At 35.8% G+C, this 144179-nt stretch overlaps 4 protein-coding genes and 1 long non-coding RNA gene across 12 annotated transcripts in view; 1 reads left to right on the forward strand and 4 right to left on the reverse strand.

The window, feature by feature from the left end:
- The first annotated feature begins 37768 nt into the window (after positions 1–37768).
- On the forward strand, positions 37769–39423 carry LOC139698823 (uncharacterized). Its single transcript, XR_011703016.1, has 3 exons — positions 37769–37840; positions 38285–38483; positions 39413–39423. It is a non-coding gene; the product is annotated as an uncharacterized lncRNA (long non-coding RNA).
- Positions 39424–49695: 10272 nt separating this feature from the next.
- Positions 49696–95050, reverse strand: Rab3-GAP (Rab3 GTPase activating protein). Its single transcript, XM_071598669.1, has 24 exons — positions 94903–95050; positions 94670–94828; positions 94148–94229; positions 93919–94042; positions 93235–93436; positions 89912–90132; positions 87810–87967; positions 83582–83665; positions 83271–83410; positions 81683–81932; positions 78689–78832; positions 77340–77599; positions 76510–76688; positions 74997–75297; positions 71928–72137; positions 68109–68525; positions 67156–67320; positions 65303–65476; positions 61020–61210; positions 59355–59675; positions 56805–56954; positions 54991–55113; positions 53015–53176; positions 49696–49911 (listed from the first exon to the last, which is right to left on the reverse strand). Exons 1-24 carry the CDS (start codon positions 94973–94975, stop codon positions 49759–49761), a joined length of 4443 nt encoding a protein of 1480 aa, XP_071454770.1. The 5' UTR covers positions 94976–95050; the 3' UTR covers positions 49696–49758.
- Positions 95051–98461: 3411 nt separating this feature from the next.
- On the reverse strand, positions 98462–107893 carry abs (ATP-dependent RNA helicase abstrakt). The gene is made up of 13 exons (XM_071597766.1): positions 107692–107893; positions 107490–107603; positions 107170–107308; positions 106940–107075; positions 106639–106848; positions 105712–105845; positions 105386–105542; positions 105041–105121; positions 104745–104958; positions 102368–102536; positions 101870–102019; positions 99459–99641; positions 98462–98900 (listed from the first exon to the last, which is right to left on the reverse strand). Exons 1-13 carry the CDS (start codon positions 107740–107742, stop codon positions 98764–98766), a joined length of 1875 nt encoding a protein of 624 aa, XP_071453867.1. The 5' UTR covers positions 107743–107893; the 3' UTR covers positions 98462–98763.
- Positions 107894–110073: 2180 nt separating this feature from the next.
- Positions 110074–119945, reverse strand: Uba4 (Ubiquitin-like activating enzyme 4). 3 transcript variants are annotated; one of them, XM_071598670.1, is made up of 9 exons: positions 119563–119945; positions 119186–119489; positions 117214–117295; positions 117047–117139; positions 115241–115361; positions 114106–114434; positions 113416–113690; positions 112851–113076; positions 110074–110890 (listed from the first exon to the last, which is right to left on the reverse strand). In XM_071598670.1, exons 2-9 carry the CDS (start codon positions 119330–119332, stop codon positions 110742–110744), a joined length of 1422 nt encoding a protein of 473 aa, XP_071454771.1. In that variant the 5' UTR covers positions 119333–119489; positions 119563–119945; the 3' UTR covers positions 110074–110741. The 3 variants fall into 3 exon arrangements, with proteins under 3 accessions (XP_071454771.1, XP_071454772.1, XP_071454773.1); XM_071598671.1 differs by having other exon boundaries at positions 119186–119501; XM_071598672.1 differs by having other exon boundaries at positions 119318–119489; positions 119563–119944.
- Positions 119946–122551: 2606 nt separating this feature from the next.
- Positions 122552–144179, reverse strand: part of LOC139700136 (protein turtle-like) — a 744763-nt gene continuing 723135 nt past the window's right edge. For 4 of the 6 annotated variants that reach the window (XM_071598677.1, XM_071598673.1, XM_071598675.1 and 1 more), the window contains 9 exons: positions 143973–144179; positions 142738–143009; positions 142094–142266; positions 136982–137044; positions 136417–136497; positions 136010–136195; positions 135429–135656; positions 133357–133438; positions 122552–127894 (listed from right to left, as the gene is read on the reverse strand). The exon at positions 143973–144179 is cut by the window's right edge and continues 12 nt beyond it. In XM_071598677.1, the coding sequence (XP_071454778.1) occupies positions 125443–127894; positions 133357–133438; positions 135429–135656; positions 136010–136195; positions 136417–136497; positions 136982–137044; positions 142094–142266; positions 142738–143009; positions 143973–144179 (3744 nt within the window). In that variant the 3' untranslated portion in view covers positions 122552–125442. The remainder of the gene's footprint in view (positions 127895–133356; positions 133439–135428; positions 135657–136009; positions 136196–136416; positions 136498–136981; positions 137045–142093; positions 142267–142737; positions 143010–143972) is intronic. The other 2 variants (XM_071598678.1, XM_071598679.1) reach the window with 2 other exon arrangements.

Consider the following 144179-nt stretch of genomic DNA (forward strand, 5'->3'; position numbering starts at 1 on the left):
TATTTTTTATGTCTTCCAGCCGACTTTGCGTATCTTTTGTAACTCATTGACAACTGGCTCACAATAAAAAACAATACTTGGATATCAACATTCCCTATCTGGGAAATGTCCTTTTATCTGTGTATATCTCTTTCAGCCTAATTTTGAAGTGCCCCCATGCTTTCTTGCCTTTGTGTTAGCACTCTTTCTTTCTCTTCCCCAACTTCTTAAACATTCCTTCGTTGACCCATAGATTCGTTATCTATTAAAATATTCCTCTCTCTTCGCATCCGTCAATTTTTTTAGCAATAGTTTCATTTCGTTCATTGAGGTGCGTATTGTCAATTTCAACATTCTTTCATATCACTTAACCCTCTAATCCACTTATTTTTGTTCTATATTCCTCCCTTTTATTCCATTCTTCTTTGCCACACTCCCATTTTTCCTTTAAAGGTGACAGCCTGTCAACCCTATATAGATATTTGGCGTTATATCCGTCTGCCCTAGAACAGAATTTTATTGTATTTCTTTTACTCATACACATTTTAGCTCCGAAGCACATCTTGAAGTGCGCTGCTAATCGAAATGAGGATGATGGAGTGTTTAGACATGCGAATGAAACCATTCATTCTTATAAGTTGCTATACTTATATTAATACTGAACACAAAGCCATTGGAATGAAGATCACTTCCGGAGGAATTTCTTTTCTTTAACCTCGAGTTCGAGGTGATGGTGACTCAAGAGGTTCAATGTTTTCCACCGAATAGAGCGGTGCATAATTTGCGCTAATTGTCTGTGCTTATGTGTTCCTGTGCCTGTCGTCTAAGTGATTTATCTATATCGTTTGTCTCTCTCAGGTCAAATTTTCGGTTGCGTCGCACTGAAAAAGCAAATCAAGAAAATGATAATTTAAATAATGGTACCCACAAGGCGAACTTTCACGTCAATTTTCTACTATATTTCCGGAAAGGAAATCCGTAATAACCAAAGATTGGAATTAATAACTTTTAGGACAGAAGAGGCAATTATTTACTCATTTACTAATTGCCTAATTACTAGTTTGCTCACACACGAGGCAAATATACAACTTTAATTATGACATCAGACTAGCCTAAGATCTGGCAAAGTTGATTGCAATTCCTTGTTGACATGAATAATTGCTAATTTTGGTATATTTTTACTTGTTCGTCAATTCCAGTGGTCAAAAATAAAATGTAAAGATTTCAACACACGAAATCCAATTATTCTTTCTGATCCATTTCCTTTGGACTCAGGCTAGGCACACATTGGTTCCAAAGTTAAAGAATGAGATCTATCAAATATTAAATTGAAAAAATGTGGAAATTTAATAATGGATTTAATGTGAATTCATTTTTTATATATTTCATTTGGCTGCCGAATTAAAAGGAGGCGTAAATAAACCTCTCCATTTATTTTTTATGAAAAAAATAGCTTTAGGCCCTTTTAGACCCCCAAAGAAGACTTGCATATCTTTAGTCCCTAAGAAAAACGGAACGTTTGCAGATTCGAGTTCTATTTACTAGACGTTATAGAATGATGTCTCCATTTAATATATTGTTAAGCTATTCTTACATACGTGGATATGTCATAGTGTGGATTTATAGGGCTACTATCCGCTGATTGCGCTAACTTTCAAGAGACAAGATAACCGTAAGTACTGTGGACACTTTGACAGCTTGCTCCCCAATTTATTATCAAATTTATTAGTCGTGTCAAGACCTAAAAGATATTACAAATACCAGACCCTGATTAATTTTTGCTGCAAATAGAAATATATCAAAGTTAGGCGTGAAGAAATGAGAACTGTCCAACTACAGGAGAAAGATATTTTCTATAATGCGTTATAAAGCGGCATAGATTTTGTACGGTACTCAAAACGAAGAATATAAGTGCTTGAAATTCAAAATACTATTTCGTTCGGCAACACGATTTCACTGGGTTCCGACGCCCTCTGGCATAAATGTACATGTCCTTAAGTCTGGACTCGAGTCTGAACTTGTATTGATTGAGATGACGTTTTAAAATGTGTTCATCATATCCATGTTTCCATAGTTTAAGATATATTAATTTTACAACATTTTTAAATAGAAGTAATGCGCCGTATGCTCATTAGTAATACGAGGGTCATCCGGAAAGTAGTACCCGTTCGTGAAATAAAGACACAAAAGTAAATATTAACAAACATAAAAAATTTTATTTGAAAGAGGATACTTTAAACTACTTCTCAACATAATCTCCAAGCAAATTAAGGCATTTGTCATAACGTGTGACAAGTTTCTGTATTCCTGCTGCATAGTCCTTCGCCGCCAGCTCATTGAGATACGCGAGGGACCCATCTTGCACAAATTTTTGCATAATGCAGATGGTGTTTAACAATTTCATGAACAATTGTTCGAGAAACATTGGGAAAATGCTCACAGATGTCATCAATTGTGACGCGCCGATCGTTCCTCACGAATTCGTCAACTGAGCTCACCAGTTGGTCTGTAATGACAGACGGTCTCTCCGAACGCTCATCGTCGTGTGTGTTCCCCCTCCCCATGTTGAAGTTGCGACACCACCGCCGAACAGACGACTCGTCCATTACATTGTCTCCATACACCTCCTTTAATTGGCGATGAATATCACATGGGCGAACGTTTCTTGCATTGAGGAATTTAATCACTGCCCTCACTTCACAACTGGCGGCGTTCTCAATTTTTTTAAACATTGTAAACAATCACAGAAACAACACAGGCAATGCTAGCGTCACGCAACTTGGCTCAGAGAAGGCAGACAAGCCACTGAAGCTATCTGACCTCGTCCAGCGGCTACTCGCGTCGTCAGCACTTCATGCGGCACGAACGGGTACTACTTTCCGGATGACCCTCGTACAAAGAAAGCCGCGATGGTCGTCCAATTATCGATCGACCATTTTCGACAGATATACATGTACATCGTTCTTACCCTTCAGGACCAAAACGTTCAACGAAATGTTTTTGGCTTGTTCGGATTTGTTAATTCCCTCCATTTTGTGGAATAGTCCATGCAATCGCAAAAGTACGCATGTAACAAAAATGGGAAAATATCAAAAACCTAACGGTATACATAGTCTATAAACCTACCTAGAGAGGGGGCACCCAAATACAACATGATTTTTTTTAAAGCTATGTATTTAATTTTTTTACAATACACGTTATCACCTTCAAAGTACTCTCCATCTCTCTGAATTAATTAGTCCAATCTGCGCCTCCATTACCGAAAAACATTTTCATACCCATCTGTTTTGATGCCCAACAGCCTCTGCTTCGTTTTTTCTTCTCTGATTCCACGTCATCAAAACGTTGTCCTTTCCTGTCCCTCTTCACTCGAGGAAACAAGTAAAAATCGCACGGAACAAGGTCAGGTGAGTAAGGAGTGTGGGGCCAGGGAGCCATGTTGTTTTTGGCTAAAAAATGTCACAATGAAATGGCCGCAGAAGCTGGTGCATTGTCATGGTGGAAAAGCTAGTCCGTCACCCATAAAGCAGTCTGACCTTTTGGCATGAATTCTGAATGCTCTATCCTTCTCACACTGAGAGGGATAGAGCATTCATTCATCTTTGGGTTTGTTGTGACTTGACAAGCTTTTCTTGGGCGAGTCGACAATGAAGATTTCCACTGACTTGACTGTTGATTGGTTTTGGGGTCGTAACCATAGCACCATGACTCTCCACCAGGAAAAGAATCTGGGTCAGGCAGGAACAGTGAATGGGAAAAAGGATATTGAAACATGGATTAATGACGAATTGAATAAGAAGATAGACGAGAGAAATAAATGGAAGAATATCAAAAGATAAAAATAAGTCAAATAATGTACACCAATTAAAATTAACAACAATTTTGCATTCATGTTGAAGGTTCTGCTGTCCTTTGAGCTCAAAGCTATTTTGTCATTACGTACTTTAAAAATGATTAAAAAGGTTAATTTTAAAATTAATTTAAAGTAGACAGGCAATGAAATAAATAAAATAGGTGTCACATTAAATACACTATTAAATTTCCACAATTTTACTAGTTCTTTATTAGATCTCATTCACCAACAACATGCGGTAGAGGAAATCATGGAGGATAGTAAAGAGCTAAGTACTATCGAAGAAAAATGGGAAAGTATCACGAAAGGGTTATTGAAAGCCGCAAAAGACACTATTGGAACCCTTAACGCTAAAAGAACTAGGAAACCATGGATCACGGATGAGATGATTACAAAGATGGATGAGCGGAGAAAATGGAAGAATGTCAATACAGAGTTAGGCAAAATGAAGTACAAAGAGTTAGACAATAAATTGAGGCGGGCAACAAATAAAGCAAAAGAAGCCTGGTGGAAGACGCAGTGTGAGGATATGGAAAGTATGCAGAGGAAGGGTGAAATCGGTGCGCTGTACAGCAAAGTTAAATCTTTATCGGGAGGTAAGAAGTGGAGATCAACGATAGCAGTTAGAGATCAGGCAGGTAAGGTAATAGTTGACACAGGAAAGATCCAAGAGAGATGGAAGGAATGTGTAGAAGAACTGAATAGTAAAGAGCGTTGACCAACAAAGTTAGACATAGAAAAGGAAAATGACGTAGAGGAAGATAACTTAGGTCCAGACATACTCGACGATGAGATAGAAAGGGCATTAAGGCAGATGAAACTAAATACGTAAGGCCGTGGGGGTGGATAATATTCTTGCGGAGCTACTGAAATGTTTAGGGAAATGTGGGAGTAAAAGGCTATATGGCCTGATTCGCAGTATCTATGAGGAAGGAATCTCGCCGGAAGACTTTGTGAGATCAGTTTTAGTTCTTCTTCCGAAAAAGGTAAAGGATACATCATGTGAGGACTACAGGACAATAAGTTTGATATCCCACGCAGCTAAAGTTGTTCTCAGGATCATCAACAAAAGGATAAAGAGGAGGACAAGTGATTACTTTGGGGATGATCAGTTTGGGTTTAGGAAGTGGAGAGGTAGGCGTGATGCCATTGCAGTAATGAGATTATTAATCAAGAGGAATATGGAATACAACCAGGAGGTATTTTCCTGTTTCGTAGATTTCGAAAAAGCGTTTGATAGAGTAAATTGGGAAAAACTATTGAGTATATCGCAGAAAATATGCATAGATTGGAGGGAAATGAGGCTAATCCACAACCTGTACATGTGTCAGACTGCTCAGGTGCGAGTGGGGAACGGGTAGTCCGGATGGGCAGGGTTAGGAAGAGGTGTAAGGCAGGGTTGCCCATTATCACCATTGTTGTCGTAGATATAAGAAAAACGGATAGAAACACACATAAAGGACGAGCATAGGAGGGGCGGGGAAGGCGGAATCGGACGGATCACAAGAGTAAAAATATTTCCTTGACTGGGACTCGATAGATCGATATCGTATATATATATATATATATATATATGCACACACATGCTTATTTACGAATTTTAATGGCTAAAATTTTTGTAAATGGTTTATATTTCATGCCGACTCGTTTTCTAGTTTCCCAGATTCAATAGATATGTGAAAATCTGTATTAAGGTGTCCGCGAAATATTTAAAGAACACACCACATGTTGATACATGGGAAAGGAATAATCATATATCAATCAGGTCAACATGCTATCATATCGACTAAACAATTTTTTTCTCATGTTTAAGATTATTAACATTTCGGACACAGTGACCGGATAACAGCATCATTTAGGATGTGCGAAATGAACTAGAGAGTAAATCAAAAAGGCTGGAGATAAAACCACAAAGCTACGATGGAAAATAATAGCTAAACTTTAATTATACCTTTTAATTTCCGTAACTCTGTTCCGATATCCAGCATTTTATATCTGCGCCAGAAGTATCACCCGTGGGAAGAGGATAAAAATTACGCATCCTGTCTTTCCCATCATTATATATTTGAAAACATTTTTCTCGCGCAAAGAGAAAACTATCAATCAATCGATAACGTTCATTCTGAACTGAAAATACAACAAAATGCTTTTACCTAAATTATGCTGATTTAGCATTCCATTACGGAAGGCTGATATTTTTTTGCGATAAACTTTGAGCAGTCGTACACTAAAATTTTAAATTGCCTGATACTTCAGAACTTAACGGTAAACGAGTACCGCCGGCCGATAGGACTCCGACCACGACCCGAAAAACGAAAGGCTAAGTTGATTAGTTTAAAACCGGTCAGTCCGGCAGGTCACTCTTTCTTGTTGCTATATTCCCACCTAACCTTGGTTAGGAATAACTTCCAGTAGTCACTAAGTTATTGTTATTATCAATTTTTTTCTCAATTAATATTATCATGTTACAATTGATGATTAAGATCTATTGAACATAATCATAATGAACATAAGTTGTTTCTATATAAAGTGTGTTTAGGAATCATGGTTTTAAATATGTGTATTACAGTTTTTTTAATACTATTGGGATTGTATTTACGTGGAAGCGCTTGTATTTATGTCTCACAAATGTACTCGAAGTTATTTATGTAGTGGACACACTCGATGGTATTATGAATACTATTTTCTGTTTATACATTCATTCTAGGATTTCTACGGCCAGGTAGCTTTATGTTTTCTCGTTATGTCTTGCTGGAACGTTATCTTTCAGAGCATTTCAATTATTTTAATTAATTTTAATCGTACGAAATGACCACGCTGGTGGGGTAAGTAAAACGCAGTGACCACCATAACAAACAACCTAAAAGTCCCCAGTAAAAGGAACGCATGAACCGCGAAAATATATCGCTCTGAGAACAGCCATTAATGAAAAAACTTGTCAGGAAACTGCTCAATTTGATGCCATGTCAATCAGACACACAACCATTGACACCATGCATCATGCAAAACATTTATGATGAAATGAAAATAATTCTCAAAATTAACATTGAGTTAAAGACAATAGGCCAGCAACGAGATTCTTGTTTCCTATGCACCGGAAAACAAATCTTCTCAGTCCGACCACTCACAATTCACCTTCTATTGAGGACAATCTGCTACAAACAATCATTCAAAACCTTTGACTTAATTTAACCTGACCGACCAGCTTGAACTTTCTTCCGATCCCGTGTGAGTCCAGTGCTACTGACATGCATTCCATAACCACTGACGGATTTCCTATGGATGTCGAGAGCAGAGGGGAAGGAAGTGCGTAAATACCGATGCCATCGCACTTAGTGTTGCGTAGCTCAAATACGAACTGCTTCTTTGCATGTCCTACCAGAGCTGCACTATGAAAGATACACAGTAGACAAATAGGGAAGAGACGATAGAATAAAATCCGGTTTCGCATGGCATAATTACACGGATAGTAGGCAAAGAAATACGCCTCGACCGGGATCCCTCGATGCCCGCTAAGCTACAGGCGTCCTCAATTAGTCCGAAATTTTGAAGGCTTTAAATGAGCAAGATGTTGTGTCGAAATACTGCACATAAAATTTCACTGAAAATCGTAGTGGTACGCAATGCACCGCAGTCCACAAGGTTAAAGCCAACTTTAAACACTAAGGGTGTATCACCTTTGACAAATTCCAAGAAACTACGGGAGTTACCGTGACAGAAACTTTTGACAGAGTCATCTACTAATATGCATTAAAATGCAACTACGTTTAAATTCTTAAATTGTTGCATTGTGTTGCATATTAGCGGATGACTTCGTTTAAAAATTATATCAGTTTCTTGGAAAGATATACCAGCGAATGCAAATATGGAATTTCGGAAAGCATTAAGCGAATTCAGCAAGAAAAGATTAGCGGATAATTTGGAAGAGAATCCGAAAGCATTTTGGTCGTACGTCAGGGAGGCTTAGAGAAATTAATCAGCAGTTAATACACTTTATAATGATAGAGGCGAAAGAGTTTAGAAAAGGCTAACTTATTAAATTCCTTCTTTCAAAGCGTCTTCACCAATGTCTCACCGAATGTATCCGATACCTAACCAAATCGTGCCAAGTAGTCATAGGTGGGATTACCTCAAAAGTAGTAGAAGTTCCTTCATGTATTCTCCAGGGAAAGACTTTCGGGCCTCTTTTAATCCTACCTCTCGTTAACGACATTGACTTCATAGTCACTAGTAAGATACGTTAATTTGCCGACGATGCAATGGTTTACCGTGATATTCCTGATCCTGAGGACACAGCAGCTTTTTCGGATGACCATGATTCTACATAACGCTGGTACGACACTTGGCAATTTTAATTAAACTCGAAGAGTGCGTAGTTATACAATATTGGAAGAAGAGCAATTCCTACCCAAACGCCTACTGCCTTGGGAACACCGAAATGGAATGTGAAGACTCAATTAAATACCTAGGCGTTACCCTCATTCACGATCTCTCCTGGGTCAAACACATACGGGGAATATGTAGACAAGCTAACAGAAAATTAGGATTTATTAAAAGATTGAAGAATCCCCCCCCCTACTACCGCCAGGGCGTGTGGCAGGGGGGCGAATACACACCAGACTAGCCTCGACCCGAACACGACTCTACGGCAGTCGGACAATGATATTCTGATCCCTTATCGCTCGTCAAAAAATAATACCTTAAAACTATCTGTTCTACAACTCTAATTTTATTGACATGATCTCTCCTGCCGCGGTAGGATGGGGCTAAAAATACATTTTCAACATTTTTGCTAAAGAGACAGCCATCCAAAATATGCTAGAGCTTCAATCTGTAATTTAACCTCGTCACCAGGTGTGGGTGATGAAGAGACCGAAGCTCCGACCTGGAGTTTCCACTTTCCTTTAAATAAGATTTATTATGCTCTGAGAAAAGCTTCATTTATGCTTGAGAATCTGAGACCAATCTCGGGAATGAAGTCTCCTGATGAATTACTCAAGAATGACTGCTGCCTACGTTTCACAGGGTTGAGGTTGTCGTTGAGAAATACACAATGAAATACCTTTGATCTAACTATCGGACGTTATCACTTGGCTACAGCTACTGAAATTATTATGATATTTCTAACTAACGCTCATCCAAAATAACATCGTAAACTAAGGCAGCCTGCCGATTGTGGCAGTGTCAAACGGATCAAGATTCCTCCTGAAACGTCGAGTTTCATTTGAAAAAAACGTCCCAGTATGCACAACAACAAGTAAAGTCATTTTGATTAATATAAATTGATGAGTATCGCTTGCAATGCGGTAAGTAAGTAAAATTTGCTATTTGGATTTGCTTCTACTGCACCTACGAAATTCCCTGGTAGACTCAGTGGCGGGGCTAGTTAACATGTTGAAGCTGGACTCGATTACGACCCTCTAGCTCCGAAGGATCGGACGGGAGGATAGCGCGCAGAGGATTGGATGCCTGCGCACTGAATTTGTCCATGATGTTCCTCGTTCCACCGAGATACGATTGGCCTTGGTACCCTAAGACGCGGAAGGGAGCCTTTAGCAGCTAAAGATATGGCCGTGGGTATTAAATTGATGCTGTGCTTTTCGCCTGAACTTTCTTCGCGCTTCAAATGAAGCGCTTCTAAAATAATCTTCATTTAGGTCTCTGGGTTGTCCAATCATCCGATCGGATGAAATACATCATATGCATTGTATGCATCACCCGCTTCGTTGTTGATATGGGAAAAGGATTGTTTCAGTGCAGGTCGTATAGAGACGTCAGTCATTATACGATACTGCTCTATCAAATGCAGGGGAATGTGGAAAGAATAACCATTATTGAAACATGTTCCAAAGAAACTGCGGGAGTGCCGCAACAGTAACTTTTAACGGAGTCATCCGCTAATGTACATTTCAATGCAACAATTTCAGAGTGTAAAAATCATTCGCCTTGACTGGGATTCGAACCCAGATCCCTCAATATCCGGTCGAGTGCTTTCTCCATTTTTCGATTAAAAATATTAAAATTTATGATAAACCTGGATAAAATGTGATCTCTCGTGAGTATTTAATGATTCCCAGAAACAAAAAAGCATTAAGGTTTAGGAACATGATAGACAATGGCTTTTGTATTGCAGCCATTGACAGTAGTATTGGAATGTATGTTAGGCTGATTGAAATGAATACCAATGTAATAATCAACTATGAGAGCCGGCACCTCGCATATGGGCCAAATTTCGACCCACGGACATAATTTTCGCATTTATACCTCATCAAATCACGTTCCCAATCCCTTTCCTATGTTCATTAGATGCCAGAAAACCAAATTTCAACAAAGAAAAAATATTTCAGTGAATACTTATGAGAAAACACGTTGCGGTGGCATTCGCATTTTCTTTAGTAGACCTGTCCGATCATTGGCTTATGCTCCTTTTAGTATTACTAATAGTAGAGTCTAAATTTATGTTTATTACGAGGGCACTTATACTGGGAAATGGTAGTTATTAATAAGGTAACACTTTTCATGACAGACCTCTGATGCCGATGAGAATCCGATACATTCTCCGTGCTTAGAGATTGAGATTTTCTCCACGAAAATAGGAAGTATTTTAGAAGGGTATACTGGCCTTTAATGGAGGTACATACATTTTTATCATTTTTGCCTTTTCCACAGTTTGGGCATATGGCCTTTTCTCAAATCGATTAGCGATGTCGAAAGGCTAGAACTGGAAATAATGAATGAGATTAGGGACGATTGTAAGCGAATATGCCCTGTGGACTCTTGATCTGCGAGCGACTGGCGAGAAAACGTGAGGTTAACTAAGCTGAAACACTCATTTCGATCACTTATTTGAAGTTTCTCCATTTAGATCTTATGGAGGAATTACCTGAACTTTTTTCCTTCCCATTCCGTACCCTCGACTGGCTGAGTGAATTGCATCAGGTGGTGGAGTGTAGTGTCTCTATGTATTCTCATAGCGATCTGTTACTCTCCCTGTGATCACTCTGGCATAGTCTCTGGAAAACATTCATCTGATACACTTTTGATTGAGTAATCATCTCACCTGTTACGACTGTCAGCGAGCTTTTCTCGTCAGTTCGTACTATAGGACATAATAAATCCTGGAACTACGTACTATATGATACGAAGAGCATCTCCTCTTAGGCATAACACTCCGATGTAGTGTTTTTGAATGACCGGGCCAATGGAGTTCTTAACACTTTCTATATATCGTCGTTATCCGTCAATGGACTGTGAACCTCTCCCTGATAGTCCCAGATGAACTTTGAGGGAATTACTGGAATGCGCCAAGGCGATGCGGGGCGGCCAATGCGAGTTCAAAAATATGTAAAATTAAAAACTAGTAGACTGCGTAAAGGTTTGTTATCCTGATAGGGTTAAATCAGCAAACACACCAGGAGTTTGAGTCACATCAGGGAATTCCTCATCTAACTCTGAGTTAGTTTAAGACTTGTGAATGACAGCAAAAATTTCTTTAAGTTAAATAATATTTTGCAAGCACCATTTGACTTTTCCAATCATAATTCATCCAGGGATATATTATAAATTCATGGAATCACAATGCATTCCAATTGAATGTTGAAAAGTTTGGCTCAGGTTTCAAATGAGAACCAACGGATATTAAAAATGTGTATTCCTCAAGGTAAGTCCAGATGCAACCGACAGCAGACCCATGGTTATCTGAGTCGGCATAATGATGCAGTCTTGCGCGAGTGGTACTAACATGAGGGTCATCGGAACAGAAGGAATTCATTACATGGTTGTAATCAAGCGTTCAATTTCATCATCTTTGTGAAAATAATTTTGTTTTTATATTATTTCCTCAATTTGATCATTAGTTCAACTTCTAAGATCACTTAATTTTGCCTCGGGACTGGGAGTAGATAGAAATATGTAGTTGAGCTTAAACTATGTGAGCACTCTTTATCAAGGTAGGACGTAAATGGCTGCACTTTACTCTTTACAGAATGTGTATTTCTATCGATGAAGTAAGAAACGTTTTAAATACGTAAAATGGCGTGGTTTATTGTACAAGAATAATGTGATCATCCGCTATCTCTACCTGCGTGGTTTAAATCTCAACGACATTCAGAGTCAATTGAGTAACGCATGCAGTGATGGTATTATTGATATGAAAAATATGCGATAGAGGGTGCAACAGTTAAAAGAAGGTTGAAGATCATGTGTGTCAACGGACCAAAGAAGGCCTGGGGCCCGCCAAATATTTTCTAATGGCCAAAAGGGACTCCTACAAAAGCGTCAATTGAATCGTGGCAATCACTTTTTGAAGAACGTTCACCTCTATAGGGAGGTAATTTCGATGCGCAACAGAAGTTTCAAATTTCTGACTTAAGTAATTTCTAAGCAAAATTAGAAGGGCTTAGTGCTTGAACCCCTCCCATGGACTGCAGACTTGACGTGGTGGAAGGCTGTGCATTCCAATGGCCCCTAGAGCTGTTCTGGCAGGAGTAGTGATAATTGCTCCTGGTAGGGTCACCCATGCTGGATAGGTCGAAGGTTAGGAGACAGGCGAAAGGTGCGTTTGTTCCTCGGTGAGGCGGCAGTGGAGGCGTCTGAACCCAGTGGAGCGGCCATTGAGTGATGGCGTCATATTAAAATCACTATTGAGGAAGGCAACCTCGATGATTATTTGCAAGAATGTAATGATGGTTAAAATAGAGAATATGAGTCCTGCACAATGGGTCTCGGCCCAATCGGCCGAGTGTCGTGTCCGGCAGCGGGAGAGGCTTCCGCGGTTGTCATCTCACGAAATCCTTGTAGAATGAAAGAGACATCGACGAAGATGAGGACCAAATTAGTCAAGGTCGGAACTTGGAATGCTAGGATAATATTAAATGCAGGAAAGTTAGAAAATATGAAGTGATGGAAGGAGAGGGGAATTATGGATGTTTCAGGGGTGTGAGAGGTGACATGGAAGGATAGCGGGGAGTGCTGGAATGATGTGGAATAATAAACAGCGGAGGTGAAAAGAGGCAGTGAGGAGTAGCAATAATATTGAAAAAAAGGTAGGAAGAAGCAAAGTACACGCAGAGCAAGCGACTGATAAAATATTCCCAATCGAAGTAAAAGCGGAACCAGCGATGTTGGTCATTGTTCATTTACCCATGCCACCAATCAAGCATAAGTAGGAAGAAGTCGATAGGGTGTACGATCAGTTAGAGGGATTAATCACGGGTACTCCTGGAAGGAAACATCAGATATAGATGGGAGATAAAAATAGACGGTAGGAGAAGGAAGAATTAGTAGCGAGGTGGGGGATTACGGTTTCGGTACGAGGAATGACCGCGGGAAGAAAGCAATATAGTTCTGCAGGGGACAGAAGTTAATCATCACCAACACTCAGTTCAGATACCACAAAAGGCAGGAAAATTCTCAGCGTACTTAGAAAGCAATTACTTACACCATATTATGGTTATGCACAAATTTAGGAAGAATGTGATCAATTCGCACAGTGTTCTGGGACCGGATGCGGACTCGGATAACAATTTGGTACTAATAAAGTGCAGCATCCGATTCAAAAAGATAAGTCGGGGAGGTGGGTTAGGAAATTAAATGTAGAAGCATTAACTGGTTTGACAAGGAAGGAATATCAGTGGACTGTAGAGAAAATCATGAATGAGGGAAAAGAGCGGAGTGCTACCGAGGAAAAATGAAAATACATCAAAAAAGGGATATCGAAATCTGGAAAAGAAACTATAGGAACTGTTAATAGGAAAATAATAAGGAAACCATTGATCACGAATGAGATTATTATGGAAGGAAATGGAATTTTTTAAATGCAGAGTTAGGTAGAATGAAGTATAAAGAGTTAAATAATAAATTTAGATGGTAGGGTAGGCAGGGTATGACAGTTTAGGAAATTGAACGTAGATGCAATAACTGGATTGATGAGGAAGGAGTATCGGCAGGCTTTAGAGAAAATCATGAGTGAAGAAAGAAAATTTCGGTATTAGAGAATGGGAACATGATACCAAGAGCCGCAAATGAAACTTTAGGAACAGTAAATAGGTAAATGGCATGAAAACCATTGATTATATACGATGTGATTAGGAAAGCAGAAGATTGCATGAAATGGGAGAATATAAACACAGAAATAGAAAGAAAGAAGTATTGAGAGTTAAATAATAAGCTGGTGAAGTAAAACACAGCGAATTATGCTAGGTGGAATCGTAGAATGAGGAAATGAAAGTTTGCATCTGAAGACTGACATTAGTGAATTATACATGAATGTGAAAGCAATTTTAGGATATAAGAAGGCCTGTGGAAACAGTCACAGATTAGTGAGGAAAAATATTAGTTGAACCAGATAAGAGTCAAGAGAAATGGAAGGAATATGAAGAGGAACCATATGGTATAATACATAAAACCAGCAAGCTTAGACATAGAGAATATAACGTAGATGAGTGTGGCCTAGGTCCAGGCTTACTCGATGACGAAATAAAAAAGGCAATATGAGAAATTAAATCAAATAAGGCCTTGGGAAAAAACAACATTCCCTTCTAAAACTTATGGGGGAACATGGTGAATAACTAGCCCCTCTATCGGCGAATTTGCTCCCTCCTTTAGGGGATTAAATATATAAGTATGTACATTTATGTACAAATATTTCCGGAAAAGGGATTCTGTAGTTGCCTGTATAACAGTCATCCAAGCACAAGGGTAAGGGATGTTTTCCTGAGGAGTACCTTGTTTCCCCATGCAGTAGACAATTTTATATAAAACTGCCCCGAATGAAGAGGAGCAATGTAAATTGGATTCGCCCAAGCATTAGGGTTCTAATCGTACGGAATATAAGTTGAAATTTGAAAATACCCATCTAGGGGAGGGTTACCGTGTGTAAAAGAGAAAAATATATTTCGAATGGACATATTTGACTAAAAGTGTGATTAAAAATATTTCAATAAAAGGCTTAATATGCAAATAGCAAATTGAAGAAGAGGCAATAATTAAACCATTTTCCATGTAACAGTCAAGATTTTTTCCGCTAAAAAATACATTTACCTGCGAGGGTAATCCCAAAAGTACCCAAACCAACAAAGTAAATACAAATATTATGGAAAAATATATATTTGTTTTACACAATCTCCTTTCAGCTCTATACACTTTTCCCAGCAACGTTCAATAAGTTCAATACCCTTTTCATAAAAAGAGCTGTCTGGCTCCTCAAATTAGCTATTAACTACTGACATCACTTCTTCACGGTTGGAAAATCTTTGACCACCAAGCCATTTTTTCAAGTTTGCGAACAGAAAATAGTCCGAGGGGGCTAAATCTAGCGAATACGGTGCATGAGGTAGCAATTCAAACTTTAATTCATGAATTTTGGCCATTGAAATAATGGATTTGTGAGCTGGTGCATTGTCTTGATGAAACAACACTCTCTTCTCAGCCAAGTGCGGCCACTTTTACTTGATTTCTTCTTGCAACAGGATCTCTAGCAATAAGTTTGCATAATACTCGCCATTGAGAGATTTCCATTTTTCAAGATAGTCAATGAAAGTTATCCTACGCGCATCCCTAAAAACCGACGCCCTGACCTCGCCTGCAGATGAAGTGGCCTTCGCCTCCTTTGGAGCGGGTTCTCCCTTTTGAATCCTTTTTTTAGATGGTCCTTTTACCTCGCATGTGAAGTAAAGGACCCATATTTCATCCATGGTTATGAAACGGTGGAAAAATTCATTCTGCTTTGTTGCTGTGAAACTTTGCTAAACACTCAATTGAAACATGTTCACAACACTGGTTTTGCTCAAGTGTGAGCAAATGCAGCACCCATCATGCACACAGCTTTCTGGAGTTGCCACCTCATTTGGTCGACCAATGCGATGCTCGTATTGACAGCTCATACAACCACGTTTAAACTCTGCTACCTAATATTCTCCTGTTGTAAATGAAGGAGCAGGTTCACCCAGAGTAGAATCCAGTTCAGCTTTTATATTGGTTGGGCTGAGGCCTTTCAAATAAAAATATTGTATCATATAACGATGACCAATTTTCTCTATTTTCATAAATTCACTGAAAACTTTCACTATTGATTACTGCCAAATAAATACTAAACAACGTAGAGTCTTCAAACTTGAAAATATGCTTCATAGATTGCATGTTTTCTAAAACAGTGATTTTTTAAACAACTACCGCCATTTCTATGTCAGGCTGGGTAATTATGGGACTAACCTCGTATTCTTATGCCCAAAACGTTGGAATATGGCCGTAAAAGTAAGCTCAATTAAATTCCGTTTTACCACGATAGTAACTTCAACGGAGTCATCCATTGATTTGCATTAAAATGCAGCAATTTCAAAGTATAAAAATTATCCAAATTCCGATTCTACCCTAATGCGAATCCCGATCTAGGCGAATGATTTATACAATTTGTAATTGCTGTGTTTTAAACCCATTTAAATGCAATACATTATAAACTAAGATAAGCAAAAATGTTAAATCTCCATAAATGGTGTTCTAGTTAAAGTGGATAGAATTAACTTTGATTTTAATCTAATCAACTAAATTGAACAAAAAGTTAATACCGCGTAAATACTGTATAAAAAATGAATTCATTTTCGGGAGTAAAAATTAATATTTATAGAAGCTCAAGGACAGTGATGACAGAATTCATATTCCACTAGCAAAATCTACATACTAACTAAGTCATTTCGAGTTCTTCGGACGATAAATGCTCGACCGCTTCGATGATATAGTCAGTCACCAAAACGACCTACAATCATCACCTATGCTGGAGATAAAATTGATAGGAGTACATTGGGTACAAACACATTTCGATAAATTTTTAAAGTAAAGTGCATTTTTCGGTTTTTTCGTGCTATCTCCTTTTGCTTCGAATAGGAAGCCATCTAAAGTTATTTTTATGGGAATCCCCTTTTGTCAGACGAATTTACATTTAACACGTAAGGCATCGGGTTCAATTTGTCCATCTACCAAAGCAAAAAACATTCTTTAAACAAAATAACAGAGTTTGGAATAACCAGTGGAACAAAGAGTTATAAGAAAAATGACCGCATAGGCTTGATGAATTTAGGTGGAATGTGTTACCATCCAAATATGAATACGCTGTAGTTTTCAAATTTCTTGTATTAACCAACGAGCGTTAGGAATACGAATATCCCTGATCATACATTTTGGTCGAGCTACCGTCTTCATTTAAAAAATGTGCCTAAAAATACAAGAATTTTAAAACTCGTTTGTATAATATAAATTAGATTATATGTGTATGTAATTATTTATTTATTATTATTATTTGGTGGTCGAACATCTAAGGATAGATCATCGACCATCTTTGGATAGACACAAACAAAGAATTGCTACTTTTCTTAGGTCCGTATATCAAGACAACCAAGCACCCCACATTACATTTAAATGCCCTTTAATTCTGCATATACTACCTTGATCAAAAATTTCCCGGAATTTATTCAGAAAATTAAAAATACAAGTTTATTCATCTAAATCTATATTGTCCCCTTCAAAGTAATCCCCATCGACTGCAACACACTTATGCCAGCGCTTGATCCAATCCTCGAAACATTTTTTATATTCGGTTTTCGGTATGTCCATCAGTGCTTCCTGCGATTTTTCCATTACTTCCTCTCGGCTGCTAAAACGCGTTCACCGTAATGGTTTTTTTAACTCGATTGAACAGAAAGAAGTCACAGGGAGCCAAATCAGGTGAATTCGGTGGCTGTTGGATGGTATTTGTTGCATTTTTCGTCAAAAAATTACGAATAATGATAGCACTGTGCGACGGTGCGTTATCATGGTGCAAAATCCACGAGTTTTCTGCCCACATTTCTGGTCTCTTTCGGCGAATTGCTTCACGCAAACGTCTCATAACGCCCAAATAATACTCTTTGTTTACTGTCTGGCCTTCTGGCAAAAATTCATGATGCACTACACCGTTGTAATCCATGAAAACCGTCAGCATTGCCTTCTTTTTTGACTGAAAACGACGTGTTTTTTTTGGTCTCGGCTCATTTGGTGAACGCCATTCACTTGCCTGATGTCTGGATTGCGTGTCGTACTCATAAACCCACGTCTCGTCTCCAGTAATGATCCTTTTGATGAATGTGGGATCGGATTCAGCCTCGCAAATCATGTCTTTTGCGACGTCAACACGGTCTCTTTTTTGCATGAAATTGAGGTCTTTTGGCACCAACTTTGCTGCTACACGACGGAAACCCAAATCATTAACCACAATGTCTTGGGCGGATCCATAGGCAATGTTCAAGTCCTCCGCTATTTCTCTGATGGTTAATTTGCGGTTATTGGCCAACATTTCTTTTACTTAATCAATTTTTTCACCGACTTTCGATGTCGATGGTCTGCCACTGCGTTCATCATCTTCGATTGACTCACGACCACTTCTGAACCGCTCGTGCCACTGGTAAACGACCGTTTTTTTTAGAGAATCGTTGCCGAAACACTTTTCCAACATTTCCAACGTCCGTGCGCCACTAAATCCGTTTTTTACGCAAAATTTAATACAAGTTCGTTGTTGCAAATTTAAATCCATTTCTGAAATTGTAAAAAATCGCCAACACACACAGAGATAGATGTACTCTTGGCTACGTAACTTTTGCAAATGTCAAGTTATGACACTAAGATTTAAAGGGAATATCAACAACAGATGTACCAATTTAACAAAAAAAACAGAACTCAAATCGGAACGATGGGAGCGCCACACGGTGGTTATTCCGGGAACTTTTTGATCAAGTAGTATTCTATCTCCTTTCATTCCGTCCAACGTGTCTATAAATTTCCTCCCCCATTCCTCGTTTACCAAGCGCACTCCCCTTTAACATAGCCTCCAACATTCCACCACCTTGAAAAGTGTTTCATATCCACTTTTCCTGCCACCTTTGGTTTTCTGTCCTGTCCTCCCGCAACACGCCCAGGCCCTCTTAGCTTATTCTCTTTTCCGTCAATTTCACTTTTTTCATCCTTCTCCAAACCTACAACTCAAAAGCCTCCACAGTCTACGCCCATCATCTAGCTTCAAAAGTCAAGTTCGTTTCCTATTCGTCCATTACCTCTCCTCCCTATCGCCCCAGGCGCATTTCCTTTCCGTTCTTCCCCAGAGAACGGCATTCTGATGATGACGGCCGTGCCGTCGAAACGTCAAAACTACTCGTGTATATGTCACTGTCCTTTCTTTGTTAAGATATTTGAATCAAAGTTTATATATAAGTGACTATAGGTATCTTTGAATCGAGTCTGTATTGGTTAAGTATTTGTGACTCGGGTGGAGTTGAGGGTGACCAGAGGCGCGTGCCCGGGAATCGAACCTCCGACCATTATTCCAATGCTCTACCCCTGGGCTATCGCGATCCCTGTATATTTATGATTGCATTCATATTTTCTTTCCGTGCATCGTATATTTTTCCATTGGCGGAAGCAAAACCCTGCCTTTACTAATTTATGTATCCTTAAATTTATGCTGCTGACGAATGTATTGACTTTATTTTTAGTAAGTATTTGACCGAAAAAATTTTTGGCTGAATGAAAAGAGTTTTGTCCTGAAGTGCATACTGAGTACTACTCACAAAAAGGCACATAACACAAAAAAAATTCGGACACCATCGGGAAAAGGTTAACGCGTCTCGAGGAGACTCTCTAATGTGTATATCCATTGAAACCCATAATTATTTAAATTTTTTTAGGTAAAGCAATTCCTCACTATACCTACGTATAAGAAAGTATAAAATGGAAAGTATATCTTCAAGTTTTTACTAAATTTTTCTTACATTGACGATAAAATAAAACAAGAGGGATCTCTTCTGAAGAAATGCCTATCTATTAATGTAAAATTTATAAATAGAAGGTTTTATGAGTATTTCCGGAATAAAAAAGCAGAAAAACGTCTTTCCTACATTACTACTATCCAAAACCCTCACGCCGTGTAGGATTTCATGATGTATTTGATGAAGAGTCAAAATTAATGAGAGTTTTTCTTATAAATGACAAGCTTATTGTACAACAGGCTTATATAAAATTAGAGAAAACATATTTCATCTCAATGTCTATAAGACAATGCATATCTATTGCATTTGTACTGTATCAGAAGTGACTTGGTGAAATTTTTCCATAGTGGCATGTGACAAGTTTTTCCTTATAATGCTTCCATTTCAACCAATCCCTGCGCAGTAAATCATTTTCTATGAACAAAATTTTAACTGAAAATTATATACACACTGTTGATTTTTACCTCAATAATCTTGCAAAACCGTGGAATAAATCTAAAAAAAATCAATGAGTAGAAAACTAAGAACTTTCTGTCGTTGCTGGATCTACAAATTATAGATTATTAACTGTATTACTGAGGACTTTGCTGAATAATATTACTACATAGTTACTATCTTTACTCCATACCATGTATCACCGTTCGTAAAAATCTTTCACACCTCTTTCATCGCCCTAGATCAGGGTTGCAGGAATCTTTTGCGAGCCAGGGAGGGAAAAATTCAGATAGACCTACAAGGATAATGAAATTGCATTAGAATTTACGATTGCGGATAATTTCTTCAATTATATTTTACATTTCGACAAAAATTTAGAAGAAAAATATCTGTTCTTAGTATGGTTTCGTCTTCTATAATGGCGGAAACATTTGACATTGGTAAAAACTATAATCCGTTCACTGTTAATATAATAACGACAAATGCTAAGGAAACACCCACCATATTTTCACTGGCAATTGAAGCTCGGTTGATTTTTGAACCGATAATCTTGATATTAACTTAATGCTTGAAAGGAGATTAGCCAACCGTAAAGAAAGCCATCTCAGATGAATGCTACAGTGAATCCTGAACACATTGGGATATTTTCATATTAGATTATCATATATTTCTGCTAAACTTATATTCGTCATAAATGTCTGCTCTCTCACAAAAGTACATGTCATGTTCAGATTTCAGCTGAATTTTCATAACTTTAAAATCTCCATTCCTGTTACTCACGGGAGAGGAAGAGGCATGCTTGATTCTCCCCCCCCCCCGCCATTTATTCGCCAATTAGGGATCATTAAACCATTACTTCACACCACAGGTCATAAAATGTAAGAACCTTTTAATATGCCTATACTACAATATTGTCACGTATATAAAATAATTTAAAAGCAATATAACACATTTATCAGTTCCTTCTTTTATTACTTTTCTTGTATTCTTTATATCAATTACGTGATGCTCTTCTCAACTGCCAGCCAAATTAAACGCTGCACAGAAGTGAAAAAAGAAAAACTAGTACAACTATGTCAGTGCACCAAAAACCAACGGAAGGACATAACTCAAACGATAATCAACTCGAAAAAATTTACTTTCGGCAGTTCTTATCGGTTTCAAAGTACACCCACCTCAAACGACTCGCGAACATAATGGGGCCGCAGATATATATAAATACATTCGCGAGCCTCGGAAGACTTACATTGCAGTGAGCGACAGAGGGCTCACGTGGAAGAGACCGGCGAAAACAATCTTCCGGACACCGTCCAAAGCAGCTCAGCACCGCAGAAGTAGCGGCAGAGGTGAGGTTGACGCCGGCATCCATCCTACTAGACGGAGTGGATAAACACGAAACGGGTGAATCCACGTGGATTTGTCAGAGTATTCACTTTAAAATTTTCAGTAAATCAACATTAATAGCACTTAACCCATGTTTGAAATTCGCCACCGACTGCATGCGAAGCAAACGGGCCATAAAGTATGAATTTAAACGATCAATTCCATAATATTGGTGAATCTGGGAGTATACTTAGTCTGCTTCCCGCGTAGCGAAATGGTGTGTTCGCGGTGACAATTCAATGGGTGAAATTACCGATTAGTCTTCCCGCTCTCTCTCCTCTGATACTTCATATTCGTTCGCGGGGGTTTGATGGAATCGGCTGGGCGAAAATATAGGAAAGAGACTGCATAATGTATCGTTTTGGTGAATAAAAGTGGCCCTTTCTTCGCGAAAGGTTTCCTTTCCCTCGTGAATTTTCTTCATGTTAGTTCTATTTGTAGAGGACCTTTGATTGAATTTGAGCAATTTGATACTTAAATTTGACTATTTTTTTTGATGGAATAGTTGCACTTCTTTGACAAACTGTCTTCTTGACTAGCAACACGTGCCTAGAATTCCACTTAACATTTTTTTTAAATTTCTATTATTTATTAAATCATTTTTTTCACAAAGTCATGAAATACGTCATTAAGTGGATATCATCAAGCATTTTTAGTGTCATGTTGCACGCCTAAGCCGTTTTTAAGTAATTCGGTTAAGAAGAAGAATGTAAGAATATTTTTACGCCTTTTGGGCGGGAGCATTAGAATTTGAAAAAGGGAAAAAGGGGGGTTGGAGCAAAAAATCATATACAATTGCAAATACTGTCCCACTCCGTTGTGTAGTACCTTCACCCATGTGAGCCGCAAATACCCACCCGCTCAGGGTTCTTACTGAGATTAACTAATTCCTGCGGTAGTGATCCGCTAATAGTACCCAAATTAATAAGAAAATAAATGGTAATAAATGAGTTACCAAGCTAGATATACTCAGGCACTCCCTCAGCGACACTATAGATCACGCGCGAATACAGTATCACTCACCGTAGGAAGGGAAGTGCCCAATAAACCTGACACTAGGTTTCATTTCCTCTCTGAAGAGGCCTGTTTTTCAGGTGAAACCCATGGTATCAGGTTAATTGGGAACTTCCCGTCCTTTGGCATGACCCTGTGTGGTTAGTTACTCTCACAGAGCGCCTGTAAACATCTAGTCTAGCCCGCTAATTACCTTTTACGTATTTTCCTATTAAGTTCAGTACGATTTGCAGATCGCTGCCGTAGGAGTTCCTCCTCGTAAATCCTGATTTCGTGTTTGATTTCGACTAACGAGTGTCACAAGCCGGAGTGATATACTGCGTACGTTTCATTTTCAATAGTTTTCTCTTACCTGAATTCAATTAATTTAGGTACGAGTAACAGGTCACTACCATAGGAATGCCTCCTGGGAAACCCTCAGTGCGCGTATATTTTCGACTCACAAGGGTTAAGGCATGGCGAAAACCTGAGCGAGAGTGTGTTTTTAACTCATTCATTTTCATTATTTTTATCTTTCCTCGTTTTTATTTTAACTGTGTTCAATGAACTCATGTACTACACAAGAGTATTTGTTTGTTCCATCTTTCCCTTTTCTCATTAATGAATGATAACTCCCTCCCCCGAAAAAATTACAGGCTTGACCGTGATAAAGTTCTGCCATTCTTCCCTCAGCTTTTTCTATAATATTTTAGAACTCATTCAATTTTTCGGCAAGCAAAAGTGCGTGGGATTATTTGCTAATTAAATTGAGGTCTATGTTCTCTACACACGCCTGGGACATGGGTCAGTTTCCCATCTAAGTTGACTCATTTTGATCGTACTGAAAACCCGGCATCACATCAGCCATTAGAGCACAAAATGCAGAGCGGCAGTTACTATGCAAGCAGACTTGCGATGCTCAATCTTGGTAATTATGCTGAGCCGAAGACTAATGATGCCTCACTTTCCGGCTTTGCGGAAAAGTTGCCTTTCGACGGTCTCAATGATCGTAAAAAGGCCTTATCACTGCTAACCCGTATCTCTTGTCCTAAGAAAGCCTTGGAACGTTGAAACTCTTTTGAAGGTATACAAAGGTAAAATATTCCTGATTTCTCTGTTGGGTCATCACGAAGTGTTGGACGAATGCTAGTGCCCAACATAATTTTAAGCATACTCCTTTGATTGTTGTGTTCTTATAGATTTCCGAAACGGGGTTAAATATTAGATATAAGAAGTTTTTCAGCGGAGACTGTTCACTGTGTGCGCCTAAGCATTAAAGTTCGAGGCTCGTGAATATTTTGGGGTAAGGTTAATTGACGATGTGTATCTTAAACGCCATGGAATGCCTTATACTTCCCCTTAATTCCTGTAAAGGTCCTTTTTCAATGCCATTTATATTTTGTGCACATTAAAAAAAGCAATGATGGCAGAAAAAATAAAATGGTGATACTTTCTGTGATACTAATAATGCTGTGGTGATTTTCGACTACAGGTTAATCATGAAGTGGTGTGGACTCCTTGTATTGGCTCTCATCCTCTTAATAGAGGTTGAAGTCATTCAAAGTGCGCCCAGAAATGGAAACAAGTTAACAACTGCTGAAGGTTAGTATTTTTTTCTATTTTGACATTATATATGCATGATAGACGGTGAAACATTATTTACGTGAATTAGAAAAATTGCACAGTGAAAAAATAATATTTATAATCTGATCACGGACAATTTAGACGAAAGTGTTGCAAAATATAGCACAAGGCATAAGGGGTAGGCGTGCAATTTGGATTCCGTTAAAATGCAAAAATAAGGTTGGCAAATAATTAGATGATTATTTTTAACTTTCATGTGACATAACATTCCAAAAATATTAATGGCTATAAAGATTTTCTCGTTGCTTTCAACTTAACCGCTGCGGAAATAGCTAGAGTGGGTTAGGAAGCGTCAAGGGCGAAAATAAAAGTAAGATGATGTCCATTTTGCGGGTTAATATGCATACACCCAGTCAACAAATGATTCACTATCATTGAACAACGCAAGTACAGCGCGAGGCTTGGATGAAGATGCATCATGAATTGATCAAAAAATGGGAATCCTATTTTTTAATGGAAACGATCTGCTTAGCATTAGAATTGAGTGGAATAAAACAAGGTGTTCTGAACGAGAGGAGATTATGTTTGCAATATTTTGAGGGAAGAGGTTATGATACTAATTTAATTGAAAAATGATTGCCTCAACTATTGTATAATTTAAAAAAGGGAGAGGATTAAAAATTGTCCCCTTTTAGCACCATTCGTGTGCTTAAGGTTAACATTTTGAAAAGGTTGATGCTTTGCATAAGACCGTGGGGTTTACATGGTAAGAGTTCCGTTTGAGCTATGAGTAAGGGGGAAGGATATGGGGTAGGCAAGAGAGTGGGTTGGGGGGAATTCCGGAAAGAATGAGAAGAGTGCGACAGAACGGAATATTGAAAGATTCCATAAACCGGTAAGAGGGAATATTTGGTTTCGGGGACTAAGGAGACCTGCATTCCGAAATATGTCATATTGACGAAACAATAGTGTTAGAAATGATGAAACGCTAAAGAAGAAAAGAATGCACCTCAAATGGTGTGGCTTCTGTTTCCAGATTCATGTCATAAGTCGTAAGGCATGGTTCACTCAGGGATCATTCTTACCCTACACATCTCTGCACGTAGGACAGACATCTAAAAATACTAATATCGTCGATTTAAAAATTGCTACTGATTGTCAGTCACACCGGAGTTCCTGGTAGTTTTAATTTGAAGGGTTGAATAATCTGGTTAAAATCACCTGGCAAAAAATAGCTGATAGGGCAGAATGGGGTGACTTTTTGTCACATGATGGTTGTCGAATGAATTTGGACAGCAGAATGGTCGCTGGAGTAGAAAGCTGATTTCAAAGGTGACCTCAAGTGGATGGTGATCCATCTCAGGTCAAGTTCCATTTCACGAGATGACTTGTCATTTCTATACTGTGGTAATTATTTTTCCTATTTCCTGAGGCGCTCGATTTTCCGATTCATTTCAGACAATGCGGATACCGAAACATCAAAAGACTCAGGCGAATCACAACCTCGCTGGCTCTTCGGTTGGGAGAATTATCAGGTGAACCAGCCACAATTAGTACCAGTCGATAACTTGGAAACCTACGAATACAACATGGATTCATATTCACATTCGAGCTCCCACAGTTCTTCAAGCAGTGAATCCTCTCATGGAAGCTCGTCGACATCGGAAGAAAGCGAAGAAGAAAGTACTACCACGGCCAAACCCAGCTCGGAGAGCGAACATTCCAGCAGCAGTGACAGTTCTCACGGAAGTAGTGAGTCACATGCAGAGAGCTCGGCCCATTCGAGCAGCTCACATTCGTCATCATCATCATCCTCGAAGGAAAGTTCAGAGGAGTACACAACGAAAAAGCCAAAGACGACGACTACGACACATAAGCCCGAGCCCGAGAGTCACAGCCACTCTTCTTCATCTTCTTCTTCGTCGTCATCGTCGTCGGAGAGCCATGAAGACTTGAACACCTGCGTGAAGCATCCACCGATTAGGGACCATTCCGCACATTACGAAGCAGGTAAGTCGTATGCCCGAGTCCTTGCGCTTTTTTAATTTTGCAAAAATATCTGGTAAACCCTGACTCGTAACGCAAATGGATATTGGTAAGCGAGACTACTCTTCGCCTTGTCCAATGCACTTACTCAAGATACTCTGTATACTTAAACACAGGTTTCGACGATTTTGAAAGACTTTTTAATTGTGACAATCACGGGAACTTCATCTTGCTTTGCACTATATTGCTTCATTCTTCGTTTATCCGTAACTTTTGCCTAACTTCAAGCACTCTAGTAAGCTTGTCCTCTTCCTTCCTCTACTCCGCTTACTCAAAAATCTCCCTTTCATCACAGTCTTTCACATCGTAATACTCTTCAGTATTTTCTCCTTCCCACTCTGTTTTCATTTTGAATTTTCCCCAACTAATTCCCATCTTCTCACGCTCTTTTTTTCAAAACATCGTTTGCCTTCTTCTCTGTTCAACATTGTTTCTCCACTTCTAGCTATATCCGCATCTTGAAAGCCTACTACCTCCGCATATCCTCTTTCCTCAAAGACTAGGTTTAGGTGTTTACTAATCTTTTCTTCGCATATTTACTTAGTTTTTACTTCTCTTACTCACTAAGTACACACTGAGCGTGTAGATTCACGCGTCAGGGAAGGGCGTACTTCCTTTCCCTGTAATAACTCCGGTAATACCATGCATCGGCTACAGCTTAATTAAATAAAATATGAAGTGTACGAGATACTTTCACCCGCAACCTCATTATGAAAAATGTTTCCGTTAATAAATGCAGTATTGCTCTTCTTTGAACATATGACAATGTTCATGGATTGAAGAAATTTTCACAAACAACAGAAGCATTTTTTTAGTATCATTTTTCACCGGGTCCACCAGTTAATATAAATAATTCAAATGTTTTCAGTCAGCTCAATTTGAAATGTATATGAGCTTCAAATCTAACCGTCTGGCCAACTAAAATTTAACCCGTTGGGTGTCCATATTCTATTTCCGTGCCAGCCTGCCGGAAATAGCATAAAAGATATCATTAGTCGAAAATTTCTAAGAGATACTCTTTCCGCAATCAACCGTCTCACAGAAATCTATGCCATGCTCGCAAATAGGTTTTCGCAACCGCTTTACAACCCATGTAGCCTTCACCAGATTAATCCAAATCTGAATGCTCGAGTGGTTTTTGCTCAGTTGACCTTCGTTTTTTCAGGCAAAAAACCAATCGAAGAGACGAGAAAACCTACCAAGCGGTGCGGTGACTGCCAGGAGAGACGCTGCTACTGTCCGTATAATCCGTATCGTACTTTCAATGGGACCTGCAACAACCTTAAGCATCCAGGGAGCGGCGTCAAACATATACCTCTCCGGAGAGTGGTAGAAGCGAGGTATTGTGATGGTGAGTCGTTTCTTGACCTACAGGTAAAAAATTGTGCGCATTACAGAGTCATAATACAAAAAATAATGTTGTATCATAATAATGGATGGCGTACTGCTGAAAAGAAAGAGCACCCATAGGAGATAAGGAAAAAAGCAAAGGGACGAAATTTTTGAAGTTTGGAAAGGAGATGGATGCGAACAGATGCATTTTAACGATTACCGGGAAAGAAAACTATCAAATATTACCTCTCGTCATCTGCCCACGTGATTAACGGTAAAATTCATCCATTCGAGAAGAGTAATAATCAGCTCCCAATGATACAAAAATTGTTTTTAATTATTGAAGTAAACTTGAGTGGTTTTTCCAAAAAAACGACGGCACAGTAAGTACATCTAAAATTCTCCATGAAAGCCGTGCCAATCCTACTTCACAAGTCCGTTATACAGAAAATGTATAATATCCTAAAGTTTTTTACAGAAATTCTAATACAACTGTTACGTATAAATTGGACTATAAAATAATTTTCTATGAAGCAAACAGTTAAAAGTTTTGCATAAACCGAACAAAGCATGTGACATGACTCAACGTGCCATTCATACCGTTAAGACAGAAAGAAATTGGCCAACAGAGTGAGAAGTACATTAGAAAATTTTGAGGGAAGAGATAACATGCCAATGTATTTGACCTTTTTATGAGCTTTTAAGGTGTGGAATAAACTCACGCTGAAATCTCTTGATTTCGCGCTTAAATGGGTTCATGCATTGTAAAATTTAGGTCACAGGGCCTGGTGTACTTGATACATCAACACCGCAATTGCTCTGATGAAAAAAGAGACATATCATACTCGATTATTCATAAACTTGTAAACCATGCAACGATATTAGCCATTTCTAAGATGCCGTTATGATTTCTATCTATTTCAAGCAAATATTAGCACCAACACATGGTTAAGATTTTTCATTCAATTTTATGAAAATTTTCAGTTCTTTTCTGTGAAATATAACCATAAGCAGATCCCGGCTCTTTGTCTTAAATAGTTGGACGTTCTATGTTCCAACTTTTTCAAATCATCTAAGAAATCAGATTTATCTTCTTTATATACGCCAATATACAGGGTGCGTTTCAAAAGTAATGTGACTCTTCTGATTTCCAGCTCACAGCTCAATCCATTGTAGAACTTTAAAGAATTGTTTAACTACAACTAGCTAAATAAGATATGAATTGTAGTGAATGATAAGGTAAACTGGAATTATTTCACAATTTCAAATTGTAACGATTTTTTCTGCATTTATGCCTATTTGTACACAATGTTCCACTAATTACCTATGACTATCTAACTGTCCGGTGGAGAAGAATTCAGAAATTCATGTATTAAAACATATTACCTCAATAAAATTCGAATGGGACGCAAGCGGCGGAGTATATGATTGTTTTTATTGTGTAAATATTGTAATCATAAAGTCCATTCCGGTATATATTTGTTAACTAATACATTGTTCTTCAATTCCACAGGAAAGAGTACTGTGCGAAGATCTAGTGATGGCAGTTACTTACCGGGAAGCAGGAAGATCACATCACACTTGTTCGGGACCAAATATGTCAAACACGAAAACATCACTCAACTTACTCCCATTTTCTGGATTTTTGTCGCCGAAGATATTTACCACGATAAACATCGCGGTAAGATACAGAAACAATTCTCTCTAGTTTGGAACATCTGAAAGCAAAAACAATTTTCTGTTAATTGAAAAAAAACCATTGAATATACACATAATTAACTTAGAAAATTTGTCATCGGGTATCATAAAATTCCTGTCAATTCATCCTTAAGCCCCCTTTTGAGCATATTACATTTGATAATACTTTCCGGAAGGGTAAATTGATAAGATCATAAATTTTGTAAGTTTAGAGAATTGTTCCACAAAAGCGCTAACAAATGGATGCTGAAGTTAAAGCGATCTCCCGGGTGAAATTGTTTCTACATTCGATCATCGCATCAGTCGCAAAACGAACATCTTCTGGCACTTGATCAGTAAATGTGGTGTTGAAATTTGTGAAATGGCGAGACAGGCACTCTTATGGATTTCGGTCAGTATACTGAAACATATATACATACCGTACCAGGGGTTTTACCTTTAGGTGCCATTCAAGTTATGGGAAGGAATTGAAAATATCTTTTCCAAATCAAAATATCTTTTTTGATCATACCAGTACTTAGAATTCTAAAGTGTTGAACCAAAATACAAAAAACTTAACCAAAACCCATTCTAGGGGCCATAGTGAAACAAAATCTAAGATCTCATAAACATGCACCATTTCCCAATAAGAGCACAGAGAAAACAAGTTTCAAAACCTTAGAGACCATTCACATGGTGATCTGCAACTCTGGGACCCTCTTTTGGGGTTCCTAAGTCAAAGTATTTCATGTTAAGTCCCAACACTCAGGAGTTCTGAGAAGACTCACAAGTCAACAATCACATTTAAAATGTTTGTACAGGATAATCCTTAAACCAAAGAGGAAAACTGAATTTTTATATAGTCTAAACACTTAATAGCTCTTTCTCCAGCTGAATATTAACAGAAAAAACACTGACAATTTTTTTCTGACTGGAGAAATAATAAATGTTTTTCTGCCTGGAGAAATAGTGAATTTTTTCCCTTAGACTTTCTCTCCTTTACCTTCTCACATCAACCTATGTACCCCTCTTTGGAGGTACATTATTTTGCAAGTCCATGTCCCTAGGTTTTATTCTTAGGGTAGACCAACTCTGCATAAATTATGAGTATACTATACAAAAATTAATATAAATAACTCATCATGAATCAATTAGGTGAGCCATATTATTATCCCTGATAGGTAAATTTCTAATACAAGTAGTGGCATGCTTTATGTGGCTTGGGTTGAATTCGCTGATCATCTATCATCTTTCATTAACATATTGTTCACAAAATTCTTGAATATTAACGTTCTGGCAAGCCAAATTCCTCCTCTACTACAGTATACCCACTAATCATGCAAATTATCTTTGCTCTATTTGATTCCCCCTGCTGAGAGCAGAAGGAAATGACTTCTATCCATGCTGTACGCGGGATGGTAAGATGATTCCTAAGGAGGACCTCCACCCAACATGCCTGCCCATCAAAATTTCAAAGAAGGATGCATTCTTCTCCATGTTCCATCAGCAATGCTTGCACTACCAAAGGAGTCACACTGCACCTAAGTGTGAGGGACACAATTATCAGCATTGCCCCATCAACCAGGTGGGTGTTGTCTTCCATTTGAAGAAATTTCCTTCATAAAGAGTTGCTTCTGAATGATGCTCATGCTCTGTCAGCAATGTTAGACCATGTCCTTTTTTGCAATCAAGCAGTTTTAACCTTGATTATTCTTCTATCACTTAATGACTTTGGGTCAAAATCCCTTCTGTAGCCAGCAGCCTAACTGGTATGTGTGAGGTGTGTACGAGGTAAGCAGACTGACATTCAGTGATCTACTTATTATGTTGGTATGGTCCATTTGGGGGTAGACATTATATATATTGGGGGGTATATTATATATATATCATATATATATATATATATATATATATATATATGTGTGTGTGTGTGTGTGTGTGTGTGTGTACACCACAGGGAAAGGAACTGGCCCCCCTACCCTGATGTATGAATTTCACGTGCTGTTGGGCTTAGTACTGAGTGAATTCTACCATCACCTACCAAACCGACCTTCCGGTTGATTCCTGAGTTTATAGTTTTTTTTATTAAAACTTAGGCATAAATAAAAAAGTACACTCTCAGACATAATTTATTCTTCACCATAAAATATCACTGTGAAATGCTCCTCTATTAGACCTGTCACTGCTGGATGTTCCTCAAAGAGTGGGTACATATGTATATAATCCATTTTGTCCACTTAAATCATGGATTATGTGGAACAACAGTCGGACTTAATTTTGAATTTTAAATTGGTCGCATTCATGGGAGTTTATCACAGTCAAGGTATATAAAATTAGTATACCAGTTTCATTCAATTTTCTCTCCCAATGCTGACATCTTAGGTCAACATGAAGACTTCATACCTTGACCTCTCTCCCATCTATGGGACAAGCAAAAAGGAGAATGATATGTTGAGGTCTAAAAATAAGGGACAATTGAAGACTAAGTCGGTTTGGTATGACCATCATAAAAAACTGCATCACTCGTATCTGCCTAATGTTGAGGATGCTACAAAGGTCTGTAGAGCCGAGCATAAAGATGATGCCTGCTACCTTTCAGGTAGGTCACATGCAGTTTCTCAGTCTCTGGAAGTAACATGATAATTAAGTTGAAAAGGGTAACAGAATATAAATCCAACTAAAAAAGAAATGAATGCTTATTCTGTATACAAAATCTTTTGGCCTACATGCTAGCAGTTTACCAATTTTTTTACCAAAAGAAAACATATATCATATAAATAACCAGACTCAAGTTATAAAAACACTAAACTAACTTTTACAACAATTCCAATTTAATAATGACATCATTATTTACTGCTATCCGAAATATGAAGTGTTATTTACAAATGACTTTCGGCCTTTACAGCAAATGCACAGGTGAACAAGGTTGTTGCCCTTGCAGCTCTGCAAACATTGTTTGTGCGCTACCATAATCATATTGCCGGGGAGCTGTACAAAATGCATCCCAATTGGCATGATGAAGACCTGTTTCAACAAGCAAGGAAGATCTTCATTGGCATTTATCAAAATATCGTATACAATGAATGGGTTTCCATGCTTATAGGTTAGTATTTCAGGAAAATGTCATGTTTTCTCACGTCATTTCAAATATGACGAATTAACTTAAAGAGGCCATATAACCTGTCATAATATTCTCTAAGCTTATATTTAAAATTCAAAGGAGACTTTCAAATGGTTAGCCCTGAGAAACTTGATGTCATTTTTCTCATCATCAAGTGTTAAATTTCAAGCTCTTCTTTTGGGATGTCAAAGAACAGTCTCTACTTTAATTGAAGGCAGAAATTGATAAAATGGGTAATCAAGATATTCACAGTGAAAAATTAATTTTCAAAGCTTAATATCTGTTATTAGGTGAACAGGAAGCAAAATACATCAAACAATAATTTTTAATGGCAAATTTTTTATCCAATATTTTGTCAATTTTTAAGTCTTCATTACAGACATTTTGTGAAAATAAATATTCCATTCCTTCTCTATTGCAGGGAAAGAAACTTCAAACCAACTGAAAATAACATTTTCAAAGTTACACTCAGAATATGATCATGACATTGATGCTGGAGCAATCACTGACATGGCCTCTGCTGGACTATCAATGAGTAATACACTTCTCTCTTCAATTATGAGGTTGGTTGAAAACATGCACAACACTTGTCTGAGCCCCAGTCCAACAATGGGAAAAATAATTACGAATTTTCAATTTGAGTTGAAATTTTTTAATCCATACACATATTTTTGGTGTATACTTCAGATCCACATTGGGATTAGATCCTTATGTAGACAAAGAGTCATCTGCATAAGTGCAACTTGATCTAATGGATTTAAGGGTGCACAGGGTATTTAAGGGTATCTTGTTGCTTTAAAGGGAACAACCAAACACTTTTGCAACTTACATTAAGCAAAAGCTTTGCTACGGGGTAAAAGAGCTATCTTGCCTTGAATTTTGAGAACAAACTGAACAATAGTTTTTAAAGGCTGACTCTGAAATTTGGGTAGTACACACTTGTGATTGATTATATCTGATAATAAGGGGAGTAGGGCATACAGTACATTGAACTAACCTGGAATAGTCAAAATTATCACGTATTTGTATTCTAAGAGTACACAGAGGTACTTCAGCTAACTAACAAACACTCCTCACAATCCTCCCTAATTATCCAATAGAAAGGAAAAAACAGGATATTCTTGTATTGCTGCCCAGCCAAATGAATAATTATAGCTTATTTAAAAAATGGAAACATTTGGAAGGGGTATTTTACAAAACTACAGAATAGAATGAACAAATACATGAAGATTAAAAAAAATATTTATGAGGGTGTCAACACACTTTATAATACCTATCATGGAGATAAAGGGAGAGGAGGGATACTAAATTAGAAATGAAGCAAATGTGACCTGAGATAATACAAAAGGAGTTATAGCCAGTGACTTTGCCAGGATTTCAGTCTAGGAATAGGTGGTAAACACTATTAGGCTTATGACATAATCAAAGAAATCAATGGTAATCTTGGCATGTTTCTTGTCATTTCTCAGGGGAACAGCAAAAAATAGAGGCATAAAAGTTATTGCATCTGAGATGCTTGTCACTAGATAGTGTTCAGAAAACTGTAGGCAGTGGAAATGAGATACAGTAGAAATCTAGAAATGCATCTAGGCATGAATCCCAATTATTTCAGTCATTAAATCATTAATAATTTTTATAGCTCCCTTCAATTAAAACTAACCGTGATTCTTCATGTATTACAGGGTCCGCACCACAAGTATTGTGACTGGTTCCAAAAATCAAAACTTGTTGCAGTTCTCATTATAATTACTTAATAATCTTCAACATACATTCCTCCTGCATCAATACACTTACTTTGGCACATCTGCCACTAGTCAAAAGCCCACTGGAAGTCAGTTTTCCGAATACTGTTGGGGGCCTTTGTCTTCACCACTGGAACTGCCTCAATGTAGTTGAACCGATATCCTTTGAGCTCCTTTTGAGCTATCCTTTGAGGTAATAAGGTTTTCGAGAAAATCTTCATCTTCCTGGATGGAGTCAAAAATTTCTTACGAAATATTCACCAGGGACAATTTTTGTTCTTTGCTCAAGACTTTCGGCACCAGTTTCGCGCACTTTCCTCATCGCAAGATGCTCTGTTACAATGGTATGGATGGTTCCAATTGAAAGACCGGTCTCCTCACTGATAAGGGCGATGGTTAAATGCCTGTCAGAGTCCAAAATGTTTTTCACTTTGGCCACCTAAACATCAAAAAGAGGGGTAGTCGGGTGTCCAATGCAGTGCTCGTCTTCGACCAGCCTTTCTTTAACATTTTGTGCTGCTCAAAAACTCTTATGCGGCTTAAGGCATCATCCCCATAAGCCTGTTTCATGAGTTCAAGGGTCTCTGATGTGGATTTCCTGAATTTAAAGTAAAACTTCACAGCGTAGCGTTGCTCGATGGTGCACTCCGTGCTGGTGCAAAGATACCACAAATGATCACAAGTCACAAAAATCCACCTACTGTCACAATGCATGCCCTCAGAAAACTGAACTAAAATGCACTTAAGTGGTGGGGGACACTTCTATCGAGATGACCAGTTGGACCCCCATCCACCGCTCTATTGAGCCTTCAGCGAACCAGCCACGATACTTATTGTACGGACCCTGTAAATTCTAACACTCAGTAAGAATTATAAAGATGTAACCAGTGTGAAACTTTAAACAAAGCCAATCTTTTCTGGGGCTAATTTATTCCATTAGGACAGAGCTAAATAAATACTTACTGTAAGCACCTCAATATAAGAAATGCATACATCATAAAATGGTGGTCAGTCCTTTTCCTTGTACTGCATTAGAATTTCCTGAAAAATATCATTATAAAAATTATCCAAGTTTGCTTAAAGTCAAGAGTGTTCAAAGGCACCATGATTGACACCTAGCCTCTCCAAGTCAATTAGCAAAAGTGCTAACAACAAGGCTAACACATCCTTTGTCACATATTACTTCCTTAATAAATAACAGTTAATTCACACATTGATAAATTTTCAAACTAAAACAAGAAGAATAATGACCAAGGAATGCATCTTATGCCAATAATTATTTCTGCAGAGAGCAATTTTTGGCAAAAGTGCATTTCATTTTATATCAGCTGGCTATGAATACAGTCAGAAAATACATAACTAGACAATTAATTACCAATATTATTAGAGCTTATTTAGATTTATGATTATAAGGAACTATTTGCTAACAAAAATAACACAAACTGAATAAGGTGGTGTAAATAATTCATATATAGTATAATTTTTACTTCAATCAAGATCAACAAGCTATGATGCTTGGCAAATTTTGCATTGTATCTAGTCATTTCTCTGGCTTTATAAAACAAAGATATTTATGAGATGTATCCAAAATTACATGTTTTGCAACAGACAACTACTACTGTTTGGCCATAATGGAATATTATTTTATGACTGCACCAACAGTTCAAGCTTCTTTGGTAAACAACATCGTCCCTTAAATTTTGAGTTACCATATTCCTCTACATAGCCTGATACATCAAGCATATATACATTCCCAACTGTACTTATAGAATCTTATTGTCTGCATTGTAAATCAGCCTATTAAAAGTAGCTTCTGGACAGTCCCCAAAAATGATTATGTATTTCAAAACACGTGGTATCCCACTGCCCTTCATTATGCCCTCCCTTAATTCTTCATGCTTTCTACCTTCTACCATCATTCTTCATGCCATCTACCTTCTTGCCATCATAAGCCTGTTTGTTCTCTTCCTTGATATTCCATACTAAGCAAACAGTCTCTCTTCCATTAAAACCTCCTACATGCCACTGCCTTCCATCAACCTACTTCTGTCTTCATTTAATTTTATCTGCCCACTTCCTCAACAATTTTTAATTCATAAAACTATTTAATTTTCCTGCATTTCTATGTAATGAATTATCTCCATTGCTACATCTCAAGATCCTTCAACACACCTGGCCATAATATTACTAAGTCATCATGGGTGTAGGAAAATAATACATTTAAGAATACAATTAATAAGGAATTAACCTCAAAAGTCCAGGAGCTAATAAACATTTATTAATATTTAGAAGTAGCTGGTTCAGCCAAAATTTATTTTACATAAAATCTTAAGGAAAAAAAATATTAGTTAACATTAGAATACATTAAAGATATATTTCAATATTTCATCTATGGGCAAAAATTAGGAACAAGAATTGGGAAATGGAGAAATATGATTTTATTCCATTACTGTTTTAATTAAGTAAGAGTTTCATTATTATTTTCCCACATCTATCTTATTATTAATTTTTAAGAACATTTAGTATTTTATAAATGCTAAATTTATGAAAATACCAACAAAATATCAGGACACTTTCATAAATTTTAGAAATTGCATAGGCTTGCTCACATTCCCTTAACTAAATAACTTAAATGTTACAAATCAATTACCTGGATGAAGATTATGATCATTAACTGTTTCTTAAAAGAGCTCTCTGAGCTCAAGGTTTTTTAAGTCCCATATTCATATTTTTCCCATAAATCAGGCATTTCTAACAAGTTACCTTCTATCACTAAGCATTGCATATTAAGTGGAATATTATCAAATTAATACTGATTTGTGACTTCCTCATTCTTTCTGATCCATTCTGTCTCTATGACTAAACATTATGTAACTTTCTTGGTAGTCTCATGGATGAGAAGAGACAAACTTGGAAGAAAATTAACCTAATCAGTACCATGAATGATCCAGACATTTTGGAGAAAAAAAAACATTTTGATTCAATAATAAGAGGAATAACGACACAGCCTGCTACAGCATTTGATGGCAATTTTGCCAAAGAGGTAGGTTAAAGACAAATATCATAATATCATACTTTAGTCTCCAGCATTAAATCTATCAATAAACCTCATTGACATTTCCAAATCAACCTAGCACAAACCATTCTATGTGCACCCTTATTGGCCTTATGTTCCATGTACATTCAAATCATAAACTCATAATCCTGAATGGCAAGTTTTTGTTGCTGAGTAACCACGATCTAAACTGTGTTGCTAATTAAATGGAGAAATAATTGAGCAATTCCATGAATCTTATGGCTTCAAAACAAATATTCTCTGATTATTTTGCAACATTTAATAATTCCATTCATTTTATCGACAATCTGATCTGACCAGGACCGATCTGTGAGGAAGACTACAGAGAATACTAGACCCCTTGGTACTCTCACCACTAGCAAATGCTAATGTGTGTGATTAGGAAGATATGACTTCAACACATTCTTTCATTACCTATTATAATATAATATTCCAATTTCAAAATCAAAGTTGCACACTCAACGCAATAAGATACCTTGCTCAATTGTGTACTGTTAATGCCATATCCTCTCTCAAAACAAATGCATCAGTAATGTGCATTAGTACTTCATTAATTGCAACAAAGGTAGACTTTCTTCAACCTTATGATTATTTAAACCAAAAGTGATATTTATAAACCATTTCCTAGAATTACAATTTCTGTTTTTCTTTCAGTTCCTGCATTTGGAAATCATAAATAGCATTGGTAAACATTATGGAATGGATCTTGTTGCAATTGATATTCAAAGTGGAAGAGACTTTGGAATCAGTACATATAATGATGCCAGGGTGCTATGTGGTTTAAAGAGAGCCAAAGAATTCGACGATTTCCATGACACTATGAATGAAAAGGTGAAAATTAGTTTAATAAATATGCTAGCCATCCTCTGGTGGCCCTTTCCAACTGTATGATAGCATGTACAATGCAATTCATCAGCAAAACTTGAAATAGTGTTCTGTATCTTTCTTCAACACTTAGAAATAGCCGTCGTACTAAAGCATATTTAAAGGGTAAAAAACCAAAACTGTATGGAAATCGGGAGATCATAAATTAAAGTTTGCATCAAATATCCTCATCTGACTTCATATGATTCAACAAGTAAAAATTAATTTTAAAGTGCAAAAACATGCTTGCCATCTTTTATTACATATTCCAGAGAATGCATTCAAGTTCTCTCATAGAACTCAAGAAAAGAGGCTTCTTCACATTATGATTTCAATTCCCTTTTTTTCTAATGGCATTTAGTGATACAATTCATTTGAATGTCTTTTCTATCCATATTATTTTTTTCACAGTCAATTAATGGCCTGCAACATGTCTATTCCTGCCCTAATGATGTGGACCTATTGGTTGGCCTTCTTCTAGAAAAGCCTCATGATTGTGGGGTTTTAGGGAAAGTTGGCAGCTGTCTCTTTGGTGAACAATTTATCAGGCTTCGATTGGGTGATCGATTCTTTGTCACTTCCAAAGGAGAAAGACATTCTTTCACAAAAGGTATGCCATAGTATTTCTTTCCCACCAAGAGAGAAGAATGAAAAAACCGCAACAAAATTCCAAAACAATCTTTCATATTGCTGACTTTATTTTAGACTTTTGAATTATTGATGGTTTGGCTTCACTTTTTTCAGGCTTTGGTTGGATTCTAAATATGAATTCTTTGGGCCCTTCCATCACTAAAAATGTCACAAATATAAAATTACAGGTTGAATAATGGGAAATGCAGAATGCACTGCCACGAGTTGAAATTGGGGCTAATGATAGTAACAATCAGCTAAGAAAATAATTTTAAAGCACTTAAAATTGTGAAAAATATTCAATTTGATTAACTCACTCCCTGTAATTCTTCTACATGATATTACTTAAGTTCAATTTTCATAGATAGTCCCAATAAAGTCCATAGATAAAAAGCATTCAAACACATGTCCTATCATGTGTAAAAATATAAAGCTACAAGCTAAAACTCACTGACTGTATGAATTCAATCAATTCTGCTTGCTTTGCTTCTTTACTTTAAAAACTTGAGATAAAAATTAGCGGCATGAAAATATTCAAATTGAAAGAATATAACCTCAATGTGTACATACAAGTAATATGTATGTCCTAATGGATTTTTGGCTAGCCATATTTCACCTGTATGATTAAGATGATGCCAAGTAAAGCTCTGCCAAGGTGAAGCTGCCTGTTCAATTTCATATTAATGATTATCACTAAGTTTTGAATGAATAATCAAAAATACTTATTTATCAATTGCATTCTAGAAAAATGCTAATTACACCAATAACAGCATCCGAATGTGCATCTTTTTGATGTCAAACTTGGGATCATTCATGCCTGATAATAAAATGTAGACAAGGATGTAAACCACTAATCTTTAACATAATACATCAATCTAATTTAATGTTTTATTTCTTTGAATCCACCAGATCAATTTCAGGCAATCTATGCTGTAAAATTTTCTACCTTGGTGTGTGAGAGCTCAGACCATGTGTCTAAAATGCAACCAAAGGCCTTCCTACAAATTTCAGCTGAGTAAGTATGCATGCCGAAATGGGGCTCACTATGATCCATGATTTTTTTGCAGATGCTAAAATGGTTTATGTTTTGAACTCTTTGGGTCCTTCCATCATGGTGGATTGAGTCAATCATTCATCTTTGTTGCGAGGGGCATCCTGAGGACTAAAACTAATTGCAAGCAATTTTGTTCAATGAATTCCATTTTTTACGGATCTCGAGAGGGTGACTAAGGAGGGACATAATGGGATGAAGCAGAAGAGGAATAGGGCATTCTGTTTTTGCTCCTGGATGAACATTTCAGAATGGACTCATCATTTGGCCTCCACCTATATCTTATGAGTTTTGAGTTATTTGAATCATTGCAGTTTTCTCATGCATTTCTTTCGATAAACTAATACCTCCATTACATTGCACAGTGAAAAATCGCAAGCATATGGATGAAACAAAAACTACAGACAACAGTGAAAAAGCATGAACAACAAGGGGTTTAAGTAAGAATGCTTGATTTTTGACATTTCAGTACATAAAAGAGAACAGAAAAATATGATTTCAAGAAAATACTTCATCATTGTACATGAGCAGAGAAAAATATCAAAACTACAGTGGGAGAGAAAGAAGAGGACCTGAAGGCGTCTTGACAATTTTAAGAATCCTATGAAATTCCTAACCCAGGAACAAAAATCAAAGAGAAGGAAATAGAATAGTTATCAAAGAAGTTATGCAAAGAATCAATGAAGATAAAAGTTAATGAAAAACACAAAAAAAGAAGAGATAAACTCACAGATAAGTGTATTTGATGGCAAAATATTTTCTTTGACAAATTCGATAGTGGATGGTAGAGTTAACTACAACAGCTATAGGAAAGACCAGAGGTAGGGTAATATTATTGGTATTCTATTTAAGGTAGATTTTGGGTGGATATGGATTATACGTTGGTACCACAATTCATTTCTTTGCCTCTCATTACAAAACACAATCCGTCATCTAACACCACATCTTTGCCTCCCTCCTCCTTTTCGCCCCAGGCAATTCTTTTTCTTAATTTTTCTGATTACCTATACCGTTTTGATCCAAAACACTTCAAAGATAGGTAAACATTTCCAGCTATTCTAGTTTATGAAATCATATTGTGATATTTTACTCAGCTATTCTTTTCCTCAAAAACTGCATAACCTTTGTTTTGTTTACATTAACACTCATACCATAACTATTGCAATTTCTTGCCAATGCACCCAGCAATGCTTGCAGCCCCTTGACTAACTGACAAGCTAAATCTTGATCATCCACAAACCTGATTGTTTTAACTCTCCGCTGACTTTCCTCTCTCAATCTCTCACTTTATATTTTCTGATTTTCCTGTCCTTGACATTGTCCTAACATTCCAAGTCCCTATTCTAATTGACTAAGTCCTCTTCTGCACCATCCTTGATACTGCTATTGATTTTGATCTCAAGGATTTTGTATGATGAAAACTGCAAAAGCCTTACCTCTCTGGTTACCAGGCACATTACACAGCCCAGTGAGCTGAATCCCATTGTTGCCAGGACTCATACTCAAATCTCTGTCCATCACTATTTAATGTGATGCATAAATTAGGTGGTTTTCCATTGCCTTCATCGATAGTTTTTTCAACTTACCACAATCACTCAAAATGGCCACCTCACTGGGGTCAGATGCCTTTGCAGCCACCTGAGGATAGATTCTGAGAAGACTGCCTTTTGTCTGGCTCCTACCCTTCAACCTATCTGGCAAGGCAAGATATATTCTTTCTCTCCCAATTCCCAATATAGCCATAAACTATGGGTTACAAATGACTTCTTCAGGTACAAGATTTACAAGGACTTCACCTACCTTTAGATCTACTACTGACAATAATACTTCACTCAAGAAATGTGTACTTTGTGTGAGATCAGTGTTCAAATTAAAAAATTAAGGCCTGCATCTTCACTGCTGAAACAATGCTAGAACTTTCCTGTCCTATGTTTTCTTTTCTATGATAGCAATTTCTTCCCCCTTTATTTCCAATGGGCTACATTTCAGAACTTTGGGAGTCATTCAAGATTGGTAGCCATCTACAAGTACTTCATACTAAGAAGAGGCTGAGAAAGTTCTTAGGCTGAGTGAGCTAGAGAGAATCAAGGGAACCAGGAGTAAGGCACAAAGTAGGATGAAAGGTGTATTGACGAAGTAATGAGCTTGGAATATCCCACAAAAATACTCACCACTGAAATACCATAACAAAAAACACTTAACTAAGATTTCAATGCAGGCCTTTGGACTGGGAAGCAGGTAAACAAGTCCGCATGCCAGATGGTATTGTTTTAACTGATACAGTCTTGCCAAATAAAAAGTATGGTAACAAAATAACATATGAGAAATGAGACACACTATAAAACCCATGTTCTCTAGGTTTGTCCCACTTATAAATTTCCTTAGACCAAATTCATAACATCCAAAAGTTTAAGGATGAAACTGAATTGTCTTTACCATCACTACATCATTCCTACTTTCCATGGCTCCCATTTTTTAAAGCGTTTATTATTATTTTTCAGAAATGAATTAAAGGAGTGCAGCAAATTACCAAAGCTGGACATGAAGCCATGGAAATCTTTTAAAATAAACGATAAGAAGAAGAATGATGATCCAGAAATCATGAATGAAGACATGAATGAAAATATAAATGAAAATATAAATGAAAACATAAACGAAAATATAGATGAAAATATTAATGAAGAAATTAATACCGAAATGAAGGAAGAAATGAATGAAGGAAATATTTAAGAACCAATTGAAAGAATGGCTGAAGAAATAAATAACAAAAGTGGGAAGACATGAACAAACAAGGAAATGTTGGTTTGGGTCATATGAATTCATAAAACTGTTAATAAAGACAAGCACTTGTGTATTAAATAAATAGATTCAATGCTTTGGAAACCTCTTGTTTTTTTGAGTACAAATACTTTCAACTAATATTCCTTCCCTATTCTGCCTTTTTGAACCAGATACGATCTAAGTAAGATGGAATGAATATATAAAAGAACTGCACAGTAAAGGACTTAGGCCAGCAAGGTTAGGTATGGAAAGAGAAAATGAAGTACACAAAGATAGCATAGGTCTAGGCTTACTTGACTGTGAGATAGAAGAGCATTTAGGAAAATGAAATCAAATGAAGCTGTGGGAGTAGATATAATACCTGCAAAACTACTTAAAGATTCACAAAAATATGGGATTAAGGGTTTTTATGAACAAATTCATTGCATTTCTGAGAGAGAAATTTGGCCAGAAGACCTTTGTCAGATCAGTGTTAATTTCTATTCAAAAAAGGTAAAGCCTACATCACATGAAGACTACAGAACAATTAGTTTGACTTTACCCATAGCTTAAATGGGTCTCAGGATCATCAATAAGAGGTTGTAGAACAGAGAAAATGATTACTTTGGGGATGATCAATTTGGATTCAGGAAGGGGAGAGGCACATGTGATGCCATTGTAGTAATGAGGTCACTAATACAAAGGAACATAGAATACAATCAGGATGTATTTGCCTATTTCAAAGATTTCAAAAAGGCATTTGATATAGTCAATTTGGAAAACTAATGAATGTATTGCAGAAATTAGGAGTAGGTTGGAGGGATAGGGGACTAATCCACAACTTGTAAATGTATCACACTGCTAAAGGGTAAGTGGGGGATAAAGAGTCTGGATGGGCAGGGTTAGGAAGAGGAGTGGGGTAGGGTTGTCCATTATCACCTGCACTATTCAACATAAATGTGGAGGAAATGATTAAACAGCTATGGGAAGGAATAAATTTCAGTGGGGAATTCATAAAATCAGTTAGGTTTCCTGATGCTCAAGCTTTAGTTTGTCAGTCAGCCAATGGGTTACAGGCATTGCTGAGTGAATTGGTAAATTAGTGCAATAGATATGGGATGAGATTATAGGTAAATAAAGTGAAGTTTTTTGTAGTTTTCCAGAAAAAGAAACACTGAGCTAAATGTTAAAATAGGAGGGCAAAACTAGAGCAGGAAGGACAGTTTATGTATCTCAGAAGTGTTTTGGATGAAAATCGTTGAAGTAGGATGGACATAAGAAGAAGAATCACATCAGGAAAAGTAGTTTTCACAAGGAAGAGAAAATGGATTGAAATGAATTGTCGGGAGGAACAAGGCGAAACTAGATCTTCAGACATAAGTTTAAAGAAAAGCAAACTGATGACACATTTTACATTATGAATAATCACGTGATGTTAATATTCTGTCCACTGTTTATTTTTTGGACAATGTTATTCAGTGAAAAAGGAGAAGAATTGCATTAGGCAAAGAGGTTTTCACAAGGAGGAGAGAATTGGTGACAGGGACATTGAGTAAGCATATTAAGAAAGGCTTGTTAAAACTTTGATATGGACCATAGTTATGCAGAGTGCAGAAACATGGTCATGGAAGCAGGATGATAGCTGTAGATTGGAGGCTTTTGAAATGTGGGTGTGGAGAGGGATGGAAACGGAGAAGTGGACGAAAAGGAAAATAAATGAGGAGGTACTAGGCATGGTTGGGGAAGAGAGAGCATTTTTGGGAGAAATCCAGAGGAGGCAGAAATATGGATGCAGAGTGTTTTGATTGGTGATGGAATGTTGAAGACTGTGATAGAGGATATTAGGCCAACAAGGAAGGGACTAGAATAAGATGGGGATATTGCACAGAATGGAGGAAGGGATGTATGGAGATGCAAGGTGCTTTTTAGAGGGATATGTCATGACACTGGAACTTTGCCGGGCCATAGTGCACAGGGAAGCTAAATTGAAAAGTAAAAATCTTTTATTGAGATAAGTTGCTTATTTATATTCCATTCTGAGAACTTTTCTAATTACTCTCGAGCTATCCAATTTTATTCTCTTCAACCCTCTTTCTCACTTACCATTTGCCCTTATTCCTCAACCTTCAAAATCTCCTCATCTTACAATTATCCTCTGTCAACTGTTCCTATCTTCTTCATTATTCACCAAGCGACTTCCTCTCTCTCACCAAATGCCTCTCCACTCTACGGCAAACCCACTCTCAAAAGCCTCTAAGTATTATCAAAAGATACAAAACTTAAATATAAATGGTATACAATGTTACCATACAAGACTTCCAAAAATTCCTGTAAACAGCTATTCTAAAGAAGGAGAAATGCTAAATTTTAATGAAAGCTTTAAAGGAAATTGGCAAAAACCTGAAATGAATAAAACAACATTCAAGGAAATGACAGTCATATAAGCAACCACTAAGTTTTCAATGCACAGGTCTTGCTTAATGCAAGCAATTTCATACACACAAGTGATGACTACACATAAACGTAACCAGTTTCAACATCAAAAAAGAATGTTAAATACCAATTTTTTGTCAATTGAATAACATAGAATTATAATATAATTGAAGCCAACTGAACTCAGGGACTAAGGTTGTATATATTTGCCAACATTTTCACTATTTAGATGGGAATTAGGAGATGGAAGCTCCCATAAGTAGCATGAGGAAAGGAGAAGGGGTAAAGTCTCTCAATGGGAATAATGTGCACAAGCAGAGTATTATTAATAGCAATAAGATCAGTTTCACATTTCTCTTGAGAAAATATGATTGGTGCACATTATAATTGGAAAATTGTGGTAATTGTCCAGAACCTCAGCCTATAAACATGCAGGCTGTATAACATACCTGTAAAGCTTTAAGTGAATGATAAAGGATGAGACCAATAGTTTACCTGGGCCAAAATAGAAGTAAACTAGCACTAAACCTTGTGCATCCTAAGGTTCGAGTTCCCATAACATTGAATTTTTGTGCAGAATTATCAAAATTCTATGAACTCTCTCACCTTTCTGTTCATGATGCAGAACAGAAACAAAATACTGATCACAGTAGAATACCCGAGGACCAAAGGAAGGAAAGGTTAGCATGGAACCTCTTCTTCATCATGCAAGGAAGCATTGATGTATCATAAAGATCCTTGTCATCATCTTATGCTTATGGGGTATTGAGTAAATAATCCTTTTAAAATCTATTTTAGACTAAGGTGCCAATATTTGCGGGGTTCAAAAAGTGACATTTTTTGGGATAAGATATAGTAAGAACCAACTACTACCCAATAGGAGTCTAGCCTTTCAAAAACACCAAACTACTCCATCGCGTTAACTTTGTGAATCTGCATGCTGAGTTGTCATACTTCCATGGCAGTTGTTTGTTTGATTTTCCTTTGAATTTCTATGCTGCATGGTGCCCTGAGGGTAAAAATTAAAGTGCACATGTGCTGTTCAGTATGAAATCAAAAGTTAATAATACTGAAAGGTAATTTAAAGGAACATAATTATGATTTTTGTTTATAATTTTAGTTTAGCACAGAAAAAAATGTTAAGTTTAAGTTTTCAAATATCTTCCAGTAAATCATCAAGGCAACATATCCAGACAACACCAATACCCATGAAGTGCCATGTTAATTGGTCAATAAAAGCCTCTGGTGAGAAAATAATGGCCAGGGAGTGTCAACTCTCTTCATCATTCCTCCAGCATGGTGGCAGCTTGATGACCCCATGGCTCCATATAGCTGATGAGTTTTTTTGTGGCTCCCCATTATATTGTTTAATGTTTGTCAGGAAATCAAATTGCAAACCCAAAAGGTTACAGACTCTTTTTTAAGTATTTAAAAAAGAATATTACTGGAATCATTTTTAACAAATTGTTATTAACGAGAAAAATAAAAAATACAATAAATGAGTGTAACTCTGAGGAGGCATGATTTGCATTCAATATTGAGGAAACTAGTGGCAGCAGGATGCTTGCATTATCTTTGCTCCATAACCAAGTCCATTTTATCTTCAGTGCTTGATAGCTACTAAATTATTGCTAGGTGTGAATGATAAGAGTAGTAAGAAGAAAAAAAACAAGGCATAAAATCTTTAAATTATACCAAAGATTGTGTTATGTTGGCAGCACTGTGAGATCATGACACATTATTTTGCCACAATATCTTATTTTTATTTAGCACCTTTAAGGAACCTGTACTGTGAAATTTAGTCACCACTTGTAACTATATTGTAAATACTCCCTTACTCCCATAGCTTTGGATGCTTTCCAATCAATCCGTGCTCATTAGTACACATCATGATATGCACATGGAAACACATAAGGACTTTAGAGCAAATTGGAACAATCTGCATTGAAGTGTTTCCAATAGTGGTGGCAATATTAATTGAGATAGAAAAAAGAACAAGGAATGTACTGTGAAACTACTATAAGCTTCCAAATCTCTGAAGGAAATACATAGGGACATGGTACTTACAAGAATGTCAAATTAAAGGATTAAAAAGAACTTTCTTCACTGATTGAATAACCTGCAAATACTTAATTAATTTTAGAAAAGTATTCATATTTGTTCATCAGACATTTTATTCGTGAAAGTAATCAGTTAAAACGTAATGAAAGCATTGACTTTATAATTCCACATACTTTGTGTATTCAATTGTTTCTGGTTCAACTTTGTGGAAGCTCATGTTCTTTAAATGAAGAACACAATGTATTTTCCAACTTTTCTTTATTTTTGTACCACTAGTTTCAACGCTTAGGCGTCATCATCAGGTACAAATTAGTCAAGTTGCGGTCCATTTACATACCATTCATGAGGGGGAAGGGGTGGATGAGAGAGAGGGGGGAAGGAGAAGTGGGGAGGGAGGGAAAGAGGTGGGGTTGTGATTGGCATTGATGGGAAGGAGGAGAGGGGTGTTAAGCATCAGGAAAGGTGATTGGTGGGTTTGCGGGTAGTTAGGTCTTTCCGTGAAGGAAAGGGATGCTTCCAGGATTGGGTAGAGGTATTCAAACAATTAATCGTTAACCAAATGACCCTTTTTCAAATTCTTTCTGATTTCCAGCTCTTCCCACTTGACCATCTTCCTTCCTTGGTCCATTTGGTTATCAGTTCTGGGTAGAAATCGCTCCCATGCTTTTCTTCCCACAGATGCTTGGCAAAGTGAGATTGTGTGAGGTTAGAATTTCTAAAACAGCATGTATGTTCCCGTGTTATTAAATCATCTCCCCACCATGACAAAAAGTTTGAAAAGCTAACTTTCTATGAGGAGTGAATAAGATTTCAGAAGACTAATAAGGGTAAAATTCCTTGCTGAAGGCGAAACTTTTATTTTTAGCTTCCTAGGAGGAGGAAGAGGGAGATAACCAGTATTCTTTCCCTTGCAGGATATACTCTTATGTGAGAGATGGGTTCATGTTAACAACTTATTGGCGTGTGTGCATATGCATAATGGCAAGGGGTTCCAAAGTAATTTAAGCATGATGCACATCATCGTTTATAAGTTAATCGGTGTGCACAAATGCAAAACTATTGATATAATTTATGGAGTTTGTTACACTAAAGGCAGTAGTTTGTTACTTACATTTGTTTGTTTTAGATAGCCTACAGGGGAGTAGATTTATCCAAAGCCAGCCAGATAGTACATTGAATATCTACTGAGCTAAGCTACCTAACAGCTTACCAACAATTTTCCAACACTGAGTCACTTCCAATTATATCTGATGGATATTGTCTCCATATCGTCCTTATAAATGATCATTATGCATTTAGTTAAATGGATGAATTCCATTTTTAATGAAAATATCAAATGTACAGAGAGAAGTCAATTAGCAGAAAATGAGAATAAATTTGAGGCATTAAGAGACCTTGATCCCTATCAAAGAACTCGTTGAAAATTGTGGAGATAACTGAAACGGGTAATTTATTATTGTTCAAGCAGCAGTAGATGCAAAACACACACTATGTTTTTATTTAATAAAAAATATGTATCAATATAGTTAGGCATGTGGCAGGATCATTCCCTGATTCTCAAGTTCTGAGAAGGATGGAGATCTTCAAATTCAGGTAAGAATATAACATAAAGAATTTTTTCCTGATTGATTGGATTTAAAATAGAAGAAACAACTCAGTCCTCCGCCTCCAGGCCTTGGCACTCTTTCTCCACAGATATCACAATCCAATTTCCTACATTAATTTTACATGGTACTTAGCTTTTAGTCTCAAATTAATTGAAATTTTACCCAGTGAAATGATAGCCAAAATAGTTTTCACCTGCTGTGTTCCACAATCAATGTTTAAAGGGAAGAGGAAATGGAGACCTTAGCACAGTGAAGGTGATAAAATAGATCATGGGAATTAATGGAATGGCAGCTACAGGAATAACTATTAATAATAATAATGGCAGCTTTCCTGTACAGGAATAACATCATGAATAAGAGGGCTAATTAAAGTAAGGACTGGAATATAGTAAACAGAATTACATTAACTTTCTGAAGTTAATGAGGACTTCATAAATATTTTTTTCTTCAAATGTTTCCATTTTCTCCCCTGCCTGAAGGTATATGTTTCTTTATTATTGTGTCCCATAACCTTTACAAGGCATAATTTGATCCATACCTATTAAGGCTGGATGGCAACAACATTCAATTTTAATGTGCTATGTAGAGGCTGAACTTATAGAATTTGCTTCCTTAGAATATATATTGTTTCTTGAAAACTAATCATTGCTTTCCAAGTTAAGAATTGCTTATTTATATTACCATATGAGTTATAGGTATCAAAAGATTGTAGTTTAAAATTATTGCTTGAAATGATAAAAGTTAAAAGTAAATGTCACCAAACTCATTACTTTTTTTTTAAATTAACTTCCACAAGAACTTTGTGTTGAACTTTTAAGAAACGTTGAATGTTCTCCTCACACAAAACAATGTAGAATTATTATTATAATTGGTTATCTATCAATTAAGGTAAGTATTGAATGGACACAAGCAACCAACCAAGTTTTAAGTACAGCGACATAGCCCTTGTCTCTCTCAACAAAACATAGGGTAGAATATTATGTAATTAATATTTTCGCATGACAAATAATTTATTATGTAAAACTATCCAAATAATAATTTAAGGTTTAAATAAGTAATGAAAATGGTGAAATTGAACAAAAGTCATATTTGACACAATAAAGAATGCACCAAATTTGATGGCTGAGTGACGATGGGCCCTATTCTGCACTACCCACACTATCACAGATTCATGAATGGAAAGCACCCTTGGTCATCGAAAGGGTGAGTTTTCAGATGCTTTGTATATCTTTCAGAAAATTATAAAAAATAACAACGTCAAAAACTATAAGATATTTTTATAAGATTAAATTACATTTTTTCACCTTACAACTTGGAATATTTATAAATATAATAAAATACAGCTATGATAGATGATCCAGGGTTTTAACAGCATCAAGAATATTAATGGCCTCAGAATAGAGGTTGCTTTCTTCATCTAGATATGCAACAAGAATGCTTAGAAGTTGCTCAGTGGCACGTATTGGAGCATCCTTGCAGACAAGGTGATTGGTATTCTGTAAAAATAAGATGAAGGCATTGGTAATCGCTTGGTAATGGGTGAAATCAGTGATAATATAATTTTGCTTTTCCTTCATTCTCAGCCCTTAAACATTACGAGCAATCACACTCAATACTTTGATGTTGTGAAGTCTTTAAACAAAGTTTTAAGTACCAAGAACATGGAGCACAGCGAATATTGCTTGAAATCAATGGAATTACTAACAAATAAAATGTTACCCTTAAAAAATCATAAAAACTATAAAAGCTTACATTAGAATGAATAGCTCATAAATGTTAAATCCATATGTAAACTATTATTAAACTACCCTATTAAACTATTATTATATCTAAACTCCCCTTAGAACTAATGATAACATTACCTCATTCTACCATACTTACTTAGCATTATTTGTAATATAGATATTATTACATACTTTGTATCACTACAAGCCACCTTTAGAAACCAGGGTATTTACTTTCTAACTATCAACGAATTCCTTGAGCTCTCCAGATTTTCCAAAAGATATTTCTAGCATTCCCAGATGTTCCACGACCCCAAACATGTTTGTTAGGGTAAATATTGTCCATTGTTAAATTTCAGTCTCATTTGTCATTAATAACAATGAATAGCAGGTAGTTTCATTGTGATATTCAGCACATAACATAATATTGTACTGCATACGCGAGAAGAATCGAGTTATTTCATTAACTTGATCATTGCAAGTTACTAACAATTGACCCTTCCCAAGAGAATTTCCTGGAAAATTAAACCTAAATTCTGAAACAAGTGCGAAGTATGGCATCACAAAAATCACATTCCTGAACAAAACTATCAACAGTTGCAACGTCATGTTTTAGAAGCATTAAAAATTTATCTTTCTCACCGATCGACAGTAAGCTTGAAAGCGCAAGAAAATGAATCTTGACAATAACACAGGCAAAGAACAAAATAAAACATTTTCAATAAGTAACAAAAATCACATACACACAGGTATCAAAGCAAAAATGACAAAGGTAATTAGAAATGGTTTGAGGATGAACTATAAATTATCAGAGGCTTTGGTAATAAGGCCATTTTTTTCACATAGAGCACTTAAAAATGCCTCAATTTGCATAATCTCAAAGAAGTTTCTCTCAATGGTGAGTGAGGTAACAGCTCCAAAGATGAACAGAGATGCTTAGGGTAAAATTAATGAATCAATTGAAAATACCTCAAATCCATATGCAAGGAACTGGTCTTATTTTGATGCGCTACACAGTAATTTCTCCCGGACAATATCCAATTCTTTATGTATTCAGCAAACTTCATTGAGTTTTCTATATTTTCCCAGTTTTCCAGGAGAGTGAATACCCTGTGAAATCTACTAACCTGCACTGTCCCACAACATGGTATAAATTGTTTTCATCATTTTTTCAGATTATTTGTAATTATCTCCAGTTTAAGTGAACATCGCCATTCATCGCAATCGCCCTTGCCTTATTTTTTCTCTTATTAAAATTTCCATTTAAGCTTTACACTCTACATTAATAGCAAGCTGTGTGATTTTGTTAGATCTTCCTGAGAAACCAAAGGTGGCACAGGGAAAGGATCTGGACTCCCTTATCACTCTGTTATGCCCTCAGCTATCAAATCAGTCTTATGGCGATTATTGTGATTTATTTTCAGGTAATCATCACCAAATTCCAAAGAAACTGCGGGAGATGCCGCAACAGTAACTTTTAACGGAGTCATCTGCTAATGTGCATTTCAATGCAACAATTTCAGAGCGTAAAAATCATTCGCCTTGACTGGGACTCGAACCCAGATCCCTCAATATCCGGTCGAGTGCTTTAGCCACTTAAGCTACCGAGGCGTCCTCTTAAACTCTGAAATTTTGGGGCTTTTAAAGGAACTAAAGGAATTGTTGCATTGAAATGCACATTAGCGGATGACTCCGTTAAAAGTTACTGTTGCGGCATCTCCCGCAGTTTCTTTGGAATTTGTCAAAGGGAAAACACCATACGTGTTTAAAGTTGGCTTTAACCTCGTGGACAGTGGCGCCTCGCGCACGACTACGAATGCATGTGACATTGTATGTACGGTATTTCGTCATAACATCTAGTTCCTTTAAAAGCCCCAAAATTTCAGAGTTTAAGAGGACGCCTCGGTAGCTTAAGTGGCTAAAGCACTCGACCGGATATTGAGGGATCTGGGTTCGAGTCCCAGTCAAGGCGAATGATTTTTACGCTCTGAAATTGTTGCATTGAATCATCACCAAGTTAAATGTTATGTAAAAATGGATTAATAAGTGCACTTCACTTTTCCTTTAATTTCATCCTGCACATCACATTGAGGATTCAGTATTTTGAGGTATAGTGGTTGGATAGAGAGTGCTTCTCAGTATGTCCTGCATATTTGTAAGAGGAAATGGAGGGTTAAAGCACAGCCTAATCTATTCCTGTAATCCTTTCTCATAACAATACAGCCCATCCATACTTCCCAAAGGAATTCGCCATTACATATTTATTAAGAAATTATGCACATTAAAAAATGGCAGGTTTGCCCTCAGAAAAATCAACATGGAAATAATCTTATTTTTAGTTAACTTTTGCGGCTCATTTTACTTGATCAAAAATCCTTTTTATAATTCCATGATGTTCCAACTTAAAATCCCACAGACTTAGATAGTTTAGTTCACTGACACCATATTAATGTAAATGAAAAAGAATACATTTATTATTGGAATAAATAAATAGCCCTCCAGTTCAGAAATTAAATCATTAAACATGATTAAGAGTAATGAATACAGCATTTGCCTTGTTCTCCTTAGACTCATTGACACCCAATGAAAATGCAGTAGCATACAATGAGAACAACTGTTGGCGCTCAGACTAATAGAAATACACAAGTAACAATTCTAGTCACAAGCTTCAAGTTATGGCCATTGCATTACCGAAGTAAGCATATCTGAAGTAAATATTGCAACCTAATGCTAGGACGATATTTTATAAATTGGGCAGAATACTGAGGAATGTGGCTGATCGCACTGCAACAAATGCTTTCAGTCACAATTATTGGGCTGTCTATACATGTTTAACAAAAACATCTATTGCAAACTATTAAGTTAGTGGAAATACCTGGTCATTGAATTTTGCTAATGATGCAGGGCTGAATGATGCCATCACTTGAGAGCGCTGATCACCATTTCCACAATGATCAATGTAATGCTTTAGGCGTTGAAGAACAATGACTAAAAGTTGAGATGCAAGACTCTCCTTATCCCCAACCACTGATGTCAACTACAATATAAGATAAAGCACAGTTAATTATAATCTACCTAAATGAAACTATACAAAATAAGCATTATTTTTCCTTATTTCATTCATGGTGAAGGTAATTCCTTTTGATAGCATGCTTCAATTTTCCCAAAATGGCATTTAACTCTGAGAGAAACTGACTGAAGTAACCAGATACCACTTTAATTTGATATGCCTAGTGCATTCACAGTGACAAAGAAATGGAATACAGCCGGTGAAAATGCTATTAGCTGGAGTAAAAAAAGCCTGACAGTGTGTCTATACTTTACTGCCAAAGGCTCAAAATTGCCATAGACATTGTGTACAAATGTAAAAGTACACCCATGGGTGAGAATTTTTGTCTAGGAGCAATTATTAGAGCAAATTAGAAAGGGTAGGGGAAAAGTGAAATGGTAGTTTAATGGCTGAAACTGACATTGTTCAACTGGCCAGAGCATACACTCCAATGAAAGTCACTGATTGTTCTGGATTTTGGGAAAACCACTGTAGCTGTAAATGATGCATTGGAAGAAGTAGATAATGACTGCATGAAGCCTCAGCTGCAAACTTCAAGTATGCATGTTAATCCATGATTTCACAGTATTTATACATAATAGATGGCAATAAAAAAATCTACAGGCATTAGATTTTTAAAAATGATGCCATACCTTATGTTGTACAGCTGAAGTGATTGATTGTGGAATTTCTACGACTGACGATACGTCTGTTATTTCTTTAAAAATATTTACTTTTTGTTTGGGAAAATAATTGAGTGAAGTAGTTGCCAGATTTAATATAGCACTATTTATGAAAAACCAAATATTTATCACATGATTACTAGCTTCTCTTCCCCTAATCTCATGTTACTAGACATGGTCAATTATTAAACAAATGTGAATGTACTTAAATGGAAAAGATTGGTTTATTAATAAGACTTTCAAAAACATACAATTGAAAAGGTTTTAGGCTGATTAGTTGGCAATTGAAGAGTGGGATTGACACCTCCTGAATACAATAAGGGGGCCACTGTATGTCAATCAGTGCATTGGATTTTAATTGCATAAAAAGGATTCAAATAAGAGTACAAGGTAAATTTGATTAATGAGTCCTGTATTCTTAATTATTTGGATTCCAATCAGTACTATGAACTATGGGTCGATGAAATTTTAAGCACACAGATACTTTTACAAAGCACATTTTATTGCATGTTTATTCTAATAAATACAAAACCACTGAAGTGTTATACTCAAGAAATGAGAAATTCTATTTGAAAAAATAAATACTCTGGAGAGTCGTCATTTCTGGGATAAGGATTTTACCCTTAAAGGCTGAGAAGAGCAGACTCATTGAACTGCATAAATTTAACCAATGCATGTTCACTCAATACTAAATTGTTTCTTATGCTTACTATCTAGTGATTTCACTTCATGAGCAATTGTCACTTTGGCATACTGTGACTTTAGTGACTTAGTGACTTTGGGGTTGGCAGATATATAATAAGCATAAAGAATACATAAATATCATTAAGTCATCCATTAATGGCAGAGAGTTCACCTATAAGTTTTAATTCTCGATAATAATGCTCAGATTGAGAATTAATTTATGTAGCAAATGATTTAGATGTGATGATCTACAAGCACACTGATGAAGATGAAGTCATCTTCTGACAATAACTGAGTAGAGATGAAATTTAAAAAAAAATGATTACTGCTAAAAGTGGGAAATATCAAAACATACCGAATACCACTACTGTGAACACTTTATTGTTTACAGAATGGTGGTTACAGGATAGATGGTCTTTTAAAAATATATTTTACCTCCTCTGCTTCCTGATCATGTCCACATGAATACAGTTCACACACTAGATGGCGATAGATGTCATCCTTTGGCAGTCGAAATGTTTTGGCTGTTAGAAGGGCTAGGCTGATTAATTCCTTTGACTGAAAAATTTCAAGTAACTAATTATTCATAATTTCAATTTATGTTATCAGAATAACTCTTTCATGTATTAAAACGAGGATCAAGTTCAGATGCCATTTGATTACATAAATATAATAATTTCTGATAAATATATCTCTATGCATTCATAAAGATAAGCAATGCATCAAAATATATATTTCGCACATGGCTCATAGTTATGAATCGATTTCTGTAAATGTGTATGGCAAAAGCAAAATATTACCGGCTCAATGCAACCGTTAAAAGCTACTGTTGCGGCTTCTCCCGCAGTTTCTTGGAAATTACTGGTTCAACTATGTACATTTACAATGTATAGTGAGCTTCTGAAATAACAGGTCAAAGTAATTTCAAGAGATTTTTCCTTGCTGTTAAAACATTGGCAAATATAAGAGACTTTTAGAGTAACACAGGGTTATCGCACATCACCCATCTAACTTCACTCGTTTCAAGAATTTCACTCTGTTTTTAACAACATCTCATTTCATATTATCAATCTTTCCCGTCCTGTTCACAGTTAGTGTTTAGTTTTGTCTTTAAGACTCCAGTTCAAATCGTTAAAGTTAATTTAGAAACTTAAACATTGACATCTGATATCCATAACTATGCCATTAGAGGTAATACATACTTATATACTAAATAGTGTAGACTGACTTCAACTTTTAACCCATTTTATAATGTAAAGATTTTTTGTATAACCAGTTGCCAACACAACTGAAATCTGACTGCATCCAGAAGTTCAAGAATAGGGTATACAGGCTGCGGCACTTCAATCTGGACAAACTTCAATTTGAATTTCCCCCATAATGTAGTTCAACTGGAGGTCGTGATTGGTGTTCTGGAAAGCTATAGGCATCTAGTAAACAGTCATAACCTCAAAATGGCTGAGATGTTACGTGCAAGTGCAAATTACAATCAAAGAGTCGCTGTTACCCAAAATGTTTGAACTGGGCATTATATTTTGAAATTGTTCGATTCTTCGGGTACCCCAGATCAACTGTTTATAATATTGTGGCTAAGTACAAGTATAATGCTTTGGAGAAGTCTGGGGAAGCTTTCGCTAACCCGGCAAGGAGACCTCATTTGAGGAAACACGTGTTTGCCTGGATTTAAGCAACGCACCCCGTATACCTGGTAACATGCAGACCTGCTTTACTTGATTGATGTGAATCTTTAAACAACATCTCATTCAATAACCTAACTCAACAAAAATCCTCAAGGATTTATGTTGAGTTAGTTTATATATCGTACTAGTTGCATATTTATGAAGAGATGGTCACTTGTAGCCTTTAGCATGCAAGCCATTTGTTTGGCTCTCCTACCTTTGGGATATTTCTACTCCCTGGGGTAGGGGATGTCACATCCTCATCTTTCAACTGAGGCGAATTTTTATACCAACATTCACACAGACCCCTTCCTTGTCAGTCACATTACCAACATTATTCAAATATGTGTTTCCCAAACCATGAGGTAAGAGAAGATGGTGTGTGTGTCCTGCCCTTATTGAGTGTGGGGACATAACTGGCATTTATGATATTCTCTCATACTTGAATGTAGAAAAGGAAGTGAGTCCCTATAAGGCCTGTTACCCCCAAAAAAATCCGCCAAATTTGGCTTCAACACAACCACATTTGTATATTAAATACATAAGTAATACAATAAGGATTACTCTTACCAAATTTGCAGAGAAATCCACAGAGCGGCATATGGCTGATATTGACCGTGTAACAAATATCATGCGAGGCCTGATTAGCATGGGACCCATGGAATCAGTTCTACTCCTTTGGCGTTCTCCATCTGGCAGTGAAAGCAGTATGGCTCGTTCCTGAAAAACAATTCACAATGCCAAATAAAAGATAGAGGCATCTATGCTTGGTTATGTAGCAGAAGATTATTTATTCAAAATGTTGAATTGTGACAAAATATTAATAAATGATTGCCTTGATGTTGGGCCATTTGTAAGAATTGGCAAAAAATTACACCATACATTAACCCTCACAAAAATGTCTGCATTTCAAAAACCACTTCCCCATATGATTAGCATTCTGAAAAATTCCTTTTGAGGGTCATGTTAGGTTATTTCATATAATGAATTTCTCTGGATGAAGATTATCTATAAATATACAATATATGTCTATATATATAAATATAAAATATTAGAAATTTTTCAGAAGTAAATCACATGGGGAAGCAGATTGTTTTTAAATTCAGGTATTGTTATGATTTCAATGAAATGAAGATATTTTGATCATTACAATGGCTAGTGAAGTACATAAACTGAGGAGTGTCAAGAGTTAAATAAAATAAACATGTTGAACGAACTGAACTAATTAGTTTATATTATTTATTATCAACTTAATTTTTAGAACCAAACTAAATAATTTAAGTGACTGCCCACAACTTAAATTTAGACTGGTTAGGAGTTACCTCAAAAATAGCACAAAGGGGAAATCATCTGCTTATTAAAAATGGCTAGTTACCAGAAGGTAATTTCAAAAGTTCTCGAAATAAATTAGAAATAAACTAATTACCTAAATAAAAGTTTTTTTTTACTTTTCAATATAGGCTCCTGGTACACTAATGCACTTGGTCAAGCGATGTTCTAATGTCTTGATCCAAACTCCAAAATTAGATTCCTTCAGGCCAGCAAAACACCCTTCTACTTCAACTGTCAGTTCTTGGTTTGAAAAGAATCTCAATCGACCAAGGGAAATTTTGAGCTTGGGGAAGAGATGGAAAGCTGATTGAGCCAAATTAAGCGAATTAGGCTGGGGTGGCAACAATTTGTATCTTAGTTTGCCAATTTTTGCCATGGCAATGACACTTGTGTGTGGGCATGCATTGTCTTGATGAAAGATATCTTCCTACCTTGCTAAAACTGGCCTTTTTCATGTATCTTCTGGTGTAGTTGGTCCAGGAGATTACTGTAGCATTGTCCAGTAATTGTTTGATCAGTAGAAACATAATCTATCAGCATGATCCCTTTTGCATCCCAGAAAACTGAAGCCATCACCTTTCCAGCCAACCGTATAGCCTTTGCTTTCTTTGGCAGAGGTACATCCAACATATTGCCACAGCTTTGACTGCTATTTTGTCTCTGGGGTATAGTAGTGGACCCAAGTTTCAGAGCTGTGGTCACAAACTGGCACAGAAAATCTTGTTGGTACTATTAAAACGGGTGAAATATTTTTTAGAAATATCTGATTGGTTTCGGTAGGTGATTCTTCATCAAGAGTCATGGCACCCATCTAGGAGATAATTTTCTCATATCCAATTCCACCATTAAAATTTGATATGCTCTTTTAGATGACATCCCTATGGTTTCAGTGATTTCCTGCACTTTCAGTCGGTGATCATCCATGACCATTTTATGCATTTTTTCAATAAAATCTGGGGTAGTGGCACATTTTGGCCGACCACTACATGGATCATCATCTAAGCTGTCCCAACCAAACTCTAACACGTTTGTCCACCAGGTAACAGTTGAATATGAAAGAGCAGAGTCCCCCAGAGTTCTGAAAGTCAGCATGAATTTCCTTTACTTTCATTCCTTTCTTTACAAAGTATTTAATCACTGCTTGAATCTCAATTTTTTCTATCTTCACAAATCAGTGCACAGGAGCAACTACAGAGAGGCATTGGTACCACAGATCTCTTACCAGAGCACTGTGTGTTTACTCATAAAGGATTACTTATAACAATGCAAAAAACTTGATGTGCTAGCCTTGACATCTAGTGGTTATTCCAAGAACCTTTCAAACTACCCTTATAAATGAAAGGGATTATTTAAATTGATCTATAAGGGGAATTTTGTTGAAATTTGCTCTTGATCTCAATACGGTGAAATGTTGACAGAAAAATTTTATATAAAAACATGTTAATTCAAAATTGAAGACATCAAAAAAATTGGACTTCGAAAAATCTGGGTTAACAATACATGAAATTTCAAATAATTTCTTACAATTCCTTATTTATCAGGGGAAACTGCAATGCAATTTCATCAACCTGTACAATGAAAAATGACCTGGCAAGTTTGTAATTAATTTTTTATTAAATATTTGAGAAGAAAATACTAACAACTTGGCAATTTACGGATAAAAATATGAAACCAAATGCCTTAAGGTAGACATAAATTGATGAAAAGTACCAACTGGTTGCTTATACTACTCCAAAGTGGCACAGTAGACCACTAGACAATGCAACCTCACATCTTTCAACAACTAACCTTATCATTAAACAATTGGGAAATTGGTTGTGTGAGGCTTGTGGGTCCTTTCGGATGAACTCGAGCCAAGAGGCAGACCGAAAGTGACAGCTGGTAGAATAAAGTCAAGCGGCAAGGTGGACTGCTAAGTGATGGAGGCAACACAGGTTGGACCATTGCTAGCTCCACCAGAGGTGGTCCATTAGAAAGCTGCTGTGATGATTGCTCCTGTTCCATCTTCTCTTTGGGAGAGGCCCATGATTCCTGATGCCAATGATTTCCTCCAATATCCTCTAACTCTTCCACTTCTTCATTTTCTTCATCCTCCAAGTCATCGGCCAACTGAAGACAAAGATAAACATTTACAAAATAATCATCAGAATCATTATGTGACACGCAAAATCCTTAAGTTAGATTCAATACATAGTTGGCTAATTACATTAAGACCTCAATTTGACCTGCCCTGATTAGATGCAGCAGTCCCAAAGTTCATCATGACTTTTTCCATAACCATTTCATTTAATACTGTCATAACCATGGAGGAAAGTATCAAATTATAATTTCAAAAATAAAACAGTAGCACATTAAGGAAATTTCAACAGAAAAAGGCCAGTTAATGTACATCTTGAGCGGCTAATTTTCTACTTTCTGACTCCCTTGCATTATTTAATTCATTGTTCATCTATTCTAACCATGACCTTAAATAAACATTATTATAATTTTCTTTCTTTTTCAGCTCAAACAGCGAGTGCAGTACGAGTAAAAAATATAAAACACACACAAACATAGACAAAATATTTTGGTATAAGGTGCTTGTCCTTTGTTGAGATGCCTACTCTATGGATGCAAATAAAAAAAATCAAGCTGATTCATGGCCAATACAATTTCCAACCATATATTTTTTTACTTTTAAGATAAATGCATTACTAAAATATGTGAACTGCTTTATGTTAACAAAAAATAAATTGCAACAATAAATAAAACTAGAAAAAACATTTTAGATGAAACAGTTGAGAGAACAAACTTTCAGGAAGATTGCAATATCTGCAGTTGAAATAAAATGGGGACTCAAGAAATTGATCATAAGCCATACATATTATGTACTGTGAAAACTAGGAGTCAGCAATCCTAATACTGTTGTCATATGCAATGTGACCTTGATATATGTTACCGTGCGTACCAGACTTAAATTATCAACTACAGAATTATTACTATTAAAATAATATTTGATGGAACTGTGAGCCCAAAACATTCTTCCACTTGACATGATATTGCGGCATGAGGTTAGGGCTTGCCCTGGAGCTTAGTCCTAAAAGGTTTTGTGAAATAATTCCACAGATTTCCTTAATTACAAACCAATGAAATAAAGAGTTAGCTAAATATTCATTAAGTCCATAAATTTGACTAGAAAATGCCAAAGGCAATCTCCAAAAAAATGTTATAAGATAAGTGATATGCACCAAATTAATAAACACAGGAGAATAGGAGGATGCATCAATAGGAGCTAATAGAAGAGTATTGAAATACAAGCCATGGGTATCCAGTTCAATTTAGCATCAAAGAAATTTAGAGATTGTGAAAAAATCTCTTAATTTCTCAATCAAACCTCTCAATTTCTTCTGATACGACTAAGTGATGACAGTAAGGAGGGTCTAGTAAATTGAAACAAACAATCTTTTGCCTCACCTCTTGTATTAATTCTAGGAACTTGTGCACATTGACAAATAAGTCTTGAAGCATGACAAATGATGGCAACCCAACTTCATCCAAAATCACTTTTTCAGGAATGGCATCTACATGAGGGTAGCACTCCAGAAGCTGCACAGCAGCCCTTAAGCGATGCTCCAGATGAACAGCCCACATGAGCCCACAGACTCCTGGAATTGATGATGGGTGCACAGAATGAAGAATATTCCTGGATTTTATCATTTACAATCAAATAAATACAGAGGAATGAAAATATACTAAAATATAAACAATGTATTAGTAATATCACACGTGTGACCCTAAAATGGATCATATATTACTTGAATGATGGACAGCAAGTTGCCAGCTATTCCAATATAAGCACAGGCATGTCATTAACAGCTAATTTTGGTCCTCTGAAAACAAACTCTGCTGCTCCACAAGGTTCTATTCTTGGATTCCATCAGTTTCTCATATTTATCAATGACCTCACAGATAAACTGTCTGAGTGAAAACTGTACTTTAAGCTTATAATACTGAGGCAATAAAGTTAATAACAAAAAAATTTGATCAACAACACTAACTCAACAGTCAATAAAATGCACCTATGATGTACAAATTATTCTACAGCATGAAACCATGAAGTGCAAAACCTTACAGGAAATGAGGCAAAACAGTACTTCCTCAATTTCATTATAAGAATTCCAAGCAAACCCATCAAGAATTTAATGGTGACTGTCACATAAAAACTAAAAGATGAGGCAAAAATTGGATTTACTATTCTCAAGAGATCCAGATTTTTAAGTCTGAGTTTAAATCAACCATATGGTGACTCAGCAATTTTCTTCCCAGGGGAGCCAAACATTTAAAAGCCTGAATATAGCCACCATTCAAGTTGCATAAGCATAATGCCTAAAAAGTTTTTACATGAACCAAGAACTTTCATGTCTTCTTTATCATTTATCAGTACTCTCACACAGTTTTTTAGGGCAGGATTTTCATAGCCCAAATGCAATGCATAGCATTCAAAGGTCGAAATGACACTGTACCTTCATGGATTTCACTACTATGATTAAATAAAAACTTGCCTAACCACATGCATGACAATTCTACAAGAGTAATCCCCAAAGTACCCAACCCCACAAAGAAAACACAAAAATTTTAGATAAAAATTTATTTATTTTTCAACATAATTTCCTTTCAGCTCTGAATACTTTTTCCAGCAATGTTCAATAAGTTCAATACCCTTTTTATTATAAGAACTGTCTGGCTCCTCAAAATAGCCATTAACTACTAACGTCACTTCCTCACGGTTGGAAAATCTTTGACCAACGAGCAATTTTTTTCAAGTTTGCGAACAGAAAATAACCCAAGGGGGCTAAATTTGGCATATAGGGTGCATGAAATAGGAATTAAAACTTTAATTCATTGGAATAATAGATTTGTGAGCTGGTGCTGGTGCTGGAGCTCTTTCTTCTTAGCCTCAAGCTTGCGAACAGAAAATAACCCGAGGGGGCTAAATCTAGTGAATAGGGTGCATGAGGTAGCATTTCAAACTTTAATTCATGAATTTTGGCCATTGCAATATTGAATTTATGAGCTAGTGCATTGTCTTGATGAAAAAAACTTTCTTTTAAGCCAATTGTGGCTGCTTTTGCTTGATTTCTTCACTCAAACATTGAACTAAGTTTGCATAGTACTTCCTGGGGATAGTTTTTCCTTTTTCAAGATAGTCAATGAAAATTATCCCATGCGCATCCCAAAAAACTGATGCCATGGCCTTGCCTGCTGATGAAACGGACTTTGCCTTCTTCGGAGGCAGTTCTCCCTTTAGAATCCATTGTTTTGATTGCTCTTTTGTCTCGGGAGTGAAGTAATGGACCCATGTTTAATCCATGGTTAAGAAAACTGTGCAAAAATCCTGCTTTGCTGCTGTGAAACTTTGCTAAACACTCAATTTAAACATCTTCACGACACTGGTTTTGGTCGAGTGTGAGCAAATGCGGCACCCATCTTGCACACAGCTTTCTCATGTCCAAATTTTCAGTTACTGTGCCATGCCCCGCACTTTTTGAAATACCTACTATGTCTGCTAGCTCGCAACACTCTCAGTCATTCAGTATCACTTTGCGGATTTCCTTCACTGTTTCTGGAGTTGTCACCTCATTTGGTCAACCAATGCGATGCTCGTCTTGACAGCTCATAAGACCTAGTTTAAACTCTGCCATCAAATATTTTACATTTGTAAACAAAGGAGCAGATTCACCCAGAGTAGAATCCTGGTCAGCTTTTATATTGGTTGGGCTGAGGCCTTTCAAATAAAAGTATTGTATCACATAACAATGACCAATTTTCTCCATTTTCACTAATTCACAGAAAATGTTCACTATTGATGGCTGCCAAACAAATACTAAACAACGAAGCATCTTCAAACTTGAAACATATGCTTTATAGATAGCATACTCTCTAATACATTGATATTTTTCAAACAACTACTGCCATCTCTAGGTCAGGCCGGGTACTTCTGGGCCTTCTCATGTAATGAATTAATTGGGCTACTTTATGATGATCATTAAATATTTTATGATAAGATCTCAATTGAGATTTTTACATTTCAAACTGCTTATATTAAAGGCGACCAGTTTTATTTCTTAGAGCCTTCTATTTTGAAGCATTAGCAAAGTGAACCAGGGTAGCAATGCCTCCAATTTAAAGATACACAAATAAAGAGGTATCTAATTATTATTAAGATGCACATGACCTTGAGCATCCATGTAGGTAGAGTTCACACAACCTCTGCACACTTGATATTTTGAAGTAACAAACACCTAGACTTAATGACTGAAGATTAAGATTCAAGAGATCAAGGGCTAATCACACTAATTTTCTGGAAATACCTTAATATATTGGGAACACTCTTTTTCACTATCACAAAAACTAACTCAATTACACAAGTTTCCTACTATTGATTTCAATATGCAAGACATTTTATAAGTGCATAACTCTGACTTCAATCAACAAATCTTTCTTAAAGTAATTTGATTAGTTGTCAATTGGCTTCAAAATAGATAAGAATGAAGCTTCCCACATATTTTATAATCCTTTACTTTCTTGGAAAGATTTATAATCACATGTGATACTTTCATGCCCAAATGGCCCAAACAAAAGATATTCTCTGAGCACGTGGGCCATATTATGATAACTGTATGAAAGAACTACAAGGCATTTTAAAATTATTTCATTGAATTGTTAGCTATATGAAGTTACTTAGAAACTGACTTTTTAAATTCAATTCAACAACAAAATTTAATTTTTTATTGTTTAAGGGCACAAAAAAGAAATCATGTGAAATTTCAAATATCATTTAGTTTTCATAAACACAGCAACAGCATTGTGGGCCACATAAAATGCAAGACTGCACCACTGTTACACAGATATAATAACAAAAATACCTTTTCTGGCAGGAGAACTAATCATGCTATAAAATCAGAATTCATGGCACCCTAAATGTCACTTAATGAATCTTGTCGAATGTGATTTGATTTGTAAGAATTTTGACTGAGTTACTTCAAAATAAATGATAATATAACAAATCTATAATAACAAAGCTTAGCACATTGGTAGACACAATCAATTTTAATTGGGTTGCAGCCTTTAAAAAATTCCATTGGATGAGATTGTATCTGAACTTGTAAAAGCAAGGGTCAGTCACGATTGGATTGATCCAGAATGAATCTTACCCGTTATACAAAAAGGAAATCAAGTGATTTTCAAGCGGGTCAATTTTGCTCTAGCGCTAAATGATCAGGAGCAATGGACAGTCTGTGGCTAACAAAACTTCACATAGGGGAACTATGGCTACGCATAGCAAGAAAGTCTTTTACTGGATAGAAGCCAACTCAGAATGTGAGTGGTATTACTGATTGGCCAATACTGAGTGATCCAACAAATTAATCTTCTGGAGATAACTGGCACACCCACATGAAAAAAGTGCATGAAATACATTCAAATTACATGATAATGTCCTGCTAAAACAAGGGAGCATAAAAATTACCTTGGAGCCCTATTCTAAGAAACAAATGAAATTGAAAATATTACCATAGGATATGCTAGTCCTAAGGAAAGTCACGGTCCTCCATGAGTAATGCGATTATGATTTAGACCTGTGTCCCCATGTTTAATGGATTCATTTGCTACTGATTATAATAGTACTTCAAATGGCAACAGGAGAGATATCACTAATAAATCAATCAATGAGATTGTGTCACAGAGATCACACTTACCTCTTCGAATATGGATAGATGGTATTGATTGAAGCCAGTCAAGTGTTCTGTTAAGAATCGGAGTGTTGCACTTAATGGAAGCAAAGAGGCGAGCACATTCCCAAGTGATGTTCGCAGTGAGGGCAGATGTTGACAAGCTTTGAGGGAAGCGATTCCTCAGGGTGGTAAGGAGATCTAAATAGAAAAACAACTAGTAATGCACTTCAGAACACAAGAGCAGGGTTGTTTCAAGAAATTAATATAAAATTATATTACATGACTCTTCAATTAGCCAAATCAGCTAATTCTTTTCCATCAAAGTATGTGACAACATGAGATCCAGGGAAGAGCAGCTATTCATAGATTACAAAGTTGGTATTATTTAATGGCCTAATATTATAAGTTTCAACCACTTTGCCTTCCATTTTCAAAACCAAAATCATGTGTTTTGTGAAAAAACACGCATTTTATCACTGGTAAAAATCCCACATTTCATCATTATAGCTGTACAAGAAGTATGGCATCATTTCTTCAAACCTGTTACCTGCAGAATTTTTATGACAATTTATTACAAATATATATAGTGAAATCTCAAAATGTAAATTTATTAAGGGATAAGTGAAAAACAATCTAATGAAGTTTACGTTAAATTGAAGTATGAGGGATACTTTAAACGTGTATTATCATGTTTTATAAATTAAATTTCAAGCAGGATTATAATAAAATAATAAAAACAAAACTTTGCTTATACAATCAGTGAGGTTTATCCCTAACTTGTAAAGTGCATGATGCTATTCTTCAAACAACTGCCAAATTGGACAGGAAGTTATTATGATAGCATTGAAAAATGGCATTGGTAACAACCGATGCCACAGAGGAATTAAGGAATGGAGAAGTTAATGACTTCTGCATGACGATCCAAGTTAATGGAAGGCTGACAAAAGAAGAACTATTTTTTCAATCAATGCCATTGATCATTCAATATTTCAAAAAAGGTTTTAATAAGAGCCGGTCACTTTTTTCAGATGTTTTGCATTGAGGATGTAAGACTGCATGTAGCCATTTTATTATATATTAGCTAATGATAATGGTAAACATTTATATAAAATGAGTGGAAATTCATCCACACAAACTATAAAGTTGCTTCTTATCTATATGATACGAATGAAATGTTATGCAACATAATTATACAATTCATATCTCTTTAGAACATATTAAAAGTTATACAAACTAATTTCACCTCGCTTCAATGGTCTCAAAAGCACCATGAGACAGAAGTCTTCATCTATGAAACAAGGTTTATTATCTAAGTGGATATCTTAAAATTATGAGAGTATTGTGAAGTATATAGGAAGTGAAAGTATTCCATCAGTCATAGGTAGAGTTATGTAATCACTACACCTGTGATCTTGTGAACATCTATTTCCCAGGTATTTATAATAAATAATCTTTGTGTAAATGTCTGTCAATATGCCACACTCTACTGAGCTAGGTATTATATGCAAAGCAAGACAAATTTACTAATTTTTCTGATGCAGGAATTCAACATTCAGAGTTCAGGATTTTTTAGAAGAAGATAAACACTTTCCATGTTCTTGACAAATTAACATGAGTTACAAATATATTTACAACTTGTAATAAGAAATTGCCAATAACCATGTTATAAGATAGTTAATTTCAAATGCCAGCATTATCTTAATGCCCTTTAGCATTATTTTTCAAACAAAATAATTAATTGTGAGGATCATACTTTCCAGGTTTAAGCTGACCATCAATAATGATAATGATCAATAGAAAGAGAAACTACATGAAATGAAATTCAACGATTCACAAGAATGATACGTAACTATGAGTGGATTAAAAAATAATTTTACCCAATGCAAGAGAGCTGGTGGACCCTGGTTCAACAACTTGGCTAGCCTCCTCTTCTGCAACTGGCTTTTGTAGGAATTCAACCAAAGCACCTGGACTCCAATGTTGCTCTCCAAATTCTCTACTGCATGATAAAACCCACTGAGCCACCATCTCTGATATGTATCCTGGATTTGATTACAGTGAAAACATGAACATTCACAATGAAAGGAAACAATAGTTCAATTTATACATGAACTTTTACAACATCATAGTCTAAACTCAAGTAATTCAGAAGAAGCACACACCTTAATATTTGAATGTCATGCATAATGGCCAACATAAACAAAACACCAGTACCTATAATTCATAGAAAGTATGTTTGCCACTTGTTCTGAGATGAAATTACAGATCTGCAATCTAGCTATACAAAAATATTACAAATGACATCAAATTTTCAATATTTTTCATGACACACATTGAAATTAGCATTGAAATTAAGTATACCTACCATTAAAGATCTAACTACTGTCCTCACTTAAAAATGATTGACAGCTCTGCGGCTAATACAAAGTGCTAAATTACAAACCAAAACCTCTTTTTGAAAATATGAAGCTTTTTCCTAAGCTATTATGATGCATTTGAAAAAATTAATATTAATAAGGTCCTTCTCAACTGAAATACTACACTGCTGAAATGAAAGCAAAGCTAAAGAATATCATATTGATTGAGGCGTTGAAAGTGATTATAGAAAATTAGCAAGATAACTACTAGTGATAAAAATATAATTCTCAAATATAAGTTAAAAATCATTTAGAATATATTATGATAAAGCAGATAAGGTATTCTGGCTCACTGAAGAAAAATTTTGGTTGATGGGATGGGGTTAGGTTGGGAGTATCTGTAATTGAAAATATTCCATCAAAATTTCAATTATTTCTAAAATTATATATGCATAAAGAATTATTTTTCTCACCTCGTCCTCTAATACAGACATGCTCCAAGGATGTAACCATCTGATTTTTCACCCCTGCAGGCCCACAAGCAATAGCAGTTTCAAGATAAGCTACATCCTCAAGACTGTGGATGAGTTTGTCCCATGCCATGTCTTCCAATGTCACCTGCTCCCATTCTTCCTCCCTGTTTGCTGCTGACAGGGGCATTCCAGCTTCGTCTTTCCCAGAAGGAGCACCATCACTACTCTCCTTTAACACTGCACCTTCATTACTGTGAGCCTTGAGCAAAACACAAGGAGGACCACACACCTCTCTATTTGTAGCAACCACTCTGGCAGCCACAGCACCCACCAGGGCCACAAACGGAGACTCAGATTTTGACAAGATAGCCCTCACCTCTTCCCACCATGACAGAGAATGAATGCAGCACTTGATTCCTGGTTTGGGAAAGGTAGGAAAGTAATTTGTATGATCAATGTAACATGATTTCATACCTAAAATCTAATGTAATCAGCTTTTTCAGGTCAAGGTGCCATTTATGGCCAACATGAGCTTTTGTTTTACCAAATCAAAATACATTCATCCCTTTTTTATCATGATTAAGGAACAAAAGGCATGGAAAACAGACTTATATTGTAAAAAGATAAAATAATTCAATGTTGGTAATATATAAATTTATTGAGCTACTTTTTTTGAAAACATGAACTTACTAAGTCAAATTGAATGCAAAGCCATACTTCAAATTTACAACAAGGTCTGGTTCCCCATAAATGCATTCTTAGGGGAATTATTATTAGGGAAATGAGTGATTTATTAACATTTATTTATTCCTGTGATACAATTATTAATTGTGCTATTTTTAATTCATAAAAAAAATTCAAAACACAAATAAAGATGTTGAGATATGCATACTATATATTTCATGATATATAGAAGCATTAATAACAGTTTAATACTAGATCAGGAATAATTAGGCAGGTCATAAAGACACTCACTGTGTTGTTTACCAAAGTACATATTTTCCACTCATTGCCAAATGTGCCTGGAACATTGGCATGACATGGAGGTGAAATGCATACAAGCTTATGATACGAGGGTCATCCGGAAAGTAGTACCCGTTCGTGCCGCATGAAGTGCTGACGACGCGAGTAGCCGCTGGACGAGGTCAGATAGCTTCAGTGGCTTGTCTGCCTTCTCTGAGCCAAGTTGCGTGACGCTAGCATTGCCTGTGTTGTTTCTGTGATTGTTTACAATGTTTAAAAAAATTGAGAACGCCGCCAGTTGTGAAGTGAGGGCAGTGATTAAATTCCTCAATGCAAGAAACGTTCGCCCATGTGATATTCATCGCCAATTAAAGGAGGTGTATGGAGACAATGTAATGGACGAGTCGTCTGTTCGGCGGTGGTGTCGCAACTTCAACATGGGGAGGGGGAACACACACGACGATGAGCGTTCGGGGAGACCGTCTGTCATTACAGACAACTGGTGAGCTCAGTTGACGAATTCGTGAGGAACGATCGGCGCGTCACAATTGATGACATCTGTGAGCATTTTCCCAATGTTTCTCGAACAATTGTTCATGAAATTGTTAAACACCATCTGCATTATGCAAAAATTTGTGCAAGATGGGTCCCTCGCGTATCTCAATGAGCTGGCGGCGAAGGACTATGCAGCAGGAATACAGAAACTTGTCACACGTTATGACAAATGCCTTAATTTGCTTGGAGATTATGTTGAGAAGTAGTTTAAAGTATCCTCTTTCAAATAAAATTTTTTATGTTTGTTAATATTTACTTTTGTGTCTTTATTTCACGAACGGGTACTACTTTCCGGATGACCCTTGTACTAACTATGAAAAATTAACATTCAAATGTCAACTTAATGGCATTATTTATGGACCAATGCTGGTTTAATAAAATAATATCAAGAACTGAGATTTATACCTCTACTTCGAATGGTCAAGATTACAGTGCCAAGATGTGTTTGGAATAAATAGAAAAGTGAATAATAGATGCTCAGCTGTGCCACTCATCAGACTAACCTTGAGTCATACTTAATTTGCAAGAAAAGGTCTCTTACTGGCTAGTTTACAGTAGAGAAAAAGAAGCAACTGCTGGGGATTATGGGGAAGGAAGATGAGAGGGGCACAATGGGTGAGATGTAAGAATACAAACTGATATCCCTTGCTCAGTGTGAGCTATGCAGAATTGTGATCTTTAAAACTCATTAGAAAATATCTGTGGGTGAAAATCATCATCGCCAGAGGGACAAAGTAGGATAACAGCCTTTGATTTGAAGTTTAAGGTAGCAGGGATAAATAAGGGAGATAAATTGTCAATAAGTACTGATTAACTGTAACTTAAGAGTGCTAAAAAATGCTTACAATCCAGAAATGGAGGGTTTAAAATGACCTAACTAGTTTTATAAAATGTGGCCAATGAATTATTTTAGTGCAAATTCCATTTCATGCAAAATTTACAAATACATTTTAAAGTCCAATTTACCAAAATCTGTCCAGAAAGTAACCTCTGTTATGCTATAAAACAAATAATCGAATAGATACAGAGAACTTATTATTCACATCTTAAAACTACATATCTCTACTATTTTTTGGTATGTTTGCCAAAGAGATTTGAACATTTGTCATATCTCTGAACTAGTTTACAAATTCATCACAGCCAACCAATGACAGCATCTTGAAGTTCCTCGTCTCACTCAAACCTTTTGGAGTCATGCCGATTTTTCATATGCGTGTACAGATGGATAACATCATACCACACATGTCTGGGCTGATTGAAAACACCTTATTTGAACTCACAAAGCAGGTTTTGTATTTGCCAGGCAGAATGTGACTTGAGCGTCATCATACAAAAACATGACACTGGTGGCCAACAGATCACGGAATTTGTTTTGGATGGCTTTTCCGAGGTTGTTCAAGGTCTCACATTAGGATTCAGAATTAATAGTCATTCCATGTTCCATGAACTCCACAGGCAAAATTCCTCCAGCATCTAAAAAATTAGTAGCCATAACCTTTCTGAATGATGGTGTTTAATGAGCTTTTTCAGTTTTCTTGGTAAGGCAATATGACCCCACACCATTGATTGCTCTTTTGACTTAGGATTAATGAATGATACCCAAGTCTCATCAACAATGACGATTTTGTTCAGCAGGCATTTCCTGCCATGTCGTCACAGAAAGAGAAAGTCAAGAGAAGTCCATTCAATTTGATTAGGGTTCTCAGTTAGGATTTTTGGCACCCAAGGAGCACAAAACTTGGGGTAGCCTAACTTTTCAGTCAGGATTTCATGCAACAGACTGTTAGAAATTGGTTGAAAATTTCTGAGAAATCAAATACACTGGTTTTCACAAACTTTTTCATTAATTTTCTGGAGCAGTTCATCATTTAACAGGGAAGAGCTGCCACTTCTGTCATCAACATGGACATCTGTCCATCCACTCTTAAATGAACGATACCACTGATGCACACCACTATCAAGCACCACATTTGGTCTGCACATAGCACAAATTTCCCAATGAATATCAGCAGCTTTGAAGTCTTTTGCCAGTAAAAAGCTTATCACATGAACGGACATCACATTTGGTGTGATTTTCAATTACACGATTCATTTTGACTTGATACTATAAACAGACAACAAATGGTGCGACCTTCTAACCACTGCAGCTCAAGGTATACTGACCTACTGTGTGCATCAATGCAGAAACTATTAGGTGACCCCCACTACTTCTCACGCTACATGAAAACCGAGGTTTCTTTCTGGACAACCCTCATACAAATCATATCTGCACATAAATAAGAGACTTGACATCAAACCAACCTGGCATGGAGCAAACAGCCTGAATTATGGATGTTAATCTTTGAAGGGAGTCGACAAATGACAAACATAAAAGCTGCCAGCCAGACCAAAGCCATGTGTTCATCACCATTAGCAACAAATCTTTTGCTCGAATTCCACTGTCAGCTATTGCTGATTTCCAGTTGTCATGCGGCCTCCAAGATGCCAAGCATTCATGGATAAGAAAGTGACCTGTAGAGAAAAACATCACACAAAATAACCTCCAGGATATTGACACAAATCTACCATCTTCATTTAAATGAAAGGGTTTAGTTCAAGCAGGCCTCATTATGAGAATAATCACTGAAAACCACATTTTGATACATGAAATTAGTATGAATGAATTAATACACCATTGCTTTAATTTTTTTACCAAGCCTCATTACACACAAAATAAGTAAAAATGAAAGTTAAACTAACACAATTTTGTTTTATTCAAAGCAATAGCAATAGCTTTACATGAAAGTTGATACAGAGCATTTCCTGCATAAACTTGTGCACCTTTTTACCCTAAAATCACCATAAACAAGGGCGTATAAGTCTAATGCTATTATGTTCAGGTTCCTTAGTTAACCTTGCCCTTCATTGCAGGCACTCAGGAAGATCAGTCAATTATTTGATGCCTCCCTTTAGCCACATCAACCAAGAAGGACAGCATGAAGTTTCTATGGGGAATATGTAAGGCCATACGGCACTAGCTTAGCTTTCATGTACTGGCACGCATTTCCTTTAGCAGTGCATTACAAGGGCGGTTCAATAAGTACCCGTGTCAGAAATGAAGAAACCATTTTTTCAAAAACATTTTCTTTATTTTTCAACACAGTCCGCTTTTAGAAAGATACACTTCTCCCAATGTTCTGGCCATTTTTTTTAACCTCTCCAAAAAAAAATAGGATTTGTCGAAATCTCCAAAATACGCCTCTGTCTGGCAATACGCCTGGCAATAACTTCCTCGTTTGAGCTAAATTTTGTTCCCGTGAGCCATTTCTTCATGTTAGGGAAGAAGAAAAAGTCGCAGGGAGCCAGATCAGGTGAATACAGGGGGTGCGGCAGCAATTCATAACGTAGTTCATGCATTTCATGAAGTTAACAGCCAGATCAGCTTGTTGTCCAACGTGAGCAATCGCAGCACCCATTGGGCCGACAATTTTTTCATCACCAACTTATCATGTAAAATATTAATTGCCGTTCCGGTCGACACACCCACGGCCTCTGCTACTTCGCGCACTTTCGTTCATCGATCAGCAAGAATCATGGTGTGGACTTTTTGAATGATTTCCTCGGTAACCATGTCTGCTGGGCATCCTGGTCGCTCCTCATCAAAATCAGATGCTTGCCCACATTTAAATTCGTTGAACCAATATCTAACTTTGGTCATAGATGGCGAAGTGTCCCCATAAACAGCATCCAACTTTGCTTTTATCTCCTCACATTTCTTCTCATCCAAAAACAAAAAGCGAATTACCGAATGATACTGCTCTTTTTCCATCTTAGCGAAAATCACAAAACACGTCTTACTCGAATGGCTGCCAAATCCAAACTAACCGTTAAATCAGTCTGAAATTTGTTTCACCATCGTTTGATAGATGGCAGCACACGATGATAACATAAACTTCCATCAGGAACGCCCTTTGTCATCAAGCACGGGTACTTATAGAACTGCCCTTATACACTTTCTTTGATTTTAATGCCTATATCTTTCAGCAGAAAGCAATATTTTCACTAATTATGTGATTTGAGGAGCCCTAGGTGTGAGATTTTGGGGATTTGACAATGCTTACCTATTATACCACAGAAACCTGCACATCCCTTCAACAATTAGGTGCAAAAAGGATGGCCTTTTAACTGAATGCCAGTTTTCCAGAAAAATAGAATGATAGGAAGTGATAATGAGTCAGTAAAAAAACAACCCTCTTTATTTTTATTCTGTTTGTTCAACTCATGATTTGACACTTTAAGTGTTACCTAGTATGTCTGATTGTTACAGAGAGCCATTTAAGTTTTACTTTAGCCCAAAAAGAGCTGGGGTCCTTCACTGAAGGCTGTCCAGAGTGGTATTAAGGCAGAATTGAAAATGTCATCATCATTCAAATGATGACATTATCCAAGAAAGCTATTACACAACATCAAAATACCTCTCAACCTACCCTCCATTTGACCAAAATTACTTTTTTCACAGTTCTTCAAATGTACTTTCAACTCACCTTCATGTCATCCAGAATGTCTGTTCTCTTTCATTCCTATCCCTATTTATCCAGAATTTCATCCTTTATAACAATTCTCTTTTTCTATTTTATTTTACCCATACCAACATCTCAAAAACATCTAATCAATACTCATACTATTTCAAAAAAGACAACAGTTCAGAACCATAAAATGCTATGCTCTATCAGCTTTTGTGAAACTATTATTTGTTTTTCATTCAATTCCCTGTATTCTCTCCTTAACTAAATCATTTTTTTTCTACTGTCCATACCACTAGAATGTCCATTTTCCTAAAAAAATCTCCCCAAATATGTCTATATCATTTGCCCTAACTTACACCCTTACACATTATGTTCAATTTAGTCCTCCTAACCTTTGGAAATTTCTTGCTTTAATTTTCTAACAATTTATCCATACTTCACAGATTGACCCTTTAATGTAATCAATAAAGGCTATAACTTTTTCTAACTGAATCTCAATAAAAACTCAATAAAGCTTTACTATCCCTAAATATAACTGAATTAATCTATTCCTCAGCCCATTTATTTTATTCCTATGCTTCTCTAACCATCTTCATTGATAATATGTTAAAAAAAAATGGTAACAATGGGCATCTTTCTCCTACACATAGCAGCCTTTTCCGATTCTCAATCTACTTCCCTTGTTGTGCACAGCCTTGAATCATGAAGAGATCCTGAATAAGTGCAATACTAGTGAAACTATACATCCAATCTACATCTTTATTCTCCAATACACTCATTAACTTTGTCCACTTATCATGCCTAACTAGACTGAAAAAAATTAACAGAATGAAGTAACCTTTGAATGGTGCAAAATTAAACTCACAAATATTTTCCATGTTTTGTTCTTGAGCACTTGGTTTCAGTGAGACGAAAAGAGTTGGCGGTTTCTCTCCGTCCTTCCACTTCGCCATCCATTTCTCGTTGACTTCTGATGAACTGTCATCAGGAATGAGCAATTTAAAATATGACAGGTATTCTGGCAAGGAAAGAACGTGCTCATCAGCAAAGCTCACCCGGCAGAGGGCCTTTGACTTTGCATTATCTCTTGCTGATTTCAACAACTTCAATAATGCTAGCAGATCCTTCATTTCATACTCATTCAATTTAAACTTGGTCATCATAACCTAAAATAAAGAAACAGGACATTCATTGAATGGAGAGAAAACTTTTAGTTGTAGAATAACTTGGCTAGAGAAATTATTTTTCAGAAAATTTGCTACATCGTTAACATTTAATGAGGTGAGTGAAAAAATCACTAAACAATTGATAAAAGATATAACTACACTGGTTACACAAAAACCACCACCCCAAGAAAAATCTGTATGAATACATATTTCACAGTATTTTTCACAACCATAAATAATGCCTGAAGCTCCATGTGAGTTCAGTCATTAGGCATTATCCCCTTCCTTTTGAAGCGAACAATAGGTTCAGCATAAGAACATATTTATAGATACAATCAATATCTTTGATCCAATAATGAATGCTGTATAAGATCTCCAAGAAGATATTAGGCTAGTCTGAAAGTCATCATAAACTGAGTCATAAAATATCATGGGTACTGTAAGACAGAAATGCATAGGGTAGCCCATAGACTTAAAAAAGGACAAATGAATGGTTTTTAACCTAATATACAAACTGAAAAGCTTTGCTTTGCATATTAGATTCCGACACATCCCTGTTTTTACAAGAACTTCAATAGGCTGCATCTATACCTACTAGGTAAACCTAAATATTAGGCTGAAATTCAGCCAAAAAACTATGAGAAGTGAAGGCAAATGACAGACATATTTGATTTAATCCCATAAAAGTTACCCAAGAAGTTGGGACAAAATGAAAGAAAGTTCTTTCAGGTACAGTTGTAACATCTATAAAGAAATAATTGTTCCTTAAAAGCCCCTAAAATTCCAGCCTCAGACACCTCCATAGCTTAACTGGCTAAAGCACTTGGTTGAACATTGAGGGACCGGGGTTTGAATCCCGATCAAGATGAATGATTTTTACCCTCAGAAATTGTTGCATCTATAAAGAACTTCAAAAAGAAACTTTTCAATGGCAAGAGAAGTTTGGGAAGGACTAAATCGAGGTATTAGAGTAGACTGGGGAGATGTAAATTTTGCATTTTCAGATCATCATAGTTTCATTTGGATGACATAAATACCAAACAATGTATGGGATCTAAGGGATTGAAATGTTGCAAGATAATTTTAATTCAAATTTAATTACTTTTATTACACCATTTCAACTAATATCAGGTGGATGTGTTGTCCATGGCCAATTATACCACACTTTAAGATGCTCATTTCATTCATTTCATCAATATTGAATAGCTTTACCTCTTCTCTCTGTTTGTCATTCAATGGACTCTGAAGAACTGCATTTCTTCTTGTTGTACCATCTTCACTTTCATTTTCCTCAACATGGAATGAATTTTTTGCTTTGGCATACAAGCTAATGAGTTGCTGAAGCTGCTGACACATGGCCCACAATGCAGATGGTGATGTTGATTCAGCCTCTACAGATATGTATTATGATTATATCCCAGAAATTCTCATGGTACTTCAAAATTAATGACCAAAATTAGCATGGTGAACAAAAATGATACATAAAAGATGAATTCACAAACATTATGACAGTATTACAAGAAAATCTTTAAGGTCAATGACCCAATCACAATTAAAGTTATGGAAATGAAGCAAATTTAAAGTGCATCTATAGTTGAAAGGAGTAATAAATGGTGGTTGAAAAATTTATAATAATTTTAAACACACCACTGATACCTTGTTGCCGATGATAAACAACATGCTCATGCTTGCACAAGGTAAAAACATTATAATGGACATTGATATTGCGGGAAAGTAATTATGAATGCTATTATTACAGAATAGTATTAAACAGTGTAAATTACTCTTAAAATTCCTAAGAATTCATATTTAGCCAAGTCAAAACTTCCAAATTTCTCTGGCAAAGTAAACAGCAACCAGCCCCATCTCCGACCCCAAAAATTACAAAATACATGGAATTAGCTTACTTAAATACAAATATAGCAAAATTTATCATCGACCAATCATATTCAAGGTTTAAAATTTCCCAGAATTGCTATGAATATTACACAATCATGTCAAACTGTGAGCCACAAAGAAAAAAATTAGTAATGAGAGTTTACCAGCAGTGTCCAACTGCAAACGTTGTAGCACTGCATTAAGAGCGGCAAGGGAGAGGTCCACTGTGGTGTATCGATGAGTGGATATTGTTTGAAGAGCCAAAGCAAGGCTTTGACTACAGTTCAAATCCCCAATAAGGGAACAAATTTCAGTTTCTGCAACAAGACCGACTTCAGACATGCACGGCGGAGCAATGCTTCTCAAGGCCTTCTTTATTCGGCGTATTAAATGAAGATCCCTTACTTTCTCACTGCTCTGTTCACTATTTGCCCCAAGAGAAGAAAAGAGATTGGATTCACATGCAAACATAGCCATTAAATTACTCTCCCAATTGTAAACAACAGTTTACAAGAGAAATACTGAGGATAATAATAATGTTTGACAAACAAGAGGGGACCCTTAATTTTAGATGCTAGAGCATAAATTGTCAACTGTGAAAACACTAAATTCAATTAAACGAAGAATACAATCACCTAGTCTGCAAAAGCCTACAAAATAAAAATCTTGCTAACATGAGCACTAAGTGTTTGTTTTGAAGTATCTATGCATTGAAAGCATTATAGCAGTCATAGGCATAGGTTATACACTCAATGTACAATAATTTTAATTCTGATCTTCTTCGTATTTCTGATCACTAATTTTCAGGAAACTACCCTTAAACATAGATCACTATAAAATACAAAACTCTCCCAGTATGAAGCAATTTCTAATTCCAATGCTTAAACATTTATTTAGGACTAAGACATGGTCAACTACATTGAGGGTCTTACTAAGATAAAATAGGTCCCAAGTTGTGTTGTTTCAATTACTTTCATTAAATATCAATTCAAAAGTTGTTAAATGAGCTTAGACTGTACACATGCCTCCTGAGAAACCAACTGGTAGTTAGACAAGATTTGAATCTATAAATTTATCAGTCCACCAAAAAAATTAAATGATTTAAAAACTTTAGACATGAGACTGTAAGTATTAATATTCTTTTTTCCATTTATTTGATAAAGATATGATTCATGATCATCACAATGTTCAAGTAAAAATGTATAACTGATAAGCAAGCCATATGTGCTTAAAAATAGTAATTTAGTAGATCTTACCATCTCCCTTCCAATCTTTCAGAAATATTTTTCCAAGAAATACAAACTCATCCACATATTCATTCCTGATTAATTTCTGGGCTTAATTCACCTTGAGTATTTATATTTCATATTATTTCTAATAATGTAATGAATTGGCAGTTAATGTGACCATAATGCAAATGAAGACAATTATCATTCCACTATAGCAAGAGTTTATAGCTATTACAATATACATTAAGATTATTTTCATTTTAAAAAATAAGGCAAATGCTTACCTCAATGCAAAATGGAAAGGGACCATTACTTCCTTTAAATACCCATTGGGATCAATAATCACACAGGAAGATTCACTGTGGCCTCTCCTACGCTTGTGCGTCACATTGTTGGTGCCAACTAGTCCATAGTTCATGTACAAAAATCTGAAAATATTAGCCCAGAAAGGCATCATAAACAGTTAGCCTATTGTAGATACACAATACAACTAAACTTATCCACATACATCTATATCTACATCTACATCAATACCCTGCAAGCCACCAAAAAGGTGTGTGGCAGGGGGTGCAGCACCAGGAGGAAAGGGTAAGGGATGAGGGGATTAGGGTTTTTCAAATGGATGGGGAAAGGTAAGGGGAACCTGCAAAAATCTATAGAATCTATAGAAGTATTATATGTTATTATCCTGATTGGTTAATACAACCATATATAATTTGCAAACAATTATCCATGAATCATGAAATCAAAAACATTTCACAAACCCAATACTTGTAGTCACAAAAAATGTTTGTCATCACGTTTGATCCCTGAATAAACCATTGTGATAATTACAAATTTTCTTTTCCTCACCTTGGATTTTATGCTAAATCTAACTTCCAGAGAATATTATCACTTTTTTATATTTTGAAACTTGAGTTCATATTTGCTGTTTATACAAGGTGCGATCAAAAAAAGACCAGACTGATTTTATTCTGCCCAAACCGTTCAACGGATCGAAACGAGACAAAGGGCGCCATCTAGCGACACAACTGATGGACCGGCCAATAATGCGCTGGCTCACACAGCACTGATCGTGACAGAGATTTTTCACTAGAACAGGAACTTCCGTGATCCTGCAGCCGCCCCACTCTCCAGACCTGGCTCCATCTGACTTTTTTTGTTTCCACAGTTAAAATCAACCTTGAAAGGGTGCCGATTCGACTCTATTGCGGACATTAAAACTAATTGTATGGTGGACATGAAGAGGATCCCTAAGGCGGCTTACCAGGCAGGGTTTGAGAGCTGGAAGAAAAGTTGGCAAAGGTGTGTCATCAGCCAAGGCATGTACTTTGAGGGCGACAAGTTTGATTAAGCTGTATCCGTTGAAATAAGCAAATTATAAAATTAGTCCTTCCTTTTTTTAATCACACCTGGTATTCATTTAATTACTTCATAATTTGTTTGAAAAATTGAATGGGAAAAATTTTATCAACATCTCAGTGATCATGCCTAATTTTGCATTTACAGACACTTTTTAATACATGGTCACCTAAGCCAATACTGGAAATAATATGGATCCATACTATGCCCTCAGCATGAAAATATACGAGGACATACCCAAAAAAAATTTTTTTAACTAATCATTTCATTTTTTACAAAACAACCTAATCACCTTTCAAGTACTCGCCATAACACTTAATACATTTGTCCAATCTACAATTCCTTTCCTGGAAACATTTTTCAAACATCTGTTTCAATGCCTGACAGCTCCTGCTTCATTTTTTTCTTTACCACATCCATGTCATCAAAATGTTGTCCTTCCTCTTCATGTCCCTCTTCATTTTAGGAAACAGGAATAAATTACAAGGAGTGAGTTCAGGTGAGTAAGGGGTTTGGGTAAGGTACACATGTTGTTTTAGGCTCAAAATTGGCACACTGAAATGGCTGCATGAGCCGGTGTGTTGTCATGGATGAAAAACCAGTCCTTTGTTTTCCACAAATCAGCCCTTTTTTGTCACACACTATTACGTAATCTTTTCAAAACCTCCAAAGAGAAAGCCTGATTAACAGTCTGACCAGTTGGGATAAATTCTGAATGCACTATTCCTCTCACATTGTAAAAATAAATGAGCATTGCCTTGTGGTTTAATTTCACTTGACAAGCTTTTTTTTGGGCAAGTAGAAGAAGTTTGTACATTTCAATTTTTAAATTATTAATATCACATGGTAGTCTATAATTTAAGATCTATGGTTTTGGATGGACAAAACTTAATAGTTCTACATGTTTCAGCTCTAATATTATTGGTGAATACAAATTAACAAGTTCAAAATGGATTTGAAAGTCAAAAGAGAAAAGATGTGCAACTACTGAGCATTGAAAGGAATGTGAAAGATAGCACAGTCTCTAACAGGCAACAGAGGAAGTGCTAGGAGGTGCATTAGTTCAGTATCTCGAAGACCCCCCCCCCCCCCAGGATAATATTCCTTAAGTGAGATGTCTTTATTAGAAGAATGCAGGTATCAGCTAGTTTTATTTAGGATGCAACGCTAACAAGCAGAGAGAGTGTGGTGAAGAGTGCCAAATTGCCCTTTCCTCTTTCTCTTAATCCATTCATTGTGGCTGCATTATGAAAGACAAAGATATTATTGCCCTGCTTGCAGACCTATTTTTTATGAAAACATTTGTCACTTGAGCCACTTCCAGAAAAATCAGAGGAAGAATATAGGATGAAAAAGATATTCTACACTCGATATGTGCCATTAAAACTTGGCTCATATTTGGTAAGCTAAGTCAGCAAATAATAGGAATGATTGAATACTCTTTGCAAATATGACGGGAAGATCTAATCTTCAGCACACAAAATCCGCAAATATACTTAGAAATGGGGAGATACAATGATTCCATTCACTAGGAACATCAGTAGAGTGATATGAGTGATGTCATTCAAGCAGAAGCAGGAAGAGTGAAAATGAGATGAGTAATAAACATGTCGATGAGAACATTTTCACAATATGTACATAAAAACGGGTGCATTTTGCAGTGGATACATATTTAAATGCATAAATTAGATTAATAGGTACATTTTCAGCCAGCCCCCCATCACTATGCATAAAACCACTTACTTCAAAGTGAGCAGACTAAAATATATTAAAATACATAATCAACTATAAATAACTCTACAAAAATTATTAGCACTCAAAGCTGCATAAATCTTCCCTGGAGACTTATTTCTTCGGGGATATGGCTGCAAGTAATGACAGAATTCTCAATAAAAGAGTGAAAGAAAACATCATACCGAGTTCCTTTTGATACCGGAATGGTGGCAATCTTGGAGCCCTTTTGAACAGATAGTACTTGCAGAATGCTGGAACGAGGGCAGTGCACAATAAGGAAATGAGCCTTGCGGAACCCTTCGGGCGGCATGGGAGAGGTGTGAGGAGATGTGCTCCTTTCCTGGTCTCCCATTTTGCTCCGTTGTCTCTGCTGCTCAAGGTGCAACGATTCTTCCATCACTTCCATCCAGCCACAGTAAGCATCCCTGTATCCTAAAGAATAAAGCAATAATTACCAACCTATATAAATATGCCACTAAATTATATAATGAAAAAGCTGCATTCTGCAACCACTTGCTATCATGGCCTATCACTTCTTAACTCCACAGGAGACTAAGAATTATGAATGAATGTATGACTTAAAAGTAGCTCAAAGCAAACATTTACAGTCATATAACTGCACAATTTAATGGGTTTCAGTTTATTGAGATCCCAAATATTCAAAAAGTCCCGAATAATTGTTGTTGTGCAAATAAAACTACTGAAAATAATTCTATTGTTTCAGGCTTCACTTTGTGGAAGTATTTAATATCCATACTAAAAAGAAAGACTCATACTTTTCCACAGATTTTATTATACGGTACAACGCGTTTCACCGACTTGCGGCATCATCAGGTACAAATTTGCAAAACAGACAGAGCAAGCATATATACCCTCAGGACAGAGTGGGGGCGGGGAGGGTTGGAAGGATTTGAGAGGGGTGGGGACTCGCAGGTGCGTTGATGGATTGTTTTGACCATTTCCCGGCTAGTTTTTCTGAGAGAAGTGGGGAGGGGTATGGGAACAATTGCTCATTACAAAGTGTCGTGTTTTGCAAATTTGCACCTGATGATGCCGCAAGTCGGTGAAACGCGTTGTACCATATAATAAAATCTGTGGAAAAGTACGAGTCTTTCTTTTTAGTATGGATACTGAAAATAAGTTGGTTATATCATTCATGCATCTTTTTCTTCTTATATCCTCTTCATATTTATTCTTTCCATGAGATAAAGACAAAATACTAAGGATAAAATATAAAGAATTAATGTTTAACAGTAAACCAAACCAATAGCAAAATTTTAAAATGCAAAACTTTCACTTGCATCAGTTTTACATCATTTGAGAAATATTATAGACACAATGATTGAAAAAGTGTGCCATATGAAAAGAAGCATACTTAAAGTCCATAAGTAAAGCAATGCCTGTTTTAATCGGGTATTAATGTTGGGGACTAAATTGCGAGAAGATGATGAATGCCCTAGGTCCACAATAATTATCAAAATGAAATACTTAAAAATTAATGATATTTACATTCAGTGAATTAACAGGATGCTTCCTAGCTAGAATTTCTTTTATCACCTCATAAAAAATTTATGGATAATTTGAAAATGGAATTGTAACCTTATTTATGTCAAAACTATCTACTAAATATTCAAGCTTCAACTTCAATAAAATTTCAAATTACTAGGACTTGATACCTTTTGGATATAATCTCTTGTAATACTAATAAGTATAGTTAAATAATGATACAAAAGATAAGGATATAATTTCTAGAAAAAATAACACTCTTACCTTTCCAAAGTCTCACCGCAATGCCTTTGATGTTATCCATCAGAATAATTCTGCCCAAATTATCAGTGATTGCGGATAACCTCCTATTCTGAGACATCACAATATTACCTCCAACCCGTAGGGAATCACAAAGTCCAAACCTGCAAAATTGAAACACCTATTTGTACATGCAAATTTCACACAGTATTTCACACTAAGGTTTTTTATGCCTGAAATCGTTTAACTGCTATGCCATGATGATATAAGTTTCTTTAGGTCATTTATATGCCTTATAGTGATTTTTTTACAATAGATACATAAATTAAGCTAACCTGCACTCCATTGGATCAGCAGCTTCAGAGCTTGGTCTTGGCTCAACTGCCTTTTCCTGAGTATTTTGCCCTCCAAACCAAGAGCTGAAAAGAAAAAAAATTCAATTCATTCAATTTTTTGTGCTCCTATCTATTGTGAGGGGAAAATGTACTATTTTTTCAGGAACTAAAAGAAACCAAATTCAATGAGAAGGAATAAAGCATTTGGTATTAACTTTATGAATGTCATGAGTACACCAAAGTTTGATTTTTTTATTTATATAGCTAAAGAGATAAAAGAATCATTATAAAAAGGAAGCATGTTATTCATTGATCTTTCAGCTATAGCAGCCTGATTGTTTTCTTGCATCTCTGTGATGAAGAAAGATGTCTTTTTCCTTCCATGGGTGAAGGCAAGGAAGGTAGAAGACCCTTTCCAACAACTGGGTACCTTTCCTTTCCTTGTGTTCCAAAAGGTGGCTACATAGGATGCATTTCAATAACTAAATATTGAAGCTTTTAATCTTATTGACTGAAAGGGAACTTTCGTTCCCACCAAAAAGTGGGACCGATTAGCCAAATGGGAACTTTAGGGACCACTTGTTTTTGCTTCTTACCCACTTCTTTTATAAGGATATGAGGTATTGACTGTTTAATTTTCATTGCTTGGCATCTTCAAGGCACGGAGAGGCAACTTCTTATCTCAAAGGAATCATATTGCATAAACATTACTCAGTGTTCCATTCATTCTATGTGTTGATTCTGCCAGGTCAAGAGTTTCTCTGGTCACCTTAGGGTAGAGGCTACTTTCAGGGTCAGCAGTTATTTCCGAATGGTCCTAGTGAGGTATGAGTTTTTTTCAAGTGTCTGGAATTTATTTATACCTATCGGTAATACTGATTAGCATTGTTCAAGTTCATAGGTAGCAAATTTTAATTTGAAAACTTTCAGACATGGATTTTTTAATAATTATTTTCTGTTTTTGAAATTAGTGGAAAAAGCACTTCCCCTTCAATGGATACCAAGCAAAAATTGTTAGAAAGAGAAATTGGAGAATAACTTTTAGCCAACAGTGATTCTGACACACACCTCACGGACGAGAGTGACTTCTCCATGGAGGAATATGGCAACATCGACAATGATAGGGAACGGAATGTATCATAGAAGTTGGTGAAAAAGCTCACGACCTAAGCTTTCCATTGCGGATTCCATTTTTCTGGGGGTGAAAGAGGTACACTGCAGAAGCTTCAAAACATCACTCAAATTCCTCACCTAGGGTTGTGCTTTTTCTGTATTTTGAAGTATTATACATCTACTGGTTGAAGAAACAAACAGGTACTATACTCAGTTTTTTTGCTAAAAAGAATGTTTCATCTGCGGAACCTGATGTAGGTTATTCTGAAATGTGTAAATTTTTGGCTATTACATTTCAAATGGGGCATGACATCCAACACTCACTCAGAGATTACTGGACATGTATGGATAGGTTTTTCACCCCTTTTTACGACAATAATACGATGTGTGACAGATTCCTACATATTCTTAGATTTTTACATTTCATGAATAATGATAACTAACTAAACATGAACAATGAAAATTATGATAGGCTATGGAAGTGCAGGGATCTTTTTGATATTATTGATAAAAATTAAGTGAATTTTTAGACCATCAGATTACCTTCCAGTGGATGAAATTATAGTCCTATTTTGAAACAGAATATTTCAAGGAAACAAGAGGTTTGAGATGAAAAATCTATAAACTATGTGACTCTGCAGAATACACCTTAGGCGTGACTGCTTACCTTGGGAAAGATAATAAATGGCTCAAAAGAAATGACAGTCGTTCACATGACTGTGAAAACATTGACAAGAAGAGTTGAAGTGAGAGACCATAAACTCATCATGGACAATTTTTTTTCCTCTTCTAACTCATTGATGACCTAAAGAAAGTAAAATAAATTGCTGTGGTATTGTCATACTGAAAGATTTTCAAAATAAGAGATTGAAATTAAAACATGAGGATAAAAAAGTAAGGACCAGAGGAGATGCGGCTGCGATGGTAGAGAGCCAAAGCAGAGATGTATGAATGTTGACCAATGTGCATGATGCACCTGCAGAGGGAAACTTGTGATGATCAAGATAAATCCGTGAGGCCTACTATTATAAAAGATTATAAGAATCACATGGGATAACGTGGGAGCACGTGGAAAAATCCAAGAGGATGGCTAATAGCTATTCAATCAGTTGAAGAACATGCAAATGGACAAAGAAGTTAATCTTCCACCTCCTTGACAGTCTTGAACTTGTGGATTGCCTTGACATTAGCCGGGAGCAGACTGAGTCATAGGGAGTTCCGTTTGACTCTCATTAGAAATCTTTTGGAGGAAGACCAGGAGGGGAATAGCTCAATTCATCACCCTTGAGGCCGCCCCTCTCCTGCATCAACAAATATCATTCGACTTGAGGTGTGAGATAACAAACATTGGGCTGAGAAGAGGAGAAAAGCCAGATACCACTAATGCTCCCTTTGAGGCAAAGAAAGGCTTACTGTTTTCTGTAGCGGAAAAAGCAACATAGAACTCTGTGCTAATACTAGTTTCACGAGTTACCACACAAAAATAAAGGATAAATGTTCATTTGTAGAGAAAGGGCTTGCAGGTGAATATCTAGAGAAAAAGAGTAATAAATAAAACCAAAATATAGTATTATCTAGTAATTTTTAGTGAAGATTTACTTTTTTAAATTTAATTTATAGAAGGTTTAGATTATTTTAATTTTTGAAATATTTTATTGTAAACAATTTTGGTAATGTTGAAACCGAAAGTTAATAATAACGCATTTATTTTACACTAACATGACTTTTCTTTTTTCAAACTATCTCTAAATTTGACTAAGATAGAGCCTAAAAAGTGGGTGCCTGCATATTCGAAATTAAATTTCCAAAAAAATTCTAGCCAGCAGGACCATTAGTGTGAATTTCAATACCGGCGTTTAAAGGTTAAAATCTAAAAATTAATTCTCAAAATTTGTAAAAGCAAAACACAATATTTTCCTTGTGATAACCTGTTTGATTTTAAACCAAAAAAGCATGTAAATCCATCATTTTCTGCCATATAATGTTGAAAATGCAGGAATTTCAGTGGAGAAATCATTTTCCTTGACTGGAATTGAAACCAGGATCTCTTGACTTCTGACCTAGTACTTGAGCCAATCAAGCCAGGACACTGGGCCCAATTTCCATTGGGTTAAAGCCGACATTTAAACATGAAGCTGTTTTCCTCAGACAAATTCAATTAACTACAAGAGATGTCACGAAATTTTAATTAATGTAGTCATCCACTAATGTGCATTAAAATTGAGAAATATTGCAGTGATGAAGGATTTTCAAATTGTGAAATTCCTATAATCAAATGTACATTAGTGGATGACTTCATCAAAGTAAATGGTGGAGTGGCTATCGTACTGGCATCCCACCCGTAGGGCCTGGGTTCGAATCCTGGTGGCATCGAATATTTTTCAGTAGTATGTTGGCCCTACTTAAGGTGCTTTGTGGAGGGCACTTTGAGTGAGTACCCCATCCGTTGGATGGGACGTTAAGCTGCCTTAGCAACTTTCGTTAAGAGTAGGCTAATACCAATGCCGTGTTTCTCTCTACCCTTCATCCTTTCCTGTCCATCCCTAATGGTTCAAATGATCTGAGCTGTCGGTTGCCTCCCCTAAATACTACTACTACTTCATCTAAGTAAACATCTGGAAATCTCCTCCAGTTCTTTGAATTCATGTAACAGATACTTTTTGGGCACCGTGAAAGAGTGATCATATCTTATGACAATGAAATGCAAGCTCAAATGTGAGAGCAAGGAGAGAGTGGACCCTTTTCTGCCAAGAAAGAATTCAAGCCATTATGATCAGAAGAGGCTCTGGGCCCTGGGTGCTACACATGGCCATATGTTAAAATTTCTCCTAGTGCTGCCCATGTATACGTAAAAGTATGTTTTCTATAGTTTAAGGGCTAAGTTAGATAGAGAGACATGATATTTTTGTCAAATAGCATATAGAATATCAGCTACATGCTATTCTTCAAAAAGAAATGAAAATATTTCAAGTGGTCCTTTGGATTTTTTACAGGAATGCATGAGTGTTTGAGGCAGTTAGCATCTTCACTATTCCTCATCACCACATAATACACCACTCATTCACCCACCAATTACTCACAAATTCCTATTGAATCAAATAAAAAATTCACTAACCTGACAGTAAGAGAGAGAGTTCCAACAAGCCGATCAGTGACAGCCTTAGCAACATCTCGATAAATTGTCTGCCTTCCAGCTCCTTCCACATAATAATGAAACCCAACAAATGGTTGAATCCCTGTGGCAACTACCATTGAAGTGGCTGGAGGTCTTGGCTAAAAAGATGAAAACAATATTAAATATATACGTACATATCATTTCATTGCATTTTCAGACATATACTATAAATGATTAACAAGCCTGTTCTCTTGATCAACGGCTTGCAGAAGGATTAAACACATATTTTATAACTAGAGAATTTCTTCCCGAGGGGGTAAAAAAAAAATTACCGGAATAGTGCTACAGTTGTTGGAACTTACATAATAAGCATTTCTTCCACTAAGGGAACATAGTGAAAATCATTCCAAGTTCTGCGCAGGCATTGTTGTAATCTGGGGAAGGTTAAGGTCGGTCACAACAATTTGTTTTGTAAAAGCAGTTTCGCTTGCTCCTCATTTTTGTCACGGTAGATTTAAGCGAGCAGCGCACCACTGAGATATTTTGCTTTCTGCTTGGGAAAAACGCTGCACAAATAGCTGTGACGACGCTGCACAAATAGCTGTGACGTTAAAATCAGCTAACAAGAACTGTGCTATGGGAAAAACACACGTGTACCAATAGCTTTCTTGTTTCAAAGAAGGCAAGGGGTCACTTGATAACAAACCTCATTCAGGAAGTCGGTCAACATCTAGAATTGACGAAAATGTTGAAAAAGTTTATGTAATCATGCTTGACCGATGATGGACTATGGAAGAAATTAGTAAGTAATTTGGAATAATGTAGAGCTTGCTTCAGCCAATTTTTTCTGAAAATTCAGGCCTCGGGTCTTGACATGGGCAAAAAAGGAATCAAATTGAAACTTGCCATGCATTGAAAAACAATCTCTGAACCGACCCAGATTTTTTTCCAAGGTCATTCCTGGTGATGAGCCATAGTGCTATGGTTACAACCTCGAAACCAAGGAATAATCAAGCCAAGATGGGACATGAAAGGAAAATGTTTTTGTGACGTGGAAGCAGTAGAAAAAAAAATGAGGCAGCAGCTGTCCGACATCAAAACTATTGCGTTTGAAAAATGTTTCCTGGAATGTAATTGCAGCTTGGACAAATGTATTAAGTGTAACAGAGAGTACTTTGAAGGTGATAAGGTAGTTTTGTAAAAAATTAAACAAATAGCTTTAAAAAAAATAATTCAAGTTATTTTTGGGAACCCTCTCGTAATGTGCTTATTAAAAAACATCATAACTTTAGAAGGGAAACTGGACTTTGGCAAACTTGGACCAGAAAATTGCAACTTTTATCAATACACTTCATCTTTGACAATATCTACAAATTCAAAATACCCCTCTACTATATCCTCCAATCTAAATATGTTCTTAAAAACCTACATCACTCTCAATCTAGGTATACCATTGAACATCTAAAGTCCATGAGAAAGATACTAAAATGCCTTTCATTGTCCGCACACTATTTTTTTGATTCAACTGTCCTCATTCTGTTTTAAAGAATGAATAAATATACGTGATAATTAGATAAAATTATCAGAGTATAAGACATCCTGGGTGACAAAATACAGAAAAAATACCTCATGAAATGGGTTTCTTTTCCAGGACAAGGAATAAAGTTTCAATTCCTGGGCAAGCCTCTCTGGGCACTCTCAGATTCATCCAAGCTGAGTGATTTTTTAGGACACCAGATCTTCCTGAGAAACCATAACCCGCAGAAAGGCACTGGCCCCCCTACCCTGATGGGTGAATTTCACATACCAATGAGCTTGATACTGGGTCAGCTATACCATCTCCTACCAAACTGGCCTTTGGGCTGATTACGGTGTACATGGTTTTTTTAATATACATATTGAACTACCAAAACTCGACCCATTTCTTCAATTCTTCTGATCCAAAAACAAAATTAACAACAACTACATCACTAAATATACCCATAAAACCATTTTTTGAAATGTAATCATTCACATTTATATTCAATGTCATTCTAAAAACAATTTTAATGAAATTTGAGTAAAAATGAGTTTACACTGACATATATAAAATATCAACGCACCCTAAAGCTTCCCATTGAAGAGAGCTGAGCAGACAAAAGGTGGTGATGATGCAGGTGGTCAAAGAACTGAAGAGTAGATGGACCAAAAACTTCACAGTCATTAACCCCAACTTCTTCTAAGGTTCCAGAGCTATGCAGTGCTGCCACCCGCTGCTCAGTAAAACCCCATTTCTTGTAAGCCAAAGGAGGTGGGCTGACTGACTCCGTATAATTGGCTTTAACTGGGATAGAGAATGGCAAATTTTACCAGTTAGATCTTTCCTTAATAATATCAAGTACCTATTAACAGCCGAAAAGTAGTTCAAATGCTTGAAGAATTTATACCATGGTCCAAGCGAACTTTATTTGATTTTGGCACACTAAAATAAGTTCAAATATCCTTGGTTAAATGATCAATGTTAGAGTACAGAGCCCAGCTAAAACTAAAATTGATACTGTTTCATGATTTAATGCTCTTTATTATATAGAGAAGAGAACACTAATGAATGAAATAATTCTCATGAATAATTCAATTGAAAGCACTTTTTTCTCTGAAATAGTCTTCTAACATTTATTTAAAATATTTATTTAGGTCATAAAAACAACTCTTGATTAAAAAATACTTCAACCTAGATTTAAACATCTTATATGAGTTGGTATCTTTCATGCCCCCAGGTAAATGTTAATAAATTTTAATATCAGCATAAAGGGATCCTTTTTGAAACAAAGAAGGGGAATGCTGTATTACATGCACCTTCTTTCTTTGTCTTATGGCATAACAATGGATACTCTCATTTTTTTAATAGACATGTTTTCTCGAACATTCACACATACATGATATATGTACAAACATGTTACAGGTAAGATTTTAAGATTCATAAAATGAGGTCTATCCGATTCTCTTTTAGAAAATTTGCCCACATACCTAATAAGTCTTTCTTGCATGACGAATGCCTTGCCAACACCCATAGCAGAGTCCCAAAAGATAATTTCATAACACATTAGAAATTACCAAAGTAGGCTGTTCTTAAAACTACTTGATCTACAACCTTTAATAGGTTTCTTCGGGCATAAAAAATTCTGGAAAGTTTACTAAATAAATACCTAATATGTTCATTTCAGTTTAAGCTTTAATCAATTATTAAATCTAAAAAGTTGGCACTACTCACTTTCTTCAGAAGATTATCTTTTATGAAAAGAACCATTTCTGGGGTTTCTTTTTTTCTTTAACTGTACATAGTTTGTTTCTCAAAATTTATTGTAACCTCATTTTTTCAAAAACTAGTCTCCAAAGAGTGCTGGGGAATTATTGAAATAATGCTCCAACAATCAGTTTTCTCGTCACTAGGAATTAAAGTCGTGTCATCTGTATAAAGAATAATTTCATAACTCTTAACATTGTTGGTTAAATCATTTATAAAATTTAAGAACAGTATGGGGCCTAAATACTTCCATGTGACACCCCAAAGTTTACTGTTTCTGTTGTGGATAAGTAACTGCTTCATCTATTGCTGGAGTAGGCAACTGCAACCTACCCTTCTGCTTTCTGTTCTCGGGGTAGGATTAAAACCAGTTGTTTGCTAGTTCCCTTAAAAGGGTGAGCTACACCATGAAAGACTCGAAAGAGATCATTAAAGATTCCCACAGTAAATAAATTACCATCTAAGCCTGTCGCAATGTTTTTGATGAGACAAGCTAAAGCAGATCTGGTGCTTCTTCCCTCTTGGAAACCATGTCGTGCTGCATTCAAAAGTATAAAATTTTCAAAAACAAGATGTCTTTCTTTCATTAAGTACTCAATTGTTTTTTAGAATTAAGACTAGCAATATTAGGCAATAATTCCTCGCATGCTCACTGTCTCTCTTTTTAAACAGAGTCTTAAGAGAGATATTTTTAGCACATCTGGGAACTCTCATTTTGTAAAAGACTCATATATTATATGAACAAAGGATTTGCAAATTACATCAATACATTTTTTAATAACCATGACTGGAATATTCTCAATTCCAGTAGATTGCCTATTTTTGAGATTGTATGCAACAGTCCGCAATTCTTTTTTGGTGACTGGGAAAATAGAAATAGAGGTGGATACATGATCTTTAAATTGAAAATCAGCATAATTCACAAAGGGCTAGGCCTGTTTGAAGTTTTGGGGAATGTTTATGTAGTGTATTTATAAAGTTAGCTAAATATTCTGGATTTTAAATTTGGTCACCATTTTCATTTTTTAGCATTAATTTTTATATATTTTCCATATAGTTTCTTTTAGTTTCCCAGTTTACAATATCCCACATAGCTCTGGTTATATATTCAGCATGAGCAAGAAAATCATTACAACTAGCTTTTTGGGATTTTTCAGAAAGGTAGCATATTCTTTCTGGGACTTCCTGTAGTCAACATCAATGATGGGAACACCCCTCAAACTTCATATCCTTCCAGACTCATTGAGTTTTGGCCAGCTGCTTTAACTTCATTTGTTACCCAAAATGTTCTACTAGCCTTATTTGAGACAATAAGTTTTTTTGGGAAAGAGTTATCAAATACAAGCTTAATATTTTCATGCAAGAATTTGTACTTTTTACCAGTTAAATTATACTAATCAACCCAATGCATTTTTAACAGTATTTTACATAAATTTCAATTTTTTCTTCAGGCAAACCGAATGGTATTAGGGTTAACCCTGTGAAATTTATCCATGATGGAAAGGAAACAAACTATGCAAATTTCACTTGAATAGAGATTTATTCACAACCCGGGTTTCAAACACTTAATGTCATCTTCAGGTGACACCACCTGAAGATGACATTAAGTGTTTGAAACCCGGGTCGTGAATAAATCTCTATTCAAGTGAAATTTGCATAGTTTGTTTCCTTTCCATCATTTTTCTTCAGGGTCAAATCTTTTATTAACTTCAGGGGTTTCCAAGTCAGGTCTATCATAGAAAAATAATATCTCCCTCACTCTCTATATCAACACTTGGGTCTTTTGAAAGGTCAAAATCACTATTTGCAATCAATTTTTCTTCAATATCGAACTTTGATAGTTTGCGTCTGGAACACATTTTGGCGAGGGGTAAGTATTTCTCAAATAAATATTCTCTTGGTATAGATTTCATTTTACGCTATATATTAGGTTGATATGTACTATACACCTGGCACAAGTATCATCAATCTAACTCCAATAACTGGTTTATAATAAATTGCTAAATAGTTCTCTTTTCACTAAAAACAGGGTAGAGGGCAAAATGCATCTAAAACCTATTAACTTTCAACTGAGTATGTTGAGGACAAAAAATTGAATTATGTAAGAAACAGTACGAGGAAAACAAACATTTTTTGACCAACCTTTGGCCAAATGACTCCTGCATCCTCTTAGTGTCTGAAACAGAGCAAAACCGTTTAAGGAGACCACTGCACTCTGGTAAACAATTAGAAGTTCTTCTTGTTGCTCTATTTCTCCTGGATAAGTAGCAGGAATATGGGAGTGGCATTTAAGTTTAAGAACTGGCTCTTCATGGAATTGCTCTGAGATGATAAGGCTGCCATTCTGTGATAACAAGATTGAAGAAATATACTTACAGCACTTGTTTTAAACAAACAAAGCCTCATTTCGAGAAAATAGGCAACAGTCTGGGGTCAAAAGGCAGAAGAGATTAGAATTTCAATTAAAAATAAAAACAATGGTCATTAATTTCAGTCAATTCTTTATCATTCAAGACGAAAATACTTTTCCAATATTTTTTTAAGGAATCTAAATTTTACTTACATGCGTATACATACTCATCCTATGTATGTCATATTCGTCCATAGTTCGATTTTTGACAAAAGTATGAGAAACCACATTATCCTTAAGAATTTTTATGGAAGTAAGCATTTTCATTTTATGAAATGAAAAGCTGAACACGGTCCACACCGATCAGATCACTCCATATTTAAATACAGAACTAACCCAGGTAAAATAATCATACAGGTAAGTCCTGTATGAAAACAAATTTGCTCTAGTTTAACAAGGTGAGGAGTGAGTATTACCTCAGTGTAGAATCCAACAAACCCAGAGGAGTAGCCAATAACAATGCATGTCCAATCAGCACCGTGGTGGGAGCTTTTCCCAACAGAAGCTAGGGGCAGACACAAGACTGAAGTAATGAGATCCCTAAAAAGTAAGAATCACCAAGCATTTGACCATCCTGTCCATGGTTCGAAACACATAATTTAGAAACACAAATGGCTACACCAGTTAGTAAACCATTTAACTCACGTTTTTTCTATATATAAACTTCCACTCCAAAACACAACATATTTACAGGAAGCATTGCCCTTTTTCTGGGATTCCCATTTTGCTGCGGGTAAGAAGATTGACCAATGAAATTAACTACTCACCATAGTAGACCATAGCTATTATTGGCAGTATTACATCCATCTATAGATAATTTATTGTAACCTCGATCATAACACAATTACTGACATAACAGGGAATCAAGTGGCTCCCCAAAGAACTGAGAGTAGAGAGTCTTCATTTCGACATTTGGTATACACAATTAGCCTTAAATCTATTGTCTCTATTCGAATGGCTTTCAATTTTCTTGTTTGAACTTGGCCTTGTATTGTATAGAATTTACTAATTGTGTACATTACCATGCTACATCATACGGAAACTGATTGACCCAAGTCAATGAAATTGCAAAATAGAGAAAAGTAAGACCAAGTATGCCAATTTTCTCGCTTCCCTAATTTACCCAGTTATTTCCATCAAATGAGATGCTTGCTACCTTATACTTACACGTTAATATGACGACATTGCACTTTTTGGCAAATACCAAAATTTCCCTTGATGGTGACAAGTATGTCAGACATTCTTGCAGCCATGATGAGTTCGATTCTGAATTCCCGCAATTATTGTCTGATTTTTCAGGCTTTGCCAGCAACACTTCAGGAATATCTTAAAAAGCAACAGTTTTTAATGAAACGTCATCGCAAATGCAATAGTATAAAAATTTAAAAACTCCTACATACCAGATTCATGGAACAACCGCTTCCGAACACTATTAATATCAAACCACGCAAACGGAATTAATTGACAAGACATTGTCCAACAGATAAACACACTAATGAAAATAAGTCTTTATGTCATGTTATCATTCTCGTGCAATGTTTTCGCGGATGCTCTGTGACGATAACAACAGCACATCAAATTTTCACCCAATAATATGTAGGCCATTTTGGCGGCCGAACTCAAAATTACTCAAGAATGATAACTATGACACATGGAGTGTAAAGAATTCTTGGCACCTCCACGCGGGTGGATTACACGTGTATAATTTAATTTTATATTTATTGCGATTGGAATAGAATATGTATATTTACCTGCATTGTTAACTCAGTCTTCACATTGATTGGTAATTGCCAAGATGATTACGGCCCAGTCATATTGGTTAGTCCCGAAAATTAGAACAATTTGATCATCTTAAAGCTATCTTTTCCACCTCACCCATCCACCACATGCAGTATATTTGTACACTTAGGTTGCTAAAATGGAACTAGGATAAGGTATCATGATCTTACGAAGCATACTTTATTTGATATAAATTCAAAATAAGTTTATATATAATTTACTTGTACACTTAGGTTGCTAAAATGGAATTAGGACAAGGTATCATCATCTTCCAAAGCATACTTTATTATATATAAATTCCAAATAAGTTTTATATAGAAAAAAGTCTTTAGAGCATTCAGGTGGGTGAAAAATAACTTTTTCCAAAGTTTCCTCGTTTATAGAATTTCCTAAATGTTAGCAAAATAAAGCATTTACAAGCTCATCATATTATTGCCAACATTAATCATCAATAAATAACAGACAGTAGCAATTTTCCACTAGATAAGTTTTATGGTGCAATAAATCATATCCTGTGGAAAATTGCTTCTTTTTTATTATGTTCGAATTCCGCCACGTCATGCCTGAAATTACTCAATTTGCTATTAATCACTAACACCAAGGAATTCATCCATAAATTCACATTGTACATGTATTAGAATGACTGTATTGTTAGGACTTTCAAAAATCATGCCAAAAACTTCATTAAACCATGAAACATGTTTTTTTTTAGCGCACACCTTTTCTTATTCATGAGAGCAAGCACTGGTTGAAATTGCAATTTTCATGAAGGATGCCTTGTCTACAAAAGTCAGGACCTACTGGTACATTATGAATATTTTCTGAGTTTAACTCAAGTTAATTAAAAAGTTTCAAATATATAATTGTAATATCCTGAAGTCCTCAACATAATTAAACCAGCTGAGATAATACAATGACTTACCTGTATTATTGCTACTATATCAATATATGAATTGGTAGAGATGTCAAAAAATACTTTTATGATAATGAAAAATTGATTAAAAACCAAAGCCTGGTGTTTTGTGTGTATATAATTCTCACTACATTTAGCAATTCAAATTGCTACATGGTCCCTTGAATGCTGAAGTAATGCATCAAACAATCTTTAGGATGAATACAAAAAACAATTGAGACGTTAGCAAAATTAATTTTTGCTTGTGCAATTAGAATTTGTTAGGGTTAATAATATTGATTCAAGGGAATACTGGAAATTGATCCTTGAAAAATGGCAGTTTTATTTTGTTCTGTATATCGAGGAACAATGAGCAATCCAAAAATTATCTTTATAAGAGTATTTGTGGGTTGTCAATATTTTAATTTTACCAGGCCTGGTTGAGTTACATTAATAATCTATGCCTGTACAGACAATTTTGTTGGTTTCTCCTCATTAAGAAATTGCTTCAATCAATATCATCCAAAATTCTCATCTAGAAGATGAATTGTTGCATTAGTTGAGTCTTCCAAAATTGTCATATATTCCATTATAGGAGTAGAATTCACATAAATGTGTGGGTATTAGAGTTTTATCACCTGGATTCCTGTTAATTGGGTGTTTTATGAAGGCAGCCCCAGCATTTTCATTAAAATTTTTAAGTCCTGAAATACTGTATATCACTAGATCTTGAATGTAGATGGCTACTACAGACTCAGATTAGGAGTACTATCTCCACCACAGGCATGGGAAATGCAGTAACTAACTTTCCCTTCACTTTGAATAACTTGATATTTTTCTTTCAGAAATTTTGACATTGAGCTCGTTTTTGCATTTCCATATTTAGAAAGGCATTTTTCCCTTTCACAGTAGCTAAAATTACCTCTTCCACCTGATGTTCAAATATGCTCTCTCTTGATTTAACTTCATAGACCCAACATTGGACATAATTCAGTGGATGTACTTCATCATATGGGGTGCTGAATTGGTAACTTCTCATTGATTTTATATGCAGATGCTTATGGCATCAATTTTTTCAGAAGCACCATAAATACAATTTTTTGTATTTAGTGCCACTGATGGCAACAATCAAAGCTTCTGCTCAGTTGATGGAGTGGAAGTACAAGGCAAAATAAAGTGCAGGTGCTCTTTTTTGTTAGTGGTTTCATCACAGCATATACAAATGTTTACTGAACTACATCTTTTTTATCTATTTCTAAGCATATGATTACATTTTTTTCAGATTCTGATGGCATCTAGAAGGTCACCACTCACATTCAGGGACCCAATCACAAAATGTGGTGTCATCCATCACTTCAACTTAAGCTTTAGTGCTCACAAAAGCTATAAACTCTAAAGAAACTGGATTACTTCATTTTAATCTTTGATATGTATACCAACGTATCTTTGCTTTTATAATTCAAATAATGATCATGCATTCACAAATAGCACATGGCCTAATTTTAGTGATCTTTCAGAGTGAAATTCACTTGCTAATTTAACTGTTTCAGCCTTCTCTATTGTAACCCACTGTTACTTGAACAGCTACTCTCCGTGGGAATAAGACTAAATACCATAATGCAACTCAAATCTACTAAGAAAAAGCTTCCAATATTCTGGTAACTCAAATGCATTGTACTGATTTTGCAGTGACAGCAGTATACAGATGAAACATAGGAGGAAACAATTTTGTGGCACTATGTTCAGTTGCCAGAATTGCTACTGTATGTAACCTTTCATAGGAATTATATTTTGCAAATACATTTCAATAATTATTTTTGATGAAAGCACACACGCTAAGGCACGAGTGAACTTCATATTATTGTTAAAATTTGACACTACACATGTAAATAATAAAGTTATATTTTACAGTGTAAATTAAAATCAAACGTAAACTAATTTCATTCAGCTCCAAAGGTGATAACATCAGGGTTATCATATGAAGCAAAAATGAACATGTGCTGATTAGTATACATTAACAAAGCTGATGCTATTTCATTGAAATTATCAACATTCATACTGCATATTCCCATTTGATTATTAATTTCTGGATTCAGTTTTCAAAATAAATTTCAGGAAATGAAATTTAAATGAATTGCAAACTCAAAGGATTTCTATGTGAAATTAATAACAAAAAATGGTCACAGACAATAATTGTTTTCATCATATATTGCAAAAAACAAACAACTACGCATCAGAAAATTGTGGGAAAACATCAATAAGCAATCATATGCATATATTATCAAAAGTAATCTTTCTACAAAATTTTTATTTACAACAATTTCTAATTTTTTAACCAAGTATGAAAGCCCTGCATCATACTTAGGAAAAAACACATTACCAGTAGTCACAGATACAATTGATTTACCAGTATATTATTTACACAATATTTAAGAAATACATCAAAATCAATACAAAATGCACTCAAGGATGATGGACTTATACAAAAGCCCAATATGACATTTGGCATTTATTTCTAATGAAATTAATAGATTCAAAAACAAATTTTCTCATGTAATGCAACGAAATGGAACCATGGGCCATTGAAGATCTAATAGTCAGCTGCATTGCTAGCCAAATAGTCTCTCCTTCCAATATTTGAGGCTTGCTTGTTTTGGATAGCTTCCAACTTGGGACAGTCCGTAATCCTGTGGCCCAAACCACCGCAGTAACTGCACCCACGGCCATCTGTGCAAAAAAACACAGTTTATCATGGAAAAAATAAAGTTTGAGTTTTAAGGGCATAACAATGGTAAAACAACAATTGACAGATCCATTTAACTGTTATTAAAAAACAGAAACAATACAGAGTTATGAATCATTTACTCTCACACAGTAATATGTGCTCAATTTTTAGAAAAACTTACTGGTTCACTACCTACTAAGTTTGAACCAATAAAATGTAGTAGCCAAAAGTAATGATTTTAACAAAACTATTCATTACAGGAAAATGCTTTGTTCTACACTTAAGTTATCAATAATACTTTCGTATGTCTTCATTCAAGAGTTTCAGGGATCAGCCTTAATTTGTTTTTACTAATAATTTGAACACTGACAGCCTTTTCCTAATGCTATTTATAATTTATGCCTCATGTATCCTATTCAAAAATGTAATTAATCTACCTGGTATAACTCAGCCAATACGTAAAATAAACTATTCTCATTAGCAAGCTAATTTAATCAATATTTGCCCTCTTCCATCCACAGCCAAATATTTTAGAAGCATAGCATAGGATAAAATCATACCTCCAAGGTCCAAATATTTCTCATTCTCAGACTGCAATTCTGCTAAGAATGGAGGTACTTTCTGTTTAGCTTCAATCAGCAAATGCTTCAAATCCAACAAAACAGATTCATCATTGGCTTTGTTGATAAAGGTTGTGGCAATCCCAGTCTTTCCAGAACGGCCTGTACGACCAATCCTATGAACTGCAAAATAAAAATGCAGATTGTCAACACAAGGAAACAGGATATTCATGTTCCATTACTTTGTAAGATATTCGGCCTCAATATTTTTTACATTCTTGATCCATGAGCTGCAATAATACTGTTCAAAGTAAAAATACTAATGCACAAAATATGATTAAGTTTATATTTTCCCGGAACCAAATTACCAATGCAGTTCCCATTTCTCATCTTCTGGAACAATGTATGCTAAAATAAATCTGGGGATTGTCATTAATAACAAATGAAACAATAGCACGGCATTAGAAAATAATAATAAGAAAAACTTTACCAGTACAATGAGGTGATAACTACAGGTAATTTATGTAGTAATAAAATGTACATTGCTGTATTTTCTGTAATTTTTCTCCCAAGTGTTTTAAATTTGACTGGTTAGTTATTGTGGATTATCAGTGCACCACCAAACATAAAACTTTGATTTTTGCCAAGACATGCATGCACAATAGCCTTTGTCAAAAATGAATAGGGCTCATAACTAAAAGGAGCATCCCTCTCATTGTAGATTCCTGATTTGCATTACACATTCCCAATTTTTCAAAAACGTCAGCTCTTTTCCCATTTTTTTTTAAATTGTAATACCTGACTGAATGGCCACCTACTGAAGTTTCTGGACAGAATGGCCCCACCTACTGAAGTTTTTTGACTAAATGGCAACACTGGGCTTGGCTTATGTAGATTAAGCAAAGTGCTTTTTAAAGAATTCAGTGAAAATTTATGCACTCCCACAGACGAGAATGATTTGCTCTTAGACTGTACTGTCATCATTCTTCCTAGACAGAAGTTAAAATTTACCTATAATATCCATACTAAAAAGAAAGACTCGTACTTTTCCACAGATGTTATTATATGGTACAACGTGTTTCACCGACTTGCGGCATCATCAGGTACAAATTTGCAAAACAGACAGAGCAAGAATATATACCCTCAGGACAGAGTGGGGGCGGGGAGGGTTGGAAGGACCTGAGAGGGGTGGGGGCTCGCAGGTGTGTTGATGGATTGTTTTGACTATTTCCAGGCTAGTTTCTCAGAGAGGAGTCCAACCCTCCCCGCCCCCACTCTGTCCTGAGGGTATATATTCTTGCTCTGTCTGTTTTGCAAATTTGTACCTGATGATGCCGCAAGTCGGTGAAACGCGTTGTACCGTATAATAAAATCTGTGGAAAAGTATGAGTCTTTCTTTTTAGTATGGATATTAAACACTTCCACGAAGTGAAGCCTGAAACAATAGAATATATTTACCTATAATGTTTCTATGGGACTCCCTAAGTTTAAACACTGAGACAGATACCAAACTTTTGCATTGAGTTCCATATCTTTCAATTTATTTTGTTCACACAGCCACATTATTTAACTTACAGGGGTGTCAATCTAACTGATTCAAATATTTGTCTTGGTGCACCATTTATTTCAATATTCTCAATATAGATATATTTAATTTTATCAAGGGGTTTCACAAAGGCGGGAAAAGAATGGAGTACATATTTAAAGTCAAATACAAGGTAAGAGGGATAGATGAAAGGCATAGGCCTTAAAGCACTCCAACTCCATAGGCATAAATATTTTCCAATGAATTTTCAATTAAGAAATACATAAAAAGAATTAGGATACAAACAGATACATATCTAAGTGATTTTGTTGTATTTTGAGAGATTAAATAGTGTCCAATACTTTGTCGAATTCCATGATATGAAAATGATACATAAGACTGCAATTCCACAGAGTAGAGTTATATTGCTGACCAGTTTCATCAAAATTTCAAACGAATTTCAATTTCAAATAAAAATTCAATTTTTAAAATTACAATTTTCAGTTGAAATGAAAAGTCTTACGCTTCACTTTCCTATTACATGCCATATTTTCTCTTATTTTACAAAGATTGTTACAATAATTTGTATAAATCTCTCATAAATTTCATTTTGCGCTATGAAAATATGCCATGTATACTAAATATTATGGCAATTAATGGACAAAATTAATTACCAGTGCAGTTTATATTAAAATAGATGTGGATCAAACAAATATTCAAACATGGAATTATTGCCAATGATTTCCAGCTACATTGGATATTCTCAATATTTGAGTGATTTAAAAAAATTATTTATCAATTCATGTGGCTATAAATGCAAATTTAACAAGAAAGTATTGAATCTTTATAAACCAAAGCTGAAAAGAAAAATATTACTTATACATACCATAGTTTTCCACATCATCAGGCATATCATAATTAATCACATGCTGAACATTGGGGAAATCGAGACCTTTGGAGGCAACATCTGTGGCAACAAGAAGATCCTTCTGCCCATTTCTAAATGCCTCCACAGAACGAGATCTTTCTTCCTGATCTAGGTAAAAAAAGAGATAACTCCAGTAATTCAGTGCTGCACATTAAGAGTATGGCACAAAATATTTTAAGTAAATGGCCCAATAATTTTGAAAACAGGTTCTATTTCATTGAACAGAATCCGTAATGGCATTACTTTTATACTTTATTTTTTCTACTCAAATATACGGTTTTCCATTTCAGTGATTACCCTAATTCTGAAACAAAATATTTTTGCACCGTATCTCATAATTTCCCTCATTTGTCTGATCTACAAGACTGAGATCACACGTGAAAAACCGTGGTGGTATTACATTCCTGTTACCATGGATTACAAATCTAATCTTTGGAATACTACTAAGATACTAACCTTTTCCACCATGTATCGCAACAGCTTCCACTCCCTTTAATAAAAGATATTCATGAATGGCATCAACATCTTGTTTCTTCTCAGCAAAAATTAGAACTGGAGGTGGTGTTTTTTGCAAGCACTCAAGCAGGTACACTATTTTGGCTTCTTGTTTGACATACTCAACTTCCTGTAAAGAGTAATAATAGCAAACTGGAGTTTAAGTAAGATTACAGTTAAACATAATAAATGACTACAATTAGAAGATTTTCAGCATTAGCATTAAACACTGAACCAAAGGTAAGATTGCCAGGGTAACATGAAAATCTTGGTTTTTGAGGAACAAAAAATCTGTCTTAAAAATAAAAAAAATATGCAAAATATTTTCCTTAAATAAATAGAGTGAAGTCTTTCTAATAAATGAAAAAGAAACACTTTGTTCCAATCCACCACTTTATTACAGGTACGACTAGTTTCGACGCTACGGCGTCATCCTCAGGTACAAAGTTTAAAGTGACAATCATTGTATATATACCCTCTTCTGGAAAGGGTGGGGGAGTTGTGGGAAGAGGGGGCGGGGATGGGAGTACGGGGGTAGGTACGAAAGAATGTGGGAGAGGGTAGGAAACCCCAGGAAAAGCGTTAGTGAGTGTTTCTTTGCCACGTTGACTGCTTCCATCGCCGGGATGTTAGTAAAGAGGTTCACCACATCAAAAGACACTAAAAAATATTTGGTGGTGGGGGGTTTTATTTTGGAAAGTTGCTCACAATAAGCCACAGTATTCTTCACTCCATATCTTGGCTGGAAATTAGTCAACTCTCTAAATCTAGAATTCAGCACCGCCGCAAGTTTTCTGGAAGGGGAATTCACACTGGAGATGACCGGTCGGATAGGAATGTTTACTTTATATTAATTGATAAAAATTTCCATACAAATATGCATTCTATTCTTATGTCCTCAATGATTAGATATGGGCAATTGTATTCTGAATTATGGACATATTTACAGTTTGCCCAAGTCTTTAATTGATCACCTGCTATCCAGAATAATAAATTCCACGCTTCCTCTGTCCATGATACATTCCTAAAATATGCTAACTTTACCATTCCTAATGCTAATTTCTGATTTTCTACATTCTAAAAATCACAAACTAACAATGACCTATAAATATAATCATCCAATAATAGCAACAATATTGTATTACACATCCTCGAAGAAACAAATTGGCATAATGAAATATGGAAACAAGTTAATTGGCAAAAACACACTTAAATAATTCATTTGAAGACATCCACCATCCACATGTACAACCAACTGAGTATTTTCCTATCCCTTGATCCCTTCATTTATGGCTGCGGTATGATGATCTAGATTATTTATTTTGCTAGCAGATCCAATGTCTTAAGTCATTTGAGCCAGTCAGGAGAAATCAGCGTAAGAGCAGTAGACAAAAAGAACCAGTCCTATAACCTGCATGTATGCAATAAATTGTCAACATATCGTATTCAGAACACCTTGCCACTTAAATGTAATACATATACGATCTTAATCTGTGAAATGATCCATTTTCCTGCACATAAAACATGCCTGGATTGAAAGGAGGAGATACTATCTCCACTAGGAATGAGGCATCAGAAAAATATTTGGAGTAGTATATTTTTCCTTTTACTCAGGAAAGCATGGGTTAATCTTGAAACCAGAATATTATTGTAAAATAACTCAGCTCTTAGATTTCTTGCATTCAAATGATCACCAGTGATTACAACATAGTAATGTCATAATCAATATAAATAAAACTCAACTGCCATCCGATATCTTTTCATGAGAAAAGTTTTACCAAGTACTTATTTCCACTTTGTGTAGGTTACAAACAAACCTAATTCAAGCAACGCTTTCGTGCAATTGACAGAGGTCATTGCGTTTATGAGCATTATCCTATGCAACAGTTGCTTAATATCCAAGAACAAAATATTCAAATTGGATAAATACTTCAATCATTTAAACAGATACTGGGAGAAGCACATGGACTAAAAAATCTAAAAAAGGAGGCATCTCCATGCCAATGTCATTCAGAGTCAAAATGTCCTCCCATTTAATCAAGAGTTTTTCAATGTTTTCAATTGAACAATTAGTTAATGCCATTATTGCACAGTTTCATTGAAACTGCCAAACCAAATCATCTTATGATGCCATAAAAAAATAAGGAGGGAGAATCTTTCATAAATACATGCAATTATACTCAAAACCACCCATGAAAATGAAGCCTTATTCATAAACAATTGGGAAAGCACATGACTGAAAACAAGCCAGAAGATTTTGGCAATGTTAAAAAAATAGTCAACAGAGTACCTAAATGCATAATACACAAGAAAGTTGGAGATTTAAGTATTTCCTTACCTGAATGACATTCATGGATGCAGCACCAGCTCTGCCAACATTTATGGTCACAGGTTTTACCAGTGCTGACCGTGCAAAATTTTGTATTTTTTTAGGCATAGTGGCAGAGAAAAGTAAAGTTTGCCTTTGACCACAAAAGAATGAAAATATTGTCCTCACATCTTCCTCAAATCCCATGTCTATCATTCGGTCAGCCTCATCCATGCAAAGGTACCTACAATTGAATCAACAATACTTGTCATACATATGCATAGCAACTACTTTAAACTTACTAGAGCCAGTGTGTGAATACTAACCTGCACACATCCAATTTAACCATTTTTTTGTCAAGCATATCCATTAAACGACCTGGTGTTGCAACCATTATGTGTACCCCCCTATAGAAAAATTTTATAATAATATTCATTTTAGCGTAAATACACCACTTAAAGATATTCTCACATTGTGACAAACAGAATTAAGTGCTAAAAATAAAAACTAAGCAAGAAAACTACAAAATTATTCTTAGAGTAACCAAATGGGAAAGATAAGGGAAAACTGGGCTACACAAGTAGATACTGACTTCTCACATAGTTATATTAAATTGAGCGATAGGATAAAATTCAAAGGAAATAATAATGAATCATATTTATTCATATAACCTGTGAATGACTTCTAGAGACTCAGAAACAGGAACTCCGCCAATTGCTAGACAGCTTCGAATCTCAGGAGCACCACTAGCAGTCAAACACTCACAGTAATAGCGAATGATGTCAAATGTCTGCTTTGCAAGCTCTCTGGATGGACATATTATGAGTCCTACACAAAGCAAGGTCATGAATTAGTATGGACATTTGATATTTGAGAGTGGAACAATTCATATTCGTGGTACCTCTAAAGAAGATAACATGTATAAAAAGTTTTCCGGCATGCATACAATTCAAGAAATGTCGGCATTGAAAATGATATTACTGGTTAATACACATACCATATGGTCCTTCATCTTTGATAAACGGTAGTTTTGTTTCTTGTTCCAAACAAAACATGATAAGAGGTAAAATAAATACCAATGTTTTTCCACTGCCAGTAAAAGCAATTCCAATGATGTCCCGGCCGGCTAAACTGTAGAAAAATTTCACAAGTTACATATTAGGTACAAATGTGACACACAACATTTGAGTAGCACAATAAATTGGATGCATAGAAAATTGATATGTCAATGAAAATAGATTTAAGCATTTGTATGGTAAATACCAATAACCAGTAGGATAGATAATAATATTGCTATTGAGAATATACACTGAAACCTAAATAAACATATGTTGGCTTTCACAACAACCTGAAGGAGTAGTACCATCTATTATTGGCATCCAAGGGTCTTAAGAAGTTGAGATGTCCACCCAATTAATCCATCATAAATTGAATACACAGATTTCAATGAACAAAGGACAGTAAAAAATGCACCTGCATTTAAATGTTAATAATGTCATCTATCTTTAAAAATAAGGTAAGGATTATTATTATCATTAATCAACCAGTTAAGGTTGGTATTGGATGGACACACTACCAAACAAAACCCAACATACTACATTACAATAATCTCCTCGTCAACTCCGTATTCTTCCTTCCATACAACACCCCTTATTCAATTCCTCCCCTTTCCAAGATTGCATAACATTCTCCCTTATCACACAATATTATGGACAATATAGAGAAAAATGTTAGGATATTGACTAGAATATGGACTGAAATAAAAATATATCTAAATTATTTATACAGATTTAACACAATATAAAGAAATTAACACCACTTTCCCTGAGGATCATTTCCTCTTCATTTGGAAATGAAGTGATTAGAATATGAATTGAAATTATCGATGAAATTATGGAGCTTTATAAATTAACAGCACCCTTACACTGTTGGTATCCCTTGAACTTGAATAGGAGAAGGTTTAATTATTCCTTTCCTCTCAAGACCAGACAGGATAGCATGATGAAGTTTCATTTCCCGGAAAGATCTAGTAGGAGGAGGTACATCCTCACCTTCAACCAAAATTCTTAACTGCCTTCTCATCTCTTCATGTTTTTCTTCTGGCATTGCAAGAATGTACTTGGGAGGTGTCCAACTAAAATTAATGCAAATACGGATTAGAAAGGCATGAAATGGAAGAGATAAATGAATATGACTATATTAGACATCATGATATGGGGCATTACCTGGTCTTAATTGGATCCTCATATTGAATACCTTTAGCCAACTCTGCTACACCCATCAAGGCTTTTTTTTCAGCAACACTTTCGAGAATTTTTTCTTCTTCCTTAAGTTGTCTTTCCATTGCACTTTCCTTTTTTGCTGAAATCAATGCAGTATTAAATTGATTAAATAATCAGTCGCACCAGGATGTCACAACTTGAAATATATGAAATATGATTTTTAAAACAGGTACCTTCCGCCAACTTTTTGAGTTCGGTATGCTGATCAAGAAGACTGATGTTTGATTTTCGGCCCCAAACTTGTCCATCTTCATCCTCTTCATCGTGCTCGTTCTCACTCGACGATTTTCCTCTCTGCTCCTGTTCTTTTAACTTAATACAAAAATGTCACAGTAAAACGTCAAAAATTAGGCCTGGTTTTGGAAAAAATTACTAATAATTAACAATGAAAACATGTGAAGTTCAGAGAATATCAATGGCATGATAAGTGATTCTAGCTAATCAATAGGAGTTTAGAAAAATATGATAGATGGTATTTTTCGACCGTCATTACCTGTGTAAGCCTCCCCAGCTTTGATAACTGCTCCTTCCTTCGCTCCTTTACAGGTACATACGGTACGTACTCATCCTCTGATTCAGAGTGGGACAATTCATCTCGACGGTACCTCTAAAGCATAAAACAAATACTTAATGTATATCTGCTAGTAGAAATATTACTAACTGAGCGTCGCTTTTAAGTAGTAATAACTAATAACCTTTCGTGGAGGATCCTCTGTAGCCTTTTCAGAACTTCTTGCCTCGCTCATTGTGGCTCGCTTAGGATTCACAAAGTATATTGGCCAGTAATGAAGCAATAGCAACAAACACTTTCACCGAAGAAGTTTCATATTCACGACGGCTACTTGCATTCTGTCGACGAGATTTTCAGGATCAAAGTTGACAAACAAACTTGTACCACCACACGCATCAAAATTACGATTCGTTTTTGCCATTCTTGTTAAAGCCAATCTTACCGCTAGAGGAACCAGCTTCGCCAATTCTTAGGTCACACGGGGCAGTGGCATTTCTGATTGGTCGGTCATGGAAATGCAGGCGAATTCAAATTTGGGATTGAACTGTCATTATGCATTTGCGCTCAGATAACTTGTTCTATAATGAATATCTTTCTCATGAAATTTCGTTTTAAAACTTTAGAAAATTTTTATCTGTAGCCAAACTGACTACATGGCTATAATGTCAAATACAATGATATTCTAATTGGTAGTACATTTATACCTGTAGATTCCAACTTTTGTGCAATTAATGATACTCGTGGGGGAATCGTTTTAAGTAATATATATTAAGAAATAACCGAGATTTGTGGATAAAATTTATTATTTATACATTTGTTTATCTTTATCTGCATTTTATTGAAAATTGCAGCTAATAATGTAGTTTTTGTTTGGTTTAAGAAAGCCATTAATTCAAGTAAAGCTAAATTAAAGATTGAAGTAGGTAGAGGCTCGTAGGGTAATTAAGTTCCTTCATTTTAAAGTTTACAGTGCCAGGAAAACCCAAGATGAAATGGTGGCTGTTTATGAAAATGACAGCCTGTCACATGGCACAGTTATGGAGTCAACATGTCCCTCTCAAATACCCAAGAAATGGAAGACCTTCCCTCATGAATGATGCTGCCACAATGAAGAAAGTGGAGGACTTAATCCTATTGGAGCTCACGGCTGAACAAATTACATGATTCTCTGGAAAAATGGCATAGTATGATTACGAAAGGCATTCGTCTTCTTACCGACAATTCATCTCCTCACTAACATTGTGGTGCAACAGCAATCAAAGCAATGTAGTTATTTTGAAATTTTGCCATATCCACCCAGTTTTCCCTGATATCACCCCATGTTACTTTCTTATATCCATAAGTCATAATGGGGTTGGAGGTTATAAACAAAATTGGCATTATTTAAGAGGTGGAACAATGGTTTTCAACGCAATCTGATGAGTTCTACAATGACGACCTTCGAAAGGTCAACAAACACTGGGAGAAATGTAAGACTCTGGATGGTGATTTTGTAAATAAGTCTTAAGAATAACAAATGAAATAAAGTTTCTATCCTGATTATCTTTTAAATAATTAATGTTTATGATACCCCTCATATTCCAAGAAACTGCGGGAGATACCCCAATGGTAACTTTTGGCGGAGTCATCTGCTGAAATGCATTACAATGAAACCATTTCAGAGTTTAAAAATTATTTACCTTGACCAGGATTTGAACCTGGATCCTCGATGTCTGGCTGAGTGCTGTGGCACAACACCCTTGACTACGAATGCTTGTGACATTATATATACAGTATTTCGTCACAACCTCTTGTTCATTTAAAGCCCCAAAAATTTTGAAGTGCAATAGGATGCCTTGATAACTTAACTGGCTATAGCACTCAGCAGGACATCCGGGGATCTGAGTTCGAATCCCGGTCGGGGCTAATGAATTTTTACATCCCTCATACGGTTAACCTCGGTTAATGGGGACAATAAACTTTATTAAGTAAAAACTACCTAAATACATACACAAGGAATCAGTTATTAAGAACCCTCTAATGTTTATTGTCCATAAGGCCCTACCTACTCTGGTCACAACCAATTAAATAATGTGTATTTGTGATAAATTAAGAATATTTAATTCCAGAGGATATGGGCTTCCCCACTTCATATTTTTCATCAATTACTTGCAAAATGTTAATCCCCCTCCCTTCTTATTTTTGTACCCACACATTACCATCTTCATCTTTTGTAGGCAGTCCATCTTCATGATTTGGTTTCATCATTGATTTACGACTGAAAGGGGTTATGATTACATTCGACAAAAAAGAAATATAGATGATTTTAGGTTACTTATTTGAATTCAAATCTAAAACTTGCAACATTCTTAAACTTCCAACAAAGGGATCAACTACAACTTTACCTCTTGGCAAAATTTAGGCCCTTCTTCCTACCTTACATAGAAGATATTTTGGGCTCAGCAATGTGGAAATTCTTCATGACTAGGACAAAAAATTATGAGTATTCCAGTGTTTTTGATTTTTTCTTTGCAATCTCTTTATCTTCACTTTTCTTGGATTTTCATCACAACAATGGACATGCACAAAGAATCCAAAACAATATTTATTTTGTATAAAGTACATAAATGCCCAGGAGAATCATATTCTTACTAATATATTTGATTCATCACTAATCCCAAAGAAATGGGAATCAGATGATATAACAAATTACCCAAAAGTATAAAGAATACAACAAGAACTACAGCATTCAAACATGAATTGAAAAGTTATCTACAATGTAACATGTTCTGCTCAGTTGGTGAATATCTCAACAAGATTCCTATTCATTGAGTTCATTCTTTTGGCTGATAGGAATACTGTTTGTCTACTTTATATTAATGCTCCATAATTTTTAATGAATATTTGTGCGAATGTTACATTTAATGTTCATGTGTGTTCGTGGTAAATTTCATGAAATTGTTAGTACCATATTTTGTATCTCAATTTTACCTGTATAATATTTTACTAATTTTTGACATGCCCTATGTCATGTACATACACCATCCACCTGTTATTTGGAATATGATCTTAGGGGCAAATAAAATGTATTATAATTATTAATATTGCTGAAGATGTGAAAGGTTCATTAGGTTTGTAACTAGAGAACATACACTAGTGAGAAAGAAATTATAAGTGAATATGTCACAGCAGTATACATGTATTATTCAGTTAATAATATATAAAAACAAAATCTTAAATGTGAAACCAGCTTCCTCAATAATGTGGAAAGGTCGGATCAATTTCTTCAGACCATTCATGGAGGCCACCTTTAATGTCTTTGATGATCCATTCCTCCCCTAGAAGCTCTCTGAATTTTATTACAGCCCTCTGGGAGTCATTTCCTCGTCTGCATAACACATAAACTTGAGAGATAATATAGAAAACAAGGGAAATAGAAAATGAATTTATTCCTCAATTGTATTAGAATAACTTGGCATAAAATGATTACCGCATAGGCACTGAATGAATTACATTAAATCATAATATTTCACACAAACTATTGCATGCCTCAAGGAAGCTAGTATGGCTTTAGGACTATGGCCACATACACACTAATGGTTATTATGGCTGGGATGACCAAACTGTATCCCCCAAATCCCAACAGCATAACACCAGTGCCTGATATAAGATGATACCAGTGATTTACTAGTTACTCAATGAATGCATTAACTAACGAATCAGCCAGATAAGCAATGAAAACTGACGTTAAGGCATCCAAAATAGTTCCAATAATCCTAAATTTTTAGCTAAAATTCACTAATTGTATCACTTTATTTAAAAATAGTCTTGCAAATTTGACAATAGATATTTATGAAACAGAAACATAAATACACAAAAAGGAGTATTCCCATACTTCACTATGTCTACAAGAGGATCTGCTATGCAAAAGGATTTCATTGATCTAAATATTCCTTAATCACAACACAATATTTAAGCAAGGAATTTTGTTGCCAATGAAGTCGGATTCACATTGACTTCTCCTTATTTTGATCCCAATTAATTTGAAATACAATATCATGCTACATAATTGCCGGCATGTTGGTCAGAAGATGTGTGAAAGAAAATGAAATATTTGAACAACGTTCAGAGATTACTCTCTGACTTTAAAGCTTTTACATTTTATCAGGAGTCATTGTTTGGGGCCTAGAGCTCCAAAGATATTTTGCTCAAAACATCTAGTATTTTAGTGAGGATCTTATTTCCTTAGTTCTTTTTTGGACCACAGTATACCCACAAAGACCCAAAAGGAAATGGTATCAGCTTTTCATATATGAATCAAAAATCCCTCTAAAAGAATTTCAGTTATGTAAAGAACATGGGTAAGAGATGAGACATTTACAGAACTTGTATCAAGGACCTTTAAGTGTTTTTCAAGATATTTTCAATAAAATAAAACTTTTTGCATAAGAGTCCTTGACACCATAATGAAGACTAAAAGCAAACTGCACATGCAGAGAATAGTTAGTGACAGTCCAGAGATGGATGTGACTCTCATAAGAGTTTAATAATAATATAATAAAGTGAGGAAAACAAACAATAATTTTTACGTGTGTTAGCTCAATGTAGAAAACTTTTTCCTACTGTTTCAAAAGACTATAAAGTTAATAATTCACCTGCTTCTTTCATTTTTTTCATTGTAATAATACATATGCGTTTTTACCAGCGAATGCTTCATTACCCTGGGAAGATAGGTTACATGAACTTCAATTGGAGTTGCAGTTAAAAATAGCCTTGGTGTGATTGTCTCCTGAAGTCCAACAAAACTAATTCTTGGCCAAACACTACCATTATGAATTCAGTGGCTCACACACATTCTTATAGGTTGGATTAGGGATTTTAGGGTACCCTGAAGACTAATTCAACAACTATTCATATAATGTCAATAAAATTTACAAGCTCTAGGTGGGATTTCAGCCATCCAATAATTTTCGTAGAGATAAAGCAAATGTGGAAGTCAAAGTTGTCACTAAAACTACGACAGACTACCTGATAATGAAAGCGAAAAGAAACTTGCTTTTTGATAACTTTTCCTTGCTTTTGTTGGTTATATATTCAGAGTAAAAACCAGATTTTACTGTAGAAATGTGAAAAAAAAGATTTAAGGACACCTTGACACACAACATGTCAGCAACATGATTGAGGGATTAATACAATATAGATTGGAAAGTCCCATACCAGTCAAAAATCCAAAAGGATATACACATAGCCAATAAAATTTAAAGAAAAGCATAAAGGGGATAGGAGAATTAGTACTGAATAGAGAAGAATGGATGACTATAGACAATGAATCTTGAGATTGAAAGATAAATGATGCAACATTACCTGGAAGAGTTTTAGTTTTTGAGGACGAAACTGATTTCTCAACCACTTCAGGAATCCTAGTAAGTTGACTCATTGGCAAATTTACTGCAGATGGCAAGCGACACATTTTAAACTCATCTTCACTTCTCACATCTATGAGAAGGTGATCTGTTTCTTTTTTCATGATGCTATTATATTTATGAACAGTAATTCTGTCATCTTCAGTGAGCAGTTTTACTGATTGTGCCTGTAACACCAAAAAGTTAGATAAAAATACAGCATAAAATGAGTCAGTGAACAGCACCTACACTTAATTCAGCACCATTAATCAAAAGCCAAAATGCAAAATGATTTCCCATAACTACTAGCCAAATTGTATATGTATCCCAATACATTGTAGGACCATGCAGTAAGTACATAAGTATAAACATTCTAGCAGAGTAGAAGTTTTGTTGAGTGAAAAGTATAAGCTTAAGCATCCGTTCACAGGATATGTAATAAAAGATGTGGTTGACCAAATACCCACAAAATATTTTAATCTTTTAATGGTGCAATAAAATGAAAAAGTTGCCACCAAATAACAAACCTCATTATGAACACCAACACCACATAAGTTTTCATAATCCATGTCTCCTAGAGAGGTGATAGTTGGATTGACACCACAGAGGGGACACTCAGGATTTGCAGCACGTAAACTCACAGATCGGAATGAGCAAGTTGATGCATCAAATAAAAGTAGTTTTCTTGCCAGTGATGAGTCACTGGAAAAGCATCTATTTTTCTCGCCTTCTTCACCTGTATATTTTTTTATCAATATTTTGATCACTTCCAAGGCCTGTAGGACTCCTATCAATCCTGGAACTGTTTACATTTTTTTAGATAAGTACCCAGCATAAAATATATGGGAAGCATATTACTTGCTTGTGAACATAGTGAGTGAACCCCACTAGGCAAGATTGAAAACATTGATATGAATACCTTTATGTAGCAAGAAAGCTGAAAAAATATGTTCATATGTGATATTGTGTAGACTACAGGAAAAAAATCAATCAAATGAGATTCAGACAATTAAAGAAGAGACTTAAATAGTGAAAAAATTCATTAAAACTGTAAAAATTGAATATGTACAAGATTTCCTGTCCAAGAAGAGGAGGATTTGAAAGGAAATTTCTAAAACCCAACCATATGGAGGCCCAACTTACAGACATATAGTAAGTAATCTACCTCTTTAGCTAGATGCAAAGCAATTGCATTGCAAGACATTAAAAATACATACCAACACCTAGCACACCACTGTCACTACAATTTGAAATTGCTTCTACTGGAGGAGGAGTGGGGAAAAGGCATCGGTAGCAGGGTGGCTGGGGTGCATCATCACTAGCACCCCTTGCACCCCCATATACTGTGAGCTGACCCTCCATCTTCAAGGCACTGCCTGAAACTAGTGGCTTCTTCCTAGCCAACCAGCATGCATCATTGAGTAGGTAACGAGTGGGAACATTGTCTGTTGCATCCACGACAACATCATATGGTTCCATTATCTTGAAAATGTTACTTGGGTCTAGTAACACATTATGTCTTGCAATTTCCAAATTCATATTGAGCCTGGATGAAGAAAAAGTCTAATTTACTATTTTTCAGTCAAAACTTCCAAACTTGCTTAATTTATTTGAAGAAACATTTGTTTTCGAAGGGGGACACTACTGTTTACACTAAGAACAAAATCATCGTTGGAATGTTAACAGATATACAAGTCTTGAAGTCACCTGAACAGGTTTGACTACTTTCTGACTTCTATTTTATTTTGACAATCTGTATGCAGGTAAGAGGTTTTTTATGGGTACCATACGAACCAAAAACATAAAATCAAAGGTTGGCTTGGTAGGTAATGGTAGAGTTCACCTAATGCTAAGCCCGATGGTATGTGAAATTCACACTTCAGGGTAGGGGGGTCAGAGCCTTTCCCTGCACTGGTTATGGTTTCCAAAGACCTGGTACCCAAAAAATCATATAGCTTGGGTGGAGCTGCAGGTGCCCATAGAGGCTTGCCCGGGAATCGAACCTAGGTCCTTCGGCCCTCGACAGATATGAATAGTGCAGTAGGCTATCATTAATTAGTAAATGTTTTATCTTTTGTCATCAAAATGAAAATTGTATGAACGCAGTAGTCCAAATCACATTTTTTTATGCCACTTCATATATAATATTTTCCCTAGCTTCACATTAATATAACAGTGTGAATAGCAGTATAACATGTGTGAATAGCAATTTTATACATAATAAGAGTATAAAAGGCTTTTGTTTCAGATAAACTAAGAACCTGCAAAACCAAAGATATTTTAGCTCTCACACATATGAATAGAATCTTAGAGGCCATTTGCAAATTACACCCACATTAGGTATCAACTTACCTCTGCAAGGCTTCAGCAGCAGAATCTACCTTTGGGACTCCTACTGTTACTTCAGTGTGTAATACTTGTCTATGTAAGTTGCTTGTTTCCACATCATCATAATCAACCAACCCTAAATGCCCTAGAATACAAAGAACTCATGTCACATACCTCCTATTTCCTTTTAAGTTTAGATCAGCTATGTGGTCAAGATAGGATTACAGGTAGTCAGTAAAATTTGGAGAAAAACCTTGGATTATTATTATTAGACCAGACTTAATTAAAGGCAACAAAGGCAGCTGACTGCCCTAATTCTGTGCATGGATACTACTTTAGAGTACTATCCATGCAGGACACTAGCAAAGTTCAGGATGCATTGGAATATCCCACATAATTGGATTTAGAATTTCGGCCTTCAGTGTGGGAAGCCAACATGCACGTGAATTCCCCAGTCTAACTCCAATCTCCATATAAATACATGCACATTGGGGAAGGCAAATACATGTACAGAAATGTCATCATTCAGCCTGAATCCGCATTTCATGTTCAAAATGTTAAGTTCAACCCTCAGAGGTGAGCAGGCTATTTTGATTGTCATTTAATGAATTGACATACAAATGATAGGCTTAGCATTGAAATAAAAACAGAGCTTCTGTCCCAAATTAAAACAATTGAGCACTCCATCATGTCACCAATAAAAATCAGGCCCATAGACTATGGCTACAAGAACAAAACATGACTGAGAAGACTTTAGGTAAAAAATAAATATCTGCTGGTGATGTGAATAAGCTTGGAATTCTTGAGTCAAATGTTTCCCAGAGATGACAGAAGAAGAAGAAATAAAAAGGAGACTGGTGGGCAAATATGAGAAAAGACCCTTTGCAAATGGAACTAATGACTGGATCACAGTTGAGGTATTAATAGATGCAGTTAGCACTAATTACTTGAGAACTACAATCACACACAATTTCCTAAGAATCTGTAGGGTGGGAATGTTAATTTTGAATACTAATATTTTTAGCATCCAAGGACTTTATCATATAGGGGCGGCAATACTGGGTATGGCTGATGTGTGGGAGCTAGGTCAATTTGCATAGGAAAATATCACCACGAAAGCTGCCTCCATTTTCTTTTAAGGTTGAAGTGTTGCTTATATTACTGACATGACAAAAGATTTCTCGGTCGCTTGTGTTTCAAATTTAGTGCCATAGTCCAGAGATACACAATAAAAGAAAAAATAAGAATGGGAGATTTTTTCTAGGTTTTGATACTTCAGGGAGCTAACTTGTGGGGCTAGGATATGATTTGTTCTTTACCCTAAGAATTTCACTTCCTTTGTTTCAAAATACCACATGACCCTTTTATTAAACTGCTTTACTACTAGATTAATACTTCGTTTGACCAAAAGTAGATAATTAAAATCTACTATATATGCTTCAAATGCAAAGAAACCTCGCTTGTCTGGGCTGAAAGGATAAAAGGATGTTATTGCTGTTTTCAGCAGATGTAAATGGGTATTCACCTACACTGAGCGCTCTAATAATCTTAATTTGTTCATAAGAGCACACTGTATGAATAAATATCACTAAAAAAATCGAGACATAGAGGATATTTTATTGGTTGATTAAATATTTTACAATGGACAAATGCACCATTAATATCCTCATAACTTAATCCAAATGAATAATCCACCCATTTACAACAAATCAACAAGGTTTCCCACCATTGCTTCACGATTAATTTTGCTTTAACTTGACCATATCTCTTGAAATTTTGATAAACCAAAATTATAAGTTCCAAATAATCTCAAGAAAAATAGATCCTCACCAACTCCTGCTGCAGCTAGATAGAGAGCAACAGGACAGCCAATTCCACCACAGCCAACTATCAACACAGATGAATTTTTAAGTGCAGATTGCCCTGAAAAGGGGAATAAACATGGGTTCAAAAAATATTTGACAGCAAAAGTTAAACAGTATCAAAAAACCAAATACCTTTCATCCCAATTTCAGGTAGAATCATTTGTCTACAGTATCTTTCCACATCATTTTTTTCGACGTCTTTGGTGACCTCATACTGAAAGACAATGGTAGTTTGTGAGAAGGCAAACCCAGTACTGTGAAATATAGTAAAATATGCCCAAACAATTTATATTGCATGAAAACAGTATATTAAGACATTGGAATTCATTTCATAGACATGGTGAAATTAATTTTTTATTTTGAAACTGATCAGATATAATTTTTTATTTTGAAACTGATCAGATATAATTTTTTATAAAAGCATAAACTGTAAGAATGATTATGCATACCACGTATGAGGGTGGTATGGCAATCAGTAGTGATCACTGCAGAAATTTATGGCCATTCCACATGGTACTAAAGTGACTTAATGAACACCATAACCTTATGCCAAGCTGGTCATCAAATAAGAGTGATGCACAGAAGATCCAACATTAAGTAAAGGAGTACATTATAAGCTGGCATTTCTTCACTCTTGACTTTAAATGTTTCTATTGAAAATACAGATGGACTAAAATCAAGGATGGGTGTTTTAGGTGAGTGTTTATTTCTTAGGTCCAATGAATGTTTTAAATAGGATAAAAACCTCCATTATTTTATCCAATCAATTGGAACATCACCATTAGGAAGGAAAGATGGGACATGTTGGTCCAGGGGTAGAGTATTGGACTAGTCATAACAGAGATGAAGACTACCACAATTTTCCACTAATTAATGTAGCAGTCTTCATCTTAGTTATTATGGAACAGATCCACCACATCACTCCTGAATCTGTAATCTATATTGACCTGCTGACCAAAGAGCCCAGGTTCGATTCCCAGGCATGCCTTAGGGCACCCTCAGCTTCACCCGAACTGTGATTTTATGGGTACCAGAACTGCCAGGGAAACCATAAGCAGCACAGGAAAAGATGTCCCCCTACCCTGATGCGTGAATTTCATATGATGTTAAGCTTGGTATTGGGTGAACTCTACCATGATCTATTAAACTGACCTTCAGGTTGCTGTGTTAATTAAATGAAGGACACAATGTATATTTCCAATGTTCTTTATTTTCATACTACTAGTATCAACGCTTAGGCATCATCATCAGGTACAAATGCTGTGCTAATGTTTTTTATGGAAGGAAAGGATAGGAGGAGGAGTTGATGCTGAAATGAGTCAGTGCAGAAGTCCCTAGAGAAAAATACCATGCGAAGTATTGCCTTATTCCCTGAAACAGGGCAGTGTATGGTGGAAAAGTGCTAATTAATGGGAATATTTCATTTAGATAATTGAATGCCGAATCTCTTTCCTAAATCATACACCTACCGCAAGCTCATCATATCCAGTAGAGTTGGCATAATGAGCGTCCACTATTAATACATTCAACCGAAACCTGTATGAACTACATTTTTGCAGGAAATATGCTAATGCAGTAGTATTCACTTTAATTCAAATACTACAACGAAGATCCCTGATAAGAGACCGGTTAACACTGCCTTTTACTAAAGAAACTGTTCTCCTTGGAAGATCTCACATATGTTTTGGTTTTCAATGTGATTGTACATGGCCGTTTTAGACAACAAATGAATAATGCCCAACCAACGTAAAGAAGATGTGTGGTCAACACAGGGTTGATATCGACTCATTCCCGAACGAGACTTTCATTTTCTTGCATATATTTTAGTTAAATTCATATTAGCTATAACTTACGGATTTCAAGAAATATTTTTACGTAAACGTGACCGTCAAACCTGTTATACTGATGATTAAACAACTTGTAGCGCTTTTTTCCCAGTGTACATTACGATTATAGGTGCAAGCACCAAAATGCAATTACAACTGAGAGGAGATTCGAAACGGAGATGTGCTTACCTATATACATTGCCATGGTACACAGGTCTCCTTTAATTATATAAATTCAAACAATTACCATCATGAAATGAAATCGTAGAAAAACTTACAAAATAATAATGTAACCGTAGGAGTTCGTTTTCTTTCTGTTTAAGTCTTCTCCTCATACAATAAACTTCATATTCTTTTGCTTCAACTTGTTTATATACATCGTACGTCTCCTCCATTTGTGAATCACTTACACTGTGCTTATCCATAATAAAAATATTCCAGGTTTTCAGTTTTTGTTACGGTAGTAAATACCATAAAGGAGTACACGGTTCTTCTGTAACTTAGGTGGACGCCTATTTATTTACCATCACCCAGGCAACCAGGCACTGATGGCAACGCAGTTTTTTCTCACCGAATAGAAATCTGAAAAAGATTCTAAAATTTCATAAAAATGCTGAAAATTATAACAACTACGGATTTAACTAATCACACAGACCTGTTATATAAGTAACATGAAATGATCGCAATCAAAGTGGTACTTTGACACCGTGCGAATTGTCGTTGCGAAATGAAAGGAGGCGAATAATTCACTATGCTGATAGGCATAAAAGAAAAATCGGGACAGGACACGAGGCCTTTTTCTGTATTTCACAGTGAAAAGGGTTGACACGGGGATAGCGACCAAAGATTGACGTGACCACGTTAGAGAGAAGGGTGAATAATTCTTGGTATCAATAAAAATAAAAGTTTGAATAAGTCCAAATTTCTAAAGAATGGGCAGTAACACGTCAATAGATAACACTGACAATATCAATTACGTTCCCACAGTTTGAACTTCATTTAAATAACCAGAAAATCCGCTGTCCGCTGCTCATATTAGATCAAGTGACATACAAACGAAACGAACAGGCGCACGAATTGGTTAGTCATGGAGTAAAGCATGAGCACCATAGATCAATCAGAAATTGGTACAATTGTCGTCGATTATTACTGCGTCACTTGTGAAGTCCATTTGTACGAAAGGTTGAATTTAATATGTTTTCATAATCCGAAATTTTTCTCGGCATAAGTAGGCGAAGAGTGTTCGGTGGTTTTCTTCCATGGTTGTTTTTTTGTTAATTAATGGTTTGGGAACTCTCCTCCTAATTTTTCAATCAAATTGCCTTTATCGTTGCATATCTCGAATGCAAATGTATACATTTTGTTCTATTATATCCTCAGTAGGCAGGTCATTTTGTCTATCTACTTACCAAGCGTTTTCAACCTGCCTATTTTTCTTAGGTTTGGTAACTTCATCAATAATAAATAATTTTCCCATAAAACTTCACCTGCGTAATTAATATGTGTCTTCTCCTGACCAGAGAAAATATTTTTCACTCCTTAATTGTGAGATTGAAAGAAGTACACACTTATTAGTGAACCAAGCCTTGATTGTAGTCCTTCATACATAATTAATTAATTTTACATAATTAATTGATTTCATACATAATATCAATTAATTTTTTTCATCGTGAGCGTTTTAAGTAACAGGAAAAGATGCCGCCCTCCAATTTACTCCATTGCTTCCTATAGCATCTTCGGTGCTTGAACCATATTTGATCACTATGATGACATTATGTATTTGAAATCAAATTGGTCTTCCGGTGTTGCAATGTCTACATATATGGATACATTCTAATCAGAATTTTTTTGTAGTGAGCACCATTATCCTTATCCAAATGGATGATGGCCATAGATGCTGACCTTATTGCATTTTAATATTCAGTAGAATCCACGTTTTGAGGGATAGATGAGTTCCTTAATGCCTTTGCTTTTCATGTTATGAGACTGATTGTCATGTAGAAACTCCTTTACTGTTCTTTCCTTTGTTCTTTGAAAAACCTTCAATGCATGCTCATTTAAGAGTTACTTCTAAATTAAATTAACATTCAAATGAATGAAACAAAACTACAAAATTTGCCACTTGCCTATGCTCAACTTTGGGACATAACTAGTTTAGTAGCCATTTTCCACTTGTAAATATGCTGCAAATCAGTTTGTAGCTAATGTACAAGGTTTTTCCTACCCAGTCTTTTGAATATCGTGTGGTATTTGCTGAGTTCCTGAAGTCACCTTTCCCATATTTACTTCTCTATGACATCAAATTCTTTCATCAATGTGCTGTTTTCCTCCTCATTTAGAATTGATCCATTCACATTCAGTCTAAAGTTTCGTCAGAGTGTAAATGCATAAAACTCCTAATCCTTAATCTGTTGAATTGACTTGTATCTTGTCAAAATTCAGTTAATAATCATGTGATTGTCCTAATGTACATAGGAAGTGCACTGGTTACCACTTCAAGCACAGAATTACTTGAGAGTTGATTGATGCAGTTGTAGTTTTTGAGGTTTCCTGCTCATAGAGCATAAAGTGGTATAATAAAATAAACAGGTATAACATGAACATCATTCCTTTGCAAATGGTTCAAAAGTTTCAATTTTTTTACAAGTCAATGTCTAAAACTAAAAACGATTCTGAAGGGTTTATACCTTCCATGAGAAGAACCTGAGGAGAATCAGAGAATCTGTGCTGGTGACTTTCATTAAAGTCACATTTAATCCACATTGGGAGAGGAGCCCTTGCTTCACCATCCATAATGTGCTTCAAATCCTCCTTCCTCATATTGGATGGGTCATTACAATTGTTAATGTGGATGTTAATAACTTTCACTAATACAAATGGCTCAGATTAACTCCTTGCCTGAATTGGAGGATTGATTGAAACCATAAAACCTCTCCAGTTGCATATGTCTTCTGAGGGTGGCCTTATATATTTAAACAAAATTCATGAAGGATGGCAACATAAGCTCTTATTTCACATGCCATTGGCAGTCATGTTTTAATTACACAGTGGTAAAGATTTAATGAATTTCCTCATTTTCTTTTCTGCTGTAACATCTGGAGAGTTTCTTTTTTAGGCAGATTTCAACCACCAAATTAAAGCAATGTATATCTCCTAATAAATTGCTTTGAACATCGTAAATGAATTGCAATATGAATGTGGAGATGATGAAAAGATGCATTACACCTACCCATCATAGACAAAAGTCAATGGCTGAACAAAGGCATCGATCACCTGCAGCAAAAGGGTTGCAATTTAAAGAAGGAGAATGAATTTTGTACAGTGTTTAATTTTTATCCAAATATTTTTGATAGTTTTTGCATCCAATTAGATATATTAGTCCCTTACTTTTTATCGAATTAACCAGGGGCTAAACGCCCATGATTTACATAATGTCTATGCTGCATATGAGATGGATTCTCATTTATACAATGCCCTGATACTAATTTTCCAGGCATGTTAAATTTCGAAAAATTCATTTTCAAGTCTCAGCCAATTCAAGTTGAAGAGAATTCTACATGTTACATATTTTAATGGTTTCAAGTTTACAGAGTACCATTACATACTTTGAAATGCAGAGGGATGGATAAAATGAAAACGATATTTTCTGTCAACATTATTGTATTTTGGTTGCCCATACAGCGTAGTTACACAGTAACAACTTTCATCTAGTCAACACCTACAGCTAAAACCTATGTCTAAAAATCCACTCCAGGCATAGGAGTGGCCAAAGTCCCTCAATATGCACAAAACCGATGTTTTCCCTTAGGCAGCATGACAGGGGACACAATCCTCCACAAAACAATGGCCTTAATTAATTTAGAATTCCTTTTCTCTCACAAACCTTTAGTTGCTAAATACTTGGTTCCTCACATCTTCTTCTCCCTATACTCAACATCATCAACACTCTTTTATTTTTTTAACTTGGACTTAACTGTGGTACTGCTGTGCCAATTATGACATACAAGAAAGTTTAAAAGTGAGTGTGTTTTGCGTGTGATGTGGGGCAAGGATTCAAGAGGTAATGAGCATGTGAGGATAGGGTGTGATTAAGGTTAAGATATAGAACAAGAGACTGGGATGATAATTATAATTCATAGAGAGGTAGAGGCTGGAGTTCTGGGAAATAATGTGCAAGGTCTGAGAGAATAAAAAGACTGGGATGGACTAGAGTTTTGAGGGATGAGTGGTGGAAGGGAAGGCAAGGACTGGAAGATAAAGGGCAAGGACAAGGGATACAGTTCAGCAAATTACATTGGTCTTTGTAAGTAAGAAAAGGGTGTTGGGGAAGTGGAGAGGGGGATATGCTTCCATTGATTCAGAATTGTTTTGTAGTTTTGAAGAGAACTTTCATGTGAGTTAATTGTCAGACCTACGTGATGAAGTATTGCCCTTTTTGTGTCGCTTTCATATTTGTATATATATTTATTCATATTTATATATATATATTTATTTATATATATTATTTATATATTTGTTTTTCAGAGTCGAAATCCAAGTTCGCTACACCAACAGTAGTATTATTAGTAGTGGTATGTCTACTAAAAATATGCGAGAAAACGTTGCCGCACGAAAAGTTAGACATTTTGTGTTGTGAAGTTGTGGGATGTGGAAGTGAAAAATATAGGAGGTATACAATCAAGCACTCCGTATGGCACTCACTCCAGCAATTGCTCAAAGAACGCATGATACAACTTCATTATCTGGGTGTGGAGGGGCAAAAATAGCTGGAAGAAAATAATCTGAAATAATGGCCAGCTAGTGGATAGTTTCATTACTGACTGGCAATAAATAGGCATCACACATTCTTCTTCTACCTCTCAAACAAGAGATGCAAAGGAGAGTATGGTGTGAGAATAAGTCCATTCGAATTCACCTGGGCCAATTATAAAGTGCCTCCATAATTTTTGCTGAACATGCAAGACATTAAAAACCAAGTAAGTATGTGATACACACAATCAAAGAAACAAAAATAGAATTTAAATATAGGTCAACAGACAAGTGTACAAATATATAAAACAAAATGTACATTTAAATTACAAAAAACATAAAAATCATATAACATTATTTTTGTACTTCATTGAAAACAATCACTTACTCCTATTCAATCAAGATGATGGCAGACCTCCCCCTTACTCAAATGCAATGCAATGAAAAGCCATCGACAAGAATAAATCAGTCATGACTATTGGGAGGCACAAGAAAATCAATGGCTCCAAATTCAAATCCTGTCACAGAAAATATTTGACCAGAACTACATCTTAATACAAGGCATTGCACTTGATAAAACTATATATTGAAGCAGATTAGAAATATCAAATGACAAAATATTACTAATAGACAACAACTGCGCCAAAGGTTTAAAGTTGTTTAATGAACAACTACTAAAACTTACATTATTTTTTGGATTGGCATTTAGTGTGTCTGGTGTTTATTTTCTCAAATATGGATTAAACAATCATTTGGCTGCCAGGCTAGCAATAAAATTAGTTTTGATGAAGAAGAACGACAATGATATGAAACTGTCGCCCACTGTTGGAGAATTGGATTCAAGGCAGACACAAGACAGGGGGAGGTAAGCCTCACCCTCCCATATTACACTGGACTCATGCTCTCATCAAGCATGTTTGCTAAATGTATTTCATATCCAACACTCATACCTACTCACACACGCATACAGACACAAGTGCACACCAAACCATCATCTCGCCCCTGTTTACTGAAAAACCGCACTCAAAAACTACTCATGTACACAGCTATTTTTCCCTTTGCATCCAACTTTTAAATTAACATTATTTATATAATCTTGCATTTCATTGAGATAGTTTTATTTGGCTCATAATCTTTCATAATTTCGATACATCTTTAGTAAATTTATTACACTACTACTCTGCGAAGGGTATTTCAGAAACACTTCTTCCAGAAATTGATGAGCCTTGGGAAAAATTGTCTTTCGAAGAATTACGAACTAAAAATCATTTGAAATTAAGGGAATTCGATGAATTCTTTGTTTAGGTTCCTTATTTTAAATATTCTTGAAATCAAAGAGTTATTTCTTTGAAGGTGCGTTTCTGATCACTCAGCTCGATGTGTCTTTTTGTCCTCATACTTAAACCTTATAATACACTTTAGCGTGCCATGAGTCTCTCTCAACTTAGATGCACCCTTGAGCATTTGTGAAATATTTTTGGGACACCAGAGGGGGATTTCAAGGTGATTTGGTCAAGTTTTGGCTCTTGAGATCATGGAAGGAGAGCTGGGGAGGAGGATTTAGGAGTTTTCTAAATACATATGCCATTCCAAAGCTTAGTGCAGCAAGCAGCACCATACACTGAAAGAGGCATCCTTTCTTTCTTCTTTGATGTCACTCCATTCATTCATCCCACCCAACAGTCGATTTGCAGCTACATAACAACTCCTTCCTTACTACCTACAGAACTGCGAGAGGTAGCACCTTGACAAGTGCACAGCTGAACGCGTACATATTTTAGTCAATCTAGCATGCACTCTCCATTTCCTCACCCTTTTTCTTCTTTGCCTGTCTTTGCCTATAAGCATGAAATTCCTCCTTCATGGCCTGAACCCTAGCCTCCATATTCTCATACTTAGAGGGTTTGTTGGGACGAGGATAAAATGATGAATATATTTCTGAGTCACTCATGCCACCAGCACTGCCACCAAAACCTGATATGCTCCCTCCAATACTCCGTTGATTCGGTGTCCCTGGTGTTGGAGTGCCATCTGCTGCAAACACTGTGTCAAACTCATAGTGGTCATCAACACTGACATCTGGAGCCTCTGGATCAGGTGGTTCAACAATTTGTGAGGAAGGCAATGCCACAGGAGAGGGTGGTGGTGGTGGTAGAGGTATCCTGGGAGGTGAGGATGGGAAGGGTTCTCTCTCTACAGCGGGTCCCCGGAGTAGGGCACGCTCCAGATCTAGTGATGGTGGAGGTGGTGGCCACCCTGGAGCTTCCTGAGGAGGTACAGCACCTCGGGTGTGGTGTGGAACAAAATGCATTCCCTGGGGGGGTGCAGTACTAGCAGTGGCAAATTGTGGTCTCGCTTGCCTTGGGTTCATCCATGCCGGAGGAGGAGGGGGTGGTGGTGGTCTGTAAGGAGGACCTGGTTGTGTGGTGGGGCGTGCCAACTCAACTACAGGAGGCATTTCGAGGTGGTGAGGATGATGGTGATGCATAGGTGTAGCTGGCTGGAGTAGAGGAGCTGCACCCCTCCACTCTGCACTTATACTGCTACCATCCAGAGGGGATTGCCCAGAGTGGGAGCTCTGATTTTGTTGAGAAGTGTTCTTGCTCCCAAATCCACTGGAACTAGATCGACTTTCGGGGGATGCTTCATGTAGCAGCTCTGGAGCTCCACCTGGACGTCCTACAACCACATGGGGAGGATGGACTCGTTGAGATCCCCGGGAAGATCCACTGGCTAGACTGGCCCTCAAAGAGACAGCATAATTCTCTGCAGATCCCAACTCTGGGGCACTACGTGAGTGACGGAGACTGGCTGCTGCAGGAGGACGGGAGTGAAGACGGGAAGGAAGACGAGCCCTAGGGATACCCCCGGGGGCCATTCTGCCACTTCCTGACTGTGGCCCCATAGAAGAAGGGTGGATGTGGTGTTTGCTTGCTGTCTGTGGCACTGCACCCATTGATGGTCCTGGGACTTGGTTGTTGGCTGGAATTGCAACACGGAGGTGGGAGGGAGCATGGCCAGCAACCATGGGCCTAGGGGGTTGCTGCACCAAGCGTGGCAGAAGAGCATGGGGGTGTACATGGTGATGGAGGAGAAGAGAGGGAGCAGGTCCATGAATATGTCTTCCAGATTGCCTGTGAGTTAATGGGGTAGTGGTGACCATAGGTCCAGCAGGTGGGGGCTGTCCGGGCCTCATTAGTGGATGAGGGGGATGATGGTGTTGGTGTTGGTGTACCTCAGCCCTGACCCATTGCCACCGCCCATTCTCCTCATGGATGGCTCTCAATGAGGGCAGTTCCTGTGCATAGCGAGCATGTACTGACCTCAGGGAAGAGTTTAGGCCACTGAGGCCAGAGTGGGTGGCTGCCGTGGTTGGCAATGACCTCTCAACTGAGCTGGCCTGGCGCACTGAACTTAGGTCGCTGAAGTTGTGGACGGGAGTCGGTGTGAACCACAAGTCACCCCCAGCTGCTTGGGGAGTCACAGCAGCCATTGGGCCAGGAGAGCTGGCACGGAAGTGGGGTGTATAGATGGTTGCAGGCACAGTGATCATTGGTGGCCCAACAGGTTGTGAGATAACAGAGGGTCCAGGGTGGGATAGCAAGTGGTGGCGGGGGACCCTCCTGGCAATGAGACAGCTCTCTCCGGAACCATCTGACCTCAAGCTGGCCCGGCCATCAAAGGGTGGAGACCCTGGAGCCACCAAGGGGAGTGGCCTGGGCCTTGGAAAGATAGGCCTTGGACGGGGACGGCGCCAGGAGGGCCGGGGAATGAAACCACCCTCATCGCTGCTGCTACTGGCATCGACCACAAATCTGCCATCAGGTGCACGGGAGATCCTGTTCAGGGGCCTCAGGAAGGGAGGACCAGCAACTGGAGGGCGACTGCTCTGCCCTGCTGCAATGGCCTTCTCCAGAGATTCACTGCGATGCAGGTGGGGGTAATAAGGATGAAGGGGTGGGTGAGGATGGGGTACGTGGAGTTGGTGAAAGGCACCTGGCATGGGTTGGATGAATGGGGAAGGAGGGCCATGAGGGGGAGGCCGTGGGGGGGAGCGTTGGGAGCACTCCTCCTCCTCGAGGTGCTGCCTCTCATGAGATGATGACCAGTTGACTTCCCCAGCCCTCCTGCTCCCGATCGGCTTGAGGGTCACCCAGGCTCTGGCTAATTGACCGAGGGTGGTTTGAATCTGCTTAAAAGCACCTAGGGTCACACTTGGTATTCTGCTCTGTCTAAGTCTGCAGGAGAAAATTAATAGCATAAGCATTAGAGAAAGCTAGCGTTTTTATGAAAAAAATCATAATTTTATGCAGGCAATTCCATGCTCTTGATTGGCCAAATAAATATAACAAATATGCAGCATTTGATTTAACTGAAAAGCAAAAGCATGCAGGTATAAACACAGTTTCATGCTGTATAGATAAAAAAATAGAGAAATGGATTAGCAGTTCTATTAAAACTGAAAGAAACATATAAAGAACAGTTCAGGTGCAATCAATATATAGTTCAGCAGAAGTTGTTTAAGGTGTTCTTCAATTGGTCAAAATGCTTCTTCAAAAAATATTTACAGGCATATGGAATGATGTAATTATTGTGTACAGTATTGTCTGTCCTATACCTTCTTACAAGAATAAAAATGCATACATTGTGAAATGTTTTTACTTAAAAATATTTTTATTTTGCTGAAATTTCTTGGAGATAACTCACAATATCAATTCTACAACTTTAAATTTACTATGTTTTTGAACATGTTTATGCACACCATAAGCATTTTTACACCACATTTAGAGTATTGAAAGTTGTAAATCAAGATAAATGAGGGAAATTGCTTCATAAACATTTGATAAGTCCATGCATTTCTGTCAAAGCAACATTAGCATATTAAGATTAAGTATGTATAGCTTACACCAAAGATCACAGTGTGTTATATAAATGTGCACTTGCATATTTTTAAAATACATGTGATGGTGCCTAGTTGTACATTTGAAGATATAGCAAAGGAATTAATGACAGTCAATTTAAAATTTAATAATAAAAAGATTAAATAATGTATTCCATGAAACTTGCAAGATACTTTGAAAGAGCCACTATGAATCAATTTTATGCACTGATTCCTATGCATTTACAAATTTTGCTGAATGTACACAGTAGTAACTATATATACATAATTACCAGATGATATAATAGTATAATTCATGCAAAATACTTGTCATTAAATTAAAAGTCTTATCTGTTGTTCAGTTTTGTCTCTAATAACATGCATGCATCTTATTACATTTGATTTTGAGATACATACAAATGAATTAATTAATGCAAACACTAATTCACAATTTAAAATGGTACTTCTCATTAAATATCCCAACAAAATATTTTAAATCTATCTGATCGACACAACTGTTTATAATTTAATGTTTAGAATTTAATGCAATAAGTATTACATCACTATCCCCCAATGTTGGTAAAGCAGCAAGATTGAATAACTTTCATGGTTATTTTCCATCTAAGAAAAGGGAGGAGAGACTAAAACAAGGGTAGATCACTTATGTTGCAATATGAATTCCAACACTCTTGACCCATGGTTATAAATTGAGATGTTTGACAAAATACTAACATTGACACTTGAAGAGATTGTTCTTTTTTGAGCTAATCATCCTCTAAGCTGCAAAGCTTTATTATTGCACATTTTAGTTATAGTAGCAAATATGGAGTAACAGGCCTTTGACCAACTAGGGAAGGGAAATGCTTTGCAATGAAATTTAAATCAAGATGAGATTGTCAATGGCATTTGAAAGGCAATACAAAATCATTCAACATTTATAACTATTCATCTCCATGTGCTTTTTGTCTTCATTTTTGCTGGATTTGAGCATTTTTAATTTGTTTGTACATTTAAGAACAACAATTTATCCTAGAACACCATAGAAGATAGAGGACTATAATTTCTCCCGGTTACATGCCAACTTAATTTGAAATTTGTTTTACTTTCTTCAAATCTCAATGATAAGACGGTTAGCTAATGCTAAATTAGTTTCTGGGATCAGTGGGTAATTTCTAGCATTTAACTGAAACTAAAGGTCTTAATTTTTGTTTTATTTATTTCAGAGGCAATACTCTATCTATCTAATATGTACACCTATTTTCCTGCCTTTTCAAGCAAATGAAAGCATACATTTGAATTTTATTTGAATGACGAAATATTTGTACATTTAATTTTTTGGGTAAATTATTTAATTGTTATCTGAAAAAAATTGAGTGATTACATATCCTAATGTGCACCAAGGCTACATGCTACGGCAACGCTTGTCCTGAACAGTATTTATTTGATTTAATTGATTAATTTGCATCCTAACCTTTTTTATTCATTTATTTGTTTAATACTTTCATGGGAAATTTTAATAATTTTTTGTAAGTTTCTAAACTTATATTGACCAGTTGCCTTAACTTTGACTTACCCCCAGGCCAATGATTTGAGTTTATATTTTGGACTGAAAAGTAAACCTTGGCTTTAATCAAATATATACATTAAGGTTTGTAGGGGAATGACTTTCATGATTATTTTTATATTGCAGATGATATAAATGAGGATGGTGACTGCTACATAAATTAATAAAGAAGGTTGAAAGAGATGGGCATCAATTTCTGATGTGAAAAACTGCGGCAGAGAAAATAAAAAAGATGAAGTTCAGAAGTAGTTGGCTGAAGGTAATACTGTAGTGGTGCACAATTATTGGCCATTGCAAACCCATCATGGAAACTAAGTCCCCTCAGGGATCATCTGATTAATTAAGAGTAGCCATTAAATGGTATCTACACATCTTACCTCATGCAATACAACTGAACTAATAAGTTGTGATTTCACCATAAAAATAATTAATGGCCATGTGATAATGATCTTACTTTATGCAATAAGACTTAACTAATAGGTAGTGATTTCACTATAAATATGTGTAATTAATGACCAAAACAATTTTAAAATCGATGAAAACTAAAAAAAGATTTAAAAATGGTTAAAAACCTTTTATTACACATTATGATGTGGAATTTTATGCATGCCAATTTTATTCTTAAAATATAATAAAAGATATGTGCAAAATCTGAATTAATTAAAATATTAGTGATCTTTCAGTGTAGCCATATATTTTTCATTCACCTGTTCAAACATTGTGCATGATAAAATAAAACCATACCAGTGAAGGGGTTAACAAGATTGAAATACAAGTAAGCCATCATGCCTTTACTCACAGAAATTCCTTTTATGGCAAGGGCAGAATTGAGGCTGGGGAATAACTTTTCTTCAAGTTATTTTTAAACTTTGGCTTATGATAATTATAGATCATTAAGAATTTAAAATATGCCCAAGACTATGAGAAACTCTTGCATATCTATCTTTAAATTGAGTTTTTTTCCAAAACTGATAATTAAAAACCAGGCACCAATATTTTTTTTTGAAGTCTTCATAAATTTGAATACACTGAACTGCTGTTATTTGGCAGTGGAAACTTGTTACACGCTGTAGAGTATTCTTTTTCTTTTGACTCACAAAACTGTTAAAATATCTCTATAGACAAAGAAAAAGCATAACAGAAGCACCCATTAAAACAGCTAAGAAACCACATTGAATGGAACCACATGTAAGAAACAAACATGCAGGGGCAAGGTGCAAAATGGCAGAGAAGAGTCAATGAGGTGCTTGAGAACTCAACAGTTGAAGTTATCCGAGCTCTTCACCTTTTTTCCTCCTTTGAAGGGCAGCACAATAGGAAGAGGTGGGAGGGCAAGGGAAAAGGATAGAGAAAAAGAGAGAAACAAAGATTATATGTTTAGTGCCAATAATGCTACACAAGAGAGTGAGCTTTTGTATAATAAGAAAATAGAATAAAAGTTCATTAAATGCTCTAATTCTTGTGAACACAATCAGATATTGGGGAGAAATTGCTGAGTTTTTCGTATACAAAAATTTCAAATATGCATACAAATAGAGAGCATGTAAGTATTAAATATTTGATCGAGAATTAAATAGTGTTTAAATTCACAAATTATTCATATTAAATATATGTAAATATGTATATACCTATAATATGCACTGTATCTAGAAGACATAACAGAGAACACACAGCCATAAAATATCTACTAGAGCAGCCTTCCAATTCTCACATCAGCTATTGGCAAGACAAACCAAAAGCACTAAGCACACAACTTCCATTGCGGTAAATTTTACAAGGTAGTTTAAAAAGAGTTTAATAAGGTTCTACTTGTCATCAATAAAAATCAAAATGAAATTGTTGAAATATAAAAATTATCCATTTTACAGGGCTTCCTGGCATTTTATGTTCTTCAATGGACATTTTTCATATGCCAACCAAAACCATAAGAAAAAGTTTGTTTCCTCAACTATTTCTTGAGTATTAAATAAAGGAATCATTACATTTAGTGGCTCAAGAAGGCCCTGAAGTCATTCAAGTAATTACTATGAGTACAACTATGGAAATAAAAATAGGGTAAAAAATCCTAAGAGCACAGCCATGTTCAGCCAAAAGGTCACCAAACATTCAATGCAAGTTATCTGCACAATATACAAATGATGCAGTTGGACTTCTATGGCTCCAACCTCAAATAAAGGCAAAAGACATTGAAATAAAGTGAAAGATAAAATACAAAAATATTTTTCATAACACAATAAAACATGTTAATAGAGTAACTTCATAATCAGTTAAGGATGTGCTGTTATAATTCAAACAACGTGAGAGTAAATCAAGAGAGGGAAATAAAACTTGAGATAATACAACAACGTTTTTACAGATATTTGGATTGAGTGATGGAAGGTCCAACTGCATGCATGATATGCACAAAGAGAAAGGAGAGAAGAGGTAGAAAAGTAACGCAGCCACAAGGAAATAAAGGAAATACTTTGCAATAGATGAATTAAATTGGAATATGCAGTTTGGAGGAGCCCTTACTCTGGTGTCCTTTGAGCATTGGGGAGGGGAGGCTCTTTCGTTCGTTCATCAGCTGTTTGTTGTTGTTGGCTGCTCCTGCATCATCACACACGCACGCTTACGGGCCTCCCGAGAGTGGACTTTCTGACCCCACCCTACTCGCCACACACACACACGCACGCGCCACGCACACCACATGCACGCACACACGCACAGACACACGCACGCACACGCAAACGGAGGGGGAGAATGGCGTGAATGAAACCAGGGAAAATAAAAATTGAGAGACACCACATCCATCAAAATCTAGCAGCATGAAGCTATTAGTATAAGTATTATCTCTTTCTCACAAAAAGTGTGGTAGGTTTTGTTTTCCCGTCACATTAGCTACCAAGCACTAATAAACCACACGTTTGAAATTATAAATTTCAAACTCATCACAAGTTATTTTACATTTGTTCAAAAAAGGAAGAGTCGAGGTTATCATAGAAAGATGAACAGGAAAACATTTTCAGGAGAGAAGAGAAAGAAAATAGATAAAGATTACTGTGTCATGCGCACATTTAGAAGTATCAATAAATATCTACTTGCCAGGGATAGAGGAAGAAATGGCTCATCCCTGATAAATAACTGGTATGTCAATTTGAATTTACAGCCTAAGATGATAAAAGTATTTACAAGGTAGGTATTACAAGTACAATAAAATTTCAACCTCAGTAACCAATAAAAGAGACTGTACAAGAAATCTTATGCAAAGCACTTACTTTTTCAAAGGCACTTGACTCGCCCCCGGAGGTTGGCCACCATTTCTTGCATCTGTGATCCTACAAGCAACCATGTTGTACGCTGCATTGGAGAATGAGGATACAAAATATTAGCTTTGTTTTTCAGTTCATATAAACATTGCTTCCTCAAACACTACAATAACTTAGTAATTAATGCATACAAAAATACATTAGCAGTATCTAATTTGAAATTGAAAGAATGTTTGGTAAGCAATAGATGCCATTTCTCTACTGGGCTTATAAGGAGCAAATGAAAATAAAACAAATAAAGAATGCATATAATTTGTGGAAGCAGGCTTAACTTCGTGGAAGTTTGAAATCTTCTTGTGAGTACAAAGTGACAAAAAAAACATTAAAAATGTTGCCCATTTGAACTTCAATAAACATTGATCACTTTTTTAAAGTGTGTCACAAATTACTCTTGCCTTAATGCTGGGACCATGTTCTTGAAAATGCCAATTGATGGTTTGTGCAGTTAGTCTTTTTGTGATGAAAGTTTTATTGAAAAAAATGAGAAATACCTATTTACAGTGATAGACTGTAATAATTCCCTTGCAGCTTTGTAAGGAAAGAGTTCCCATTAAGGGTCACATTTTGTGTTGAGAGAGGGTTTTTTTAGTTTCTATAAAATTAATTAAAATGGAAATGGTCAAAACCATTAGTTATTCATAAAAAATACATTCATTTGAAATACAAATACAAGGAGAAGATTATAATTTTAATACAAACTTTTTAACTAGTGACTTTTGTACTAAGTTAGACCAAATTTCTATTTAACTTATCTTTTGAAGTTAAATATTTGACAAAAACTTATTGTATCACGTATAAAATTTTTGGTAACAATGTATGCACACAATTGCCTTTTAAGTTGCTGAAATGAACCAATTTTAGAGCTTCAATTAAGGAAAGGTACCTAGGTTATACTTCTCATATTATGAACTTACAGGAAAAATTTCCTTCCAGTGCAAAGCACTGTCTGAATAGTAAAAATGCAATATCAATTTGAAGTTAATGGAAAAAATCTAATTTTTGCAATTGTTACCAGCTAGATAGGGCTTATATTATAGGCCATGCACATAAAGAGGTTGATCAATGTAAAACTGTACTTGAAATGCATTAAAAATAGTATTTTGAATAAAACTTTTAGCAATAAAAAGTCGATATGTGCAAAATGCATGTTTTATCCTAGACAAAGATTGGCAAGAGGGATATCCAATCCAATAGCCATTTCAAAAAAATATAAATAACTTCACCCATCTCATTTCCATTTCCATAATTGACAATAATAAACAATTCACACCTGAAATTAATGATTGAACTAATTACTCATTATATTGACCACATTCTAACAAGGAAGAAATCAGTTTTTATCCTTAAAAAAAGCAAAATAGATTTATCATGATTTTTCAAAAGAGTGGTTTAATAAGGTCATTGAATTCCTTAATTGAATACGCTAAACTCTATCACGCAAAAATATTGCTATTGTGTTAACTTTGCCTGGAATAGAAGTAAATATCAATTATCACTAATTAGTTAAGTTCAGTGATTTCAATTGATGGCTTCATTTAACATTATTATTTTTAAATAACAATGTTGTTTGTTTTATGTATCTCACATATCCACCAAAAGCATCATGTGAAATACATTTTAATTGCAATTGGTATTATGATTAATGTGGCTCATGGCTCCTATAATTGTATATACTGATAACATGAAATACATGGATATGGTTCACATTTATAGGTACACTCACATGATATTAAAGACTTTCCGGACCTATTTACGTGCCAAATATATACCAATATGTCATGCTCTCCGCTTTGCATTAGTTAACATAGATTTATTACCTCCACAAAAAATAAGTTCCCAAGATTTAAACATCATTTTCCAAAGCAATGATATTTATCATTATTAAATTAAATAGAACAATGGATCAAATAAATGAAAGTCTTATAAAGTTAGAGCGTTATAAAGTGAATTAACTTAACTAAAATTTCCAATCATTCTAATGATAGAATTATCAAACTGTTTAACTCTTGAATAATACTCACCCTTCTCTTGTTTCCGCCTTTTCCTTTTGTTGCAAATCTTCACAGCACAAATGGAGAGAATGATGGCAACAATGAAAAAGAGAATGCCACCAACCACTCCAGCTGTTATTGCCTTGTGCTTCACTCTAGCTGGTACAGGGAACTTGATTTCATCACTACTCTCATAGTTCTTCACAGAGTTTGCATACACCCGAAAGTAGTATGTTCTTCCTCCAACCAGATTCTTGACTGAATTCGGAATCAAAATCAAAGGTGTGAGAAATCAACATCATACAATGATGGCCTATTGTACAAACTATAGTATTTATTTGTTAATTTAAAAAAAATTCGAGTTGAAAATATTTATCTGTTTGCCAAGGGATAAGCACATTTGAAATCTGAATAATCTTGCAACTACTACTTCTTCAAATTATGATTGATTTGTTTACCCAACACGCAATGCTGGCAGTAAAGTTTGGTTACAGTTTGAATCACTGAAAAAAGTTATTGCTTTAAAATTCATATTTTAAGTTGATTTAATGGACTGAATGACTTAAAGTGACAGAAATGTGACAATCAGTGATTTTAAGAAATGTACTCACCCAAGTAGGATGTTTCCTCTGGCCGAATCTGCCCTTTGTTTAATGTCTTCCATTGTGCATCTGTGCGATACTTGATGGTATAATACTGGATGAGGTTTGATCTTTCCAATGGTGCTTGCCAGGTGATTAAAAACCCATTGCTGACTTCTGAAACAGTAAGATTCCGAGGCGGGCCAGGCTTTGGACCTATAATACAAATCCAAGGTAGGACCACCATCCAACCCCAGCCATGGCAGGGAAGGAAGATGGCACAATAGTTAGCGTTATGTTAATGATACATGAAGTCTATTTAAGGTTAGAAAATCAAAGGTGATGGTAACTGTGAAAGTAAGTGCTATTCTAAGTACGGGAAAATGAGCAACACAGACAAAAGGAGAACAAAAATACATGCAGTCAGAATCAAATACCTTTAGGTCGGAGCACAGGAGGTATTAACGTAGCTCCAGTGGAATCAGTTGGAAACATAATAATACTATAGTCATATATGTCTGAAAAAACAAACATTGAACAAAATTTGGTCAGAAGAAGCAAATCATAAAATGGCAAATATCATCATTCGCTAAAAATAAATTGAAATGCATAACATTTTCAAACAATTTAATTTTTCACTTAAAAATAAAGCTAATTCAAAATGCAATACTGGAACATAAATCAATTCAGATTACTTATAGAGGCAAGTAGTAAGAGGTGGAAGTGATTAAGAACTGTATGTACACTTATGGTGCAAACCCAGAACACATCCAGGAACATTCACAGGCACTAGCAAACTGTACAAACTAAAATCTAGATTTTTGGCATTCAGAAAATATGGGAAAGTAAACCCATCAAGCAAAACTAAACATAAATGGAAAATGAAAGGATGACAAGGGCAACTGAGAAGCAGAAATGGGAAGAGGTTGAGGGGGTGAGAGACAGGGAGAGGGAAAGAAAGAGAGAGAGACAGAGCTAGACGACTTCTCATTGGAGCCTTACCCTCGTCGGGACCTGGTTCTTTCTCAGCACTCCCCCCAATATCACTAGGCCTAGGGTTTATATCTAGAGGGTAGGCAGACAGTGAGAGGAAGAAGAAACAAATTAATAATAATGATCAATGTGGACGACAATTGTAGATGGAATTGGCAGTATGCATAAAATTTATTCAAGCTACGCATGGGAGCACATGGAAAGCACTGTATGCAAAACACTGCACTGATCAGGTTATGAAAATGCCTTGTAAATGACTAGTTGTTCCTTTCAAATAATAAGGTAAATCCTTTCTCAAATGGGCATTGAGCAGAAGTTTACATTACCATAGCAGTCTGCCTTGAAATAAACTAATTCTGAATGGTTTCATTTCACATTAATAATTTTTCAATAAATTAAGTACTTTAACATGATGATAAATCCAAGTTAGCCTGTTATACAATCAAGGAAGTACTCTGTCAAATGCAAATCTATGATCAGAGAAAATTAACTAAATACTTTTCGGTTTATATATAGGGCAAGCATAAGTTTCCTGGTGTTACAAATTCTTCATCAACAGTCATAGATTGTGTTGGCACACTCCTAAATTAGTTCATGGAACAATTTCAGAATTGACACCGTTGTGACAATTCTGAAATTTTTATCAAATTCATTTATCATTCTGATAAAAATATGATGCAATGTTTAAGGTTTTTTTATCGACTGTATAATGTATTTATTTCTTCAGGTGAAAAACCTTTTTAATACGTATACGTCTTATTCAAACCAAATTCAGAGCAGAACCCATTTTAGAAGTAATTGCAATGGGAAGAATACCTGATCTATTATGACTGGTGGAATAGGCAATGAACTTGCTGACCCCCAAAAAATTGGAGGTTGAAGCTGCACAAAGAGTGATGACATTATGATATGAGAATGTTAAGTGAAGAAAATATCTGAGTATTTGAGCTTTGGGTGTGAAATATGAGCTGAGAGTGATCATTCTTATTAATAAAATCATTGATATTTCTAAATTACTGCATGAATTCATGGTGAATTAAAAGCATTCTCTGTCAAAACCTTAATTCATGATCTAAGAGCAGAAAAATAGAATAGAGAAGTGGAATACTGTCCATACTTGTGTAGCCCACTAAATACTTCCCACTGCACCAGTGTGCATTTATATTTGAAGATAAACTCAGCCTTGGGATGGAATTTTGCTAGCTTGGAATTCAGAGTATCTATTTGAAAATGGCAATGTTATTTTTGGAAAATAAATGAGAAAAAAATACATGGATTGGCTACATACATGGGAAGGCCAGAAGTACCCGGCCTGACCTATGGATGGTGGTAGTTGTTTCAAAAATATCACTGTATTAGAAAGTATGCAATCTATAAAGCATATGCTTCAAGTTTAAAGACGCTATGTTATATCGTGTTTGTTTGGCACCCATCAATAGTGAACATTTTCAGTGAATTTGTGAAAATGGAGAAAATTGGTCATCGTTATGTGATACAACACTTTTATTTGAAAGGCCTCAGCCCAACCAATATAAAATCTGAACTGGATTCTACTCTGGGTGAGTCTGCTCCTTCATTTACAACAGTAAAATATTGGGTTACAGAGTTTAAACAAGGCCATAAAAACTGTCAAGACGAGCATCACATTGGTCAACCAAATGAGGTGATAATGCCAGAAACAGTGACGAAACTCCATAAAGTTATACTGGATCTGAAGTGGCAGTTAGTTCCCTGAAAGTGCATGAGCTAGCAGACATAGTGGGCATTTCAAAAAGCGCAGTACATTGCATATTAACTGAAAATTTGGACATGAGAAAGATGTGTGCAAAATGGGTGCCGCGTTTGCTCACACTCCAAAGCCAGTGTCGTGAAGATGTTTCAATTGAGATTTTAACAAAGGTTCACAGCAACAAAGCAGAATTTTTGCACCACATCATAACCATGGATGAAACATGGGTCCATTACTTCACACCTAAGACAAAAGAAAAATCAAAACAATGGATTCAAAAGGGAGAACCACCTCCAAAGAAGGCAGAGACCATTTCATCTGCAGGCAAGGTTATGGTGTCGGTTTTTTTGGGATGCGTGTGGGATAATTTTCATTGTTTATCTTGAAAAAGGAAAAGCTATCATCGGCAAGTACTATGCGAACTTAGTGCAATGTTTGAGCGAAGAAATCAAGCAAAAGTGCTCGCCCTTAGCTAATAAGAAAGTGTTGTTTCATCAAGACAATGCACCAGCTCACAAATCCATTATTTCAATGGCCAAAATTCTTGAATTAAAGTTTGAATGGTTACCTCATGCACCTAATTTGCCAGATTTAGCCCCCTAGGATTCTTTTCTGTTCGCAAACTGGGAAAAATGGCTCGGTGATCAAAGATTTTCCAACCATGAAGAAGTGATGTCGGCAGTTAATGGCTATTTTGAGGAGCCAGACAGCTCTCATAATAAATAGGTTATCGAACAAATTGAACATTGCTGGGAAAAGTTTATAGAGATGAAAGGAGATTATGTTGAAATACAAATACATTTTTTTCCAAAATTTTTGTGTTTTCTTTGTTGGATAGCGTACTTCTGGGATTACCCTCATATAAAAATGTCACTAAAGAAGATACAATGTGGTAAATATAACATTTAAAGGAAACAGTGCCTGGGACTTTATGAAATGCAACTATTGATGATACTAAGATTTGTAGAGTGATGTGAGTACTGAAGTAGTACACAATAAGCATAATTTAAATGGACCAATAATTTAAGTTTGTATTCTCAGAAGCATGCCTTATTCATTTTATGGATACATATAAGTAATATTATTTTCGGTTTCTGATATAATGAAAAAAATTACAGACTAACAAATAATGACAGCCTGACAGACTAAGAAATCTTTGAATAATTTAAGATTCTTCATTTAGTCATATACAAACATTGGGCATCATGGTTTGTTTTATTAGGTGTTCTATTTGAGTCTGAATGCATACATCTATTTTTTATTCCAGATAAAAAATTTATTTAAATTGCATCCACTGATATTGAGGATGAATCTAGGCAGATACAGATTGGAGGATCAATTTTTGAGTCATAGTGTACTGGGCTGGGTATGAAGAAAAGAATTTTCATTGCACGAGGGAAAAGATAAAACATTCAAGGCAAATTTGATAAAAAGACATTTGCTTCTGCACAATGTGGTTCAAATGCCTTAAATATCACTCAGTGGATGTAAAATGAAGTATCTGAATAATATTATTAAAATAGGCAACATTATAATTTCTGAAATTAAGAAAGCCTATAGAAGTGCATATCCTTCCTTTTACTATTTTCCTCTAAAATATCAAAGCAAAAGGAAAAAGAACTGCCACTTTATGCACATTATGTAACCTCTTCATAACTTTGATAGAATGAATTTCATTGCCTTACTCCATAATACTAATAGCTACTTAATCGTTTGTGTTTTGAATTATTCATCATACGAAAATATACTACAGTAAGAGCATAGAAGTTTGCTGTCATAGGTACTGTACATATATTTTTTAGCAAGTTTTTTTCATGTTGACCAAGTTCTTACTAATTGGGGCTTACTGTAAGATGGTCTTTGTAATGAATATAAACTGAATTTCTCCGCATAATGTAACAGGAAATGCTCTCAAAGAATATTCCTCATGTAATTCCTGTCTCTTTCAAAAATATAGATGAAAAAGTTGAGAACTAGCATAATACCTTCATAAGTTAGCATTTAACATTCAATTGCAAATTTTTCATTTTAATTATTATTCCTAGTGATGAAAAAATAATTTCAAGGAGTTGTTAAGCAGTATTCCATGAATATACTTTTCAATTAATATATAAAGATAAATCTTCATAACTTTTATTAAATTACTTTGTTGGTGCTCTATATACAGGATTATATCATGGTGATGCTTAAATAACATTGACAAAATGACGGAAACTTTAGATTTCTCCATTATTTACAAAATATCATTTGTAATGAAGATGAAGTCACTTACAATCAATTTGGTGAATAATGTTGCAAAACTTTTCAATTTTGGCAAATGAGAATTCAAGTTTATACATTAATCATACTAAATGGACTATCACACATTAACATCCAATTGATTCATTATTGCATTCCAATTAAAAATTATTAATGAAAATAATTAGCAACAGTATTCACTGGGGTGAATTTTGTGTTTTTAGGGCTTGTGTAAAGGGGCTTACAATCCAAGTTCAACTAAGGTTGTTGCCAGTTCACAATCAGATTACCAAAGGCAGAAAGTATGAGTAGTTCAAACTGTTTTCACAAAGGTAAACAACTGAAATATATCTGATTCACAAGAAGAGGGAATATTATACATACATTTATACATATGATGAAAGTAATAATTACAAATGAGATTAGATGGGAAGCGCAATAAATGGGAATTGATGAGCAAATCATTGAATATAGCCCTTTTTTCGATTTTTTATTGTCCCTACAGCATGAAATTCAATAACACAAGAAAAATTCCACCAATCCTGCATTGGTTATGTAAATATCTAGCTTAGAAAATTCCTTATCATAATTTGATAAAACTGGGGTAATATTATTTTTGACAGATATTATTTCAGGTACCTAACAAGAATATGTATGCTTTTAATATAGAGAAGTAATGATTGGGAAACACTATAAAGATCAAGTCTACTATTTATACAGAGAGTTAATCATAGAAGACCATCAACTGAATGAATTTTGAGTAGATATTCATAGACCCCAATGTGCTGTCCACCTAAAATTATGCTTAGTATTCCAAAGCCCAAAAGAAATAAACTTTAAATAGACATATGTCATTCATCATGTGCAAGGTGCATACATATATTGGGTGCCATGAGGAAATCCAGAGAGAAATAAAGGCTCACCTTTTTTTTAAAATGCTCTAAAGATTTTCTAGCATTTGAGAAAGCAAGTGAGCAATTGATCAGTTAAAGAGGGTTAAAAAGTTGAGATATCTAACTGATTTCCTATCACATATTGTTAGGATTCACTAATATGATAGATTCTACAAAGCACATCTAGGATATTTCAAGCACATGATTTACAGACATTGAGTTCACATATGATTAAGTAAATTTTTTATAGTTTTCACTTACCACGTGTTCTCACGCTGATGACTTTACTGAACATGCCATCACCTAATGCATTCTTTCCTACAACTTGGAACTCATAAGTAGTCCCAGGAGATAATCGATTAATTGTCACCTGAGTACTTCCGGGTGGAGTCACTGGAATGGTTGACCAGTCAGAAACACCTCCTTCGCGGTACCTATTTGTACAAAGACATGACCTTTGCTTTAATGTGAGCCATCAATTTAAGTTTTCATAATAATTTGTTGCTTTCAACATAATGGTGATGTAGTGGGGAGACTGTTAGAAAAATCTACCTATACAGCATAGTTTCAAAAAGAGCAATACAGCACCAACATTTTTATTGGAATTATAGACCTATAAAGATTATATAAAATTAAGATTAGACTTATTTGGACTAGGGAGAAGAAACTTAAAACTTATTACATTATTTTTACCATTATTATTTATTATATTATTATTTATTGATGATAAAACGGAATTCAACATATGATGAAATCATGTTTACAATATGACTTCTTTCATATAAGAATTGTACTTCCAAACGGTTTTGACCATTTTTTTTTTGAAGAGTGGAGTAAATATACACTGGAGAGAAAGAGAAATGAGAACATATATGGGAAAAATCATGTGGTTGATGATAACATACCAAATTGTGTAGTCCTGCTTGTAATCTGGACCCCCGGAGTACCCCGGCAACCACAACAGGGTAACAGCAAACTCTGAAGCATTGGCTGACACATTATATGGTGCATGAGGTTGAGTGCCCTCCACCACTAGCTGTGTGGCTGTGACAATTGTGGCCACTTCATTTGAGGCAACACACTGATAAAAACCAAAATCTGTTCTTCGTAGATTTTCGATGGTCATGTTACCTCCAGACATGCGAACACGATTTCTTTGCAAGGCTGAACCATCTCTCTGTTGAGGTAAGCCATATATATAATGATTAAAATAGAATGCATAATGATGGAAAATGGATATTTTAAAAAACATTATTATTGATGAAACATTTTAACATGTGTTGACTAAGATTCTCTTTCTTTTTCATTTTATAGTTTCTATTTTCCTCTACAGTTATGACTAAGTTTTAACAACAACAATATATTTATGAGTGGGCTGGTGCTGATTTTGGCATTGCAAAAATCCTAAGAACAAAAAAGAAGAATATTCACAAGGAGTCTCCTTCATGATTCTACATATGTCTGTACATGAGTCCTCTGCATGATTTTCTATATCTTTACAAGAGTCTCCTGCATGATTCTCTTATTAGGGTAAGCCAATAACTAAGTCGCAAACATCAGCAAGACAATGCAGGAGCTGTTATGAACATTTCAATGAGAATGTTTGGAACATCCACCATACAGTCCTGACTTAGGCCCCAGTGATTTTTATCTGCTTGGGTCCATAAAAAATCGTTTACGTAGCTGAAGTTTAAAAAATAATGATGCCCTATGCCACAGAGGTTAATGCATTGGCTGCAAGGGCAAAGAAAATACTTCTTTGCTGCTGGCTATTAAGGAAGGACTTATAAAGAGTGGGATAAGTTTCTGAATACATAGGGTGAATATGCAGAAAAGTGAAATAAATTTCAGTTAGTTACTTTTATTATGATGAACTCTATCTAGTGCTGCAAGTTATTTGCTATCTTACCCTCAAACATAAATTTACAACAGAGAAAATATAACTTAAACTCAATTAACAGGAAATATAATAAACAAATCTTAATAAATTAATTGAAAAAATGTTAATGAATATGTTTCACAGAATAAAAATGCAAAAAAGCCTTTCCAACCTATATCCCCTGTTTTAGACTTCTCAAAAATTTATTAACATTTTCAAATAAAATAATAGCACAATTAGTAGAGAAAGAACTGCTCTTACCCTCTGCCACTGTATTGATGGTTTCTGAGTTCCCTCAGCCTCTTGGGCATCACAGACCATTTCAACAGACTCACCAATCTTCCGCTGGTACATTGAGTCTGGCTCAAGCGTAAATACAGGAGGCTTTCTCACCAGCACCTCCATTGGTCCAGAAGAACCCTGTGTGCCTTGAGCATTGTAGGGAGTGCAAGTGTAGCGACCCTGGTG

Source organism: Hetaerina americana, unplaced genomic scaffold (genome assembly GCF_022747635.1).
Source record: "Hetaerina americana unplaced genomic scaffold, ioHetAmer1.1.p SCAF_10, whole genome shotgun sequence".
In the NCBI taxonomy this organism is placed as follows: domain Eukaryota; kingdom Metazoa; phylum Arthropoda; class Insecta; order Odonata; family Calopterygidae; genus Hetaerina; species Hetaerina americana.

What these genes read in the sequence shown, in the direction of transcription:
- Rab3-GAP (XM_071598669.1), bottom strand. Translation starts at nt 94,975, where the DNA reads ATGTCTTGTCAATTAATTCCGTTTGCGTGGTTTGATATTAATAGTGTT. An exon ending in CTTCAATGGGAAGCTTTAGG is followed by an intron (nt 87,968 to 89,911) that starts GTGCGTTGATAT and finishes TCATCTTTTTAG; the next exon opens with CCAAGACCTCCAGCCACTTC. An exon ending in CCGGTATCAAAAGGAACTCG is followed by an intron (nt 78,833 to 81,682) that starts GTATGATGTTTT and finishes TAATATTTTCAG; the next exon opens with ATTTTTGTACATGAACTATG.
- abs (XM_071597766.1), bottom strand. Translation starts at nt 107,742, where the DNA reads ATGAGCGAGGCAAGAAGTTCTGAAAAGGCTACAGAGGATCCTCCACGA. An exon ending in ACTCAAAAAGTTGGCGGAAG is followed by an intron (nt 107,076 to 107,169) that starts GTACCTGTTTTA and finishes CATTGATTTCAG; the next exon opens with CAAAAAAGGAAAGTGCAATG. An exon ending in GTTCAAGGGATACCAACAGT is followed by an intron (nt 105,846 to 106,638) that starts GTAAGGGTGCTG and finishes ATTTTTCTACAG; the next exon opens with TTTAGCCGGCCGGGACATCA.
- Uba4 (XM_071598670.1), bottom strand. Translation starts at nt 119,332, where the DNA reads ATGGATAAGCACAGTGTAAGTGATTCACAAATGGAGGAGACGTACGAT. An exon ending in ACCTGAAATTGGGATGAAAG is followed by an intron (nt 117,140 to 117,213) that starts GTATTTGGTTTT and finishes TCCCCTTTTCAG; the next exon opens with GGCAATCTGCACTTAAAAAT. An exon ending in AAAAACTAAAACTCTTCCAG is followed by an intron (nt 110,891 to 112,850) that starts GTAATGTTGCAT and finishes TTATCTCTCAAG; the next exon opens with TTTATGTGTTATGCAGACGA.